Source organism: Haliotis cracherodii, unplaced genomic scaffold, assembly GCF_022045235.1.
Source record: "Haliotis cracherodii isolate W230 unplaced genomic scaffold, xgHalCrac1.p SCAF_1, whole genome shotgun sequence".
Lineage (NCBI taxonomy): Eukaryota > Metazoa > Mollusca > Gastropoda > Lepetellida > Haliotidae > Haliotis > Haliotis cracherodii.
The window spans coordinates 41,504,792-41,648,970 of record NW_027266264.1 but is presented as its reverse complement, the minus strand read 5'-3'; the positions used below and the strand labels follow the sequence as shown (position 1 = coordinate 41,648,970).

Genomic DNA, 144,179 nt, shown 5'->3' with positions numbered 1-144,179 from the left:
ACCCAAGTAGGTATCAATAAATTACATCAAATTAAACCAAATATCGGTTACACCTACTTGGGTTGTCAGTCCAGATTTGAAGAGGTCATTATGCGACGATGTCGTATTTGCCACAGCAGATATACAAATGAATACTTATTGAAAGGTGAGGATCCTCCGTTTTGTGTCCCTTGTGATGAAAGAATCACGGTCAAGCATGTCCTGCTTGACTGCATTGATTTTTCCATCACAAGGGATAAATATTTCAGTGTTAAAACAATTAAGGACCTTTTTAATGATGTTAATTCTCGTTTAATATTATGTTTTTTAAAAGAAATCGAACTTCTTCATAAATGTTGATGTGTTTAATGAAGTATTTTACATATTGGTAGTGCTAATTAATAACTTAGATTGTTCGTGGCTATACCCTCGAAGGGGGTTAAAGTAGTGTAAAATTATTGTCCCCCTAAGAGGGTATGTAAGTCCCACATCATTCAAAGTATTGTTATGCATGCCAGAATTTTAAAACGTAGGATTTTTGTCATTTTATTATACGGCTTAACTGGTATACTATCGCCAGTGACTGAAGGGTTGATGTAAATCCTGCCAGGGTCCATGCAGGAAGCAAAGGTACTGTAAGTCCCCATGGTCCCTGGTATGGTGATCTCCCTTTAGTTACTGACGATCTCTAGCCCATTTTTATATTGTGTTGTTCCTTAATAATTAATGCTTTTCAAATGTTCTGCAACTAGTTTTAAATCTTATCTGTGATATTCTAGTTATTATACTGTCCTTCGATGACAGATTTTTATAAAGTTTACATGTGTGTATATTTCATGTATAACTTCTCGTCGCGATATGGCTGAAATATTGCCGATGTGACGTAAAGCATTAACTCACTCACTCACTCACTCCCGGAGACTTAGCAATATACTGTGATGTTCCACAATTCTCCAGAGACTTAGCAATATACTGCGATATTCCTCAATGCCACAGAACGTTAGCAATATACTGTCATATTCCACAATGTCCTAGAGACTCAGCAATATACTGTGATATTCCACAATGCCCAAGAGACTTAGCACCATACTGTCATATTCCTTTATTCTCCAGAGACTTAGCAATATACTGCCATATTCCTCAATGCCAAAGAACGTTAGCAATATACTATGATATTCCACAATGTCCCAGAGACTTAGCAATATACTTTGGTATTCCTCAATGTCACAGATAGTTAAAAATATACTGTGATATTGCACAATCCCCCAGAGACTCAGCAATATACTGTAATATTCCACAATGCCCTAGAGACTAAGCAACATACTGTGATATTCCACAATGCCCCAGAGACTTTGCAAGGAACTGTGATATTCCACAATGCCCAAGAGACTTAGCAATATACTGTGATATTCCACAATTCTCCAGAGACTTAGCAATATACCGTCATATTCCACAATGCTACAGAGACTTAGCAATATACTGTGGTATTCCTCAATGGCACAGATAGTTAACAATATACTGTGATATTCCACAATCCCCCAGAGATTCAACAATATACTGTGATATTCCACAATGCCCCAGAGACTTAGCAATGTACTGTGATATTCCACAATGCTCCAGAGACTTAGCAATATACTATGATATTCCTCAAACTCACAGAACGTTAGCACTATACTGTTATATTCCACAATGTCCCAGAGACTTAGCAATATGCTGTGATATTCCACATTGCCCTAGAGACTTAGTAATATACTGTCACATTCCACAATGCTCCATAGATTTAGCAATATACTGTGATATTCCACAATATCCGTGAGACTCAGCATAATACTGTGATATTCCACAATGCCCAAGAGACTCAGCATAATACTGTGATATTCCACAATGCCCCAGAGACTTAGCAATGTACTGTGATATTCCACAATGCTCCAGAGACTTAGCAATATACTGTGATATTCCACACTTCTGCAATGACTTAGCAATATACTATCATATTCCACAATGTTCAGAAGATTTAGCAATATAATGTGGTATTCCACATTGCCCAAGAGCCTTAGCAATATACTGTGATATTCCACAATTCTCTAGAGACTTAGCAATATACTGTCATATTCCACACTTCTGCAATGACTTAGCAATATACTATCATATTCCACAATGTTCAGAAGATTTAGCAATATAATGTGGTATTCCACATTGCCCAAGAGACTTAGCAATATACTGTGATATTCCACAATTCTCTAGAGACTTAGCAATATACTGTCATATTCCACAATGCTCCAGAGATTTATAAAATATACTGTGATATTCCACAATGTCACAGGGACTTAGCAATATACTGTCATATTCCACAATGCTCCAGAGACTTAGCAATATACTGTGATATTCCACAATGCTCAAGAGACTTAGCAATATACTATGATATTCCTCAAACTCACAGAACGTTAGCACTATACTGTTATATTCCACAATGTCCCAGAGACTTAGCAATATGCTGTGATATTCCACATTGCCCTAGAGACTTAGCAATATACTGTGATATTCCACAATCCCCCAGAGACTCAACAATATACTGTGATATTCCACAATGCCCCAGAGACTTAGCAATGTACTGTGATATTCCACAATGCTCCAGAGACTTAGCAATATACTGTGATATTCCACAATGCTCCAGAGATTTATAAAATATACTGTGATATTCCACAATGTCACAGGGACTTAGCAATATACTGTCATATTCCACAATGCTCAAGAGACTTAGCAATATACTATGATATTCCACATTGCTCCAGAGACTTAGCAATATACTGTGATATTCCACACTTCTGCAAAGACTTTGCAATATACTATCATATTCCCAAATGTTTCAAAGATTTAGCAATATAATGTGGTATTCCACATTGCCCAAGAGACTTAGCAATATACTGTCATATTCCACAATTCTCTAGAGACTTAGTAATATACTGTCATATTCCACAATGCTCCAGAGATTTATAAAATATACTGTGATATTCCACAATGTCACAGGGACTTAGCAATATACTATGATATTCCTCAAACTCACAGAACGTTAGCACTATACTGTTATATTCCACAATGTCACAGGGACTTAGCAATATACTATGATATTCCTCAAACTCACAGAACGTTAGCACTATACTGTCATATTCCACAATGCTCAAGAGACTTAGCAATATACTATGATATTCCTCAAACTCACAGAACGTTAGCACTCTACTGTTATATTCCACAATGTCCCAGAGACTTAGCAATATGCTGTGATATTCCACATTGCCCTAGAGACTTAGCAATATACTGTGATATTCCACAATCCCCCAGAGACTCAACAATATACTGTGATATTCCACAATGCCCCAGAGACTTAGCAATGTACTGTGATATTCCACAATGCTCCAGAGACTTAGCAATATACTGTGATATTCCACACTTCTGCAATGACTTAGCAATATACTATCATATTCCACAATGTTCCAAAGATTTAGCAATATAATGTGGTATTCCACATTGCCCAAGAGACTTAGCAATATACTGTGATATTCCACATTTCTCTAGAGACTTAGCAATATACTGTCATATTCCACAATGCTCCAGAGATTTATAAAATATACTGTGATATTCCACAATGTCACAGGGACTTAGCAATATACTGTCATATTCCACAATGCTCCAGAGACTTAGCAATATACTATGATATTCCTCAAACTCACAGAACGTTAGCACTATACTGTTATATTCCACAATGTCCCAGAGACTTAGCAATATGCTGTGATATTCCACATTGCCCTAGAGACTTAGTAATATACTGTCACATTCCACAATGCTCCATAGATTTAGCAATATACTGTGATATTCCACAATATCCCAGAGACTCAGCATAATACTGTGATATTCCACAATGCCAAAGAGACTTAGCAATATACTGTGATATTCCACAATGCCCCAGAGACTAATCAATATACTGTGTTATTCCATAGAGCTCCAGAGACTCAGCAATATTCTGTGATATTCCTCAATGCCACAGACACTTAGCAATATACTGTGATATTCCACAATGTCCCAGAGACTTCACAATATACTGTGATATTCCACAATGCCCCAGACACTTAGCAGTATACTGTGATATTCCACAATATCCGTGAGACTCAGCATAATACTGTGATATTCCACAATGCCCAAGAGACTCAGCATAATACTGTGATATTCCACAATGCCCCAGACACTTAGCAATGTACTGTGATATTCCACAATGCTCCAGAGACTTAGCAATATACTGTGATATTCCACACTTCTGCAATGACTTAGCAATATACTATCATATTCCACAATGTTCAGAAGATTTAGCAATATAATGTGGTATTCCACATTGCCCAAGAGACTTAGCAATATACTGTGATATTCCACAATTCTCTAGAGACTTAGCAATATACTGTCATATTCCACACTTCTGCAATGACTTAGCAATATACTATCATATTCCACAATGTTCAGAAGATTTAGCAATATAATGTGGTATTCCACATTGCCCAAGAGACTTAGCAATATACTGTGATATTCCACAATTCTCTAGAGACTTAGCAATATACTGTCATATTCCACAATGCTCCAGAGATTTATAAAATATACTGTGATATTCCACAATGTCACAGGGACTTAGCAATATACTGTCATATTCCACAATGCTCAAGAGACTTAGCAATATACTATGATATTCCTCAAACTCACAGAACGTTAGCACTATACTGTTATATTCCACAATGTCCCAGAGACTTAGCAATATGCTGTGATATTCCACATTGCCCTAGAGACTTAGCAATATACTGTGATATTCCACAATCCCCCAGAGACTCAACAATATACTGTGATATTCCACAATGCCCCAGAGACTTAGCAATGTACTGTGATATTCCACAATGCTCCAGAGACTTAGCAATATACTGTGATATTCCACACTTCTGCAATGACTTAGCAATATACTATCATATTCCACAATGTTCCAAAGATTTAGCAATATAATGTGGTATTCCACATTGCCCAAGAGACTTAGCAATATACTGTGATATTCCACATTTCTCTAGAGACTTAGCAATATACTGTCATATTCCACAATGCTCCAGAGATTTATAAAATATACTGTGATATTCCACAATGTCACAGGGACTTAGCAATATACTGTCATATTCCACAATGCTCCAGAGACTTAGCAATATACTATGATATTCCTCAAACTCACAGAACGTTAGCACTATACTGTTATATTCCACAATGTCCCAGAGACTTAGCAATATGCTGTGATATTCCACATTGCCCTAGAGACTTAGTAATATACTGTCACATTCCACAATGCTCCATAGATTTAGCAATATACTGTGATATTCCACAATATCCCAGAGACTCAGCATAATACTGTGATATTCCACAATGCCAAAGAGACTTAGCAATATACTGTGATATTCCACAATGCCCCAGAGACTAATCAATATACTGTGTTATTCCATAGAGCTCCAGAGACTCAGCAATATTCTGTGATATTCCTCAATGCCACAGACACTTAGCAATATACTGTGATATTCCACAATGTCCCAGAGACTTCACAATATACTGTGATATTCCACAATGCCCCAGACACTTAGCAGTATACTGTGATATTCCACAATATCCGTGAGACTCAGCATAATACTGTGATATTCCACAATGCCCAAGAGACTCAGCATAATACTGTGATATTCCACAATGCCCCAGACACTTAGCAATGTACTGTGATATTCCACAATGCTCCAGAGACTTAGCAATATACTGTGATATTCCACACTTCTGCAATGACTTAGCAATATACTATCATATTCCACAATGTTCAGAAGATTTAGCAATATAATGTGGTATTCCACATTGCCCAAGAGACTTAGCAATATACTGTGATATTCCACAATTCTCTAGAGACTTAGCAATATACTGTCATATTCCACACTTCTGCAATGACTTAGCAATATACTATCATATTCCACAATGTTCAGAAGATTTAGCAATATAATGTGGTATTCCACATTGCCCAAGAGACTTAGCAATATACTGTGATATTCCACAATTCTCTAGAGACTTAGCAATATACTGTCATATTCCACAATGCTCCAGAGATTTATAAAATATACTGTGATATTCCACAATGTCACAGGGACTTAGCAATATACTGTCATATTCCACAATGCTCAAGAGACTTAGCAATATACTATGATATTCCTCAAACTCACAGAACGTTAGCACTATACTGTTATATTCCACAATGTCCCAGAGACTTAGCAATATGCTGTGATATTCCACATTGCCCTAGAGACTTAGCAATATACTGTGATATTCCACAATCCCCCAGAGACTCAACAATATACTGTGATATTCCACAATGCCCCAGAGACTTAGCAATGTACTGTGATATTCCACAATGCTCCAGAGACTTAGCAATATACTGTGATATTCCACACTTCTGCAATGACTTAGCAATATACTATCATATTCCACAATGTTCCAAAGATTTAGCAATATAATGTGGTATTCCACATTGCCCAAGAGACTTAGCAATATACTGTGATATTCCACATTTCTCTAGAGACTTAGCAATATACTGTCATATTCCACAATGCTCCAGAGATTTATAAAATATACTGTGATATTCCACAATGTCACAGGGACTTAGCAATATACTGTCATATTCCACAATGCTCCAGAGACTTAGCAATATACTATGATATTCCTCAAACTCACAGAACGTTAGCACTATACTGTTATATTCCACAATGTCCCAGAGACTTAGCAATATGCTGTGATATTCCACATTGCCCTAGAGACTTAGTAATATACTGTCACATTCCACAATGCTCCATAGATTTAGCAATATACTGTGATATTCCACAATATCCCAGAGACTCAGCATAATACTGTGATATTCCACAATGCCAAAGAGACTTAGCAATATACTGTGATATTCCACAATGCCCCAGAGACTAATCAATATACTGTGTTATTCCATAGAGCTCCAGAGACTCAGCAATATTCTGTGATATTCCTCAATGCCACAGACACTTAGCAATATACTGTGATATTCCACAATGTCCCAGAGACTTCACAATATACTGTGATATTCCACAATGCCCCAGACACTTAGCAGTATACTGTGATATTCCACAATATCCGTGAGACTCAGCATAATACTGTGATATTCCACAATGCCCAAGAGACTCAGCATAATACTGTGATATTCCACAATGCCCCAGACACTTAGCAATGTACTGTGATATTCCACAATGCTCCAGAGACTTAGCAATATACTGTGATATTCCACACTTCTGCAATGACTTAGCAATATACTATCATATTCCACAATGTTCAGAAGATTTAGCAATATAATGTGGTATTCCACATTGCCCAAGAGACTTAGCAATATACTGTGATATTCCACAATTCTCTAGAGACTTAGCAATATACTGTCATATTCCACACTTCTGCAATGACTTAGCAATATACTATCATATTCCACAATGTTCAGAAGATTTAGCAATATAATGTGGTATTCCACATTGCCCAAGAGACTTAGCAATATACTGTGATATTCCACAATTCTCTAGAGACTTAGCAATATACTGTCATATTCCACAATGCTCCAGAGATTTATAAAATATACTGTGATATTCCACAATGTCACAGGGACTTAGCAATATACTGTCATATTCCACAATGCTCAAGAGACTTAGCAATATACTATGATATTCCTCAAACTCACAGAACGTTAGCACTATACTGTTATATTCCACAATGTCCCAGAGACTTAGCAATATGCTGTGATATTCCACATTGCCCTAGAGACTTAGCAATATACTGTGATATTCCACAATCCCCCAGAGACTCAACAATATACTGTGATATTCCACAATGCCCCAGAGACTTAGCAATGTACTGTGATATTCCACAATGCTCCAGAGACTTAGCAATATACTGTGATATTCCACACTTCTGCAATGACTTAGCAATATACTATCATATTCCACAATGTTCCAAAGATTTAGCAATATAATGTGGTATTCCACATTGCCCAAGAGACTTAGCAATATACTGTGATATTCCACATTTCTCTAGAGACTTAGCAATATACTGTCATATTCCACAATGCTCCAGAGATTTATAAAATATACTGTGATATTCCACAATGTCACAGGGACTTAGCAATATACTGTCATATTCCACAATGCTCCAGAGACTTAGCAATATACTATGATATTCCTCAAACTCACAGAACGTTAGCACTATACTGTTATATTCCACAATGTCCCAGAGACTTAGCAATATGCTGTGATATTCCACATTGCCCTAGAGACTTAGTAATATACTGTCACATTCCACAATGCTCCATAGATTTAGCAATATACTGTGATATTCCACAATATCCCAGAGACTCAGCATAATACTGTGATATTCCACAATGCCAAAGAGACTTAGCAATATACTGTGATATTCCACAATGCCCCAGAGACTAATCAATATACTGTGTTATTCCATACAGCTCCAGAGACTCAGCAATATTCTGTGATATTCCTCAATGCCACAGACACTTAGCAATATACTGTGATATTCCACAATGTCCCAGAGACTTCACAATATACTGTGATATTCCACAATGCCCCAGACACTTAGCAGTATACTGTGATATTCCACAATGTCCCAGAGACTTAGCAATATACTGTGATATTTCACAATGTCCCAGAGACTTAGCAATATACTGTGATATTCCACAATGTCCCAGAGACTTAGCAATATACTGTAAGATTCTATAACTGACCTGTATGCAATATTCTACAAGGTCACGTGGGCTTAGTTACATTCCATGATGTTCCACAATGTCTTATAGCCTCTGCAGTAATTTTAAGATTTAATATCTACAAGGCCCGACAGACTCAGGAAAAAGTACTGATTAGCCAATCAATATACTTGGATATTCTACAAGGTCTCACAGGCTCAGCAAAATAATATGTTATCCTACAAGGCCCTACAGGCTCATCAATACACTAATCTCAAGATTTAAGATTCTACAAGGCTCCACAGGCTCATCAATATACTGGGAGAACCAGATATGCGTCAACGTCTCAGTACGATATACTGCAAGGTCCCATAGCCTCAGCAATATACTATGAGATGATGCAACGTATGATAGGCTCACCACACCCCACCAGCTACTACAAACAAGGGATCAACAAAAATTATGTCTCAAATATGACATTTGGCGCCAACACTAGTGAGGAATCAAATCCGTTCCAGCCATACACAGGCGAATACAGGAGTGTTTAGGCAGACAGTTGACTTTGTATAATGCATTATAAATTATTCACTTTCAAATATTTGAAGTTGACTCGTTTAATCCTGTTATTATGTTATCCCTTTTTTAGTCTGGTATTAGGGTTATCGTTTTTGGTTTTTGTATTCTCTACTTTGACTGACCTTATCACACTTGTACGAGTACTTCCACGCGTTGCCGTCTCTTTTCCATCATGTCATGTGATACAGGTCATGTCTACAGCGGCACCTCAATGAGAGCATGTGAGGTTTCCAAGACGTCAAAAGATGGTACTGCCCGGATGTCGGCATTACATGCATAAAACAAGGACTGATCAGCATAGAGTCACTATGCTGTATCCGTCTTAAACTGCGGCATGGTATCTTAGTGGGCTAGCACTATGTCCGGTCTCGTACAATCAGCCACACACTCATACATGGTCGTCGCTACGACGTTTGAACGCAATGTTAAACCTCATTTCATCGCCTTTTAAAAACGAACAATGGAGACAGATATCTATACTTTGTAACTAATAATATCTGATTCATGCACTATTTTATCTTTCGAACAATGTGTCTTGTAATCACACTTATATAAAAGAAAGACAAGTAGTGTGTAGATTCATCAGTTAAGATAAGTTCCTTCAACTTTGATTGGTTTTTAGCGTGTCACTATTTTTACATAGTGTATAACATATCAATAATTCCTAACTGAAAGGTCATGTTTGACCTATGAGAAACACTTTTAAGGCATTTAAATCATGTCACAAAATTGTTTAAAAGGTTTCACATTAAAGGACAAGTTCGTTTGAAATACGGTGAACTATGAAATAAAAAAGTTGTATTTAGGTACATATAATACTATTCTCTCTATATATAAACACTTTCCATGATACATCTGTGAGATTTTACATGTTTTTAACTTCCCGGGCCAAGTCGGGGCGGAGCGGGGCGGTCGGGTAGCCTAGCGGTTAAAGCGTTTGCTCGTCACGCCGAAGACCCAGGTTCGATTCCCGACATGGGTACAATGTTTGAAGCCCATTTCTGGAGTCCCCCATCGTGATATTGCTTGAATAAACGGCGTAAAACCATACTCACTCACTCACCAAGTCGGAGCGAACACAAGTCAAACATATCTGATGATTTCGTCCAACCAAACGGTTCTGATACAGATTAAAATGGTGGAAATATAATTCACGGTGAAATAACTTTATTATATTGTTGGATATACAATTTCACTCAAGCTCAATTCCTTGAGTTAAACTATTCTTCCTAAATGTCCGAAAACGTTTGTAAAAATGCATTCATACTGCATTTTCGTACCGTGCATTCATTGTCATCTATACCTAATTGTATAAATATATCCCTGTCATAGTGTATTACAGGAGGGAGAGAGACCAGCATTTACGTTTCTTATAAGTAAGGTTATATTTGCTGAACAGAGACGCTAAGGACAGAAACGTGATCAAGATCTGAACAGACGTACCACTTCATGTTACCACAATTAGAAAGCTCGGAAGAAGTAGAGAATTTTGTCATGATACCATTGAGATAGATGTATCATAAGAAAGCCGAATTTGTTTCAGTTGTAGGCTATGAGTATCTACATAAACACAAAATGAATACTTGTATTGATTGCTTTTCCGTTTCTGGAGGTTTTGTCCCTCCTGTTAGTTACCATACTGTCCCTGCTGTTACCCATTTCAAACGTTAAAAGTAAATTGAATAATTCAACATTGTGCGCTGTACTTGTGGCATACTACCAACAGGGTCCTGCATAATATTTGTAATAATAAGTCTAAATAATTGGTGAATATCAAAGGTGGACTATACCATGCATATGAAACAATGACAATGACTGTTGTGTATATTTTGATTATGTTATAAATCACAGTATAGATAATCTTATCCATTTTAGCAAACTTATTCAGTTGTACCTCAGTAACAGGAGGGACATTTGACATGCAGTTACCTTTTGTCAATTTTCATACGTGAAGAACAATCATTAAGATGTGAATTTCATGTTTTGTATTCTGAAAAGGTCATGCGTTAATGACAAAAACAAAATATTTTTAACACAAACGAGTTTTGTCATTTTTGCCGTGTAGAAAATCTGACATTTTCTTAGAATTACTAATAATATACCATAGTATACAATCTAGTATATACACTTGTACATTCCCGAGTACATATTCGTGGACATATGTACACTTGTACGTACATATACTTCTACATACCCATGTACATATATACTCTTGTACATGTGTACCTTTGTACATCTATAACCGTGGACATAAATACCCTTGTACATATCTACCGTTGTATATCATCTTGTGCATTATATCCCCCTGGATGCCGAGGTTTTTTTTCTGACGCACATTTTCCAAAGATCTGAAAAGTGAAGGTTGTGCGAGAATAGCGCTCACGCGGCACTGGATGTATCTCGGGCTATAAAATTACGCAGAGGTGGAGAGTATTAAATTTCCTATTTGATGGTGTAAATTTAACTGCAAATATTAAACCGGTTTTAAAAAAAGACACTTCCAAGTGTTGTCCGAGAATGTATTCTGCGTTGAAAAACAGTAAATTTCTCCGCATTTCATCGTACACCGATAAAAGTACTGTGCGACGATTTTTTTATGAAGAAGCTTTACGGAAACTGTATAAAATACTGCCTAATTACTGAACGACATAACTACATATCAAAAGGAGTTATATGCATATGTATAACGACATACATTCAATTCCAAAAATAGCATGCCGTAAATGACGAAAACTGATTTTTCTCTATGACGGCAAAAGGCGACAGAGAGGTTACACACGTACAAAGAAAAGGGGGCATAACTCCGCTAAGCCTAGCACTAGTTTATTGTCACTCAGGTCACTTGGTGAGAATTAGCTGTGGGTAAGGATAATATATTTTCGTGGTGTTTTGTTCTCGAGGAACCAAACTATTCCAAAACAAATATCCATATTGAAACTGTATACGTTTAGTTATTTAAAAAAAAACCCATAAGAAATGATGAAATCGTTCTTCATAAAAAAGAGGTAATAGAGAAATGGATGGCCCTATCTAACCTATAACTTAGTCCTTAGATTCCACCTTTCAGTATATAATTATCCATGTAGTTTATCCAGATTCACGATGGTTAATTCTGACTCGATCGCCGAATGACAAGTGCGACGCCATGTTTGTTTATAAACACTGAGAGTAGTCCCTACTTGACCTTTGATATTTGCATCTCTATCCGCATATGACCCCAACGGATATCGTTTTTATCCGTTGGCTTTATCCTGCCGAGACACCTACCCATTATATGATAAATATATAATACAAAAGTCCAAAGATGAGCTGTATAATTTACTCAACCGGTTTCACGAATGTGATTTTCAAGAGTACAGTTATGCTGTTACGTTGTTTTGACGTCACAGTGCACTCTAACATAGTATGACGTCATAGTGCAATCTAACTTTGTGACGTCACAATAAGACAGGCGTAGGGCGATAGGGTAAACAAGTATTGTAGTGGCAGTAAAATGTACAGTAATTGTATAAAATAATTCAATTATTTCAGGCCATTTAATTAATACAATAACTTTCTTTCATCTTTCTCAGTGCATCATTGTCACATTTGTAAAACGCGCATATCACAAACAAAACAAAAAAAATATTCCAGGCACATTGATCAATGTGTTGACTGAGTGGGATACACCAGCAAGAGGGGTCCCGTATTTGTTGTCGGTGGACCCTCACTCTCGCTCTTAGGGTGTCCCCTGCCTGTCCAACGTATTTGGCTTAGCATCCAGCACCTTGTATGACATAAATCAAGTTTTTCGAAGCACAGTTCATATTTTCACGGACATAGAAAGTTTTAAAAGAATGTAAAAGAACAATATTGTAAAACATGAGGGCAAGTGCCACAATTAGGTCTGTTACACTTTTTGTACTGTTTTACATTCTTTTTTTCCTTTTTAGAAAGAAGCCCTAGTAAGAATCGGTTTCATATTTTGGCTCTGTCTTTTACTTTTAAAGCTTATTTTGTGCCATTTTTTTGTTTGTTTTAGTCCTTTACATTTATGTAAAGAATACAGTGTCTCCCGAACACTTCCAAAAATTTCCGGGTTTGGGGGATTAAAGGTTGTAGCAAAAGGGAGAACACTCTCGTTAGGTTTATCTTTAGGTTTTAAAAGATCACAACGGTTTTGTGATTTAGCCTTGTTTATTGCGTCTGTTACAGTTTTTCTAGGGTAGTTTCTTTCTAATAGTGACTCCCTCGGTTCATCGAGTCTATATTGTGCACGATCTGAATTAGATACTATAGCGCAGATTCTACGTGCTAACGAGTAAGGGACACTGTTTTTAGTATGACGGGGGTGACTGAAATTGCAATTGAGGTATTGTTTGTAATCGATTGGTTTGCAATATGCATCTGTTTCAATATTATTGTTTGAAATTGTAACCATAACATCTAGAAACGATTGATTGTTATCATCATTTGTTCTCATTTCTAAAGATAAAGATAAAACTTGGATGGAGTGTCTGTAAAATATATATCTAACACTGTAGATCGTCTCCATTCCGGTTCATCTAAAAGTCTGTTCCATTTATCTAGGAATCCCTGTCCAAATTGAATGCCTAATTTTTTATCAGTTTTTAGTACAGTTTTTCCTCCAAATAACCAAGTACAAGAGTTGCATAAGAAGGGTCCATTTTTGTACCAATTGCTGTGCCTTTAACTTGTTTGTAATGAGAACCATCAAATTAAAATTATTATTGTTCAGTATTAACTTAGTACTATCTGTTACACTTGCCGGGAAGCAAGGTGAGATGCAGCCACGAACCTGTGGGGAAGAATAACGCAAAGATAATAGCTGATGTTCACTCAGTGCTTTACTGTAAAAAATGGCGAGTCTCATGAAGGCAAAGCGCATTCAACATATGTATCACCAAACGGTTACACAAATAATTGGTTACATGTTGATAACATCGTGTAGTGTGTACTTCAATCTATATACTTTCATTGCTTGTTGTCTAGGTGTATATTTACTTAATGAAAGTACAAACAACTCTGCACAAAGAGCACATGGCAATTACCGAATGGCACTATAAAGAACTACCAAGTAACTACAATTCAATTGGAACAACCACTGTGTATTACAGAACAAGATAATCCAGAAATGCCTGGCATATTAATGATCATCAAGACACTGAATATGCATCTTTGTAATGCTTAACTGCTGTTGTTACATACAAGGTAACAATACTGATTCAGTCTTATGCAGTTACTTTAATATTCCAATGTCAGCTTGATTATTGATTATCTTGTTTGTATAAAAAGTAATATTTAAACAACACTTTTGTGCTTAACAATAAATTTCAAAACTAAAACAATTAACAGATTCTGACAGGAGATGACCCATTTCACACAGGCTCTTATTGTTTATCATGACGATGAGATACTACTTCCAGAAATTCCCTGCAATTATCGCTAGTTGCATGTACATTTAAGCTTATTCCTTGGTATACTACTGTCATTAAATATAATTCCAAATACAGAACAACTTCCTTCCAACACATGCCAAAAACAGTTAAAAGAGATGAAAACACTCGGAGCAATTGTTTACACATGGGCGCAGCCATCTTGAAACTCTCAGCGCCCTTAGCGGAAGGAAGATAACTCTTCCTGGCATAACATGCCGACTAATAGAAACCATTGAATGTGGAACTTAGATGAATTGATTGACTTATTAACTACTAATCATACTCCTGGGAAACATCAAAAATATCTAACATTCCTATATAATAATAGTATTTGATGGCTTAGAATATACACAATTTACATCAACTTGACTGGTCACGTTACCCGTGAGGCCGGTGCAGTCTGACCCTGAACTTGCCTAGCTAATTCTAGCGCTTTCACAATTTGTACAAACTTATCACCTACATATATGGAACCTTGGACTTATAATAAATGTTTATGTATGTATATTGATGTGGTAATTACCTGTGGGGAAGAATAACGCAAAGATAATAGCTGATGTTCACTCGGTGCTTTACTGTCAAAAATGGCGAGTCTCACGAAGGCAAAGATGAGAACCCCTTAGTTGAAATACCATATAAGGACGTGCTTACATAGAGTTGCTTCCCCTTTGACCACGGTTGACACGATAAAGAATGCCATAGCTGCAGTAACTGAGTGACGAACTATTAGATTTTGTGGGCCCCCCTTTTTAAATGCAACATTAAAATAAAGCAATTTACCACATGTTACACTATCGATAAGGAATTCCGAGGTAATGTCTTCTCGGATCCCCGAACAGTGCTTTTTTATTCAGTATTCAATAGCTTCTATGCCGAGATCATGGGGAATGTTTGAATATAAACTAACTACATCAAAACTGACTAACTTTGTACCATTTTCGACTGAGGCGGGAAGTTGGTTCAGAAAATCAGTGGTATCTTTTATGTAGCTCTTGACATGTTTAGTTATGGGTTTTAACACTTTATCAATAAGGTCACTGATTCTGTGTGTGGGACATTTGGGTCCCGCAATTATTATCCGTAATTTTAAATCATTTACGGGGGATATTTTGACATAAGCAGAATTCAATGCTCGTCATTTTTCTTGGACCTGTAAGCTCTTATGAACTTTAGGGAGGCCTTAAAAATTACTTTCTCACGATTCAAAATTAAATAAATAATCCTCTTCGTTTTTAGTCAGGCATTGAGAATCTTTTAAGATTAAGTAAAACAGATTTCTTCGAACTGTCTGAAAGATTTCTGTAACGAGATTCATCTTTTAGAATATCTAATGAGAGTTCTTGGTAATAATTACTGTCCATCATACATTCGAGTACATATACGCAGAAACACATGACTGATTCTGAGAGAATAATATATCAATGAGAAGTACAAAAGATAAACACAGTGCAGTGTGCGGTGCAGATATTAAGATATACAGGACAGCAAATATATAACAGATACGCCTAGTTCAGTGTAATTTGAAGCTCTCCTCTGCGCTGTATCTTCGAGCACCCTCCATACTAATGTGCAGTAGCAAGACGACAGTGAGAGGGTGGTCGGGGACAGAGAGCGCCCATACACGGGTTAGATCTTGTTGTGAGACTGTTTTATCGGTTGACACTTCACCTCCTTTTGTGCCTCTGTCTCCTTGCTTTCATCCCTAATCTTCGCGGGACATAAATGTCCCGGTGGACATGCACATTTGAATTTCACCTCTTTTACTATGTCCGTCTTTTTGTTTAGATCCATAAATATCGTTGCGCACACACCACCGTTCTCCTTGCACTCAGGCTGAAATGTCAAAAGATCAAATGATGTGGTATTTGGTGTAGTGAAGGATAAATTACTATATAATACTAAAGACTCACAGTGAGTTTCCTGAAAATTCACATTTCTGTCACATTTCCCACAATTTGAAAATATATCTGAATCAAGCATTTGCACTCCATTCTGGCAATAATGTCTCCGTCAATATGTCACAGTGGTATCAATATTTACATGAATAGAATTTCGGATGCCATGGGCCAGTGGAGCTTTACGACAGACATTGTTACACCAGATATCACTTCTGAGTGTAATCGTTTGTGTGATAAATGATGAACGATACCACTTAATTTCTGGAGTGCGAAAAAAAAGGGTTAAGCTTTACAAATGGTAAAAATAAAAAAACTAATCTGAGTAAACTGCTTAAAGCACATGTTTCATTACATTCAATTATAGCCACCAGAGGCTTCTCCACTTCACAGATATCACATTCACACAATACATTTCTCACAAATGAACATTCGAACTCTCCTCACTCTCGCAGATCAACATGCATAGTTTTCTTTTCACAAAACATTCGATGAACTATCATCGACAAACTATCATACACCTATTACTCTCACAGATCAACATTTAGACAATTGTACACACCCAGAGAACAACATTCACGCACTTTTTGCTCTCAGAACAACATTCCCACACTTTCTACTCTCACAGAACATTCACAAAATTGTACACACACAGAACAACATTCCCACACTTTCTACTCTCACGGAACATTCACAAAATTGTACAGACACATAACAACATTTCCACACTTTCTACTCTCACGGAACATTCACAAAATTGTACATACACAGAACAACATTCCCACACTTTCTACTCTCACGGAACATTCACAAAATTGTACAGACACATAACAACATTTCCACACTTTCTACTCTCACGGAACATTCACAAAATTGTACATACACAGAACAACATTCCCACACTTTCTACTCTCACGGAACATTCACAAAATTGTACATACACAGAACAACATTCCCACACTTTCTACTCTCTCAAAGAACACCATTCACAAAATTGTACACACACACACACACACACACACACACAGAGAGAACAACATTAACGCACCTTTTACTCTCACAGAACAAGATCCACACGCTTTCTACTCTCTCGGAACAACATTCACACATTTTTACACTAAACTAATATCATCCACACACTTGGCATTATCACAAAATAACATTCACTCTCTCCTTTCATATCATAGTCCATTATTCACTCCCTTTCATATCTCTTTGTTTGAAAGGTCCCACAGACTCAGCAATATACTGTGCGATTCTATAAGCGACCATAGTGAGAGCAAAATACTGGAATATTCTACAAGGTCCCACAGCCTCAGCTACATACTATGATATTCTACAATGTCATAGTATGGATCAGCAGTAATTTCAAAATTTAGGATTTTACAAGGCCCCAGCGACTAGGTAATTTACTGTGAGATGTTTCAAGGTCCATAAGACTCAACAATATACTGTGATACGCTGCAAGGTACATCAGACTCAGCAATATACTGTGATACGCTGCAAGGTACATCAGACTCAGCAATATACTGTGATACGCTGCAAGGTACATCAGACTCAGCAATATACTGTAAGATACTGCAAGGTCTATCAGACTCAGCAATATACTGTGGGATACTGCAAGGTCTATTAGACTCAGCAATATACTGTGAGATACTGCAAGGTTTATTAGACTCAGCAATATACTGTGAGATACTGCAAGGTCTATTAGACTCAGCAATATACTGTGAGATACTGCAAGGTATATTAGACTCAGCAATATACTGTGAGATACTGCAAGGTCTATTAGACTCAGCAATATACTGTGAGATACTGCAAGGTCTATTAGACTCAGCAATATACTGTGAGATACTGCAAGGTCTATTAGACTCAGCAATATACTGTGAGATAATGCAAGGTCTATTAGACTCAGCAATATACTGTGAGATACTGCAAGGTCTATTAGACTCAGCAATATACTGTGAGATACTGCAAGGTATATTAGACTCAGCAATATACTGTGAGATACTGTAAGGTCTATTAGACTCAGCAATATACTGTGAGATACTGCAAGGTATATTAGACTCAGCAATATACTGTGAGATACTGCAAGGTCTATTAGACTCTGCAATATACTGTGAGATACTGCAAGGTCTATTAGACTCAGCAATATACTGTGAGATACTGCAAGGTCTATTAGACTCAGCAATATACTGTGAGATACTGCAAGGTCTATTAGACTCAGCAATATACTGTGAGATACTGCAAGGTCTATTAGACTCAGCAATATACTGTGGGATGATACAAGGTCCATTAGACTCAGCAATATACTGTGAGATGATGCAACGTCTGAAAGACTCGTATTGGGGCAAAGATAATTTCTAGCATTTTGCAACAGGGGTATTAGTTCAGGCAAAATAAGGTTTCACTTCGAACAAATTGCAACAGAATTTATTTCACCACAATGCATTTCTACAAGGTCCCATACTAAAAGTCCCAAGTTTTAGTTTGGGAACTATGTCTAATTTGCATAATCCAATATGACCACCAATTTTCAATATATCGTCTATGTTTCAGATGAGGTGCAATCTTTTGATGAAAAAATGCATGTGTTGTGTTTCTAAAAAAATATTCACAATTACTGAACGTTTTCGACTTTTGATAAATATGACTGTGGAATATGTTAACTCTAAAACAGTATGATAGGACTTATATGCATAATTATTACTTGGCACACTAACTCACTGAAGTATAGTTTACACTTTACACAACTCCGTCACCATTGCCTCCTAGTGGCCAAAAATTCCATGATGGCCGCTAAGATAATGCTGGATAGACATGGAATATCAATGCACTGTTGGTCTCTGCTGTCATATTTCAGTAATTTGAACTTCTACATCAAGGTAAACAGACCGAAGGATGCATGTAGAATACTCAATCATTTGCATAAATCCAATTTCATCACCAAATATCAATATTTATCTCGTAAATGACATGTTTAAGCGAGTTTAAATATCAATATTGATTGTTATTGCCTGTATCTACTTATTACCATGACAATAAACACTGTAACAAGTTTTGTTTTCATTCATGTTGGAAACAAGTATGTCCTCTCAGAATTTACGAAAAACCAGTTGTTTCACAAGTAGTTGGTTAGTTGTTTCCTTGTAGTTCATTTGTGGAAGTCCAATATAACTACCAAATACCAATATTTGAAGATAAATCTGAAAATGGGTGATCCACTGCTCATTCAGTTACATGATTGTGTGATTTATGAACATTATTACTTGAGTTGTCACAGTGAATGCTGTAGCTTGATGTTGCAGGATCATTATACCTCGAAAGCCTCCGCTGGTTTGTCATCATCAGCTTGTATCGTGGCATTCGCCGCACACAACACTGATATAAGACCATGATTCCGGCAAGTGCTTCTTCTTGTTTTACAGTCGCATTTGTAATTACAACAGATGATATCCGGGAGTGCTGAAGGTGCCGCAGACTGATTTGTCTGTATTGGTAAGGAGCGTCCATCTATCATGTGCCATCCTCAACCCAATGGATTCATACTGAACATCCTTTCCACTGAATTTTCTGGTTGTAGGCACGGGGGCTGTGGCATCTTGTGGCTACGGAGGTTGGTGGCAGAGTTTGTGGCTCTGCATGTGGCAGGTTCTTCGTCACGTCTAACAATATCACTTGTACCTTAAGCTATCCGGTCCTTCCGCCTTACATCCGCCATATAAATACCCAAGTTAATGTTCGCCTGTTTTGCAAGTACAGAATTGCACCCAGGTCTATCCAGTTTGTCTCCCAGATTGGCAATAAAGTGCTGTTTTGCATTGTTCAAGAATGTTTCCTTCTTCGATCGAATGACCATTCCCCCGTTTATCAACATGCACACCAGTATAGTACAAGATCTATCTACAAGCACTGTTCATGTATGAACTCTGTAGTCACCCACCATCATTGTTTATATCATCCTCCCTTGCACTGCAGGTCAGTAAGGCAACACTTACTGATGCTAGCTGGAACTCCATCCAAGTGAAAGAACGAGAACCTTGAAATGTCCAGAACATTATTGATGGTAGTGCTCTACTTCACCGGCTACCCTGACCAAGAGGTTCTACGTTTTATCACGTATGTTAACTATAGGCCAGCGATATGTTGTACATAAATATGCTGCTGGTAACATTGTCTTTAGTGGCTCCAATGATGATCCATAAACGAAAGATGCTACACAGAGGCCTGTTCTGGGGAGAAAGATGATTTCACGGGGGAAATGGATATTTAATCGTAGAAGGAAGAACTCTTGAACAAAGCAAAAAACAAACAGCGCTTTGTTGCCGGTCTGGGTGACAAACTGGAGAGAGCTTGGTGCAGCACAGTCCATGCAAAATAAGACACTGTCCTGGTGGGAGATGACACAGATATGCTCATCCTCCTTCTTCACCATGTTAAAATGGAAGCATTTGACTTGTTCCTGGCACCAGAACCCAAGCCAGCTTCAAGCAGGAACACGTTTTGGTAAATGAAGCAATCAACGCTACTGCTGGGCAGTGATGTATGTAAGCATGTGCTCTTTTTACATTGGCTGTGAAACCACTCCTCGACTGTTTGTCTTGGGAAAGGGTCTAGCATTGAAGAATAATGCCTTGTTCTGTGATCAGGCTAAAATGTTCAGCAAAACAGAAGAAACTGGGGATGAAAAAGTCATCACCGAAGCGGGTAAACATGCACTAGTGTCTTAATATGGCTGATGTAAGAAGGAAGGACTGAAAAGCATATGATACAAGCGATTTTGGGGGAAGATGATGAAGAACATATTACTAAGTCGAGACACAAACTCTACCACCATCCTCTGCAGCCGCAAGATACCACAGACCTCGTGTCTATTACCAGATAACAATAATAATAATCATGGGACCTTATAGAAATGCATTGTGGTGAATACATTCTGTTGCAATGTGCTCCAAGTTAAATGAAAAAATGGCCTAGATTGCCTGGACTATAGTCCACATTAAACACACCAGCTTCTACAAACAAAAGGATCAACAAAAATCATGTCCCTGTCATGGATTTTCCGGCCGCTTCACCGTCTCAAATGTGACAATTTAGAGCCAACACCAGTGAGAAATCAGATACAGGCCAACCATACACAACTCATTTTATTCTGCTATTATGTTATCCCTTTTTTAGTCTGGTATTAGGGTTATCGTTTTCGGTTTTTGTATTCTCTGCTTGGACTGACCTTATCACACTTGTACGAGTACTTCCACACGTTGCCGTCCCTTTTCCATCCTGTCATGTGATATAGGTCATGTCTACAGCGGCACCTCATTGGGAGCATGTAGGGTTTCCAAGACGTCACCTCTGTCTCCACTACAGTAGACAATTCTCCACTCTCACACTCACGCAGTTTATCTTCAGATATCAGCGATTGGCAGAACCGGTACTGGACCTTCCAGTGACCTAAATACCCAAAATTTATTTTAAACTCACATTCAAGTAAACATACATATATGTGTTGAAACGTGTTGGACGGGATATTTGGGGGACCTAAACACCTACTGTGTTTTAAATAGTATAGAGATAAACTCGCTTATTTTATTCGGCCTTCCGCATCATGTGAAAAGGCAATGTGAGTTTTTTCGTGTCACCTCTCTCGTAATGCTGCCAGGTAAGTGCTCTGTCGTCGTTGTCACTCCACGCCGATCCACAGTTGCCGTCGCTACAGGTGCAATAGGGGCCCTCGTTAGCAACGTAACCATCTGGGTACTTCATCAGCGTAGTACAAACATGCCGTCGTCCCCCGCAGATATCACTGCCTTTTGGTGACTGAAAATAAAGTCCACCGTCAGCGAAATGGAAACAAGCTTTGCACTGTTTACTAATGGTTCCTTTTCACCCAGCTCAAGATCGTTCCACCTTAAAGTCAGTAGTGTGTAACGAAGCGGTTATTTGACATGTCTATGACAAATTTAACTGTAGTACATATAGAGAATCTCACCCGAGTGTCTTTTGATATCAAATATATCAACACGAGTTGATAAAAGTGGAAAAATTCCGAGGTTTGCCGAGGATTTTTGCCACTTTTATCAACGAGTGTTGATATATTTGATATCAAAAGACACTCGGGTGAGATTTTATTTATCATCCAACATCATTCTTTCAACTTTTCCAATTTGTAGACAGTAATTAGGAGTGTCTTCAGCGTAAAAAGTACTGCAAACAGCTTCAGCATCAGAGCCGTTAGTGATGTCATTTGATTGTGACGTCATGGTAACCAGTGACATCACAATGGTCTGCAAAGCATTGTGATGTAATTTCATTGCAGCGATATCTACAGTGTAGATATCGCTTGATCTAATCCCAGCGATATCTCCTGTGGGAGCAAGTTTTGGATGATAAATCTGAAGTACAAACATATGTCTAAGAAAGATGACATTACCACATAATCCCCCTCTCCCCAGCAAGATATTCTACCTTGTAAGTCTTCTATACTACATATGTCCACACCTGTGGATAGCTAGCTCAAGTTCAACACTTCAAGAACAGAATATAATCTCCTAGTCTTCATTCCCCTTAAGTTCAATTTTTAAGTTGAGAACCCCCTTTCTAACACATACAACCTCATGCAGGGAGTTATGTGATACAGTAACCACAGTAATCAGATGTCGTGATTGGCGAGTGAAAATATGTTGATGAATATCGCCGTTATAACAACGCCTCGTATCCGACTTCGGCGGACCAAACAACATCTTCACACCCAAACGTCAAAGCCCCAAAATAGACACAACAGTCTCCTCAAAAATACATTAAGCAACTGATCTAAACACCGCCAAAACCACCACACTAGCATAGATACGTGAAAAATGCCACTTTTACACAGGCGGGTCCTCTAAAGCTGGCTCAAAACACACAGGATTCGGCATCCACATTTCCCAACCCACAAAATAAACTAAATCTTGTAGACCCAAAAACAAGCAATCAATCTTCACAGCCGAGCTAATGGGGATGGCTACAGCCTTACACAACCCCAAAATAAAAACAAAAAAACCCCAAAAACACAACTTATTTTAACTGTCTCGTTAAGTGGACTACCGTCTATTAAAAGCAAAACCACAAAAAAACTCGCCCTAATACACCAAATACTGAAAAGTTCCAACCAGCTCAATAAACTAGGCAAAATATAGAATTGTATCCCTGCCCACGGTGGAGTGTTCGGAAATGAACACGCTGACAAAGCAGCCAAAGCAACCCTAAAACAACCAGGAGTAAGCCTTAACTTACCAATGTCCAAAAACGATATATAGAGCATCACGAAGGGATTTTATCTCCAAAAGTGGCAAAATAACTATCAGAACTCAAACTGCAAGCTAAAACATATGCCCCAAAAGCCACTCAAAAAGGTAAAGACTCATCATAAATCCAAACATCCAACGTAATAATTAAACTACCAACAGGCCACAGTAAGTAAGTAAGTAAGTAAGTAAGTAAGTAAGTAAGACTTCGGCGGGTTGATTTTTGGAACAAGGAAACGTAGGTGCGATATTTAAAAAAACACGATGCTAAAAGTAGACAAAAGAGGCACGATTTGTGGATAAAATTAAAAGTAAGCGTTTGGTGGTATAGGTTTTCGAACAACTGTGCGATAATCCAATGTCTTTCATCACAAAATTGAGACAATTAAAGTCGCCTTTCATAGTCTTGATATTTCACATTCGCCATTATAGAATAGTGATAGAATCATATCAACAGATTATCGACATCGTCGTGTTCTTTGACATCAAAACAACTGGGACGAAAATCAAATTGGTTTGTGCATTGTCCATGTTGCGACACTGCATTTGCAATCATGTTAGAACAATGTCTGCACAGTGTCCAACAACCTGCAATGATCTTATGATGAATACATTACTCACCTCCTCCTCTTCATCACATCTTACTGTTGTAAGTAGCAGCATGGCGGCCAAATGCAGAAGCCACAACATGTCCGTTTTCGTTTCCATCTTGCCACAAGCACCCAGTTGATCCGGTCAATTTATGCAAAATGTGAATCTCAAAGCTGCGACGAGAACTGAGTGTGAAATTATTGCAGAGCTGAGGAAAATCAATACATGTGCGAAGGACCTTCTGTGAGAATGACTTCAGTGAACATTCCTCGCCGATGCGTTCCTGTGGAGAACATCGATATCCACCATTCCTTCTGCTCGCTACTCAACATTCAACGTGTTAGCATGCAAGCAGCGGACACATTTATTTCTGACAGCTCAAGTAACATCAAACCAAACACCAGAATAGAAGCGACCAGTCAGCAGACATTATCTCTGACAAATGCACTGCGGGTGTTATGATCCTTGAAATATCGGCACGTCCCTTTGTTCTCATTAAATATTAAAATGTTAGAGAGACTGTAGCTCCAGTTACATGCGCAGTGCCAGACGTGAGAGCCAGTGTGAGAGGACCCGTCGAATACATCAACAAACATCGATCCCCTTACACATATGCCATGGTTTTGGTTGTGAACTGCTGTCAGATATTCATCACTAGATCCATGCGATGATTGGCAGTTATAATATGCTTCTTATCTTTTTTTTCACAAACTGCCCTGAACCCCTGAAGATGTGTAACTGTATCTATGGTCACCACGTTATGTTACAAAAGCCCCGCGGATCAAGGGAAGTTTTTCCTTAAGTTTGTCGTGTGGGATAGTGGTGTACGAAGTTGGATATTGGTAATATATAGTTTCAATTTGGGAATCGACCCGTTACAATTTACGCGAAAGGAGATTATAGTGTTAGAAAGAATATATGGACGTGAAAAGAGATTATACTGTCAGAACGAAGTGATGAATGGAGATTATACCGTTAGAATGAAGCGATGTACGTGAAAGGAGATTCTTCTGTTGGAACAAAGAGGTGAATAGAGATTGAACTGTAAGTATGGAGATGTGTTCCTGAAAGAGATTATACTGTAAGAGCGGTGTGATGTACGCGAAAGGAGATTCTTCTGTTAGAATGAAGAGATTCATGTGAAAGGAGAATGTACTGTCAGAACGAAGAGATGCACGTGAAAAGAGATTTTACACAGTCTGTTAGAATGAAGAGATGTACGTGAAAGGGGATTATACTGTCAGAACGAAGAGATGCACATGAAAAGAGATTTTACACAGTCTGTTAGAATGAAGAGATGTACGTGAAAGGGGATTATACTGTCAGAAGGAAGAGATGCACGTGAAAAGAGATTTTACACAGTCTGTTAGAATGAAGAGATGTACGTGAAAGGGGATTATACTGTCAGAAGGAAGAGATGCACGTGAAAAGAGATTTTACACAGTCTGTTAGAATGAAGAGATGTACGTGAAAGGGGATTATACTGTCAGAAGGAAGAGATGCACGTGAAAAGAGATTTTACACAGTCTGTTAGAATGAAGAGATGTACGTGAAAGGAGAATATACTGTCAGAAGGAAGAGATGCACGTGAAAAGAGATTTTACTCAGTCTGTTAGAATGAAGAGATGTACGTGAAAGGGGATTATACTGTCAGAAGGAAGAGATGCACGTGAAAAGAGATTTTACACAGTCTGTTAGAATGAAGAGATGTACGTGAAAGGAGAATATACTGTCAGAAGGAAGAGATGCACGTGAAAAGAGATTTTACTCAGTCTGTTAGAATGAAGAGATGTACGTGAAAGGGGATTATACTGTCAGAGCGAAGAGATGCACGTGAAAAGAGATTTTACTCAGTCTGTTAGAATGAAGAGATGCATGTGAAAGAATATTATACTGTAAGAACGAAGAGGAGAACGTGAAAGGGTATCATACTGTTAGAATGAAGAGGTGTACGTGAATGGATGTTATACTGTAACAATGAAAGGACTAATGTTGTTTCCTGTATTTTGCTTTGCGTGACAGTGTGTATAACACAGGCATTCAGTGCCTTGGCATATCTGTTATATGTGAGTGTACAGTCAGATACATTCATATGATAATCCTCCTGTACAAACATCGGTGCGTTTGACATAAATATGACTTTGGCACACGACCAAGGTACGCGCTCTTAACATAGATATGAACACATTCAGGAGTATTTATTGATTTAATCTTGTTATTTTCATACACACATAGATGTGGACGTGAGACGTATTTTTTTGTTTGTTCGTTGTTTAACGCAATATTCTAGCTATATGACGGCTGTCTAAATAACCGAGTCTGGACCAGATAATCCAGTGATTGAGATCATGAGCATCGATCTACGTAATTGAGATACAATGACATCCATCAACCAAGTCACCGAGTGTGACCACCCGACCCTATGTAGACATTGTTTTTATTCAAATATACCTGTAGAAGAACTTGACAAGCTTGTTTGATTTGAGCATCGACATTGAAGTTGATATGAACTTGACAAGGATATGCTACAGTTTATACACGATGTCTATGTTTAACGGATATACGACAATTGGGTTTGAACACACATAGATATATTGATGCACCTAGTATGTAGCTGACAGGTGTATGAAGTTTGTGTTTTCATGCACAACGATAGGAGTGAGTATGGTATTACGCCGCTTTTAGCAATACTCCAACAATATCACGGCGGGGGACACCAGAAATGGGCTTCACACATTGTACCCATGTCGGGAATCGAACCCGGATCTTCGGCGTGACGAGCGAACGCTTTAACCACTAGGCTACCCGACCGCCCCCACAACGATAGGACGCACATGAACTGTTGAACTGCAAGGAACTGGTTTGCTCTTAATGCCTGCCAACAGGTTGAATAAATCCATAACGAATGAGTTATTGTCATAAACTAGATTTACACTTACATCATTCAATAAAAAAGTTAAATGTAAGTAAATATAATTCAAACGAAGAGTGAAAATGCTAAAGAATGCAGTGGCGCCCGAACACACCATTATTGATTCCCATCTTGCATCGGCTCAGTATTCTCCCCTTAAGGACCCGCCTGTAGCAGCTTGGACCTCGTGCTATTTAAGAAAATCAATAAAGTGAAGGAGTTTCACTTTTCGAGACAGCTCTTGACATAAAGGCGACGCGAATGCCTCGAACAGTAACAGTGACTTCAGTGATATGTTTAATTAAATGCAATATCAAATGCATTCTTGGCCCTTGGACGTTATATTTGTGCTGCAAGGAATGCAATGATGAAATATTATCTTATTATCTCACATAAGAATGGAGCAAGAAAAGACGCACTCAAGCTCACACCGAAGGTATATGATCAGCTCCATGAACTGTTGAACGTTTAAGAACTAACTGTATAACAACAAAATAATGGTTTCCATTTTATAGTTTTACAGAGAAACAAGGGCGATTTGGTCAGTATTTCAGTTATATCACCGTGTCTGCTTAATGTGGGAGGAATGCCTGAAGTGTGGTATCAGACGTTTACATTTGAAACTTACGGGCGAGGGCGCGGTACTAACAAACCAATAGATATGATCAGGGCTAATCTGGGATTCGAACCCATGATGACAGGAATCTGCACAAGTAACTGCGGTATCTTGGGCGACTGGGCCACTCGCACCTTCGTATGTACGTTATAATGTAAGCTAATACATTATAAATAAGAAGCTTTCAAATATTATTCCTAAGGGGACATCCCATTTGTCCCCATACCTTTAAATCACAAATGTCAAGGTTGAGTTCTGCCAATGTCAAATGCCTGTTAACCACGTGGTAAAATGTATTAGTCCTGATCATACCCCATTTGTCAGACATGAGACTATGAGACTAAAACATGCTCTTCTTTTATATGAAATTCTTCACTTCTGAGTTTCCACACTATCAACAGGATACACTAAATCATAAAACACATTTTTTTTCAGATTGATTCTGCTTCTCATTTTCTATGTTATTAGTGTACACACATTTCGTAACAGAACTAATTCTTTACACTTTTATAAATCAGTACAAATAAATTTGTTAACTCAATTTGTGATGAAAGCTTGTTAGACTCACCCAATCTTGTTCTTGCTGTACAGGTAATGTTGAAAGTGTACATGGGGCGTACCTCTCTGCGATGTAACAAAGTCAACTTTTTGAAAACCAGCCATGTTTTTGACAAAATCAAATATTCTGACAATATATGCACAATTAGTAAATATATATTAAAAAAATGAAAAAACTCTGTATTCTTGTAAGAACCTGAGTTGAGAACTTTTAACATCAGTGAACATATCATTATGCATTGTTGACACTTAAATATAATTTTGTTTCACTATTTCACACTTTTTCGTTTTGTTGTTTTCCTGCTTTATGTTTTTGTTTTTCAAGACAGCCTACGGGACTCAATCCTCGAATAAGCACCGTTCTTGTCTGTATTTCGGAAGGTACATTGACCCGCCACTTATGCGAGACAGGAATTGTTTTTGTCGAGATCTCATTCAATATTCTTTCAATTGCGCGTCTCCGCGATGTCTCGTTCTTGCGTCAGTTGAACTGGCGTATATTCTAAGAATAACGACCGGGGAGTGGTAGGCTTGTGGTTCGATTCCCTGGCTACGTCACACCAAAACACGTTAAAGTATGGTTCTTCTTGTTACCCTGCTTGGCGCTCGTCATTAAGGAATTTAAAACAAGGTATACTGTTACTTATGTCTAAATTCAAACATTTCCCGCTTCGCAATTTATTCTCCGATAAATCGTAACTTGTTTGTGACTCCCATACATAGACAAACCCTAGTCGAAACGACAAATACTTTAAGTTGAAAACCCATTTTTGCCATTATTTGCTGCTTGTAAAGCATTGTATAGCACTTTCTGGATATTTTACATTTGACATATACAATATTCTAATCCAGAATTATATCAAACGTTTTAACGCAAAAATATACAAGGGGTATCTGCCACATTCACCCAATGTGTAATTTGGTGCCGAGATCTTCACTCCAAGGAAGCGTTTTTACACGCTAACACGTGAATGGTTTATATATTTCCTACACTATCCAACCCCCAAACCTCAGACCAAAACACTTCATTTGGGCATATTTTTTTGTAATTATCCTCCAAAATAATTCATACGGAATTGGATTTATATCTATGTAGTGCCCTTAATTCGCCCCACAAACATATTCTAGCATGAGACGCCGCACCTTGAGTATGCTTATCCCTGGGTAATGATTTACTAACTTTTATACCCAAATATTTATAAAATGTCAGGGACTTGAGACATTTCCCTTGATAATGGTTTTTTTCCCTTCTGGGGAGAATACTCCCATTCTTAGAAACAACTGCAACCACTTTAGTCTTATCCAAATTAAACGGGAAAATAAAGTTTTTTAGCCCATGGGCTAAAATTAAATTTTTAACTTGAGTGATCTCCCTTTCCGGATATTCCTCAACACGTGTTGTGGTAGGCCTATATATGGCTAATTTGCACCAATTTTGCACCTTAAGCGCTGTTAGAGGTTTCCACATATACAAGACGCATTGGACCCCTAACGTAGATGACATTCTTGAAACTAAGTGTGACAGTTTAAACACATCTGACAGACACGCCGCGTCGGTACTGGATAATAACGTCATTGTGGGTCACGTTCCCGTTCAACAGAGTAAATTGTGCAACTACTTTCTTCTTCGTGGAGGTGTCATTCAAGTAGAAATTCTCTCACATAAACCATCACGTTCTAATCTACTGCAAGGTGGACTTGAAATTCCTGCATTGTTTATATTCATTGGCAGAGAAAAGGACATTAACAAATTGCCTAACATTTTACAGGAAATAACTGTTCAAGTTTAAAGTCATGGCGTCCAGAAAATCATTTACGTTAGGTAAAAAATTAGAAGCTGTACAGAGAGTTAAAATTAGTTTGAAGGTAATTTAAGAAGGGCTGCCAGAGAATAAAATATTGATCGAAAAAATCTCAGAAGATGGATGTCGGAGGAACAGGTCATGTCAAATAATGACGGCAGAAGGAACAAACGTCGCATGGGCAATCCTGGGCGTAAACCGCAAGAACCAGACCTCGAAGAAGCATTGTTGGTCTGGTTTAAAGAACAAAGAGCTGAAAAGCACTTGTGAATTACATCACTATGAGGGACTGGGCATTAACGCTGATGAAGGAAATGGGAATTAGCAAATCGCTAAAAATTAGTGATTCTTGGCTCCGTAAATTTTGCAAACGCCATAACATTTCATCCGGGAAGATCACCCATCACGGACAGCAGGACTTAATGATTCAACGAATGGTCAGCTATGATCATCTCCGTGGTGTGCAACAGTTGGCAGCAGAACTCGACAAAACCAAGATATTTAACATGGATGAAACTCCATGTTACATCGACATGGCAGGGCAGACAACGCTCGACTTTGTTGGATCGAAGAACGTTGATGGCCTGACGACTGGACACGACAAAAACAGATTCACCGTTGTTCTGTGTACATGCTTGGATGGACGTATCCTCAAGGTCATGGTCATTCTCAAGAACCTGGTCCACCTCCCAAAATGCAAAGTTCCAAAGACCATTGAGTTGTTTGTGTCCAAAGGAGGTTCAATGAATGAAACGCTGATGCTTTCTTGGATAGAACGCGTGTTCAAATCCGTGGATCGTATTTTGCAAATCAACCATCGCTACTCTTGATGTACAGTCACAGAAGTCATTACACTGATCCTGAAGTCCTTGAATGTCGCCACTAAACTTATTCCTCCGAAGACGACACCCTATCTCCAGCCTCTTGATGTGTGTCAGGTGGGGTCAACGCTCCATTCTAGGCTGCAATGAGAAAAGCTTGGCAGGATTGGTTGATCAACGGGGACAAAGAATTCACCTAAACCGGGAACAGAAAGAAGCCATCTTATGATGTTCTTCTCCAGATGGTTTCGGAATCGATGGAATCTATCCCATCTTCTGTCGTCATCCATTCCTTTCAGCTGTGTAGTGTTGCTTAGTTCGGCAATGAAAATCTGATCTCCCGACTACGAGACATCCTCCAATCCTCTGAAGGCTTTGTTCACTCGGATGAGAACAAAGACGACGATCCCTTTGAATACGTGCAGTCCCGGTAAGCATGGATATAAGAATGCCTTCATCATGAGGACCCGTATATGTCATAAACGGGGAACCGTCAGTGTGCTCTTGCGATATATACACATAAGCTTTCATTGTGAGGAGGGGAGGTGGGGTAGCCTAGTTAGTGGTAAAGGCGTTCGCCGAAGACCCGGGTTCGATTCCCCACATGGGTACTATGTGTGAAGCCCATTTCTGGTGTCTCTCGCCGTGGTATTGCTGGAATATTGCTAAAAACGGTGTAGAACCACACTCACTCACTCACTCACTCACTCATGGTGAGGACCTGCATGTGTAATAAATCTGTCCAGTAATGACCAAACGGCTGTATAGAAATGCCCTTTTATACCTAACTATTATATGTGGCAAAGTCAAAGGAACACAACTGCACACTTACTACATACTTGTTACTTCAATATTCCAACAAAAGTAGCAGACTTATTGCCAAATATAGTCTTATCAATATGGGGTATTGGCATTTGAACAAATCATTGTGTCATCACATACGGTGAGGTGAAATGGGGTTTAACGTCGCGTCCAAGATTATTGCACTTATATAGCGACGTGCATGTACGTGTGTGTGTTTGTGTGGCAGCTTACTAGTCCGGACTGATGCCGATTTATAGTGCTAGCTCACTGAGATACCATGCCGCAGTTTAACATGAATACCCCACTCAGACACAGTATACTGACTCCGAGCCGACCAATCCTTGTTTTAGCCCCTTAACTATAACATGAGATCTGGTACTTTAAAATAATTGCCCATAGGGGAACCACCGGTCTCAGATCGCATATCAAAAGCTGTAAAGTGCATCAACTTTCTTCAGTACATTTGCAATGGCGTTTAAGTACTGTCGGAAATGCTGGAAAAATGCTTTTCCGTCTTCATTTAATAAATAAGAGTCATAGGACTCTAAAAAAAACATATATCAAAAGAACGCAAATAGACCTAATCTAGGTCCAAATGTCACCGAGTTGGGGGTGGTATCAAAATATTGCTGTTATTGTACTTAATTGATGTGCGTTGGTGCAAAGAAGTATTTGTAGTTCTTCAGGTGGTTTCTTGAGGTAGCATTTATCTCCGCTGATGACGTGTATGAATCTGTACTGTTTGAGTACTTTTTCAAGTGTAATATAACATGCATCATGGGACCAATGTTAACAAAACAAACGCAGCGTCATTTTCTTATTGTAGAAGATGCACATCTAGAATTTTCTCAAATTGATTTTTTTTTTGTGGATTAGATGTTTCATGAAGACTACATTAGTATAAATTATAACGGAGTCACGTGCGCATATTTCTATAGTCCGTTTCAGACTGCCATCATTTGACTTCCTGTTTTCGTTTGAATTTGTCTCCTACCGCAACTTGTCGATAGGACTCCTTGTGACTGAAATACTTAAAACAACAGGTACATGTAGCTCTCATGGCGTAAAAGTCATGCATGTGAAAAAGTTCGAATCGCTGACGTATTTATAGTTCGGCCTCAAGTTATGGATTTTGATGGAATTGCGCCAATTATTTTCATGAGGGTCGACCATGTAAGAATGCATCCACACACCAAATATTTTGATTCTGAGATTAATACTTTTGAAAATAGCTCTCATGGCGTAAAAGTCATGCTTGTGAAAAGGTCGAATCGCTGATGTATTTATAGTTCGGCATCAAGTTATGATTTTTGATGCAATTGCGCCAATTTTTTTCATGAGGGTCGACCATGTAAGAATGCATACACACACCAAATATTTTGATTCTGAGATTAATACTTTTGAAAATAGCTCTCATGGCGTAAAAGTCATGCATGTGAAAAAGTTCGAATCGCTGACGTATTTATAGTTCGGCCTCAAGTCATGATTTTTGATGCAATTGCGCCAATATGTTTTTCATGAGGGTCGACCATGTAAGAATGCATCCACACACCAAATATTTTGATTCTGAGATTAATACTTTTGAGAATAGCTCTCATGGCGTAAAAGTCATGCATGTGAAAAAGGTCGAATCGCTGATGTATTTATAGTTCGGCCTCAAGTTATGATTTTTTATACAATTGCGCCAATTATTTTCATGAGGGTCGACCATGTAAGAATGCATCCACACACCAAATATTTTGATTCTGAGATTAATACTTTTGAAAATAGCTCTCATGGCGTAAAAGTCATGCTTGTGAAAAGGTCGAATCGCTGATGTATTTATAGTTCGGCATCAAGTTATGATTTTTGATGCAATTGCGCCAATTTTTTTCATGAGGGTCGACCATGTAAGAATGCATCCACACACCAAATATTTTGATTCTGAGATTAATACTTTTGAGAATAGCTCTCATGGCGTAAAAGTCATGCATGTGAAAAAGGTCAAATCGCTGATGTATTTATAGTTCGGCCTCAAGTCATGATTTTTGATGCAATTGCGCCAATTTATTTCATGAGGGTCGACCATGTAAGAATGCATCCACACACCAAATATTTTGATTCTGAGATTAATACTTTTGAAAATAGCTCTCATGGCGTAAAAGTCATGCATGTGAAAAAGTTCGAATCGCTGACGTATTTATAGTTCGGCTTCAAGTCATGATTTTTGATGCAATTGTGCCAATATTTTTTTCATGAGGGTCGACCATGTAAGAATGCATCCACACACCAAATATTTTGATTCTGAGATTAATACTTTTGAAAATAGCTCTCATGGCGTAAAAGTCATGCATGTGAAAAAGGTCGAATCGCTGATGTATTTATAGTTCGGCCTCAAGTTATGGATTTTGATGGAATTGCGTCAATTTTTTTCATGAGGGTCGACCATGTAAGAATGCATCCACACACCAAATATTTTGATTCTGAGATTAATACTTTTGAAAATAGCTCTCATGGCGTAAAAGTCATGCATGTGAAAAAGTTCGAATCGCTGATGTATTTATAGTTCGGCCTCAAGTTATGGATTTTGATGGAATTGCGCCAATTATTTTCATGAGGGTCGACCATGTAAGAATGCATCCACACACCAAATATTTTGATTCTGAGATTAATACTTTTGAAAATAGCTCTCATGGCGTAAAAGTCATGCTTGTGAAAAGGTCGAATCGCTGATGTATTTATAGTTCGGCATCAAGTTATGATTTTTGATGCAATTGCGCCAATTTTTTTCATGAGGGTCGACCATGTAAGAATGCATACACACACCAAATATTTTGATTCTGAGATTAATACTTTTGAAAATAGCTCTCATGGCGTAAAAGTCATGCATGTGAAAAAGTTCGAATCGCTGACGTATTTATAGTTCGGCCTCAAGTCATGATTTTTGATGCAATTGCGCCAATATGTTTTTCATGAGGGTCGACCATGTAAGAATGCATCCACACACCAAATATTTTGATTCTGAGATTAATACTTTTGAGAATAGCTCTCATGGCGTAAAAGTCATGCATGTGAAAAAGGTCGAATCGCTGATGTATTTATAGTTCGGCCTCAAGTTATGATTTTTTATACAATTGCGCCAATTATTTTCATGAGGGTCGACCATGTAAGAATGCATCCACACACCAAATATTTTGATTCTGAGATTAATACTTTTGAAAATAGCTCTCATGGCGTAAAAGTCATGCTTGTGAAAAGGTCGAATCGCTGATGTATTTATAGTTCGGCATCAAGTTATGATTTTTGATGCAATTGCGCCAATTTTTTTCATGAGGGTCGACCATGTAAGAATGCATCCACACACCAAATATTTTGATTCTGAGATTAATACTTTTGAGAATAGCTCTCATGGCGTAAAAGTCATGCATGTGAAAAAGGTCAAATCGCTGATGTATTTATAGTTCGGCCTCAAGTCATGATTTTTGATGCAATTGCGCCAATTTATTTCATGAGGGTCGACCATGTAAGAATGCATCCACACACCAAATATTTTGATTCTGAGATTAATACTTTTGAAAATAGCTCTCATGGCGTAAAAGTCATGCATGTGAAAAAGTTCGAATCGCTGACGTATTTATAGTTCGGCCTCAAGTCATGATTTTTGATGCAATTGTGCCAATATTTTTTTCATGAGGGTCGACCATGTAAGAATGCATCCACACACCAAATATTTTGATTCTGAGATTAATACTTTTGAAAATAGCTCTCATGGCGTAAAAGTCATGCATGTGAAAAAGGTCGAATCGCTGATGTATTTATAGTTCGGCCTCAAGTTATGGATTTTGATGGAATTGCGTCAATTTTTTTCATGAGGGTCGACCATGTAAGAATGCATCCACACACCAAATATTTTGATTCTGAGATTAATACTTTTGAAAATAGCTCTCATGGCGTAAAAGTCATGCATGTGAAAAAGTTCGAATCGCTGATGTATTTATAGTTCGGCCTGAAGTCATGATTTTTGATGGAATTGCACCAAATTTTTTCATGAGCTGACCATGTAAGAATGCATCTACACACCAAATATTTTGATTCTGAGATTAATACTTTTGAGAATGGCTCTCAGGAACTTGTGAGTGCTACAGGTCTATAATTTGAGCATTCATGTTCAGCGCTGACACTGACACCGCGTCAGCCCGGCAGTGGACTTGACACAGTTATTTGCGCACCGATTATATAACTCCTACAGGCAGGGTGGGGTGGTTGTTCAAAGCGAAACGGACGACCCCGTGCGGCGCCTTTGATCTTGCCTCCAACCATACACCTTATAGTAGTAAACGACGATCAGGATGGCCTGGAAATAAACACAATTCTGTCTGCCCAGTGTATCCACAATTAACTAGAATGCTTCATATCCACAAATATATATAGAAAATAGATATTTGCCCACAGCAAATATTCATTTGCTTAATTGCATCAGTGTGGTTTATCAGAACATGTACAATGGTTTCTTACGCTTGGTGAAGCAGACTGAAATTGAACATTAGGATAACGTCAGCAGGGATAAAAGAGGTCATTCCAAAGAACTTTATTTACTAGTGGAAAAGTCAGACATTTCGATCAAACACTTCAAGGCCCGGCCGGATCTCAAGGTTGACCAGATCAACACCCCAAACGAACATCTCTACGCCAAACAAGGAGTCCCTTTCGTCATGGTGCACAAGAAGGGGGGACAGGACATCGAGTTCGACATCACAAACTACACAGACTTGTACCACTTCTTCCAGAGTAGTGGCGTACCGACCTCAAACCACTTCGTCGCCAGTACCGCCGCCCTCCTTGCCAAGAGTCTCTACCAGAATCCCGACCCCCAGGATGAGAAGCTGACCAAGAGACTACTACAAGGATACCGCCGCTAGACTTCTAGCCACACACGCTCGACAGCCGACGCCGTGCCTTCCCACGCTTGCCCCCCCCCCCCCCCCCCCCCCCCCCCCCCCCCCCCCCCCCCCCACCCCCCACCCCCCGGCCCAAACTTTTCCATATTATTGATGAATATTCTTTTATCACCAACTCCCACTCAGCCAAACCCCCTTAACTTTATTAAAATAGTCTGTAAACTTTTCTTTTTTTCCGGGTGGTGGGGGGGTTGCACTTCTTTATTTATTACCCATATGGGCTCAAATATGCAGTGTAATAACTTTTTGATATTTGCACAGTGTGCAATTAGTGATTCTCGAAGCTGATTGGTCAGTGGAACAAAGATCAATTTTCATTGGACAACGGAACTATTTTTTTCTCATCCCATTCATTCACAAATCGAAGCCTTTCCCTTCAGATGTTTTACGTGCTACAATCTCACTGATTCGAGATTTTTTAAGACAAGACACATACTTTCATATTAACAACATGATTTCACATTATCATATTTTTCATTTATTTCACAAGATTTTCATTTTACAGTAAAAACCAAAACTACGTCCCCGTTTGTAAACAAACAGGGCTGGCCATTTGAGACCTGTCAAAGTAAATGACCTCGTTAAAGCGGACGGAGATCTGATTGACATGAAAAGTTATTCGTAAAATTTTAAAATCTGAACACATTTAATGTCTTTGTTGTCAAAACTGCATATGGCCAGATTGAAGTTCCAAGATTCAGATTGTGATGTTGCCAGAAACTGTTTCTAGGGCGCCAAGATCATCACCACCAAATCCTGGTTTGCGTCTGTGTTAGAGGGCTTGCTGCTTGCTGTTTGATGAATTTTACGACCACCCGAATCCAAAAACCGGACTTTGTATAGACAGGTTTGCCTTTGTGAACGATGATGACATCGATAACTGCCAATGAAAATGAAAACACAATGAAAAAGTCTAAACTTGATAAGTTGACATGAACTTAGTTCACAAATGTATAAAGGTAAGAAAAACACCAAAAATATGACTACTCACACTTTCAACGATGGCATGAGAATAAAAACAAATTCATTTTGCAACGACATTTAGACATTCCGAAAGACATCATAAAGATACACTATTTCGTACAATTTCGTAACGTTGTGTGAAAAAATAAGGTCGTGACACTTTTTATACAATGTATACGTTTTTCGTAACCGCGACGTCTGCAAAGCACGGCGCTGAGCGGTAAGCAGGCTGACTGACGTCCGCTGACCATATGACTATGAAGGTTAATGACACAGGAAAGGTGCAACTAAACATTATTATTTGCAAATTTATCATTTCGACATGCACATCAGACAGTTCAGAATTCGAACTGTCTACTTTGAAGGAGATGAAGGGTAGCATAGAGTGTTACCTTAGCGACATGATTACCAGCATCTGGTTGCAAAATCGATGCACTTTGGTGAACTCGGAGGTTTTGAAATCAAAACAAAAATAATTAAAAATACAAGGAAAGGAAAACTTACCCCAGTGAGCTGATCCTGTGTCCGATAATGAACTAAATGAACTCCGTGAATGCGGACAGCTTAGCGCCAAATCTCCAGATACCGTGTTTGTCTATCAACAGGTATTCGACCATTATGAATCACATCAAAATATCAACAAACTCCCGTCATCTGACTGTGTCATTCCGCGTTTGACAAATCCTCCTGAAATCCCACATGCACATGTTTCCCATCAGTGACACTTGTCTCAAATCACACACGATGTTAATTAAACTTGTTGTCTGGATTAAACTGTAACCGGTTCTCTTGTCATTCCTGGTTTCGGCTGTCTCATATCTGGGTCAAGTCGGGTCATTCATTCCGACACTGTGACAGCAATCATACTTTTCAAAGTTTACCTACTTTTCGTAACTTTTCTCTAACAAACAAGACTTCTGTACATTCCATCTATGTTGTTGTTATAGGTTTTGGCATTTTTGTCAAATGACACCAAAAAAATGACAGATTTTCCGTGTTTCCTCTTCTCAATGTGAAATGCATGTAGCCTATATGCCGATGCACGACGGGGCTGTCTGTCAGTGACGAGATCTTGTCAAAACAAGCTTTGATTAAAAAACCTGATGAACCTTTTTGGAAACAGGTCTTCTTTATCAATGCTAGATAGTGTACGCTGTGTAAATCGGACAGAAATATAACTGCAATAATGTGATCTTTACAATTTTTTAACAGAACTATTTTTTTTCACGCGTAACAACACGATAATTGAGTAATGCGGTTGGAATGCGTGGACAGTGTTTTTTCACACGCGGATTGATACAAAACAGCTGATTCTTGATCGGCGACAGTTGATTGTTTTTTTCTTGAAACATGTCTTTAATACGAATATGGGTAATAAATAATTAATCATTACGCTTTTTTACTCGAATAGTATAAGTGCTTCCCCGTGTGCGAGATAGGCTTAAGTCGGAAAGCGCACGTTAAATCTCCGAGGTACCTATCTACCAGAACTTTATTTGCTGTTCTGGTCATACATAAATATATGTAAGTTACGTACATGGGGAGGCTAGATTATTTACAGCTTACAGCAATATAGTGCAAATATTATGTTCAATAAAAGAAAACGTTGATAGATCTATAACACACTTTTTGTACTATTAAACAAACTGTGGACTTGTAAGACATTTTCGCTTATTGTAATAACATCTAGCTAACAAATCATGTCTATCTCTGAAATCCACACGCATAGTTGCTGTGAAACCTAAAAAACAGTTTTGACTTGCCGAACACCTTAAGGTGAGTTTATTTTTAAACTGTCAAAAGCGATTGTCCCTTCAATACTAGTATATGGCTGGAAGCTGTCTCTCGTTCTAACTGTCAACTGTCTCAACAGGACCATCGGTTTGGTTATATATCTCCTCCCTGTCTCTATGTCTTAAGTTGTTAATCGATAACTGCGGTCCAAATGTATCAACTTATTCATCTATTGTTGCAAACTTCACTGATTTAAACATATCTAATTGATCATGAACAACTCAGTCAGTCAAGCACCTGTATCAGAAATGTAAAACCAGCCATGTTTCATGTAGTCCCAATATCACTGAAAAATGCCGATATAACGTGACATATAAATTTACTCACAGACAATATCCAACTTCCAAATGCTTCTCAAAGAAGGATTAAAATCCTAAAGATATCCTGTCTACGTGGTACAGGTAGTCACAACCTCTAATAATAAACTGTTACGTTTGGTATCCCCATTAATACTCAATATGGTCATTGGGCACATGTAAAAATCACAAACCCTAACGAGATTCTGTCTACATGGTCACACCCGGTGATTGTGAAGATCTCAAATTCTATCAACAGTCAGACAGCATGGCTGTTCATATTCATTTACAACATTCTCTTATAATTAGTATAAAAGTGTCCCACACAAAACCTTCTTTTATTTATTATTTCAAAATACAAAACAGAAAGTGGGATGTGGGGAAATGGGACATATTCCTACGTGAAATAATGAGACATTAGTAGTGGTGACGGCTATATCATAATTGTACTGTCTAAAGCATAAATTTGGCGAACGAAAAACGTTATATTTGCAATCAAGTGGAATGACTCGCGTGGGCAAATGAATATGTTCGCAATCCACAAACAATCATTTTATTAATGGCGAACATTTACCAACCCGCGACAATCGTGTCAACACGGGGGTTCCCCCTAGCAATAAACTCGCATCTAAATTCACTACTGTTCTACTGTCGGCTAGCCACAATGGCTAGACTTGACCCTCGCGGAATGGTTCATGCCATAATAGTCTAGCAACCGAACACTAATTAAGACGGACCGACCTTGTATTTACGGTCTGGTGAACACAGCTCAATGGCCGCTCATTAACTCAAATTTCACATCTCACTGTTTTGTTTTATCTCACTATTCATTTGATAAATTTGTCAACTTCAACTGGAACCCGGTCCCGTGTTACACGCGTGGCACACGCGTGTGCAACGGGTTGCACACGCGCTGCACACCCCGTGTGCAACCCGTTGAGCACCCGTGTCACATGCGTGTTACACGCGTTCTCAACGCGTGTTAGGGGAATGAACTTTTAGGCAGTAGTGTAGGTCGATCGGTAGTTACTCGATATTTCAATAACAACAGGCTGTGAAAAATTCTTCTAGCATTTCCGACAGTACTTAAGTTCATCTCTTGTGAAAATGAAATTTAACAAGAGATGCCTAGATCCAAAAGCTGGAAGCTGTCTCTCGTTCTAACTGTCAACTGTCTCAACAGGACCATCGGTTTGGTTATATATCTCCTCCCTGTCTCTATGTCTTAAGTTGTTAATCGATAACTGCGGTCCAAATGTATCAACTTATTCATCTATTGTTGCAAACTTCACTGATTTAAACATATCTAATTGATCATGAACAACTCAGTCAGTCAAGCACCTGTATCAGAAATGTAAAACCAGCCATGTTTCATGTAGTCCCAATATCACTGAAAAATGCCGATATAACGTGACATATAAATTTACTCACAGACAATATATTTTTCGTGAGAGTGAAGCACAATTTTATTAAAGTTTTATTAACAATTTCATAAACTATAATGATATTAATATTAAAATTCATCATCACTTGCCAAGTTTATGAAAATGTCCCCATTTGGGAGATGTCACATATAAACAAGGATTCGAACTAAGTTTGATCGTCTTTGACACTGAGGTTTATCCCCACTTTGCCAGCAAACTGCAGAAGATTAACAGTGAGTGAGTGAGCATCGTTTCTATGTTTATACAAGAAAAGATGTTATGCCAAAAACGCTCACAGTAGTTAGTGAGTAAACTCACGACCTGTCATGACCTGGTTGAGTGACTTCCTCCAATCAACGTGAAAGGATTACCCACAGAGAAAGAAAGGATTAAAGTCACCCATAAATCTTATCCTAACGTAGTACTCCAACTTCCAAATGCTTCTCAAAGAAGGATTAAAATCCTAAAGATATCCTGTCTACGTGGTACAGGTAGTCACAACCTCTAATAATAAACTGTTACGTTTGGTATCCCCATTAATACTCAATATGGTCATTGGGCACATGTAAAAATCACAAACCCTAACGAGATTCTGTCTACATGGTCACACCCGGTGATTGTGAAGATCTCAAATTCTATCAACAGTCAGACAGCATGGCTGTTCATATTCATTTACAACATTCTCTTATAATTAGTATAAAAGTGTCCCACACAAAACCTTCTTTTATTTATTATTTCAAAATACAAAACAGAAAGTGGGATGTGGGGAAATGGGACATATTCCTACGTGAAATAATGAGACATTAGTAGTGGTGACGGCTATATCATAATTGTACTGTCTAAAGCATAAATTTGGCGAACGAAAAACGTTATATTTGCAATCAAGTGGAATGACTCGCGTGGGCAAATGAATATGTTCGCAATCCACAAACAATCATTTTATTAATGGCGAACATTTACCAACCCGCGACAATCGTGTCAACACGGGGGTTCCCCCTAGCAATAAACTCGCATCTAAATTCACTACTGTTCTACTGTCGGCTAGCCACAATGGCTAGACTTGACCCTCGCGGAATGGTTCATGCCATAATAGTCTAGCAACCGAACACTAATTAAGACGGACCGACCTTGTATTTACGGTCTGGTGAACACAGCTCAATGGCCGCTCATTAACTCAAATTTCACATCTCACTGTTTTGTTTTATCTCACTATTCATTTGATAAATTTGTCAACTTCAACTGGAACCCGGTCCCGTGTTACACGCGTGGCACACGCGTGTGCAACGGGTTGCACACGCGCTGCACACCCCGTGTGCAACCCGTTGAGCACCCGTGTCACATGCGTGTTACACGCGTTCTCAACGCGTGTTAGGGGAATGAACTTTTAGGCAGTAGTGTAGGTCGATCGGTAGTTACTCGATATTTCAATAACAACAGGCTGTGAAAAATTCTTCTAGCATTTCCGACAGTACTTAAGTTCATCTCTTGTGAAAATGAAATTTAACAAGAGATGCCTAGATCCAAAAACCAGTGGCTATAACGAGTTATGTCCCTTCTATGTCCCTCCTATTGACCAATCAGATGCCACCTCTGATATCACTTGCATTTGTAACAAACAAAATAGCGGCGCCCACTGAGAACGATCTCATCGATGGTCAAGATCTATTTTGTAATAGCACGTGATTTGCTTCGCGAAGAGCATCACATCACGTGAGCACCTTGTTTAAATACAAGAAAAGATTTGGAAAATATCTTGTGCCACAAAGTTGACGGTACACATGCTTTGTAAATCCTGCAATCGATCGAAATCTGCACGGCAGTTTACGAACCGGGTGTTGATTTTGTTACGCGATTTTGATTGGACTATAGACTCGTTAGTCCAGCCAAAATGTAACTCCATAATTCCTGCCTAGTTCGGCAAGGGTGGAAAGTGGACTTTTATAGGCAGTTACCTCCCTTGCCCCAGGAAGATGGGTAACCATATCAGTACCAGTGTACTGACAAGCATATTGAGCATATATGTGCTTTGAGTATACTCCTCTGTGGGGGTTAATCACAATATAAGTGATCCTCAGTGTTATTATTACATATTATACATTTGCCAACTATGTATTAATTCGAGTCACATCGGCAGTATTTCAGCCATATCGTGACTAAATCAAGTTGTACAGTAATAATACATAATTATACACTATAAATTCTGTCGACAAAGGACAGTAAAAGCACAAGAGTATCACAGGTACAGATATAAAACTAGTATGTAACCATGAAAGTGTGACTATAAACAAAAATACATTGTAAAAATGGGCTAAAGATCACCAGCAACCAAAGGTAGGCCACCATACTAGGGACCATGGGGACTTACGGTACACCTGCTTCCTGCATGGCACCCTAGCAGGATTTACACCAACCCCTGGCCTCTGGTGAATATTAGAAAGTTTATTCATCAGGAAATGTATTCATTCGACAGGTGGATGACTGGTCTGTGTCTCTGGTAACTTGTCTCCACTATTGTCGTAGATTAATGTTGATTGCCAAAAAATAAAAAAATGCAGCATTCTGATCAATTTGTTTTATTTCAAATGAAAATCCTTAAACGAGCTCTTTTTCCATTACGACAAACAGAAAACTTTGTCCCTTTGTGCCATCTAACCATTCCTGTAGCAGAGATGGGACACTATTTGAAAACATTATCGCGTAAGTAAACTGACGTCCAAAAGAAACTTTACCAACTGAAAATATATATTTCAGACAAAGCATACATTTTTTTTAAAACACATTACCTAAATACAACAATAATGTATGCAGAAAATGTTAATCGTCTGTTACATGTTTGCGAGAAAACAAGCGAAAAAGTGAAAAACTTGTGCACCACGGACAACTGCAAATGCACGTGCGGGTAAGGGTATAAAACGATTGCAACGGCAAGTCAGACATCCACAGTGATAAAAAAACACAAAAGAAATGCCAGTCGAACAACATGAACGAGCCTTGGGTATGGTACAGATGGGAACCACCCACGCCCATATTGCACGAACCTTAGGTTGCTCCCCTGTTGCCGTTACCAACTTGATGCAACGTTACAGACAGACAGGGCGGACCGCTGACAGGCCAAGAACAGGCAGACCCAGGGTGACCACGCCCCATGATGACCGGTACTTGCGTACCTTGCACCTCCGAAATCGCTTCCTGACAGTGACGTCATCGGCGACAAATGCCTTAGGTCACAGGGTTAGTCGACAGACAGGGGCCAGGAGACTCCGGGCTCATGGAAACAGGGCTTTTAGACCATACAGGGGACAGCTATTGACAGCGCAACATCGTCGTCTGCGATTGAGATGGGCCCGGACTGTACGACGTTGGCAACGACGTGACTTGCAGAGGGTTGTCTTCACTGAAGAAAGTCGATTCTGTATGTTTAGGGATGATGGAAGACAAGGTGTTTATCGCCGATGGGGTGAACGAACGGCGGCGTGTTTCGTGCAGGAGGTCGTACCATATGGTGGAGGGAGTGTCATGGTGTGGGAAGGGATCTGTGGGCAGGAGAGGACACCGCTTGTCATCGTTGACGGAAACTTGACAACTCAGCGTTACATGGATAACATTCTTCGTCCAGTTGTCCTACCATTTCTCCAACAGCAGCCACGTGGTGTCATTTATCAGCATGACAACGCTAGAGCCCATACAGCCAGAATTGTCACTAACTTCCTCGCAGCCAACAACGTCAACGTCCTGCCGTGGCCTGCACGCTAACCCGACATGTCCCCCATAGAACACCTCTGGGACTTGATGGATCGTCGTGTTCGACAACGACCACACTCTCCAGCCAACCAGCAAGAACTGATCTTGGCCCTCCAAGAAGAATGGAGTCAAATCCCACGTGACCTCATAAGACGACTGACTTTTTCTGTGCGTCGAAGAGTTTTTGCGTGTATTGAATCATTTGGTGGTCACACACGCTACTAATGACATGTTATTGAACGTGAGCGATTGTTTATGTACTCTGCCTATTGTACATGATTCTGAAAGTTCGAGTTTTGTACCACACCCAACTTGACGTCATTCTCGGTCGCGGTATGATTGTCATTTTCAGTGTTGATTATGTTGATATATTGATCTTCTCAATACACTTTACTTCATGCATGTATGTTGTTTGTTTTTTAGCAAGAGTGATTTCGAACTCTGGTCAAGTTTCTTTTGGACGTCAGTTTATTTCTGTAATTGTATACCTTTAATAGTGGTATTACAATAAACTGAGAACAGTTATACAAAATATTTATAATTTCCATACAGTCCCATTTAGTACAGAAAAAAGGCATCAGATTCTCTAATATGTTATGTTGTCAGAGGGACAACACTCTCGGATTAAGGTATCTGATCTAGTACTTGTTTAGGTTGCGTATGCTAAGTACACCACTCAGACTGCCACTTAATTTAAGTGTATAGCAGTTGCTGAACATATTTCTTTACATGACCAAGCAGTACAGATCGCTGACATTGAGTATTCTGAGCGTGGGTTTGAATCCAAGGTTTCAATCATCACTACAAGAAATCATATAATCTGTAACCTTTGGCCTGCTGAACTGTTTTCGCACTTCTTAGCCCTGCCTGTTGGATTAATTTCAGCATAAGACGCTCTAAAGACGGCGGGTGAATTCACACAGTTGTGGCTTCATTAAACATGGTACGAATAAATCAATATTTCGCACATTTATTACTGATACAAAAATACACGTTGCTACATAGACATATCTAGATATTTTCAAAGATACAGAAGTTAAGAGCAAAGCGAACATAAAAGTTTCCTGAAATGACACTAATTACGTGATTCAATGTGGAATGCGTTTCATATTATTAGGAACGTTGAATTTGTGCCAACTGATTTCAGTAATCATATCTTCAATATCTTAAATTTAACTGAGATGAAATTCGTAATGTTGTATCGGCAAACAACAGCACGATGGTATATTATGAATGATATCAGTAAATATATTATGCAAAGGGTAGACAAAATATAATAAAAACGTAATTTTCGAGGTCATCCTGTCAATTGCTGAAATGAACATATTAGGCTTATTACCACGTGTCATGTTATAGAATCTGTATGATACAATTACCGACTCATAAATATTCACCAGTCCTAATTTCAAATGTCTGGGTTGATTATTTTCGATATTCAGGCACAAATCACGTGTCGTAATACAAGCAGACGAACGAAAATCAAACACGGCGTGCTTCGCCCGACCTCATCATTAAATATTGTTACTTTTATATCAACAAAGTATACATTGCCTTCATATATACACCTTACCGAAAGATGGGGATCTTCGCAATCTACGAATGTTTCATTTGACATTTTTAGTTTAATTTGAGGTCAGCGAAAAGAAACTAGGAATCGCGAAATCTGCCAGCAAACGTGCAAAGGCACCCCTCACAATGAGCACCCTCCACAACAGGTGCGCGAAAATGGGCTTCACAGGTATTTTTGTTTCAATGTGATAAGAATGTGAGAGGATATTTTTTGCGGCATGTTTGCTTTTATAATATACTGAGAGGCATTAAAAACGCACGCCAGTCAAAATCATGCGAAAGTGATAATATCACACATGATGTAAGATAAAACGATCATAAAACGTGAAATGGAGATCAATCTTGACAAAATGATGTTGTATTCTCTGATTTTAATGCAAACCAATGACTGGAGAGCATCTCAAATTGAGGAGGTATGACATCAAACTGAAATCAAATGCCCACATGCATGTCTGAAGTCTGTTAGGCTTTGATATAGCACAGCCTTCGAATAAGCGCCTGTGGAATGGCCCTCCATTGCACCTGCAGAGCTTGAGTTAACTCAGCGACAGTCTGTGGTGGTTGCAACTGACTTCGACCCTACGGCCAAGCTCGTCCCACAAATGTTCAACTGGATTCAAATCCGGCGATCGAGAGGGCCAATTTAACACCTGAACATTATTTTGTTGCAAGTAATTCCGGGTCACACGAGCTGTATGAGGTCGGGCATTATCATGTTGGAACACTAGTTGGTTAACGCCACGTCGACGTCCTCTCAGCAACGGCAAATAACAAGATAAAAATAAAGCCCTCATTTCGCAGGTGTCAAAAGGTTTCCAGTTATTAGCTAGTGAATCTACTTTCAACGTGTCAATGTTATTGGCCATAAATTGAGCCGCATACCTGTTGGTTTCAGTGACAAGTAAATCAAACACTTAATCACTGAAAAATGTGTGAAGGCATCATACTCACTTAAAGTTTCACCAATAGTTCTTGGCCCCGATCGATCAACAAAATCTCGAAGCCATGACGTTTCGCATTCGCGACAAACTCTTCCCATTCCGGGACAAGCCGACTCGTGCCCCTCTCGTAGGTTTCCATGTTGTGATATGAACACGAGAACTACTTCAAACAAGAACGATAACTCGTATTCTACCCGCGCCTTATAGGAAAATTTATGTTGGCGTTACAGCAGCGCTCGCTTATTCCTACTGCAAACGTATACTGAACCTCTCTGATACCAAAACAAGAGTGCCCTGAGAGCACAACATCCCCTGCATGAATTTTTTTAACGAGTCAAATGAAGCTCCGTCGAACAGGGGCAGTAACTCTGTCAAAAATAGTCGAACCGTAACGGGACTGCGATATGCGTATCATCAACATGTCAACATTTTGTGTGTAGAGTGTCAGGGATATTCTTTGGAAACTGTAGGAGGAGTTGATATCACAAGCTTAGTATCCTCTCTCACAATTGGACAAATGAAGCTCCGTAAAACAGGGACAGTAACTCTGTCAAAATTAGTCGAAATGAGACGGGACTGTGATATGCGTATCATCAACATGTCGACATCTTGTGTGTAGAGTGTCAGGGATATTCTTTGGAAACTGTTGGAGGAGTTGATTTCACAAGCTTAGTACACTCTCTCACAATAAGGCAAATGAAGCTCCATAAAACAGGGGCAGTAACTCTGTCAAAATTAGTCAAAACGTAACGGGACTGAGATATGCGTATCATCAACATGTCAACATCTAGTGTGTAGAGTGTTAGGAATATTCTCTGGAAACTATTGGAGGAGTTGATTTCACAAGCTTAGTACACTCTCTCACAATAAGGCAAATGAAGCTCCATAAAACAGGGGCAGTAACTCTGTCAAAATTAGTCAAAACGTAACGGGACTCAGATATGCGTATCATCAACATGTCAACATCTAGTGTGTAGAGTGTTAGGAATATTCTCTGGAAACTATTGGAGCAGTTGATTTCACAAGCTTAGTACACTCTCTCACAATTAAGCAAATGAAGCTCCGTAAAATAGGGGCAGTAACTCTGTCAAAATTAGTCGAAATGAAACGGGACTGAGGTATGCGTATCATCAACATGTCAACATTTTGTGTGTAGAGTGTCAGGGATATTCTTTGGAAACTGCAGGAGGAGTTGATTTCACAAGCTTAGTACACTCTCTCACAATAAGGCAAATGAAGCTCCATAAAACAGGGGCAGTAACTCTGTCAAAATAAGTCAAAACGTAACGGGACTCAGATATGCGTATCATCAACATGTCAACATCTAGTGTGTAGAGTGTTCGGAATATTCTCTGGAAACTATTGGAGCAGTTGATTTCACAAGCTTAGTACACTCTCTCACAATTAAGCAAATGAAGCTCCGTAAAACAGGGACAGTAACTCTGTCAAAATTAGTCGAAATGAAACGGGACTGTGATATGCGTATCATCAACATGTCGACATCTTGTGTGTAGAGTGTCAGGGATATTCTCTGGATCTGGAAACAGTAGGAGGAGTTACTATCACAAGCTTAGTACCCTCTCTCACAATTAAGCAAATGAAGCTCCGTAAAACAGGGGCAGTAACTCTGTAAAAAATAGCCAAACGTAACGGGACTGTGATATGCGTATCATCAACATGTCAACATCTTGTGTGTAGAGTGTCAGGGATATTCTCTGGAAACTGTAGGAGGAGCTGATTTCACAAGCTTAGTACCCTAACTCACAATTAGGCAAATGAAGCTCCATAAAACAGGGGCAGTAACTCTGTCAAAATTAGTCGAAATGAAACGGGACTGTGATATGCGTATCATCAACATGTCAACATCTTGTGTGTACAGTGTCAGGGATATTCTCTGGATCTGGAAACAGTAGGAGGAGTTACTATCACAAGCTTAGTACCCTCTCTCACAATTAAGCAAATGAAGCTCCATAAAACAGGGGCAGTAACTCTGTAAAAAATAGCCAAACGTAAAGGAACTGTGATATGCGTATCATCAACATGTCGACATCTTGTGTGTAGAGTGTCAGGGATATTCTCTGGAAACTGTAGGAGGAGTTGATTTCACAAGCTTAGTACCCTCTCTCACAATTAAGCAAATGAAGCTCCATAAAACAGGGGCAGTAACTCTGTCAAAATTAGTCGAAATGAAACAGGACTGCAATATGCGTATCATCAACATGTCGACATCTTGTGTGTAGAGTGTCAGGGATATTCTCTGGAAACTGTAGGAGGAGTTGATATCACAAGCTTAGTACCCTTTCTCACAATTAAGCAAATGAAGCTCCATAAAACAGGGGCAGTAACTCTGTCAAAATTAGTCGAAATGAAACGGAACTGTGATATGCGTATCATCAACATGTCAACATCTTGTGTGTAGAGTGTCAGGGATATTCTTTGGAAACAGTAGGAGGAGTTGATTTCACAAGCTTAGTACCCTAAATCACAATTAAGCAAATGAAGCTCCGTAAAACAGGGACAGTAACTCTGTCAAAATTAGTCGAAATGAGATGGGACTGCAATATGCGTATCATCAACATGTTGACATCTTGTGTGTAGAGTGTCAGGGATATTCCTTGGAAACTGTAGGAGGAGTTGATATCACAAGCTTAGTACCCTCTCTCACAATTAAGGAAATGAAGCTCCATAAAACAGGGGCAGTAACTCTGTCAAAATTAGTCGAAATGAAACGGGACTGTGATATGCGTATCATCAACATGTCAACATCTTGTGTGTAGAGTGTCAGGGATATTCTCTGGATCTGGAAACAGTAGGAGGAGTTACTATCACAAGCTTAGTACCCTCTCTCACAATTAAGCAAATGAAGCTCCGTAAAACAGGGGCAGTAACTCTGTAAAAAATAGCCCAACGTAACGGGACTGTGATATGCGTATCATCAACATGTCAACATCTTGTGTGTAGAGTGTCAGGGATATTCTCTGAAAACTGTAGGAGAAGTTGATTTCACAAGCTTAGTACCCTCTCTCACAATTAAGCAAATGAAGCTCCATAAAATAGCGGCAGTAACTCTGTCAAAATTAGTGAAAACGTAACGGGACTGCAATATGCGTATCATCAACATGTCAACATCTTGTGTGTAGAGTGTCAGGGATATTCTCTGGAAACTGTAGGAGGAGTTGATTTCACAAGCTTAGTACCCTCTCTCACAATTAAGCAAATGAAGCTCCATAAAACAGGGGCAGTAACTCTGTCAAAATTAGTCGAAATGAAACAGGACTGCAATATGCGTATCATCAACATGTCGACATCTTGTGTGTAGAGTGTCAGGGATATTCTCTGGAAACTGTAGGAGGAGTTGATATCACAAGCTTAGTACCCTTTCTCACAATTAAGCAAATGAAGCTCCATAAAACAGGGGCAGTAACTCTGTCAAAATTAGTCGAAATGAAACGGAACTGTGATATGCGTATCATCAACATGTCAACATCTTGTGTGTAGAGTGTCAGGGATATTCTTTGGAAACAGTAGGAGGAGTTGATTTCACAAGCTTAGTACCCTAAATCACAATTAAGCAAATGAAGCTCCGTAAAACAGGGACAGTAACTCTGTCAAAATTAGTCGAAATGAGATGGGACTGCAATATGCGTATCATCAACATGTCAACATCTTGTGTGTAGAGTGTCAGGGATATTCCTTGGAAACTGTAGGAGGAGTTGATATCACAAGCTTAGTACCCTCTCTCACAATTAAGGAAATGAAGCTCCATAAAACAGGGGCAGTAACTCTGTCAAAATTAGTCGAAATGAAACGGGACTGTGATATGCGTATCATCAACATGTCAACATCTTGTGTGTAGAGTGTCAGGGATATTCTCTGGATCTGGAAACAGTAGGAGGAGTTACTATCACAAGCTTAGTACCCTCTCTCACAATTAAGCAAATGAAGCTCCGTAAAACAGGGGCAGTAACTCTGTAAAAAATAGCCAAACGTAACGGGACTGTGATATGCGTATCATCAACATGTCAACATCTTGTGTGTAGAGTGTCAGGGATATTCTCTGAAAACTGTAGGAGAAGTTGATTTCACAAGCTTAGTACCCTCTCTCACAATTAAGCAAATGAAGCTCCATAAAATAGCGGCAGTAACTCTGTCAAAATTAGTGAAAACGTAACGGGACTGCAATATGCGTATCATCAACATGTCAACATCTTGTGTGTAGAGTGTCAGGGATATTCTCTGGAAACTGTAGGAGGAGTTGATTTCACAAGCTTAGTATACTCTCTCACAATAAGGCAAATGAAGCTCCATAAAACAGGGGCAGTAACTCTGTCAAAATTAGTCGAAATGAAACAGGACTGCGATATGCGTATCATCAACATGTCGACATCATGTGTGTAGAGTGTCAGGGATATTCTCTGGAAACTGTAGGAGGAGTTGATTTCACAAGCTTAGTACCCTCTCTCACAATTAGGCAAATGAAGCTCCGTAAAATAGGGGCAGTAACTCTGTCAAAATTAGTCGAAATGAAACGGGACTGCAATATGCGTATCATCAACATGTTTGACATCTTGTGTGTAGAGTGTCAGGGATATTCTCTGGAAACTGTAGGAGGAGTTGATTTCACAAGCTTAGTATACTCTCTCACAATAAGGCAAATGAAGCTCCATAAAACAGGGGCAGTAACTCTGTCAAAATTAGTCGAAATGAAACAGGACTGCGATATGCGTATCATCAACATGTCGACATCTTGTGTGTAGAGTGTCAGGGATATTCTCTGGAAACTGTAGGAGGAGTTGATTTCACAAGCTTAGTATCCTCAATCACAATTAAGGAAACGAAGCTCCATAAAACAGGGGCAGTAACTCTGTCAAAATTAGTCGAAATGAAACGGGACTGTGATATGCGTATCATCAACATGTCAACATCTTGTGTGTAGAGTGTCAGGGATATTCTCTGGATCTGGAAACAGTAGGAGGAGTTACTATCACAAGCTTAGTACCCTCTCTCACAATTAAGCAAATGAAGCTCCGTAAAACAGGGGCAGTAACTCTGTAAAAAATAGCCAAACGTAACGGGACTGTGATATGCGTATCATCAACATGTCAACATCTTGTGTGTAGAGTGTCAGGGATATTCTCTGGAAACTGTAGGAGGAGTTGATTTCACAAGCTTAGTACCGTTCTCTCACAATTAAGCAAATGAAGCTCCATAAAACAGGGGCAGTAACTCTGTCAAAATTAGTCAAAACGTAACGGGACTGCGATATGCGTATCATCAACATGTCAACATCTTGTGTGTAGAGTGTTAGGAATATTCTCTGGAAACTATTGGAGGAGTTGATTTCACAAGCTTAGTACCCTTTCTCACAATTAGGCAAATGAAGCTCCGTAAAATAGGGGCAGTAACTCTGTCAAAATTAGTCGAAATGAAACAGGACTGCGATATGCGTATCATCAACATGTCGACATCTTGTGTGTAGAGTGTCAGGGATATTCTCTGGAAACAGTAGGAGGAGTTGATTTCACAAGCTAAGTACCCTCAATCACAATTAAGGAAATGAAGCTCCATAAAACAGGGGAAGTAACTCTGTCAAAATTTGTCGAAATGAAACGGGACTGAGATATGCGTATCATCAACATGTCAACATCTTGTGTGTAGAGTGTCAGGGATATTCTCTGGATCTGGAAACAGTAGGAGGAGTTACTATCACAAGCTTAGTACCCTCTCTCACAATTAAGCAAATGAAGCTCCATAAAACAGGGGCAGTAACTCTGTAAAAAATAGCCAAACGTAACGGGACTGTGATATGCGTATCATCAACATGTCAACATCTTGTGTGTAGAGTGTCAGGGATATTCTCTGAAAACTGTAGGAGGAGTTGATTTCACAAGCTAAGTACCCTCTCTCACAATTAGGCAAATGAAGCTCCGTAAAACAGGGGCAGTAACTCTGTCAAAATTAGTCAAAACGTAACGGGACTGCAATATGCGTATCATCAACATGTCAACATCTTGTGTGTAGAGTGTCAGGGATATTCTCTGGAAACTGTAGGAGGAGTTGATTTCACAAGCTAAGTACCCTCTCTCACAATTAGGCAAATGAAGCTCCGTAAAACAGGGGCAGTAACTCTGTCAAAATTAGTCGAAATGAAACGGGACTGCAATATGCGTATCATCAACATGTCAACATCTTGTGTGTAGAGTGTTAGGAATATTCTCTGGAAACTATTGGAGGAGTTGATTTCACAAGCTTAGTACCCTTTCTCACAATTAGGCAAATGAAGCTCCGTAAAACAGGGGCAGTAACTCTGTCAAAATTAGTCGAAATGAAACGGGAATGTGATATGCATATCATCAACATGTCAACATCTTGTGTGTAGAGTGTCAGGGATATTCTCTGGAAACTGTAGGAGGAGTTGATTTCACAAGCTTAGTACCCTCTCTCACAATTAAGCAAATGAAGCTCCATAAAATAGCGGCAGTAACTCTGTCAAAATTAGTCAAAACGTAACGGGACTGTGATATGCGTATCATCAACATGTCAACATCTTGTGTGTAGAGTGTCAGGGATATTCTCTGGAAACTGTAGGAGGAGTTGATTTCACAAGCTTAGTACCCTCTCTCACAATTAGGCAAATGAAGCTCCGTAAAATAGGGGCAGTAACTCTGTCAAAATTAGTCGAAATGAAACGGGACTGCAATATGCGTATCATCAACGTGTCGACATCTTGTGTGTAGAGTGTCAGGGATATTCTCTGGAAACTGTAGGAGGAGTTGATTTCACAAGCTTAGTATACTCTCTCACAATAAGGCAAATGAAGCTCCATAAAACAGGGGAAGTAACTCTGTCAAAATTAGTCGAAATGAAACAGGACTGCGATATGCGTATCATCAACATGTCGACATCATGTGTGTAGAGTGTCAGGGATATTCTCTGGAAACTGTAGGAGGAGTTGATTTCACAACCTTAGTACCCTCTCTCACAATTAGGGAAATGTACAAAGCTCCGTAAAATAGGGGCAGTAACTCTGTCAAACTTAGTCGAAATGAAACGGGACTGCAATATGCGTATCATCAACGTGTCGACATCTTGTGTGCAGAGTGTCAGGGATATTCTCTGGAAACTGTAGGAGGAGTTGATTTCACAAGCTTAGTATACTCTCTCACAATAAGGCAAATGAAGCTCCATAAAACAGGGGCAGTAACTCTGTCAAAATTAGTCGAAATGAAACAGGACTGCCATATGCGTATCATCAACATGTCAACATCATGTGTGTAGAGTGTCAGGGATATTCTCTGGAAACTGTAGGAGGAGTTGATTTCACAAGCTTAGTACCCTAAATCACAATTAAGCAAATGAAGCTCCATAAAACAGGGGCAGTAACTCTGTCAAAATTAGTCGAAATGAAACGGGACTGTGATATGCGTATCATCAACATGTCAACATCTTGTGTGTAGAGTTTCAGGGATATTCTTTAGAAACAGTAGGAGGAGTTGATTTCACAAGCTTAGTACCCTCTCTCACAATTAGGCAAATAAGGTCCGTAAATCAGGGACAGTAACTCTGTCAAAATTAGTCGAAATGAAACGGGACTGCAATATGCGTATCATCAACATGTCGACATCTTGTGTATAGAGTGTCAGGGATATTCCTTGGAAACTGTAGGAGGAGTTGATATCACAAGCTTAGTACCCTCTCTCACAATTAGGCAAATGAAGCTCCATAAAACAGGGGCAGTAACTCTGTCAAAATTAGTCGAAATGAAACGGGACTGTGATATGCGTATCATCAACATGTCAACATCTTGTGTGTAGAGTGTCAGGGATATTCTCTGGATCTGGAAACAGTAGGAGGAGTTACTATCACAAGCTTAGTACCCTCTCTCACAATTAGGCAAATGAAGCTCCGTAAAACAGGGGCAGTAACTCTGACAAAATTAGTCAAAACGTAACGGGACTGCGATATGCGTATCATCAACATGTCAACATCTTGTGTGTAGAGTGTCAGGAATATTCTCTGGAAACTATTGGAGGAGTTGATTTCACAAGCTTAGTACCCTTTCTCACAATTAGGCAAATGAAGCTCCATAAAACAGGGGAAGTAACTCTGTAAAAATTAGTCGAAATGAAACGGGACTGTGATATGCATATCATCAACATTTCAACATCTTGTGTGTAGAGTGTCAGGGATATTCTCTGGAAACTGTAGGAGGAGTTGATTTCACAAGCTTAGTACCCTCTCTCACAATTAAGCAAATGAAGCTCCATAAAACAGGGGCAGTAACTCTGTCAAAATTAGTCAAAACGTAACGGGACTGCGATATGCGTATCATCAACATGTCAACATCTTGTGTGTAGAGTGTTAGGAATATTCTCTGGAAACTATTGGAGGAGTTGAGCTGAAAATGGCGGTAGGCCTCATTCCCAGAGCAGATCTTGAAAACCGTAATTATGATATTTCTTCAACAAACTTGGCACATAGATAGATCTAGTGTTGAACTGGTGCGTTTCGATAGATTGGGGATTTTTCAAAAAAATATTTTTTTGAGTTTCCATGGCAACGACTTTGATTGAGACTGAAAATGGCAGTAGTCCTCATTTCAGGAGCAGATCTTCAAAACCCTATCATATTTCGTCACCAAACTTGGCACATAGATAGATATAGTGTTGAACTGGTGCCTTTTGATAGTTTGGTATTTAAAAAAAGACATTTTGTGAGTTTCCATGGCAACGACTTTTATTTAGACTGAAAATGGCGGTAGTCCTCATTTCCGGAGTAAATCTTGAAAACCGTCTCATATTTCTTTACAAAACTTGGCACATAGATAGATCTAGTGGTGAACTGGTGCCTTTTGATACTTTGGGGATTTTAAAAAAACATTATTTTGTGAGTTTCCATGGCACCGACTTTGATTTAGACTGAAAATGACGGTAGTCCTCATTTCAGGAGCAGATCTTGAAAACCGTATCATATTTCTTCACCAAACTTGGCACATAGATAGATCTAGTGGTGAACTGGTGCCTTTTGATAGTTTGGGATTTTCAAAAACATTTCTCTTCGAGTGTCCATGGCAACGACTTTAAATTAGCCTGAAAATGGTGGTAGTCCTCTTTTCCGGAGCAAATCTTGAAAACAGTATCATATTTCTTCACCAAACTTGGCACATTGATAGATCTAGTGGTGACCTGGTGCCTTTTGATAGTTTGGGATTTTTAAAAACATTATTTTGTGTTTCCATGGCAACGACTTTGATTGAGACTGAAAATGGCAGTAGTCCTCATTTCAGGAGCAGATCTTCAAAACCCTATCATATTTCGTCACCAAACTTGGCACATAGATAGATATAGTGTTGAACTGGTGCCTTTTGATAGTTTGGTATTTAAAAAAAGACATTTTGTGAGTTTCCATGGCAACGACTTTTATTTAGACTGAAAATGGCGGTAGTCCTCATTTCCGGAGTAAATCTTGAAAACCGTCTCATATTTCTTTACAAAACTTGGCACATAGATAGATCTAGTGGTGAACTGGTGCCTTTTGATACTTTGGGGATTTTAAAAAAACATTATTTTGTGAGTTTCCATGGCACCGACTTTGATTTAGACTGAAAATGACGGTAGTCCTCATTTCAGGAGCAGATCTTGAAAACCGTATCATATTTCTTCACCAAACTTGGCACATAGATAGATCTAGTGGTGAACTGGTGCCTTTTGATAGTTTGGGATTTTCAAAAACATTTCTCTTCGAGTGTCCATGGCAACGACTTTAAATTAGCCTGAAAATGGTGGTAGTCCTCTTTTCCGGAGCAAATCTTGAAAACAGTATCATATTTCTTCACCAAACTTGGCACATTGATAGATCTAGTGGTGACCTGGTGCCTTTTGATAGTTTGGGATTTTTAAAAACATTATTTTGTGTTTCCATGGCAACGACTTTGATTTAGACTGAAAATGGTGGTAGTCCTCATTTCTTGAGCAGATCTTGAAAACCGTACCACATTTCATCACCAAACTTGGCACATAGATTGATCTAGTGTTGAACTGGTGCCTTTTGATAGTTTCAGGATTTTAAAAAAAACATTATTTTTTGAGTTTCCATGGCAACGGTTATGATTTACACTGAAAATGGCGGTAGTCCTCGTTTCCAGAGCAGATCTTGAAAACCGTATCATATTTCTTCACCAAACTTGGCACATAGATAGATATAGTGTTGAACTGGTGACTTTTGATAGTTTGGGCTTTAAAAAAAAAATATTTTGTGAGTTTCCATGGCACCGACTTGGATTTAGACTGAAAATGGCGGTAGTCCTCATTTCCGGAGCAGATCTTGAAAACCGTACCATATTTCTACACCAAACTTGGCACATAGATAGATCTAGTGGTTAACTGGTGCCTTTTGATAGTTTGGGGAATTTAAAAAACATTATTTTCTGAGTTTCCATGGCAACGACTTTGATTTAGACTGAAAATGGCGGTAGTCCTCATTTCCGGAGCAGATTTTGAAAATCGTATCATATTTCTTTACAAAACTTGGCACATAGATAGATCTAGTGGTGAACTGGTGACTTTTGATAGTTTGGGCTTTAAAAAAAAAATATTTTGTGTGTTTCCATGGCACCGATTTTGACTTAGACTGAAAATGGCGGTAGTCCTCATTTCCGGAGCAGATCTTGAAAACCGTACCATATTTCGTAACCAAACTTGGCACATACTTGGATCTAGTGGTGAACTTGTGCCTTTTGATAGTTTGGGATTTTAAAAAAAAAATATTTTTCGAGTTTCCATGGCAACCACTTTGATTAAGACTGAAAATAGCGGTAGTCCTCGTTTCCAGAGCAGATCTTGAAAACTATATCATATATCTTCACCAAACTTGGCACATAGATAGATCTAGTGGTTAACTGGTGCCTTTTGATAGTTTGGGATTTTATAAAAAGTATTTTGTGAGTTTCCATGGCAACGACTTTGATTTAGACTGAAAATGGTGGTAGTCCTCGTTTCCTCCGGAGCAGATCTTGAAGACCATATCATATTTCTTCACCAAACTTGGCACATAGATAGATCTAGTGGTTAACTGGTGCCTTTTGATAGTTTAGGATTTTAAAAAAAGTATTTTGTGAGTTTTCATGGCAACGACTTTGATTTAGACTGAAAATGTCGGTAGTCCTCATTTCCGGAGCAGATCTTGAAAACCGTACCATATTTCTTCCCCATATTTTGCACATAGATAGATCTAGTGTTGAACTGGTGCCTTTTGATAGTTTGGGATTTAACAAACAATCATTTTTCCAGTTTCCATGACAACGACTTTGATTTACACTGAAAATGGCGGTAGTCCTCATTTCAGGAGTAGATCTTGAAAACCGTATCATATTTCGCCACCAAACTTGGCACATTGATAGATCTAGTGGTGAACTGTTTCCTTAGATAGTTTGATTTTTTTCAAAAAAAAATTTTTTTTGAGTTTCCATGGCAACGTCTTTGACATAAACTGAAAGTGGCGGTAGTCCTCATTTCCGGTGCAGATCTTGAAAAACGTACCATTTTTATTCACCATATTTTACACATTGATAGATCTAGTGGTGAACTGGTGACTTTTGATAGTTTGGGATTTTCAAAAACATTATTTTGTGAGTTTCCATGGCAACGACTTTGATTTAGACTGAAAATGGCGGTAGTCCTCATTTCAGGAGTAGATCTTGAAAACCGTATCATATTTCGCCACCAAACTTGGAACATAGATAGATCTAGTGGTGAACTGGTGCCTTTTGATAGTTTGGGGATTTTCAGAAACATTATTTTGTGAGTTTCCATGGCAAAGACTTTAATTTAGACTGAAAATAGCGGTAGTCCTCATTTCCGGAGCAGATCTTGAAAACCGTAACATATTTCTTTACCAAACTTGGCACATAGATAGATCTAGTGGTGAACTTGTTCCTTTTGATATAATGGGATTTTTAAAAAAATTACTTTTTGAGTTTCGATGGCAACGACTTTGATTTAGACTGAAAATAGCGGTATTCCTCGTTTCCGGAGCAGATCTTGAAAACTATATTATATTTCTTCACCAAACTTGGCACATAGATAGATCTTGTGTTGAACTGGTGACTTTTGATAGTTAAGGATTTTAAAAAAAAATATTTTGTGAGGTTCCATGGCAACGACTTTGATTTAGACTGAAAATGGTGGTAGTCCTCGTTTCCTCCGGAGCAGATCTTGAAAACCGTAACATATTTCTTCACCAAACTTGGCACATAGATAGATCTAGTGGTTAACTGGTGCCTTTTGATACTTGGGGATTTTAAAAAAAGTATTTTGTGAGTTTTCATGGCACCGACTTTGATTTAGACTGAAAATGGTGGTAGTCCTCATTTCTGGAGCAGATCTTGAAAACCGTACCATATTTCTTCCCCATATTTTGCACATAGATAGATCTAGTGTTGAACTGGTGCCTTTTGATAGTTTGGGATTTAACAAACAATCATTTTTCCAGTTTCCATGGCAACGACTTTGATTTAGACTGAAAATGGCGGTAGTCCTCATTTCAGGAGTAGACCTTGAAAACCGTATCATATTTCGCCACCAAACTTGGCACATTGATAGATCTACTGGTGAACTGTTCCCTTTGATAGTTTGATTTTTTTCCAAAAAAATTATTTTTTGAGTTTCCATGGCAACGTCTTTGATATAAACTGAAAGTGGCGGTAGTCCTCATTTCCGGTGCAGATCTTGAAAACCGTACCATTTTTATTCACCATATTTTATACATTGATAGATCTAGTGTTGAACTGGTGCCTTTTGATAGTTTGGGGATTTCTTAAAAAATATTTTTTGAGCTTCCATGGCAACGACTTAGACATAGACTGAAAATGACTGTAGTCCTCATTTCAGTAGCAGATCTTGAAAACCATATCATATTTCTTCATCAAACTTGGCACATAGATAGATCTAGTGTTAAACTGGTGCCTTTGACAGTTTGGGATTTTCAAAAACATTATTTTGTGAGTTTCCATGGCAACGACTTTGATTTAGACTGAAAATGGCGAAAGTCCTCATTTCCGGAGCAGATCTTGAAAACCGTATCATATTTCTTCACCAAACTTGGCAAATAGTTGGATCTAGTGGTGAACTAGTGCCTTTTGATAGTTTGGGGATTTTTAAAAAAAATAATTTTTGAGTTTCCATTGGAACGACTTTGATTTAGACTGAAAATGGCGGTAGTCCTCATTTCCGGAGCAGATCTTGAAAACCGTACCATATTTCGCCACCAAACTTAGCATATAGATAGATCTAGTGTTAAACTGGTGTCTTTTGATAGTTTGGGATTTTCAAAAACATTATTTTGTGAGTTTCCATGGCAACGACTTTGATTTAGACTGAAAATGGCGGTAGTCCTCATTTCAGGAGCAGATCTTGAAAACCGTACCATATTTCGCCACCAAACTTAGCACATAGATAGATCTAGTGTTAAACAGGTGTCTTTTGATAGTTTGGGATTTAAAAAAAAAACATTTTGTGAGTTTCCATGGCAAAGACTTTGTTTTAGACTGAAAATGGCGGTAGTCCTCATTTCCGGAGCAGATCTTGAAATCCGTACCATTTGTATTCACCATATTTTGCACATTGATAGAACTAGTGGTGAACTGTTCCCTTTGATAGTTTGATTTTTTTCCAAAAAAAATATTTTTTGAGTTTCCATGGCAACGTCTTTGATAGAAACTGAAAGTGGCGGTAGTCCTCATTTCCGGTGCAGATCTTGAAAACCGTATCATTTTTATTCACCATATTTTACACATTGATAGATCTAGTGTTGAACTGGTGCCTTTTGATTGTTTGGGGATTTCTTAAAAAAATTATTTTTTGAGCTTCCATGGCAACGACTTAGACATAGACTGAAAATGACTGTAGTCGTCATTTCCGGAGCAGATCTTGAAAACCGTATCATATTTCTTCATCAAACTTGGCACATAGATAGATCTAGTGTTAAACTGGTGTCTTTGATAGTTTGGGATTTTCAAAAACATTATTTTGTGAGTTTCCATGGCAACGACTTTGATTTAGACTGAAAATGGCTGTAGTCCTCATTTCCGGAGCAGATCTTGAAAACCGTATCATATTTCGTCACCAAACTTGGCACATAGATAGATCTAGTGGTGAACTGGTGCCTTTTGATAGTTTGGGATTTTCAAAAACATTATTTTGTGAGTTTCCATGGCAACGACTTTGATTTAGACTGAAAATGGCGAAAGTCCTCATTTCCGGAGCAGATCTTGAAAACCGTATCATATTTCTTCACCAAACTTGGCAAATAGTTGGATCTAGTGGTGAACTGGTGCCTTTTGATAGTTTGGGATTTTCAAAAACATTATTTTGTGAGTTTCCATGGCAACGACTTTGATTTAGACTGAAAATGGCGAAAGTCCTCATTTCCGGAGCAGATCTTGAAAACCGTATCATATTTCTTCACCAAACTTGGCAAATAGTTGGATCTAGTGGTGAACTGGTGCCTTTTGATAGTTTGAGATTTAAAAAAAAAAATTTTTCTTGAGTTTCCATGGCAACGACTTTGATTTAGACTGAAAATGGCGGTAGTCCTCATTTCAGGAGTAGATCTTGAAAACCGTACCATATTTCGCCACCAAACTTTGAACATAGATAGATCTAGTGTTAAACTGGTGCCTTTTGATAGTTTGGGGATTTTCAAAAACATTATTTTGTGAGTTTCCATGGCAAAGACTTTAATTTAGACTGAAAATAGCGGTAGTCCTCATTTCCGGAGCAGATCTTGAAAACCGTAACATATTTCTTTACCAAACTTGGCACATACTTGGATCTAGTGGTGAACTGTTGCCTTTTGATAGTTGGGGATTTTAAAAAAAATATTTTTCGAGTTTCCATGGCAACGACTTTGATTTAGACTGAAAATGGTGGTAGTCATTGTTTCCGGAGCAGATCTTGAAAAAAGTATTATATTTCTTCTCTAGACTTGGCACATTGATAGATCTAGTGGTGAACTGGTGCTTTTTGATAGTTTGGGGATTTTAAAAAAAACATTATTTTGTGTGTTTCCATGGCAACGACTTTGATTTAGACTGAAAATGACGGTAGTCCTCATTTCCGGAGCAGATCTTGAAAACTATATCATATTTCTTCACCAAACTTGGCACATAGATAGATCTAGTGGTGAACTTGTTCCTTTTGATATAATGGGATTTTTAAAAAAAACATTTTTTGAGTTTCGATGGCAACCACTTTGATTTAGACTGAAAATAGCGGTAGTCCTCGTTTCCGGAGCAGATCTTGAAAACTATATTATATTTCTTCACCAAACTTGGCACATAGATAGATCTTGTGTTGAACTGGTGACTTTTGATAGTTAAGGATTTAAAAAAAAAATATTTTGTGAGGTTCCATGGCAACGACTTTGATTTAGACTGAAAATGGTGGTAGTCCTCGTTTCCTCCGGAGCAGATCTTGAAAACCATATCATATTTCTTCACCAAACTTGGCACATAGATAGATCTAGTGGTTAACTGGTGCCTTTTGATACTTGGGGATTTTAAAAAAAGTATTTTGTGAGTTTTCATGGCACCGACTTTGATTTAGACTGAAAATGGTGGTAGTCCTCATTTCTGGAGCAGATCTTGAAAACCGTACCATATTTCTTCCCCATATTTTGCACATAGATAGATCTAGTGTTGAACTGGTGCCTTTTGATAGTTTGGGATTTAACAAACAATCATTTTTCCAGTTTCCATGGCAACGACTTTGATTTAGACTGAAAATGGCGGTAGTCCTCATTTCAGGAGTAGATCTTGAAAACCGTATCATATTTCGCCACCAAACTTGGCACATTGATAGATCTACTGGTGAACTGTTCCCTTTGATAGTTTGATTTTTTTCCAAAAAAAATATTTTTTGAGTTTCCATGGCAACGTCTTTGATAGAAACTGAAAGTGGCGGTAGTCCTCATTTCCGGTGCAGATCTTGAAAACCGTACCATTTTTATTCACCATATTTTACACATTGATAGATCTAGTGTTGAACTGGTGCCTTTTGATAGTTTGGGGATTTCTTAAAAAAAATATTTTTTGAGCTTCCATGGCAACGACTTAGACATAGACTGAAAATGACTGTAGTCCTCATTTCAGTAGCAGATCTTGAAAACCATATCATATTTCTTCACCAAACTTGGCACATAGATAGATCTAGTGGTGAACTGGTGCCTTTTGATAGTTTGGGATTTTCAAAAACATTATTTTGTGAGTTTCCATGGCAACGACTTTGATTTAGACTGAAAATGGCGAAAGTCCTCATTTCCGGAGCAGATCTTGAAAACCGTATCATATTTCTTCACCAAACTTGGCAAATAGTTGGATCTAGTGGTGAACTAGTGCCTTTTGATAGTTTGGGGATTTTTAAAAAAAATAATTTTTGAGTTTCCATTGGAACGACTTTGATTTAGACTGAAAATGACTGTAGTCGTCATTTCCGGAGCAGATCTTGAAAACCGTATCATATTTCTTCATCAAACTTGGCACATAGATAGATCTAGTGTTAAACTGGTGCCTTTGACAGTTTGGGATTTTCAAAAACATTATTTTGTGAGTTTCCATGGCAACGACTTTGATTTAGACTGAAAATGGCGAAAGTCCTCATTTCCGGAGCAGATCTTGAAAACCGTATCATATTTCTTCACCAAACTTGGCAAATAGTTGGATCTAGTGGTGAACTAGTGCCTTTTGATAGTTTGGGGATTTTTAAAAAAAATAATTTTTGAGTTTCCATTGGAACGACTTTGATTTAGACTGAAAATGACTGTAGTCCTCATTTCCGGAGCAGATCTTGAAAACCGTACCATATTTCGCCACCAAACTTAGCAAATAGATAGATCTAGTGTTAAACTGGTGTCTTTTGATAGTTTGGGATTTTCAAAAACATTATTTTCTGAGTTTCCATGGCAACGACTTTGATTTAGACTGAAAATGGCGGTAGTCCTCATTTCAGGAGCAGATCTTGAAAACCGTACCATATTTCGCCACCAAACTTGGCACATAGATAGATCTAGTGTTAAACTGGTGTCTTTTGATAGTTTGGGATTTAAAAAAAAAACATTTTGTGAGTTTCCATGGCAACGACTTTGTTTTAGACTGAAAATGGCGGTAGTCCTCATTTCCGGAGCAGATCTTGAAATCCGTACCATTTGTATTCACCATATTTTGCACATTGATAGATCTAGTGGTGAACTGTTCCCTTTGATAGTTTGATTTTTTTCAAAAAAAAATATTTTTTCAGTTTCCATGGCAACGTCTTTGATAGAAACTGAAAGTGGCGGTAGTCCTCATTTCCGGTGCAGATCTTGAAAACCGTACCATTTTTATTCACAATATTTTACACATTGATAGATCTAGTGTTGAACTGGTGCCTTTTGATTGTTTGGGGATTTCTTAAAAAAATTATTTTTTGAGCTTCCATGGCAACGACTTAGACATAGACTGAAAATGACTGTAGTCGTCATTTCCGGAGCAGATCTTGAAAACCGTATCATATTTCTTCATCAAACTTGGCACATAGATAGATCTAGTGTTAAACTGGTGTCTTTGATAGTTTGGGATTTTCAAAAACATTATTTTGTGAGTTTCCATGGCAACGACTTTGATTTAGACTGAAAATGGCTGTAGTCCTCATTTCCGGAGCAGATCTTGAAAACCGTATCATATTTCGTCACCAAACTTGGCACATAGATAGATCTAGTGGTGAACTGGTGCCTTTTGATAGTTTGGGATTTTCAAAAACATTATTTTGTGAGTTTCCATGGCAACGACTTTGATTTAGACTGAAAATGGCGAAAGTCCTCATTTCCGGAGCAGATCTTGAAAACCGTATCATATTTCTTCACCAAACTTGGCAAATAGTTGGATCTAGTGGTGAACTGGTGCCTTTTGATAGTTTGAGATTTAAAAAAAAAATTTTTTCTTGAGTTTCCATGGCAACGACTTTGATTTAGACTGAAAATGGCTGTAGTCCTCATTTCCGGAGCAGATCTTGAAAACCGTATCATATTTCGTCACCAAACTTGGCACATAGATAGATCTAGTGGTGAACTGGTGCCTTTTGATAGTTTGGGATTTTCAAAAACATTATTTTGTGAGTTTCCATGGCAACGACTTTGATTTAGACTGAAAATGGCGAAAGTCCTCATTTCCGGAGCAGATCTTGAAAACCGTATCATATTTCTTCACCAAACTTGGCAAATAGTTGGATCTAGTGGTGAACTGGTGCCTTTTGATAGTTTGAGATTTAAAAAAAAAAATTTTTCTTGAGTTTCCATGGCAACGACTTTGATTTAGACTGAAAATGGCGGTAGTCCTCATTTCAGGAGTAGATCTTGAAAACCGTACCATATTTCGCCACCAAACTTTGAACATAGATAGATCTAGTGTTAAACTGGTGCCTTTTGATAGTTTGGGGATTTTCAAAAACATTATTTTGTGAGTTTCCATGGCAAAGACTTTAATTTAGACTGAAAATAGCGGTAGTCCTCATTTCCGGAGCAGATCTTGAAAACCGTAACATATTTCTTTACCAAACTTGGCACATACTTGGATCTAGTGGTGAACTGTTGCCTTTTGATAGTTGGGGATTTTAAAAAAAATATTTTTCGAGTTTCCATGGCAACGACTTTGATTTAGACTGAAAATGGTGGTAGTCATTGTTTCCGGAGCAGATCTTGAAAAAAGTATTATATTTCTTCTCTAGACTTGGCACATTGATAGATCTAGTGGTGAACTGGTGCTTTTTGATAGTTTGGGGATTTTAAAAAAAACATTATTTTGTGTGTTTCCATGGCAACGACTTTGATTTAGACTGAAAATGACGGTAGTCCTCATTTCCGGAGCAGATCTTGAAAACTATATCATATTTCTTCACCAAACTTGGCACATAGATAGATCTAGTGGTGAACTTGTTCCTTTTGATATAATGGGATTTTTAAAAAAAACATTTTTTGAGTTTCGATGGCAACCACTTTGATTTAGACTGAAAATAGCGGTAGTCCTCGTTTCCGGAGCAGATCTTGAAAACTATATCATATTTCTTCACCAAACTTGGCACATGGATAGATCTAGTGTTGAACTGGTGCCTTTTGATAGTTAACGATTTAAAAAAAAAATATTTTGTGAGTTTCCATGGCAACGACTTTGATTTAGACTGAAAATGGTGGTAGTCCTCGTTTCCTCCGGAGCAGATCTTGAAAACCATATCATATTTCTTCACCAAACTTGGCACATAGATAGATCTAGTGGTTAACTGGTGCCTTTTGATAGTTTGGGATTTAAAAAAAAGTATTTTGTGAGTTTTCATGGCAACGACTTTGATTTAGACTGAAAATGGTGGTAGTCCTCATTTCCGGAGCAGATCTTGAAAACCGTACCATATTTCTTCCCCATATTTTGCACATAGATAGATCTAGTGTTGAACTGGTGCCTTTTGATAGTTTGGGATTTAACAAACAATCATTTTTCCAGTTTCCATGGCAACGACTTTGATTTAGACTGAAAATGGTGGTAGTCCTCATTTCAGGAGTAGATCTTGAAAACCGTATCATATTTCGCCACCAAACTTGGCACATTGATAGATCTAGTGTTGAACTGTTCCCTTTGATAGTTTGATTTTTTTCCAAAAAAATTCATTTTTGAGTTTCCATGGCAACGTCTTTGATATAAACTGAAAGTGGCGGTAGTCCTCATTTCCGGAGCAGATCTTGAAATCCGTACCATTTGTATTCACCATATTTTGCACATTGATAAATCTAGTGGTGAACTGTTCCCTTAGATAGTTTGATTCTTAAAAAAAAAAAATATTTTTTGAGTTTCCATGGCAACGTCTTTAATATAAACTGAAAGTGGCGGTAGTCCTCATTTCCGGTGCAGATCTTGAAAACCGTACCATTTTTATTCACCATATTTTACACATTGATAGATCTAGTGTTGAACTGGTGCCTTTTGATTGTTTGGGGATTTCTTAAAAAAATTATTTTGTGAGTTTCCATGGCAAAGACTTTAATTTAGACTGAAAATAGCGGTAGTCCTCATTTCCGGAGCAGATCTTGAAAACCGTACCATATTTCGCCACCAAACTTTGAACATAGATAGATCTAGTGTTAAACTGGTGCCTTTTGATAGTTTGGGGATTTTCAAAAACATTATTTTGTGAGTTTCCATGGCAAAGACTTTAATTTAGACTGAAAATAGCGGTAGTCCTCATTTCCGGAGCAGATCTTGAAAACCGTAACATATTTCTTTACCAAACTTGGCACATACTTGGATCTAGTGGTGAACTGTTGCCTTTTGATAGTTGGGGATTTTAAAAAAAATATTTTTCGAGTTTCCATGGCAACGACTTTGATTTAGACTGAAAATGGTGGTAGTCATTGTTTCCGGAGCAGATCTTGAAAAAAGTATTATATTTCTTCTCTAGACTTGGCACATTGATAGATCTAGTGGTGAACTGGTGCTTTTTGATAGTTTGGGGATTTTAAAAAAAACATTATTTTGTGTGTTTCCATGGCAACGACTTTGATTTAGACTGAAAATGACGGTAGTCCTCATTTCCGGAGCAGATCTTGAAAACTATATCATATTTCTTCACCAAACTTGGCACATAGATAGATCTAGTGGTGAACTTGTTCCTTTTGATATAATGGGATTTTTAAAAAAAACATTTTTTGAGTTTCGATGGCAACCACTTTGATTTAGACTGAAAATAGCGGTAGTCCTCGTTTCCGGAGCAGATCTTGAAAACTATATCATATTTCTTCACCAAACTTGGCACATAGATAGATCTAGTGTTGAACTGGTGCCTTTTGATAGTTAACGATTTAAAAAAAAAATATTTTGTGAGTTTCCATGGCAACGACTTTGATTTAGACTGAAAATGGTGGTAGTCCTCGTTTCCTCCGGAGCAGATCTTGAAAACCATATCATATTTCTTCACCAAACTTGGCACATAGATAGATCTAGTGGTTAACTGGTGCCTTTTGATAGTTTGGGATTTAAAAAAAAGTATTTTGTGAGTTTTCATGGCAACGACTTTGATTTAGACTGAAAATGGTGGTAGTCCTCATTTCCGGAGCAGATCTTGAAAACCGTACCATATTTCTTCCCCATATTTTGCACATAGATAGATCTAGTGTTGAACTGGTGCCTTTTGATAGTTTGGGATTTAACAAACAATCATTTTTCCAGTTTCCATGGCAACGACTTTGATTTAGACTGAAAATGGTGGTAGTCCTCATTTCAGGAGTAGATCTTGAAAACCGTATCATATTTCGCCACCAAACTTGGCACATTGATAGATCTAGTGTTGAACTGTTCCCTTTGATAGTTTGATTTTTTTCCAAAAAAATTCATTTTTGAGTTTCCATGGCAACGTCTTTGATATAAACTGAAAGTGGTGGTAGTCCTCATTTCCGGAGCAGATCTTGAAATCCGTACCATTTGTATTCACCATATTTTGCACATTGATAAATCTAGTGGTGAACTGTTCCCTTAGATAGTTTGATTCTTAAAAAAAAAAAATATTTTTTGAGTTTCCATGGCAACGTCTTTAATATAAACTGAAAGTGGCGGTAGTCCTCATTTCCGGTGCAGATCTTGAAAACCGTACCATTTTTATTCACCATATTTTACACATTGATAGATCTAGTGTTGAACTGGTGCCTTTTGATTGTTTGGGGATTTCTTAAAAAAATTATTTTTTGAGCTTCCATGGCAACGACTTAGACATAGACTGAAAATGACTGTAGTCCTCATTTCCGGAGCAGATCTTGAAAACCGTATCATATTTCTTCATCAAACTTGGCACATAGATAGATCTAGTGTTAAACTGGTGTCTTTGATAGTTTGGGATTTTCAAAAACATTATTTTGTGAGTTTCCATGGCAACGACTTTGATTTAGACTGAAAATGGCTGTAGTCCTCATTTCCGGAGCAGATCTTGAAAACCGTATCATATTTCGTCACCAAACTTGGCACATAGATAGATCTAGTGGTGAACTGGTGCCTTTTGATAGTTTGGGATTTTCAAAAACATTATTTTGTGAGTTTCCATGGCAACGACTTTGATTTAGACTGAAAATGGCGAAAGTCCTCATTTCCGGAGCAGATCTTGAAAACCGTATCATATTTCTTCACCAAACTTGGCAAATAGTTGGATCTAGTGGTGAACTGGTGCCTTTTGATAGTTTGAGATTTAAAAAAAAAAAATTTTCTTGAGTTTCCATGGCAACGACTTTGATTTAGACTGAAAATGGCTGTAGTCCTCATTTCCGGAGCAGATCTTGAAAACCGTATCATATTTCGTCACCAAACTTGGCACATAGATAGATCTAGTGGTGAACTGGTGCCTTTTGATAGTTTGGGATTTTCAAAAACATTATTTTGTGAGTTTCCATGGCAACGACTTTGATTTAGACTGAAAATGGCGAAAGTCCTCATTTCCGGAGCAGATCTTGAAAACCGTATCATATTTCTTCACCAAACTTGGCAAATAGTTGGATCTAGTGGTGAACTGGTGCCTTTTGATAGTTTGAGATTTAAAAAAAAAAAATTTTCTTGAGTTTCCATGGCAACGACTTTGATTTAGACTGAAAATGGCGGTAGTCCTCATTTCAGGAGTAGATCTTGAAAACCGTACCATATTTCGCCACCAAACTTTGAACATAGATAGATCTAGTGTTAAACTGGTGCCTTTTGATAGTTTGGAGATTTTCAAAAACATTATTTTGTGAGTTTCCATGGCAAAGACTTTAATTTAGACTGAAAATAGCGGTAGTCCTCATTTCCGGAGCAGATCTTGAAAACCGTAACATATTTCTTTACCAAACTTGGCACATACTTGGATCTAGTGGTGAACTGTTGCCTTTTGATAGTTGGGGATTTTAAAAAAAATATTTTTCGAGTTTCCATGGCAACGACTTTGATTTAGACTGAAAATGGTGGTAGTCATTGTTTCCGGAGCAGATCTTGAAAAAAGTATTATATTTCTTCTCTAGACTTGGCACATTGATAGATCTAGTGGTGAACTGGTGCTTTTTGATAGTTTGGGGATTTTAAAAAAAACATTATTTTGTGTGTTTCCATGGCAACGACTTTGATTTAGACTGAAAATGACGGTAGTCCTCATTTCCGGAGCAGATCTTGAAAACTATATCATATTTCTTCACCAAACTGGGCACATAGATAGATCTAGTGGTGAACTTGTTCCTTTTGATATAATGGGATTTTTAAAAAAAACATTTTTTGAGTTTCGATGGCAACCACTTTGATTTAGACTGAAAATAGCGGTAGTCCTCGTTTCCGGAGCAGATCTTGAAAACTATATCATATTTCTTCACCAAACTTGGCACATAGATAGATCTAGTGTTGAACTGGTGCCTTTTGATAGTTAACGATTTAAAAAAAAATTATTTTGTGAGTTTCCATGGCAACGACTTTGATTTAGACTGAAAATGGTGGTAGTCCTCGTTTCCTCCGGAGCAGATCTTGAAAACCATATCATATTTCGCCACCAAACTTGGCACATAGATAGATCTAGTGGTTAACTGGTGCCTTTTGATAGTTTGGGATTTAAAAAAAAGTATTTTGTGAGTTTTCATGGCAACGACTTTGATTTAGACTGAAAATGGTGGTAGTCCTCATTTCCGGAGCAGATCTTGAAAACCGTACCATATTTCTTCCCCATATTTTGCACATAGATAGATCTAGTGTTGAACTGGTGCCTTTTGATAGTTTGGGATTTAACAAACAATCATTTTTCCAGTTTCCATGGCAACGACTTTGATTTAGACTGAAAATGGTGGTAGTCCTCATTTCAGGAGTAGATCTTGAAAACCGTATCATATTTCGCCACCAAACTTGGCACATTGATAGATCTAGTGTTGAACTGTTCCCTTTGATAGTTTGATTTTTTTCCAAAAAAATTCATTTTTGAGTTTCCATGGCAACGTCTTTGATATAAACTGAAAGTGGCGGTAGTCCTCATTTCCGGAGCAGATCTTGAAATCCGTACCATTTGTATTCACCATATTTTGCACATTGATAAATCTAGTGTTGAACTGTTCCCTTTGATAGTTTGATTTTTTTCCAAAAAAATTCATTTTTGAGTTTCCATGGCAACGTCTTTAATATAAACTGAAAGTGGCGGTAGTCCTCATTTCCGGTGCAGATCTTGAAAAACGTACCATTTTTATTCACCATATTTTACACATTGATAGATCTAGTGTTGAACTGGTGCCTTTTGATAGTTTGGGGATTTTTAAAAAGAATAATTTTTGAGTTTCCATTGGAACGACTTTGATTTAGACTGAAAATGGCGATAGTCCTCATTTCCGGAGCAGATTTTGAAAACCTTACCATATTTCGTCACCAAACTTGGCACATAGATAGATCTAGTGGTGAACTGGTGCCTTTTGATAGTTTGGGATTTTCAAAAACATTATTTTCTGAGTTTCCATGGCAAAGACTTTGATTTAGACTGAAAATGGCGGTAGTCCTCATTTCCGGAGCAGATCTTGAAATCCGTACCATTTGTATTCACCATATTTTGCACATTGATAGATCTAGTGGTGAACTGTTCCCTTTGATAGTTTGGGGATTTTTAAAAAAAATAATTTTTGAGTTTCCATTGGAACGACTTTGATTTAGACTGAAAATGGCGGTAGTCCTCATTTCCGGAGCAGATTTTGAAAACCTTACCATATTTCGCCACCAAACTTAGCACATAGATAGATCTAGTGTTAAACTGGTGCCTTTTGATAGTTTGGGATTTTCAAAAACATTATTTTCTGAGTTTCCATGCCAACGACTTTGATATAGACTGAAAATGACTGTAGTCCTCATTTCTGGAGCAGATCTTGAAAACCGTACCATATTTCTTCCCCATTTTTTGCACATAGATAGATCCAGTGTTGAACTGGTGCCTTTTGATAGTTTGGGATTTAACAAACAATCATTTTTCCAGTTTCCATGGCAACGACTTTGATTTAGACTGAAAATGGTGGTAGTCCTCGTTTCCGGAGAAGATCTTGAAAAACGTACTATATTTCTTTACAAAAAGGCCCAGTGAACATAGTTCACAGGAGCTAATGCATTGCACACACCCAACATGTCATATTGGCGGGGGATGTGAGTATTTCATGCTTGTTAACAGATAAGTGTTATAGGCATACTATCATGCCTTGATAATCTTATGTGCGTAACTTGCCCATGATATACATGTGAAAACAGACAAGGCGTAACAACCTGTGTATTCTGTAAATTTCTCTCTTAAGTCACAATATGGCTGAAATATTGCCGATGTGACTATAAATCTTAACTCACTAACTTACTCTCTCTGAAGTACAATTGCTGTTATCCCACAAGAGGAGCTCGATATGTAAGCTCACAAAAGAGAGACTGATTCTGTGTAATCATCTTAGAGATCAGCTTTTATAGTTAACACCCAGGAGTGAAATAGAAGGCACTTGGTATCTATACTCATCTTCAATAAAGATTGTATGTGTTTCTGGGATGCCCGTGTTTCTGGGATGCCCGTGTATATGTGGGCTTGTCGCTGCGGTAACCCGGATAATCTAGTTAGGGTTGTGGACATTTGTGGATCGGGAGATTAGGCTCATTGAGTTGGATTATGCATGTCATTGTATCCAAATTGCATAGATTGATGCTCATGATGTCAATCACTGGATTGTCTGATCCAGACTTAAATTATTTTACAGACTGCCTTCATATAGCTGGAATTTTGCCAAGTACAGCGTTAACAGCAAACACAAAAATCTAAAAATTAGATGGCTTGGTGCCCATCTGGTCAAAGCAGGAAGCACGCAAGCAGTGGTTGGCTGCGAGGTTGATTATCATTATTACTCCTGTGTCCAGGGCGATGGGGAAGGCCGGGGTTCGATTTCCCTTATGGATACAATGTATGAAGCCCATTTCTGATTTTGCTAAAAGTGGTACTCGCTACGGTACCGAGGCAAGTGCTCCCTCAGACAGGTATACAGCCTTGGTAGTGGACTGTCCCCATGTGGATTATTCTTAGCCTGTTCAAGATGGTGTTTTAACAGCTCCACCTGGGTGGATATGGCTCACTATATGGTAAATGTGTGTACCAAGTTTTCATAAAGATTTGATAGTTTGAGTTCATGCCCTGCAAATAGTCCAAAATTTATACAAAGTATAAATGCTGGTCAAACCTAAAGAGCAAAAATCACATATACACCATGTGTTTTTTTTCAAAATCATGAAGATGGAGGCATGCAGAGCTCTAAACATGTTTAATATAAAGCAATATTTGTAAGTGCAAAATTCGGAATTTTAACAAGCTTACCAAACAAAGTGAGTTGGGTTTTTTATTGTATCGGGATACAATTTAAATTTTATTAATTCAAACGGTGTGCCAATAGTGCAGCTGGGAATGAATAACATACCTGGCATATTCACTCCAAAATGTTACCCGCAAGACGGGATTGGGTGGTCTGGCTTGCTGACTTGGTTGATACATGTCATCGTATTCCAATTGCATGGATTGATGCTCATAATATCAATCACTAGTCCAGACCGCCATCACATAGCTGGAATATTGCTAATAGTGTGGCATTAAAAACAAACACTACGAAGGTTACAGTAGAACTGTCCAGCGTGTACAAAAAACAGGAAACTTGTTGTTATCCAACATTTATTCCCCTCATTTAATATGCAAGGAATAGTCGGTGGAACAGCTTATTTGCCCTTCTTGGCCTTGATTTTCTTCATGTAGAACTCCAGTTCTTTGCCTTCCAGGACATAGCCATCACACCTTCCACACTGGCCAGGGCGACTAGCTACCTTGGCTGGAAAAAAAACATACTCTATGAGTGGAAACCTTTGAGTGGAAAGTTTTTAGCAAAAATAGTGCTACCTGGTTCTGTAGCTACCTACGAACACAATCTGTCCCCGCTCTTTTAAAATATGTATGTGTATTAGACATATGTATGAGAACCAAATTCATAGAGAGTTGGCAGTTAGAAGATTTCAAACAAGACCATTTTAAATCAAATCGCCAACATACTATCATGTAAAATGTGCATGGCACAGGACGCAGTAGAGGACTCAGAACAAGGAAGTGTTTGATATACACAGCATCGTGATACAACCAATATTTTTTAAGAGTACAGCCACCAAACATGATTAAAAAAAATGTAACTGCTGCAGAAGAAAAACAATGCGTTGACCCAAAAATAATTAACATTTCTAAAAGGATACACTACAACTGAAATAACTTTACATAAAACAGGGTCTAAAGTTCATGATAACTCTGCTTGTTCCTTAGTGGTCTATTTATATCCTTAGCGGTCTTTTTATAACAAACGACTAAAAACAACCTGGAGTACCATCCTTACTAATCACTTGAAATCTTTGGAAGATCTTAAAAATTTCAAATGCAGATAAAGGCTGCGCAGTCATTGTAATGGACTGGAAAACTATGAATCAAACATTACAAGAAGACAAGGAATTTTATGATGAAACGGATAATACTGAAAGAGCTGTAATTAAGAAGATTAAAATAACATAGTGAAGACTTCTCTGGAGAAAAGGACTACTTAATAAACTGTGACCCGCAGATGGCTAATTTCTACGGACTCCCCAAGATCCATAAAAGAACATTGCTAAATAGTGCCATTGCTGAACAGAATTCAGAGTATATCGAAATTAAGGGACAACCTCCCAATTCACAGCAAAGGGATAAAAAAAGAAACAAGGACTGAATAAATTTAAAATTATTAAAAAGTACCAGGCAACCAAAAAATCTCAAGCAAATTCATCCATCCAAGTATTGTTGTACAGAGAGTGTATCATGTGTTAGTAGATGTACATGTGCCGCATCTTGGCATGATACATTATAAGTGAAGGTACTACTTTCCTTTTCGCAAATGGCAACAGTTTCAGTGTGAAAGCCGACATGAACTGCCGTAGCAAAGATGCAGCAAAGCTGCATCAGAAAAACCTGCATGGAATTAAATGATAGTCACTGTACACAAACAGCAAATTAGAGACCCTAATGTTCAATGATTAGCAAACACATAGATGATTGCAGAAATGGGAAATAATAAGCAGCAGAGACTGGAAAAAGAACGATCTTAAAATGGTTAACAGTCAGTAAATATGTTTGGATGGTCAATCTAGTGATTGATAATTGTGAGTAAAGATACTCTGTCAAGACTATTATGACAGGCAAATCAAGTCAGTGAGTTGTCTATGTTGCTAAGGACCAATTGAAGGTCTAACCATGGGGCTCTGTTACAAGAGGATGGTTTAGAAACTCAACATTGATGTGGCAGCTGCGATGTTCAAATCACATGTAGCAGGGGAATTTAAGTACACTTCTTTTTATAACAGCAATACGACACTGAAACTTTCAGAAAAAAAGGAAAACAAAATAAATACCACATACAGGACAGGGATTTTTATCTATGCCCTGCTCAGACATATTCAGCACAAATTTAAATTAGAATTTTCCCAATTCCTCAGAAACTTTGAACAATATGAAGATCCTTTCCCAATTTGCTTGCCAAGGAAATGCACATAATTTGGAATCCTAGATAAAAAAAATCCCTGCTGACATGATTGAAGTACACAACTTTGGGACTAAGAAGAAGAATCTTACAATTTCACAAAATCATCCCAGTCAGTCAAATTTTCAAAACCCAATGTCGTGCAAAGAAATTCTTCTAAGTTTTCTCCAAACCTCTGAAGGCCAACTTGTTTCATTGTTTTTAATTTCATTGAGGATAGCTATAAATTATCGAGTAAAGATTTTATGAGTCAAATAAATTAGAAGGAAAATTCACAATTCATATGGTTCAAAGATTGAGAATGCAAGTTGCAGTCAAAACTACGACATGGTATCTCACTGGACACTACCTGGCCAGAACAGCCAGGCATCTGTCTCCTCCATGGTTATGACTAATTGTCATCATCCTGCTACTCATTCTCATGGCATGTCAAATATTCTTCAGGAAAAAAATCAATTTTGAAGTGTGTAGTGAACCTAAGAATTTGGATCAAGGAACTGGTCTGAATCCCTGTTTATGTGTTATTTTAATAAAATATATTTTGACGGTGTACCTAAGAGTTATTCCCCTTAGACCGCAAATTTGCATTCTTTGTTCCAAGTGGCTCAGTTATCTCCCCCTAGTTATTAGAGGGCGCAGCTGGCAATGCATGGCGTCACGTAAGGCATAACGACACAGCACGCTTGTTTCTTTTCGTTATCAATAATGACGCAATCCAATCCCGATGTGAAACCCAAACGAAAAAACGGCCGGTAAACGAATGCCTGAGAGGCTTTGAACAGTCCTATGACCGAGAGTTTTCGTAGGTATGACTCTCCATGTGAGGAATTTGGATCAAACACTAGTCTGCTGAGTGAGTTGGAAGGTGCTACTGGCGGGAGACAGACGGATGACGCGTTCGAGGCAAATGCACTGAAATTAAAAGTCGGAATGTGGTCAGTTAGAGGCAGAACTGGCTCGTTTGAGTCTTGAGAAGAAACGGAGGGATCTAAAATTGCAGATTGAGAATCTACTATCGGAATTACAAGGGACGGCAGATGGAGGTCACGTGACAAGAATTCCCGCCACAGCTCAACAAAATGGCGTACGAGGTAAACAAAGAGATTTCATGGACTATTTAATGGTTGACTCCCTTGATACTCCTAGGCAAACAGTAGATATTTGTGACGGTGTAAGCATCGATTTGGGACGTAAACTGCCTAATCTATCGAAAGTTACCACTGAAATGTGGGCATACGCAAACATGGGACTGTTAATGGATGGGATCAAGAGATATGAATTCACAAGAAATCCTTGACTACCTGAAATATATGCAAGACGTTTGCCGCTATTCATGAAAGTACATATGGGCTAGCGTTCTGTTGTACGATAGAGAATATCGAATCAAGAAGCATGAAGAAGGTTTCCGAGGAACACCTTCCCAGGACATCAGGGAATTTCAGCTCATCCCAAAACAGACGTCGCAGACAGCGCGAGTGATAAACAGATGAAAGAGTCCATACAAAAAGAAAGTACCGCAAGGTCAACGAACTAGGGGACCATTTACACCAGATGGTTTGGAAATCTGCAGACGCTACAACCAAGGTTTCTGCTCCCTAGAAAACTGTAAAATGGCACAGGTTTGCTTTACCCGTTTCAGGAGAGGACACCTCTAATTCAAACTGATGATCGTACTCAGTCTACAGCAACTAAAGTACTCACGGAAATGAAAAAAAATTGTTTTTTCGACATCAGATCTTAAATTATTGCAGTTAATATACAGAATATGTAAATATTCAAACAACTAAATTAGTACTAATTGGGCCGTGGCACAAATACAGCGTATCAAATGTTTTTATGCCTTTTACACGTAAAAGTGTGTAAAAATGTGAATAAAACAGACTATTGTGAAACAGGGCAAAACCAGGTGTAAGTAGATCAAGGTGACCTATGACACCTTGACGACAGGTGAAAAATGCCTATAGTCTGTTTCTGCCATGTCAATTTGGACTTAGTTTTATTTTTGAATGTTGAAAGTGCCTACAAATTACCTCCTGTAAAGTACATTTTGTATTGTTCACTGATATCAAACTAGCAAATCCAGACTAGTACTTTTCGAGTTGTTTAGTTATTTCGTATTTACAGCTACGCAACACTTTGTGTCGATTTTTAAATTGAGAAAAACAGGTTTTTTTTCATTTCCGTGAGTACTTTAGGACTGAGTAAAAAAAACGCCTAACGCATTCATGCAATTCGCTAAATCCTGTGGCTTGGGAACTTATACCAGCGGAAGATCCGGATAGGGATTTCATTCTAGAAGGGGTTCATAATGGGTCTAAATTGGCGGATATTGACAATGTGACTATTGAGCATCAGTATACAAAAATTCACAGGTCCGCCTTTCACCACAGTGAGCAAATAGAAGCTCAGATTACCGAAGAAATTGAACTTGGAAACTACATTGTTACTAATAGCAGACCAACTATTGTCAGTGCTTTAGGAGCTATCCCAAAATCTTCTACAAAAGTTCGACTTATTCACGACGGAAGTTTGCCGTCTGTTAGTGGAATGAACAGTTTTATGTGTTCTTGTGAAACTAGCTATATGGACCTTAGACATGCCATGAAACACATAAAGAGAGGTAGTTACTTAGCCAAAGTGGGTTTGAAAAATGCTTATCGCTCTGTTAGGATACACCCAAGCAATTTCCAACTTACAGGTTTAGCATGGCTTTTTGAAAGCAAGGAAGACATCACATACATGTATGATTCCAAGTTGCCATTTGGGGCATCAAAAAGTTCGAAAATATTTCAGTGTTTGAGCAGCGCTGTATGCAGAATTATGTTGAAGTGGTATGGAATGACAGTGCTTGCATTTTTAGATGATTTTTTTATCGTGTGTGATACAGCCGAGTCATGTGCTTTGGCCTTGATCCAGCTCTTGCAAGTTTTGTGTTTTCTTGGATTCAACGTTATGTGGTCGAAAGTAGATGGCCCAAGCCAGAAGATGGTGTTTCTGGGTTTACTCATTGACACAGAAGTTTGTACACTCTCCTTGCCAAATGATAAGCTTCGACATTTCCATGAATTACTGCAAGAATTCAAAAACAGGAAAAGGGCCAGCAAAAAGAGAGCCTCATAGGGAAACTTAATTGGGCTTCTATGGTTGTTCAGGGAGGAAGGACTTTTTTAAGATGTGTGATAGATTTGAAAAACCAACTAGTGTCATCTGGAGATAAAGCTGTATTAGATAGTGAGTTCAAGAAAGATATAATGTGGTGGAACACTTTTCTTGATACATTCAACGGCTCAAGGTCTTTCCTCGATTCTGCACCAATCAGGACAGTTGAAACAGATGCATGTCTTGTGGGTGCATATAATGGAGACTTTGTGTATGTCAACTGGGAATTTGACATGCCTACAGCCATAAACGAGCACATTAATTCCAAGGAAGTTCTAGCGGTTGTTATTGCAGCTGTTAGATGGTGTTTTGCATGGCAGAATAAAACTGTCATTGTTAAGACAGACAATATGACGACGAAAGCTGTGATTAATAAAGGGACATCTAGGTCTCCTTTTGTGATGCAGTATTTGCGCTATTTGTGTTGGCTCCAAGCCCAGTACTACTTTGTGTTGAAAGCTATCCATGTGCCTGGCAAGTGTAACGTTCTTGCAGATTCTATTTCTAGAATACACGAGTCTGGACAATTATCTAAAGTGTATGAGATGTTACCGCATTTGCAGTTGTCTGTTTTTAGCAGAGAATATCTTTATTGGCATATGTCGGATAAATTCATTTCTTACAGATGGGGTAGCAGATCCCCTAAAGAGAAACCTGAAGGAAGCAGCATATCGTCTGGCAAGCAAGGGCTGGGCAGACTCAACAAAAGGGACGTATGGAAGCCACCTTAAGTGTTACATGGAGTTCTGTGAGAAGACAAAGTTCAACCCAGTCCCAGATACAAATGAGTCTTTCTTGTTTTGTGGCATACATGGTTGATAGAAAGCATTTTAAGTACAGTACTGTGAGACAATATTTGTGCATTGTGTCTAATATTCACAAAATGAATGATCTTGATGATTTATTGAAGGATAACTGGCATGTGCAGAACCTGCTCAGGGGTGTACGAAGAGAGCTAGGTGATGCTCAAAAGTGTGCAGCACCCATTACTCCCCATCACTTATTGATGATTCGTTCTAAGCTGAACTTAAGTTTATTGGATTCGTCCATCTGGACTGCATGTTTAACAGGATTTTTTGTTTTTGCTTAGATCTAGCAACTTTTTTGTGTTAAAGTGTGTTTGATGCCACCAAGCACATGTGCGTTGAAGATGTCTCCCTGAGCGATGGAGCGTTTGTGATAGACTCTAAATGGACAAAAACTGTACAGTTTAGGGAGAGAATTCTGCAGGTGCTCCTCCCTAACATCGAGGGACATCCCCTCAATCTGTTTGAAGCTATGTCGTCTCTGCTACTGCTGCATGCAGATACTGGGCGGCTACAACCGCTATAGTGTGACAATAATCTATGTGCATTATCTCATGACAGATTTATTAGTACAGTTCAGTACATTTTAGCATTATGTGGTTCAAATGTTGTAGTTACAGGGCACTCATTTAGACGTGGTGGTGCATCGTGGGCCTTGAGTACAGGCCTACCCGGTGAGATAATCCAAGATATTGGATTCTGGAAAAGTCAAGCTTATTTACGCTACCTAAATGTCAACACGGCTTCTAGACTGGAGGCCCTTAAGGTATTTGGAAGATCTCTTCCATCCAAGTGATATGTACTATATATTGCAGTTTAACCATTTTTGTCCATCTTAATCAGATAACCTTCTTTACATCAACTGTATCTTTCCCTTCCACATTTCGGGGGTCTGGGAGTTTATTTACACAATTACTCAACTTTGGCAAGCTTTGTAATTTTGTGAATGCATATTAAAGCTTCCAGACTTTTGAAAGTGTTGCGTTTATGCTGTTCATTGTTTAGCATCTTGATTAGCATTACTCGGGTTCAAGTTAAAGTGTATTTTTATTGTTCAAGGAAAAGTCATGTTCACGCAAGGATTTGTGAAGCATACTTGGAATGTTTGTTTAAATAAATAATGAATTCCCAATGTCCAGCTACCACGATACTTGTTTATTCAAACGACTTCTTCTGAACCACTAATTGGAAATAAACAAAATTTGACTGGAAGTATCCCTAGGTGGTGGGGATTCAAAAATGTACAAATGATGGGGCTGACACTTGGACACAGTTATGATCACCGTGTAACCATATGTACAATTGTGAGTATAATGAGAGGAATGCACATATGCTACAAGGAGTGACCCTTCTGTTCATCTGTCCGGTACTTCCATAGGAGTTAGAATCTTGACCATAACATGCAAACCAATATTATCCCCACCCTATAATAAACAGATACATTGTCTACATTTCTTCGTTATGAAGAGAATAATACCTTTAATATGATTTATCCTGGATCATAACATGGAAACGGTTCTGGTCCAATAAAAAAAATCTTCTGAACGTAATGATATCAGCAGGTAATTTTGTTGATTATGATGATTAAAGCTTTGAACTTATGATTGGTCGGTTGGTTGTTTAACGCCACACTCAGCAATATTCCAGCTATATGAAGGCGGTCTGTAAATAATTGAATCTGGACCTGACAATCCAGTGATTGATATCATAAGCATCGATCCACATAATTGGGATCGATGACATGCATCACCAAAGTCAGGGAGTCTTGACCACCCAATCCTGTGAGTCGCCTTTTACGACACGCTTAAAGTACTCATGGAAATGAAAAATTAGTAAAAACTAAATATTTTTTACATTTGTATACTTATCCTGCATTACTCCTTAATGCATTCACTGCTTACTTACGACAACTAGAAGGACAGCGCTGCGAAGGTCCTGGGTGAAGAAATAAAGTTGTTGTTCTCAAGTCCCAATCAGTGGCCTTCCGTCGCTGTCCTGTGACCTTGATGACACCTAAGGTCATCTTCACATCACTGCCTGTTGCCCAAGCTCTTAGAAAAACATACTTTTGAGGTTTCTGAAGCCTAAGTGGGGAGGCAAGTCTTACGACGGGTGGGCCTTAAGTGTAGTAATGCAGGATAAGTATACAAATGTAAAAAATATTTAGATTTTACTAAATTTTTTACTTATCCTGCATTACTCCTTAATGCATCTGTATCGGACGGTTTGGAGGTGGGTAAACCTTCAGAATACAGAAACCTCAATAATTCACACCCTGCAATACGACACCAGTTGGTCGATAAACCGTGAAGCGGAAAAGTTCAGACAAAAACGCCATTACGGTAGGGTTGTTCAAAAAATCAAAAAGATTGAACATAGGAATTAAAGAGAAATTCCCTATACACGCTTAGTAATAAAGAAAATAATAGCTATTCAGCTAATTCTTTACTTACTGCGTCATAGAGCCGTCGCTGACAAACAAGATTGTCTAATATTCTTCCACTGGTGGCGACTGCACATGAAAGTTGACTGGGCGAGTTCATTATTTGCGTCAGGAGTTGGCAATCTGCAGGATAACAACCAGAGGGCCAAACTTCGAACGTCTTCGACATCCTCGAGAGCCCCAACGCGAAGGTTATGACTAACGAAAATATGTGTCGAATCTCCAGAAATATCCTTCCGTGATTGTTCCAAAACCACAATTGCGGTATTGAGCCCTGGTAAGGCTGACACCTTGAGATCTTGAGGGTAATTCGCTCTTGGCGAGTTCCATTTGATGATCTCGTAGGCCTGAAGGATTACTGCGCGTAACCATAGAGATATGGTGTTTGCGATTATGCGACTAACTTCGGTACAGATAGGATATCCTGGTCTGTTTTGAACAGGTCTCCTATGAACTGAAGTCAATAGGAAGGAGAATACTCCCGACTTCGCCTCGTTGATTGTCTATCCCAGTTATTGACATGAGTTGATGATAAAGTAGATCGCCCTCCATCTACGACTCGAACCAAGTGTTCGTCAAGTGTACATAGTTATTGGCTTCATTACTCCTGTAAATAGCCATAAGTGTCACTGACATGTCAAATGGGAAAAACTACCATTGGTAGTGAACCCCAATGAACTGGACCTGAAAAGTCTACGGTTGGGATGGATAGTCGAGACTGATCAAGAATCAAACGTTCGTTGAACACAGAGATTGTGGATCATTCTCATCTTGTCTGGGTCCTTCATGAGTACCAGGTAGGTGTGAGGATAAAACCCCGGTGTAAAGACTGGGTTGTGAACCCACTCTACAGCTCTTCTTACCAACAGTATGTCTATGTTGGATTTTCCCAATCAAACTGTGGTCAACGGTGGGGTTATCTCTACCCGTATACGGACACCATGATATAGTGCGATAAGTACGAAATCGTCCTTGAGACTTGTCTCTGCCCATCCCTTTCCCAGTAAGGGAATGCTGGTCTTCCCTGAGAAACGCGCGTCTAGGCTTTTAATTCCCTGACTTGCCAGCCCGCTTGGACTTTCCAAGCTTTTTGGGAACTTTACGGGCGTGTCTGCGATCTGTTTGTTAAACAGGGGAGTAGATGACCAAGATTGACGTAATAGACTCTTGGGTGTAACGGTAATCTCCGTCAGAACGGTCTCAAGATGAATTTTCCTGAGGTCAAACTGACGCTGTAGGAAAAACACCATAGTTGGAGTTGATCTAATCAGATAGGGTTATCCTCTAATAGATTCTGATCCACTGCAAACACGATATTGGTCGCTTAAATGACGGAGCAAATGTGAGTTTTGGAGAAGTCTTCCTCCAATGACCTCGTGGTGACCTCTTATTTACCCCGTTATCGGGGGAGGGCGTTACTGACACACGATGGTCTGCTACCCAATCGGGTACATGTGCTAAGCTGATCATGTGCCGGTTACTTAACCGAGTACACTGTAAGCCTTTGGGCTAACATCATTGTAGAGGCCTTGATTGATACGCAGACACTGCGCTCAGCACAGGTCTGGAATGTTGGAACAGCGCTAAGGGTAGCAGTCAGACGCTGCGCTCGGCGCAGGTCTATGCTGGATATGTTGGAACAGCGCTAAGCTGATCGTGCGACGCTTGCGTAATAGGAGCGCTTGTGTGGCAGTCAGACGCTGCGCTCGGCGCAGGTCTAAGCTGGATATATTGGAACAGCGCTAAGCTGATCGTGCGTCGCTTGCGTAATAGAAGTGCTTGGGTTGTAGTCAAGTGCTGCGCTCGGCGCAGATAAATCAGACACAAAGCTCAAAGGTATTGACTGGATCAAGGCTTGCGTCTAATCTACCCCCATCATAGCATCTTGATACGCTGGTGCTGTCACCGACGTCACAGATTAACATACATGTATCTGGAAGTGTCCGGCGGCTGAAAAAATGGAAGCAGTTACGATACTCACAAAATCCTCCGGTATTGTTGATTTCGGTGGATGGTGTACTTCTGCAGTCACAGGCGTCATAATACCTGCAGATAATAACGGTTGGGTGGTAATGACCGAACCAAGTCATTCGCTATTCTGCGATAGTGACATTCCTCCCGTCTCATGACGGAATAACTGCAAAATATGATTGTGAGTAATCTGCTTTTATATAGTAAACTCGTTGGATTAGAGATTTACACAAAAATTACATTTTGAATTTTGGCGAGCACATCTACGTGCATGCCTAGGACCGTGGATAAAGATCTTTGGGCGATTATTCCATGACAATATGTACACCACGCAAACATAAGTTACGCAATTAAACCATTGAAGAAATGGTACTGGAAGAATGCCGTAGAATTGAACAGTAATCTATGGGCACAATAAGAATTGCAAGGGTATACAATATTTTTATATACGCAATTCAATGTAAACCAAGGCTATTTACATTTAGAGATTGGAGAGCACATCTGCGCGCAAACCAACCAACGTGGATGATAATCTTTGTAAGGTTTTTTTCCACGACAATTAGTACAATGCTCAAAGGTATGTTACGCAATTAAACTCTTGTTGGTGAAACATTACTGGAAGAGTGCCGAAGAATTTGAACACTAATCTATCGGCAAAATTATGAGTTGCAAGGGTGTACAATATTTTTGTATGCGCAACTCAATGTAAACCAAGGGTATTTATATTTTCATTTAGGGTTTGGAGAGCACATCTGCATACAGACCAAACAACGTGGATGATAATCTTAGTAAGATTTTTCCCACGACAATTAGTACCACGCTCAATCATAAGTTACACAATTACGCCATTGTTGATGAGGTGGTACTGGAAGAATGCCATAGAATTGAACAATAATCTATCGGCAAAACTACGAGTTGAGAGTATACAATAGTTCATATACGCAACTCAATGTAAACCAAAAAGACCAACAAAAACCTATTTAATCGCATAAACATAGGTACGCAATAAAAGAATTGTTGATGAAGCGGGACTGGAAGAAAGCCGTAGATTTGATATTAATCTATCGGCAACCATATTTTTAACGAGTTGAAAAAGTATACAATAATTTGAGTATACGCAACTCACTGTTACGCCAAAGCTAGTAGTATTTAAGAACATAAGAATATGTTATACATACGTAGCTGAGAATTGTAAACAATATGACTACCTTGGCAGGCAAACAATTGTAACACAATTCAAAATGGGAGCGAACAACAATATTTTGGCAGGAAAAAAGACAAGAGTCTTTTCACGCCTAATTAATTCATATAAAACTACACAACATGGTGAAAGTAATATGAAAAGAATACATCACCCATCGCAGATCAATTTTTAAGATTGTAGACAAACTGAAGGTCTAAAATTAATCCAAAAGGAGAGCTCCGCTGGGACACGTCCTAGCTGTGCTGCGACAAGCAGTGATGTGAAGATGACCTAAGGTGTCATCAAGGTCACAGGACAGCGACGGAAGGCCACTGATTGGGACTTGAGAACAACAACTTTATTTCTTCACCCAGGACCTTCGCAGCGCTGTCCTTCTAGTTGTAAGTAAGCAGTGAATGCATTAAGGAGTAATGCAGGATAAGTAAAAAATAAACTGTTTTGCTGGATTTAATATTTGACACAAAGCATTACGTAGATGTAAATACGTAATAACAAAACAATTGGAAAAGTACTAGTCTGGATTTGCTAGTTTTATCTCAGTGCTCAATACAAAATGTACTTTACAGGAGGCAATTTGTAGGCACTTTCAAAATTCAAAAATAAAACTAAGTCCAAATTGACATGGCAGAAACAGGCTATAGGCATTATGCAAATTAGCCTGGAAAAAAAGTTATCAAAACAACAATAAAAATAACAGCTATGTTTATGTACATAATAATAATGACATGTAAGTTGTTGTTTGAGAAGGGAATATGTTACTTTTATGTTCTGATATTTTGACGATGATTCACTATCCCACAATGCCACTGACAAATCACTAACCACTGACAAATCACATGCACATGGGTTTCAAGCACCTGTTTTCACCTGTCGTCAAGGCGTCATAGGTCATGGACATTCACCTTGATCTACTTACACCTGGTTATGCTCAGTTTCACAAGAGTCTGTTTTGTTCATATTTTTACACACTTTTACGTGTAAAAAGACATAAAACCTTTGATACGCTGTATTTGTGCCAAGGCCCAATTAGTACTAATTGAGTTGTTTGAATATTTATATATTTTGTATATTAACTGCATTTATTTATAATCTGAGATCGAAAAAACATATTTTTTTCATTTCCGGGAGTACTTTAGTCAAGTTTTACGGCAAGCATGGGTTGCTGAAGACTATTCTACCCCGGAATCTTTACGGGTCTTGAACTTATGAGATATTTAAGTCTTTTAAATGGCATTTAGAAGTGATTCACATAAGGAACAGAATTGATGGATGTCAACACAAGGTGGTATTCCTCGTAATAAATAAGTTGACATCCATTTATTCTCTTCCTTATGAGATATTTGTTATAATTTACATGATTAGTTGTTAACAGTAGTAATTCTTGGATTCATGACAATTTTTTTCAATAAAAGATTACATATGAATTTGAATTTGTACATTTTATCAATGCAAGTTAATTTATGGGAAGTACTTCAGACCCTCTCTTCAGATAATTCTGCCACCCCAAGATATGGAATATGGATCCGATTGATTAGCCATAACCATGGCAATTACAGGTTCTCATTTTATCTTGGATCCTCTCAATGTTTTCCACTGTTGTCTCATACATGTACCAAAATACTGGCAGTTTATTAAGTCCAATATTCTGGAAGTGTGACCAGGGATTTGTATTAAAATTTAGATTTCCAAACTAAGCGACCTTGGCAAACAGATTGGGAAAAAAACTCAATACTTATAATTTCCTTAAATTCTGAGTTATTTTAGGATGGCATAGATACTGTAAAACGTGAAATTAATGCGTCTCGAAAAGAATTCGACCGCTGGCCCCTAGCCAAAAATGCGACTCGATATGAATGCGACACCCCCTCCTCTCAAGCATCAGTGGATTTATATCTAAACAAAATGTCCTGTCAGGTTTACAGGAGAATCCTCACCTTAATCCAACCTTACATTAATCCAATCACACACCAAATAACACTGCTTATTAGCGCTGAGTAGAGTACTTCAGCTAAAACAATACGTGCACGCTGGCTCGTGTCGGCCTTTGATGCAGTCGCAAAGAGCAAAGACACCGTGTTGGTTGGTGTCTGTCTGGACTTGCAGGTGTGATCAGTGATGACATGAGTGAGTAGAACGCTGGTCTTGACCCCAGCAGTGACAATTCACAGGATGTAATTAGTGTTTGAATGACATTGTTTATATACACGTACTTGTTACAAGTGCTGCTCAATAAACATTGATGTGGAAAACATAGTTGTTTGTTTTCAGCGTATGTCTAAGTTGGTATTTCTTCTATCCAAAATGTCTTATTGTTGATATAAATGCATTGTTTCATAATGCGAGCAAAGACCACTCATTTTTCACATTTAATTCACGCTCGCGTCAATTTCACATTTTACAGTATGTCTAAACTATATTGAAGAGGGAAAGTGTTCTGACATCTGATGCAGCTATGGGGCTTAATATCAGCCTCTGAGCAGGTCTAGATTTATCCCTGGTGACATGCCTAAACCCCATGTTCCAGATGCCCAAATAAAATGTTATTTTTCATTTAGGCTGAAAATAAAATAAAATTGGTTCTCAGACAATAGCTTTTGAAAATATCATGCAGGCCCTTTTTTGTTTTAGGATGTGTACATGGAATTTCTGGTTGTAGAGAGAGTTCATAATATATCTGGACTTACGTTGGTAATCTATTTTATTCAACATTGTTTCAATTCACTTCGGCAAAATCATAAATGCCATACATTAAATCGCTGAAAGTCATACTTGTTGTAGTTTAACAATTATATGTCAACATCAAGTTTTCGCAATCGCGTTCACAAGGACAGTAATTGGTCAAATTCTTCCATTCGAAAACATTTCCGACAATGGCGATCAGCTGAACCTAGTGCTACGCTTCTGGTTATTAATTTATTTCACAAATAGATAGCAAAGCTGCAACTACACATGATACTGGAATAAATTATTCCTGATAAAATAATAGTTTCAAATAAAATTCTTCCGTGCATTGTATTAAAATTCTTTCAAGTTATATTATTGGCCGAATCACAGCTGAATGCTACTTCCGGCTTAGTTTACAAGACGCACGGTAATCTTAATCTCTGCATATGTAACAATGCCAATCAGAACAGGAAATACAATTTAATCGGCTAATCATTATGTTTAGTGATGTTTTATCTCAAATTTCAAATTTGCATTGACCAAGTTTAATTGATATAATCTGTTCTGTTTCCCTGAATTGGCTAAAGGGCTATGATGTAATTATTTTTTCTGCAGAAGACAAACACGTTTTATTGCAACTGTAGAGATTTTGTATGCACTAGTGATGTGCTTCATTCCGATTCGCTTTATAGCCGGGGTACATGAATTAGCATCAATTTACGAGACGAATAACCTCTGCGTATGAAACATTGTCCCTCATACAGTACACAAATACCATTGAATTTGTATTTGAATACCATAATCATGTCTAGTGATGTTGTATCGCAAATTTAACGTTTTTATTGACCAAATTTGCAAACAGCAAACAGACAAAAGCCTATTGCCACCATGACCATAACATACTAGATTCACAGTAAAGCAGTGCGCATGAAAAGGGAAGTAACTGCACATTATATTAGATTGCAATGTTTTTAAGTATTGTAGCATTTCACAGTTGAGGTCTCGTGTTCGAGACGCGAAACAATTTAGGATTATTCTTTTTAAAATGGAAATATAAACGAAACATGTGGCAGACTTTATGAAGATGCGGCGGTGCCTGAGAACCAAGAATATTTTTATAAGCCTCATTAAATAATAAAAAACAACGTAGCAGTGAGGGGAAATAACATACTGCTTTGATTTTATCAACTAATCTTGTATTTATATTCAATAAAAAGACTCACTAACTCTATGCCTTTCAGGTTACATTTGTTATACTTAGGCGACATTTTTTTTATTTCTTGGTTTACGGATGCGCCGCTCTTTCAAAGTCCTAATGTTAAAAAAAAAATAAAAATGAAAATTACCCTTTTTTTTATTACCGCCGATCTTTTCGACAAAAAGTTCAAACAAAAAAAGATTTCTTTTCCTCGTCGGGCGTAAAGCAAAGGGAAGTCACTCTGATATTTCTTGCTGGGATCCTTCTCTAATACCATCAAAGCTTGTCAACGCAAAGTAGCGCAGTGGTGACCAGTTTAACTATTTCAACACTGTTGGCCGTTCAAAGCGACAAGTCACACCGCACGGTAGACCGTCCAAGCCACGTCAAAATAGTTTATATCATATCATATGTCATATCATTCATTTATTAAATCTATCACATTTCACAATGTCTGAAATACGTATTCAATTTGATTTTATCATTTTTTTATCTATAGATTAAAAATGTATTCACTTGACACTATTTCCCGCAATGTTATTGAAAATAAAATTCTCGGACACACTTCCACAACGGGTCCTCATCGAACATGTCAAATAGCAAAATAAAGACCTTTCACGCGCTGAAACGTCTTTATTTACAAAGTAATAAAATCATCAAAAAATATATCTATAAAAGTTGCCAAACTGACATCTTAGTTATTATTTCCAACTTTTCATGCGATCGCATATCGTAAGTCAAATGACATCTCGGCTTTCGTCGCCTCGATTTCTCGGCTCGGACACGATGTCTTAATGCCAAAATATATGCATAAGAAATCTTTGTCACAGCTCGTAACCTAGCTCTATGCATCCAGAAAGTTCCATATTTTTAATATAGATCGCGATTTCATGCTAAAACGTTCAGAATAACATGATTTAACCAATACCTGTCACCAAAGTCTGAAAATTATCGTTGCTGTAATTTGATTAGCTGCCTTAGGTCACGTGCTTAAATTTGACCAATCACGAACCTTGTAGCAGATTTTGTCGGTGAAACAATATGTTTTTTTAATGTATACTGACATGGCAGGACCTATGTGTTATTCATACGAAGCTTTGAAAACCGAGGTATTTCCTCACGTGAGTGAGCGGACAGCCACTATCATCGGGAAATGGGTGGTGACAGATATTATTTGTAATTCTTCTTAAAATAATGTTCCAACGACGTAAACAAATGAAAATTAAAAAGAAATAGGCAAGTGGATTTTATGAATTCTTATTTTTGCCGAAAAAATCGTTAGATTTGCGCTTAATTTGGACGTTATAAATGTTTTAGCTTACATTATTTAGTTGTTCATGAATTATTTAAATAATGAAATACACATAACTTTCATATTTATAAACAATAGGATTAATTAGACCTTTCAAATAGTGTCATCCTTACACAAGCTGAGAGCCAGGGATATAATAAAATGTTCTTGGAAAATTTAGTTATTTTACTTTTATTACGCCAGGATATTTTTTTTCATACCTACGAAACTTTTTAGGACAAAATTCAGGTAAAAAATGTGAGAGGCTTTTTTTTCTTCTTTTTTTTTAATTGGCCTGCCTCACTTTTGCAATGAGTTTGAAATCCGTAAACCCAGGAATAAAAAAAGTGTCCCTTAAGAGCAACAGACATAAAAGTGCTTTCCATACAAGCTGAACTTAAAGAGTTTAGAAACATGATTTGTAAGTAAAAAAATCAAAATGTGACATTCTTGAAAGTTTAATTTCTCAGTATTTGGTACAGCTATTAAATTGAATGTTAGACAGTAAAACTATTAAGAAATGAAAGCATTGCATCATATGCAAATAACATCAATTTGACACATACCAGTCCTCATGTGTATTGCATATCGTGTTTGTGTATCATGGTATGTTTTGTATTGTTTGTGGTTTAATGCTTGACTCCGCAATATTCCAACTGTATGCCAGTGGTCTGTAAATAATCAAGAAAATCCAGTGATTGACATCAGCATCAATCCACATGATTTGGATGTGATGACATACATCAACCACGTCAGCAAGCCTGACCACTCACCTCTTACAAACAGTCCTTTTTACGGCAAGCATGGGTTACCTATCGTATCAACAAGGGCCCTTCAATACCCAAGGCCTACTGACCAGAATCAGAGTCAAAATTATTGATTTGGAAACAGAATTTTTTTTCAAAATCTCTGAATACAGGGCTAGAAATGCAATTTTTGCCAAGTGTGCCACAAGGCACAAGGTATAAAATTTAGGTGTGCCTTGGGAAATCATGGGGTGCCCAGCCAATTATTTGTTACATTTCAGCATTAAATTATTTAACATCCATTAAAGTGTTTGTTGTTTATTTGTGTCTCTCTGTCAGTAGTTCAATAAAAATGTTAATAAATTCATGTAAATGTAAGTAAGTGAGACATCTGTGATCTTAATAGTAAGTGATTTATTCAAGTTAAAGTGAGTTACAAACTTACTTTACTGACTTCCATTTTAATGACTGTGACAGACAAGCCCCATCTGAAGTAAAATCTACTTAGATCTACCTATTTCTGTTTTATTTTCATTGTTTACGTAATTGGAAAAGCATTTTAAAAAGAATTATAAATAGTTTGTCATCACCCATTTGCCGATAACAGCGGCTGACCGCTCAGTAACATGAAGAAATACCCCCGTTTTCGAGGCTTCGTGTGAATAACATGTTTGTTGAAGAATGGCATATGAAACATCGTTGGAAAGCTTATTCCTTCAACTACACGCTCGTAACATCGCCTTGTTTTTTCCCCCGTAGTTATAACAAGAGATTTCATTGGATTAAAATTGGTTTCTAATGACGCTTTCTTGCCGAAATCTGCTACAAGTTTCGTGATTGGTCAATTTTGAGCATGTGACATAAGGCAGCCTATCAAATTACAGCTGTGATACCAAGCTCGTGTTTGATCAATTTCAGAAGTTGGCGAAAGATTTTTGTTAAATCGTGTTATTCTGAACGTTTTAAGCAGGAAATCACAATATATATAAAAAATATGGAACTTCGTGAATGTATTGTGATAGGTTACGAGCTGTGACAAAGATTTTTCATGCATATATTTTTACATTAAACATCGTGTCCGAGCCAAGAATTCAAGGCGACGAAAGCCAAGATGTCATTTGACTTACATTACACGCGATCGCACGAAAGGATGGATATAATAACTTAGATGTAATTTTGACTACTTTTAGATATATTTTTGTTGATTTTACTTTGTATAAAAAATTCAAAGATTTGTTTAAAACGTCTTTATTTTGCTCTTTGACATGTTCGATGTGGACCCGTTGTCGAAATGTGTGTCCGAGAATTTTATTTTCAATAACATGGCAGGAAACAGATCTAGTGAATATTTTTATAATTTATCGATAAAAAATGATAAATTGAAATGGAATACGTATTTCAGACATTGTGAAATGTGATAGATTTAATAAATGAATGATATTACATGTAGGTCTATCAAAATATATACTATTTTGACGTGACTACGGCTTGGCCGGTTAACCTCCCTACGGTGTCTGGGGACTCGATGCTTCTTGGCCTGAAAACCGGCCTACGGTGTTGAAAGAGTAAATTTATTGCTGACGAGATTTATATTTATCATTAAAATATGCCTTATATGGCAAAGGTAGGTTATTAATTCCTATTTTCCAAGTGTGCCATCGAGGCACGAAGATCATGATTTAGCAGTGCCATTTTCATTTTAGGCGTGCGATGGCACGCAAAATACGGTTAATTTCGAGCCCTGGAATAGCAAAAGGCATCAGTTGACAATCTGGTCTTTGTGTGTGCAAAGTTTCATGAAAGAATACATATAAGTTTTAGAGATATGATCTGGACAGAAAATGATAACTGACAGACAGACCGAGAAGCTGATTACTAAATCCCCCTGTAATACAGTTGTATTATGAACTCTTGAAACAGGCGCTGAACACTGTTGCGGGTAAAGAATTATTAGATTAACAGATTCGGTAACCTATTAAGGCAATAATCAGAGTTACTATGACATCTATATGTCTCTGGTAACCACTTTGTGAATACAGCAGGCAGATTACCTCCAAACATAGATGATCATCATATTGCCATCCTTCAATACATCAATGAGCCAACCTCAAGTATAAACAAGAGTCATCAAGATATGACAATGCCTTGCTGCTATCAGTGTTAGAAACAAACAGCATTAGTCCATTATTCTTTATAACATACAGAAAAGCCCTTGTTAGGGCAAATTTCAACTTGTCCTTATGATACCTAACTATTGTGCATTTTTGAAAGGACTATAGGACTCATGCCAATTTCTTACTCTGTAGCTAAACAGGAAACACAATTTAAATGGTAAATCATGTCTAGTGATGTTTTATCACAAACTGCACATTCTTAATGAACAAGTTTCGTATCACCTTTTCATTCACCTGAAGGAATGCAACATAGTTTTTTTTATTGCACATAATGATCTAAACATATGTAGTGTAACCGAATCCTTGCACTGGTGCATGAAGCTATAGAAGCTATAGAAAAATGTAGTTATACAATTTCCAAAGCAAAAATCAGAAAAATCAGCAGAGCAGTTGTCAACAAGAGTCATCAGAAAGATGACATCCCCCCCCCCCCCCCACCCGCAGCTGTCTGTAATGTAACCACAAGAAAATGTGCATTTCTGTATGTAATGAGTCAAGAGTTGAATGTTCCTGAAAAAACATACATTGTTTACCCACAAAAGATCCACCATGGTCACATCCATATGAAATGGAAAGTAAAACAAGTGTGTTTCTGTGGGGTTTTTTTATGCAATCAAATGATACATTACAAGAAACAATAACTAAACAAGCGTATAGTCGACGAAGTCATCTATATCCCCACCCATCTTAACACGTTATGGTCCCAAACCAGGTAACTGACCCAACATTTCTCTTAGCCCATGTCAAAATAGCTGCAATGGAAATTCTAAAATAAACATTTCTAAAACTCCTTAATATCAAATGGCACTAGTTCAGTATGTGCTTTATATATAGACATGCAATGTTTGGCAAATAGATATTTAACAGTTTATTTGTTATACTCAATAAGTGAACCCACCCTATATCAAAACTAAAATCCAACTTGTTGCCATGGAAACGTAAAAAATAAAAAATTCTAAAATTCCTAAATAGCGAAAGGCAACATTTTGGTATGTGACTCCCAGATTAGCCAAGTTTCGATCAAATACACTGAATAGTTTTCGAGTTCTGCCCCAGGTAAGGAAATGATTACGGACAGACCCCAACATTATATGCCAGGTGGATAATAAAGTTATCCTCATATGTATCACTTTTAAATGCCTTTCAAAGACTCAATAAAGTTAGTTATTTTTTGTGTCTACTAATATGAAGAGTTAGAACAGTTAGTTCCCTGCACTATGATTTTTCTTGGATGTCACTTAGGCAGTAGGGTTATCATAATTTCAACGAACTTTGAGGCCTATGTTATAGAAACAAGGGTAAAGCTCCACACCGTCAAGACAAATCATTTTTCAGCACTTGGAGTGAGTGAGTATGGTTTTACGCCACTTTTAGTAATATTCCAGCAATATCCCGGCAGGGGACACCAGAAATGGGCTTCACACATTGTACCCATGTCGGGAATCGAACCCGGGTCTTCGGCGTGACGAGCGAACACTTTAACCACTAGGCTACGCGACCGCTCCCCTACAGCACTTGGGAGCACAAACAAAAATGGAAATTGACAACACACTGAAACAAGCATAGTGTGTCTAGTGCCCATCTAATTGCTGACTATAATTATGAAGTAGTATCGATAGTTCTCCTGGAACCCTGAGACTGGTACGCTCAGGATGGGGCCAGATTTATACTACTACTACTACTACTACAGGAGGGGAATATTTTTTCTCTCTTCCATTAAAATTATTATGCTATTCTACAATCGACATGACATTTAACTAAATATTATTTGTGGTGAAAAATGAGAGGTGCCGAAACAGGATTGTATCAAAGTATAGGAAAAGAAACAAAGACGAATGCGCCCAAATAGGTGTACTCCCAATTAAACATTTGAGGTACACAGGATATATAAATATGCCAAGAGCAGCACTACCAAGAGAAGCATACACAGAAATTTGCTCAGGCACTTTATCTTTTTGAGCAGCAAAACAGAAGTACCACATATCACAAACGTGATATATTCTAGATTCTCACTTGCTACGCAATGTTTACAAGTTGCTCATACTACCTTCCAGACTAGTAGTGCGGCAAGAGAGATGTATGTCCACCGTTGTACCGACTGCACCATCGAGACTATAGAAAAGCATGTATATTCTCCTGCTTCTAGATCTAGAGCTTTTCTCCTGGATTTTGGTACTGGAGCCACATGTAACACATTTTTCTGTAATAGATCCTCATATTCCTGGTGTATTTGCCGCAATTCTGAAAGTAGTTCTGGATTTGGAGCTGCAACGACTCATATTGGGTTCCAATGGATAGTCTTGTCTTCCACTACGAAGGATTTGGTTGGCTCTATCTCGCTTTTGAGGGCTCTATTTCTGGCAGCCAGAAAGTCTTTCTACCATGTTTGTCCTCGTCCTTTTCAAATATTCGGACCATACTAGAAAGAATATGTCATAGCTCCTCTGTTGCCCAGACTCTTTCTTCTTGAAGAACAACTCGGGGGCTATCTCCACTTTCTCTATAACCAAGTATGGAATACACACCTGGTTCTAATTCTGAGACTTTCTTTGTTCCATAATCTAAAATCGTATAGACTAGTTTTTTACCACCAATGCTTTTTTCTTTGTAGTCGGTTTTCTCCAGTCCGTCTATTCTTTTCTCTCATAGTTGTTTTTGCTTTTCTAATTCTTCTACAGCACGAGGCCATAGATTAGTTTCCTCTTCAGTTTCCTCTATTTCTCCTTGTTTTATGGGTATTTCCTTTGGGGGAGAAGCAGAACTTGTTGGCATTGCATTGTTGTATTGCATTTTTCTCTGTCATTGTTCTCTAGCTCTACCACGGCAAACTTACTGCACACATATTTTCCAGCTGGCAATGTTGATGCTTTCTTATGTTTGGAAATGGGCGGTGCTGGTAATAGTTCTAGATCTGTTGGACCACAGTGGTTTGCTATTTGTCGGATGGGTGAATTATCCCTTGGTGGATCGGGGAGGTTGGGGAAGGCACCTTCACCTGCTAGTTTTCAGAAGGTGCACTCGTTTTTTCCACATTGGCACTGTTCTGCTAGAGTTTGGGTAAGTATTGAGAATTGGGTACACCACCTAGCACACTTGTCGTTCAGATTTTCTATATTCACTATACAACTAGGGATCGCTATCTGGTCTGGGGCCACGAGGGGTAGCCGCTTTTTCAGTGGTGGTAGAGTGGTGAATCTGTTTGTCCATAGTGGGCATTTCTTGCTATCAACGCAGTGCTCTGTGGCGCCGCATTTGCAAGTGGAAGTAGGATCCTCGAAGATGCTTGGTGGTGTAGGACAAGTGGTGAAACAGTCCCTGCATTGGTTGTATGGATTTCTTTATCTTTCTTTAGAGGAAATGATACGAAGTTTGCTGAGGCTTTGATGTGTGTTGTACAGGAAAACGAAGTCTAGTATCTTGCCAGCCTCGATTGCAAGATGGAAGATGCATAGGTGTATCTCTAGAAACTGCCTTGGGATTTGGTACCGCTCGTAGAAAGTATACCCTAAATACTCCAAGATTTGTTTCTATCAGATAGGAATAAAAAAGGGTATGTTTTTTCGAGACAATCATAGGCCTCCTAATAGTTCTTGTTTCGATTCTTGTTGTTGAGAATTTGCCCCCTCTTTGTTTCACGAATTCGAATATATCTAGTTTGTGATATGTGGTACTTCTGTTTTGCTGCTCAAAAAGATAAAGTGCCTGAGCAAATTTCTGTGTATGCTTCTCTTGGTAGTGCTGCTCTTGGCATTTTTATATATCCTATGTACCTCAAATGTTTAATTGGGAGTACACCTATTTGGGCGCATTCGTCTTTGTTTCTTTTCCTATACTTTGATACAATCCTGTTTCGGCACCTCTCATTTTTCACCACAAATAATATTTAGTTGTCAATTTAATGTCATGTCGATTGTAGAATAGCATAATAATTTTAATGGAAGAGAGAAAAAATATTCCCCTCCTTTAGTAGAAGTAGTATTGGGGTATAAATCTGGCCCCATCGAGGGCGTACCTGTCTCAGGGTTCCAGGAGCACTATCTATACTACTTATGAAGATGAGAAAGTTACACTAATGCAACTGTTGACATCTCTGCTGTCACTAGGGCTGGCTAAAAAGATCAATAATCGGAATTATCATCGATGGAAAGAAATATAAACGATTATCGATATGAAATTGTTGTTATCGATAATAAAATTACATAAAATATTGTGAGGTAATGGTTTAGATATACCGAATCAGACTTGTTATTGTCGATAATGTCAATTGTCGACGACGGAAAGCAGATGTTTTTGTTATATCTCAAATGTCCAAAAAGATATTCATGCATGTACCGTATATTGCTGTGTATAAGGCAAGTTTTATGTACCTAGTCATAATGAGGGGGCTAAGAAGGGGGTGTCGTCTTATACACATAGTTGAAGATCTCACGTTTTTTTCTAGTTGTTTCACTTTCAGCTTCCACTGGTGATGTCAACCGGCGTTCGATAGCCAGCCCAGTATTTGACAATAAAACTTCGCATTTCGTCCGAAATAACTGTTCCAATAACTATTTCCAAACATAAACATGATTTGTATCTGTTTTCCTTGAATAAAGTTGAAATGACCCTTGCCTCGATCCAGATTGTCAAGCCAGCTGACAGGGTAAAACAATCAACATCCGTGAGTAAAGAGCCGGAAGCATTTGCATATTGCACATGTGACCTAACATGTGATAACCGGTGAAGCTGAAATCAATTCCCGCTGTTTTTACAGTTGTATTAACAACTGTTGGAGACAGTGTGTATAAGTGAATGTTGAATAAACACGCTGAATGTGAAGCAAACATAAGCCTAGTTAGTTACAACATAGTTAATAGGCAATTAAATTACTCACCACTGTCGCTTATGTTATTACTTCATAAATGAATTATATTTTACTGGCACAAATTTGGTGTGGCACAATTATGCTAACAATTTAGAAACAAAAGACCCGGAAACATTCTGTCAAAACCTAACTAACTTCATAATCAATGCAGCCAAATCCGCAATCCCCTTCAAATCATCCAACCCAGGAAAACACACCGTCCCTTAGTGGAATGAGGAAATAGAGCTAACTAGACTAAAACGCAAATCAGCTTTCAACAGAGCTAAACAAGACCCCTCTCATCTCAAAACAGCCCATGAACTTAACCACCAAGTCCAAAACCTAGTTAAAACTGCTAAAACCAAAAACTTCTGTGAGGAGCTAAACCACCACACCGACGCTAGGAAGGTGTGGCGCAAAATTCACGCTATCAGAGGCATCAAACGGCCCCCAAAAAAGCCCCAATATAAACAACTCAACTAACCCCACCCAAAAGGCCAACAACCTAGCCAAACACTTCTCTAAATTTAGTAGCAACAGTAACTTCAGTAAGAAATTCCAAGATAAACTAAAAAAAGAAACCAAATTCTCCAAAGAAAACAGACAAGATAATCTAGAAATAAATCAGCCTTACACCCTAGAACTAAATCACGTACTAAACAATAGAAAAAAAGGAACAACTCCTGGCCTAGACCTCACCTCTTACCAAATAATCAAACACTTACCTACCAAACTACTCCAAACTTTACTTAAACTATACAACCTAGTCTACCTAAACGGACAGGTCCCATCCTCATGGAAGGAAGCTCTAGTAATCGCAATACCTAAACCAAATAAACCAGCAGATCAGGTTAACTCCTATAGGCCCATCTCCCTTACCTCAAATCTCTGCAAAATAATGGAAATTAAGACTAAAAATAGGCTACTGCACTACCTAGACCAAAACAACGTCATAAACCCCGACCAAAGCGGCTTCACTCCTGGACGATCAACTCTCGATAACCTCGCATAACTAGAACAGGATATAAAAACAGGACAGCTAAACAAGCAATACACCATGGGCATATTTCTCGAGTTCTCTAAAGCTTTCGATATGGTATGGCACCACTGGCTAATACAAAAACTTATAAAAATAGGACTAAAAGGCCAAATAATAAACTTCATCCAAGATTTCCTAAACAATCGCAAAATAACCGTGGGTATAGACCATACGCTATCGAACCAGTGTGCCCAAGAAAATGGCACTCCCCAGATCAGCATCCTCTGCCCAACCCTCTTCAATATAATGATAAACGATCTATTCGAGGGCTTATCCCCTAAACTAAACACTTCAAAATTCGCGGATGACGGAGCCCTATGGATCCGCACTAAAAGCATTAAAATGGCAGAAAACTTAATCCAAAAATCTCTAAATAAAATACAACAATGGGCAGACAAATGGGGCTTCTCCCTTAACTCAGATAAAACAACAGGAGTAGTATTCAAATATAAAAACATGAAACCTGCCTTCCCAATCCTCCAGCTAAACAACCAAACAATCAAATTCCAAAAACAAACCAAATTCTTAGGACTCTTTTTCGATCAACACCTCACCTGGGAGGCTCACGTCCAAAACCTAAAAACTAGATGCAGCAAAGACCTTAACACACTAAGATGTCTCACCGGCTCTAACTGGGGAGCCTCCAAAGATACCCTCCTCTCACTCTATACAGCACTAATTAGATCAAAACTAGACTACTGCTGCGCCATATACAATACCCTAAACAACTCTCTATCTAAAAAACTTGACTCAATACAATACCAAGCCCTTAAACTAATTACACGCACACAACATGGCACCTCCTACACCTCACTTCAGGCACTTACAGGGGAAATGCCACTAAATCTACGCAGGGAACATCTAAGCCTTAATTTCTGGGCCGCGTCCCAAACAAACCCTCTCATCCAAAACTTAATTAACCAAAACATTAGTCCAAGAAACCAAGCTCTAGCTCGCAAACACCCCTTACTCACCCCAATATCCACCAAAGAATAACTAACTACCTCAATGAACACCAAACTCAAAATCTTAAACAAAACTGCAAAAAATCAAATATCTTCATCCCTAAACTCAAAATACCCAAAATAGACAACGCTAGCAAACCAAATAAATAAACAAACCGACCCAAACATAGCTAAAACCACCACAATCGCATACTTACACGAAAATTGGCCAAATTGGTGTCACATATACACTGACGGATCTTCAGACCCGATCTCCAACCACACAGGCTTCGGAGTCCATACCACACAACCAGTTATATCCACACAATCTTACCTACTCCCAAACAACCAATCTGTATTCACGACCGAACTTATGGGCATGGCCTCAGCCCTGCATAACCAACAATCTAAAAACAACAATAAAATCCTAATTCTCACCGACTCCCTTAGTGGACTACAAGCCCTCCAAAACAAAAATACCAAAAACCGACCTAAATTAATAAACCAAATACTTAAAAGCTCCAACGACCTAACAAAAGCAGGCAAACAAATAACCTTCTTGTGGATCCCTGCCCACGTAGGAATTTGCGGCAACGAAAGTGCCGATAAAGCAGCTAAATTATCTCTCAAAATACAAAAAATAAGCCTAAACATCTTAAAATCAGAAATTAAAAGTGTAAACAAACAAAAAATAACCAAAAAATGGCATAATCAACATCAAACTCAAATAGCCAAATCAAAAAAGTGCTCAGGAAACCACTAGCCAAACCTAAAATCCTACACCCCTCAAAAACAAATTGACAGATTAACTACAAAACTCCAAACAGGACACACTAACCTAAATAACCACCTAAAAAATTTAAAAGGCACACCACAGGCAACTGCCCCCACTGCAAACAACCCGAAACCACAGAACACACACTCATCCACTGCACCCACTACCAAACACAGAGATCCAAACTACAAACCACCCTCAATCTAAATAAGGTTCCTACTCTAGATGAAATACTAAACCCTCAAAATAAACTAGAAAACTTCAAGGCCCTAGGCGTAATCCTAATCAAAACAGACCTAATTAAGCGCATCTAAAAACTAATTAATCTATCAATCCAAAATCCAATAAACATACAAACACCCACCTCACCCGGCTCCCTTAGTTCCCTTCTCCACCCACCTCGGCATTTATTCCAAATTTCAAAAATTCCAAAAATTCAATATAATTAAGCAACCCCTAAAAGCCCCCTCTTGAGTTGCACACACCACTTTCACCCTTTTCGGAATACACTAAATGGTCTGGCCAGGCCCGTGTGCGAAATACGCTACAGTCGGAAAGCGCACGTTAAATCTTCTATAAACACAAAATGGTGACGTGTGCTGGAGTTACGCACGCACGCACGCACCCAATCATTGTAGGCAAAACAACACAAGATAAACAAATTTTTATTGCAAATATAAGGTTGTGATGTGCTTCATTCCAGGTCGCTTTATACACGGAGTATAGGATTTTGGGTCGATTTTGAAGGCATGTACTATAAATGGGGTCGCTTTATACACAGCGATTTACAGTATGTCTCAATACTCACCAGTGGCGTGAAATATGTTGATTTCTTTTGGGACTACCTTTCACATTTACTTTAAGTTACTTCTACGATATATAGCGATAATTGATCGATAAATAGTAAGCATTTAGCAATCTTTATATTCTATATCGATAGCCCTAGCTGTCACCATTTCTGATCATTCCATCTTGTTTTAAAAAAAGAACTAACACAAGACTTTTTTTGGTGACATTGCAACTAGAATGAACCCCATTGTACAATGCAACGATAGATAAGTGTCCATAATGGGTTGTTGAGAAAAAAATATATTTCTCAATGTTCTGAGCTATTCGAAAAAATGTAGCTTAGCATACCCAGCACTCTGCCTGTAGCAAACTCTTCTTCGAGAGCAGATTCCACCTTGGCAGTCTTCTTCCTGGCCTTGTACTTCTTCATTGTTTTCTTGGAACGAACCTTATTCAGGACTTGCTCTTCCTCCTCTGTCTGGAACGAACAAAATACCAATGCTTAGAATGAAAGAAGCAACACCCAACATTTCAGTCAGCTAGCTTAATAAGAAATCTAATTGCACTTTGGACCTCATGACACATTTAAACATGTGTTAAACACATGCATAATAAAGTTAACCTTTGAAAGTCAAATACTTGAAGCACACTTTCTCAGGAAGGTGTTTGGACTTCTGGTTGACATCTTTTGACATCACTTTTGGGTTTGGGAAACTACATGCTTTATGCAAAACATCTTTAATACCAAAGACCCACAGAATAATATTTCCACCTTGATAAGCAGTAAACAATTTAAAATGTAAAAAAAAATAGATTGGTGGGCAGGATTACTCCTTATTTAACAGAGAGACAGTATACTTTGAATTAACAATGATAACTATTGTTTGACAATTCCTGCGAATACACCCCTATTACATCATTGCCAGAATATACCAGAGGTTCTGGTGGGTTCTGACATCTAGGTAACCCTTGGATAGTTAACAGTTGTTCGTGGGTACCTAATCAATCTAAAGCCCTTTAAACTGGAGATGGACCAAACTTAGTGTAAACATCAAAACCAAATCACTTTAGTGACAAGTTCAAAAGATCCATGTCTGATTAACTTTGGGGTCAGGTGCAAGATCTCCAACAAAACCAACTTACCAGATTTCTCAATCTTTTAGATAGAAAATTTACTGAGCAAAGAGTCTGATACTATTTTTACCACAAAATCATAACCACTGTCAGGGCAAGTTGAGTGAAAGAGCAGTTAACATGACTGCAGGGTAATAAACAAGAGTATCGCTCACCTGGATATTTACACAATCATGACAAAATATACATTTGCATTGTACATGTATATAATACTGCAAATATTTTGTAATTTTGACTGTCAGCATTTAAAAGCGGTGGATGGCAAATCTGACAGCATGAACGTGTACTTCTCTAGATACAAATGTAGCATAAAGATCTGAACCGTTTCCATGTTATGATCCAGGATCCAAGTTTCCAGAGGCAAGGCTTGACCCCAGGGCTTCATAACACAGAAATGTATACAATTATCTGTTTATTGTAGGATGGGGATATCGGTTTGCATGTCACAGTTCAGACAGATGAACAGAAGGTTCAGTCCTGGTAGCATATGTGCATTCCTCTCATTATACTCAGCAATTATACATATAATTATACCGTGGGGGATCTTATATTTGTCCAAGTTATAAATTCCTTATGGTCCCTCTATTTGTAAAATTGTGAATTCCCATCACCTGAGAATACTTCCAACCAAATATGGTTGATATCTATCTTTCAGTTCCAGAGAAGAAGTCATTTAAAGCGTAATAGCCAAATTACTCCTATTTTCATTTAATTCATATTTCTGCGATGCACACGCTGATAAGTTTCACTATTATAAGTGTTTCTCATGCAATACATCTGTGGATATCGTCGATCAGCAAGATCACCCTCTACAACAGATGCACGAAAATGGGCTTGACAAAACATGTTTCAAAAATACCATTCCTGCGTTGCTGTATATGATAGAATATATATAAGCAATATAATGTGACATACATATTTTTGGTGTAAGTTCCACATTACTTCTGGGACAGTTTTCCTTTCATAATACATTCATAGATTCTAGCATGATTTTAGAACAATTTCACGAAGCATTTCTAAATTTATTCCAAAAATATGAAGACTGCCATGATTGCGTATTGATTATAGATTTGTAATTGTTTAATTATTTACAGCTGTTTACAGGTTTTAACATTTTATGTTATTTTTTATATTCAGTAGGTTTTGTTCCCCACAATGATTGTGTGTATGGACAATAAATTTTGATCAATGCATCAGCAGTGTTACTGATCAAACTTCAATTATTATCTTTAGTTTAAAGATATTATATTCTACAATTATTATCTTTCACTCTGAACATCAATTATGTGAATAAGTAACTATTTGATTTCATTAAATCTTAGGGAGGTTTGTTTCCAAACAAAACAATTCTAAAATATATTTGTAATAAGAATATGATACATTACTTACTTGTAACAGTACATGATATTTTTGTTTATTTAATCACAAGAACCATGGTTGCACATAAGCTGGTAAGTTAGCCATATGTTTCTAAGAAAATGCTATCTCAGTCTTCTGGTTGGAGTGAAAAGAAATGTGCCTGTATACATGTTTACCCTTGACAGATGTATTTTTTTCTGGTCAGCCACGCCCCATGACTTTAGTTCACCTTATGTGGTCTATTTTGCATATGCAGGTACTGCTGCAAACCTTTTTCTCCTTTGTATGCAATCACAGTATCACAACTTCCTTAGCTGTGTGTGTAAAAGTATCCCTGTCATCATGAAACAAGAATTATAAAAGACATATTTACAATTCAAAGCATATCTGTCTTTCCTTCAATACTCTTTGTCTAAATGCCAGAAATTGTCAGTCATAAAAATAAATTTAAAAAAAAAAGATTTTCATAAGGACTTTTCTTACCATATATGACCGCGTATAAGCCAAATTTTGAGGATCAGAAAAAAGATTCTGTAGAAAGGGGTCGGCTTATCCACAGGATACACTTTCATAATAGTATTTTCCAGATCGTGATCTGTCGGAAACATCGCCTGAATGACGGTCCGATAGATTACAACTTCTCGAAAGTTTGGAAGTTGCCACATCTAGAGCTATTATTGTTATAAATTATCAATAAAGTTATTATACACCAATGTTGTCATTATCAAAAAAATGTTATGCATGTTACTACTTCCAATAATAAGTTTTCAATTGAATGTTCAAAGTTGACCAGACGTGTCAATTTTCTATCAAAACTAAACAATCAATTTCAAGGATCACATTCATAATATCATGAACTTGATGAAATATTATGTTGTGTGTTCTGTTCTTCTACGTGAAAACATAAATATAATTATAGATCTATTATCTTATTTTCTTAGGTACAAATTCACAAAGTATTTTGGGCACAATTTAATTTGTTTTGGGTACAAAATCACATATAGGAACCTATATATATTTGCATTACCTCCATACAGTCATCGTGTACCAAAGTTTTAATCGGTTCAGAGGACGGGAGGTTCTCAGAAAATTTTCAACATCTTTAATATTCTCAATTGTTCTTTTTGTAATGTTAGACCAATAACAATATTACGTTGTTATTATTATGGCAAATCAATACATTATATCGCTCTCCGTTGCATTTCATTTTCAGAAAATAATTTTAAATTAAAATCATTGAGCGTGAAATCCATTACGGTTTCGGATTTAGACCGACACATTTGATGGCGACAATCACAAAGAAATATGAAACAAATAGGAGTGAAGACTGCTCTCCGCATCAATAAATAGTAAATAGTTGACGAAATATAGTAAATTATGTATTTTCTTTTAAATTTGAATCTATTTCGGAATTTCTTTATGATAGCTTACCAACTTTTGCATATTTTGCTTCCATGTGTCACATGCGGTAGGTGCTTCCAGTTTCAGAAATGATAGCTAAAATTGCAAGTATTTTTATTATTTCTCGAAAACTGCACTATTTTGCTATTGAATGGTTAACCTAGAATGTATATCAGTTCAGATTTTGCCTATCATCCAATATTTGTCATTTTTTGCAGTGTTTGTTGACTTTGTTCAACTCAACAAATTGGAAGTTAAGCCACGCCCCAAACGTGTCACTGACATTTGTCGGCTTGTCAATGTGTCCGAAAGTTTATCGAACAAAATCATTTGCAAACTCTTTAAAAAAGACTTTTTGTACAAAGACTTATACATGTGTGTTAATAATTCTAGAAAATTAAGTTGGATGTAACAAAATAATTGTAATAGTCTAACGGGGTAACTATGCATGTGGAGTTGTTTGTTTACTGCTGTTGCCATGATCATACAAGTTCCATCCAATCGATGATGTTACGATTCAGATTGTTTTTGTTTACAATTAGTTACACCGAAAGTTGCTAATTTTTAGAAATTAAGGAACATGAGTATTTTCCTTTCGTCAGCAAATAAACAAATTTGATCGAATAGGAAAAATGATGAAATATTAAAGAAAATATCGGAGTGCATAACGCTCAATGTGATGTGCCAAAAGTCAACAATGGTCGTTTCTGGTAGTTGTGTGCCGAGAAGTTTGACTGAAACTTTTTTAACTCACGATATTTTCTTTTTGAGGTAAATAAACAACTGAAAGTTTTAATATTGAACAAGCTGAGCATTTATGCATGTCATATGTAATTCAAATGTTATGCAAAGCCTTCTTGTTAAATAGAGTTTTCTTTTGGGGTGTCGTGATGCTATTGGCCTGTCGAATGGGTTCGACATCAGATGCACAGGAAGTGACACACATGTGGAATGGGTTTGAGGTTAGAGGTTTGCGTGCATATATATATCTATATCTCGGACACACTTCAACGACGGGTCCACATCGAACATGTCAAAGAGCAAAATTAAGACATTTCAACTTCAAATATAATTTTCTGAGTACTGTTTTAAAAAACACGATTTTCCGCGAATCCAAGATTTCACATCCCTAATTATTTACGCAGGGAACAAATTGACCAGTCACCGCAGGAACTTCCCGCGCTAGATCTACATGTATTTCGACTGCGAAAATGTTATGTTGACATTTAATAGTTAAATTGCCTCAAATATGACTTTAAATGAGTCAATATATGGCATTAATGATATGTGTATCCATTCTCTTGCAATTTAAGTTTGTTTCAAGGCGCCAATAGCGGTAATCTGACTGTGGTTGCTGTAAACAACATTCAGTTGTGCAATCTACCGATCACTTCTCGTACGATTTTGTTGAAATTATCATAATTCTTGAAATGAAATTTTTAATGATTAAAATATATTGCAAACATAAGTCCAGATAAACAATGAACACCTTTTTATAACCAGGTATTCAGGTCAATAAAAGTATGAAATTTGATATAAAACACCACTAGACATGATGATTAACCATTTAAAATGTATTTCCTGCTCTCCAAGGCATTTTTTTTATATGCAGAGATAAAGGTGTGTATTTTTTTCGTAAACTCAGCCAGAAATAGCAATCAGCTGTGCACATGTTTCCTCCCAATCTACCGGTGATTCAGTTGAAAAGTACCCAATGATAAGAATTTTGATTGCAATGGTCAGAAGAAATTGTATCTGAAATTATGATTTTATCAGGAATAATAAATTCCAATATCATGTTATTTTAGATGCAGCTTCCACTATATATACTTGAAATTATAAGAACCATAAGCATTGCACTTTGGTACAGGTGGTATGCAATAGAGGTGGTACGATTAATCGATCCTCGAACACATCAATCTTTTTCAATTTCCGATTCTTGAATCCATTCGAAATCCTTACATAGCGATTCAGTAACACGATTCATGCTTATCAAGTTTAACATGCTTAAATTATTTCTATGTTAACAATGTTAGTATTTTACCATTTACGTGTTCCATTTCATTTTTGATTGGTAGATTAAAAGATTATTCACTATTTCCTGCATATATATATATCTATATCTAGGACACACTTCAACTACGGGTCAACATAGAACATGTCAAAGAGCAAAATTAAGACGTTTCAACTACAAATATAGTATACAAAGTAATAAATCAAATCAACAAATATATATCTAAAACTTGTCAAACTTACAGCTAAGTTATTATTTCCATCTTTTCATGCTATCGCGTGTAATGTAAATCAAATGACATCTCTGGTTTCGTCGCCTCGATTTATCGGCCCCGACACAATGTTTAAATCCAAAATATATGTGGGAATGAGGCAGTTTTCATTCCCCGTTAAGTAAACAACAAGTCAAAGATATCGTATCGGACATTTTAATTAGACTAAAGACAAACACAAACCTTGCAGGAAACTCGCGATCTATATTAAAAACATGGAACTTCGTGGATGTATCGTTCTAGGTTAGGAGCAGTGACAAAGGTTTTTCAGGCATATTGGAAACATCGTATCAGAGCCGAGAAATCGAGCCGACGAAAGCCAAGATGTCATTTGAATTACATTATACGCGATCGCATGAAAAGATTGAAATAATAACTTAGCTGTAATTTTGACAACTTATAGATATATTTTGGTTGATGTTATTTATTACTTTGTATACTAGATTTAAAGATTTGCTTGAAACGTCTTTGTTTTGCTCTTCGAGATGTTTGATGTGGACCTTTGTCGAAGTGTGTGTCCGAGAATTTTATTTTCAATAACATCGCGGGATATAGTGAATCATTTAATCTTTTGATAAAAAATGATAAATTGAAATGGAATACGTATTTCAGACATTGTGAAATGTGATTGATTTAATAAATGAATGATATGACAGGTAGGTTCGTAAAATTATATAGATCTACCCTTTATTTTGATGTGACTACGACATGGCTGGTCTACCGGCGTACGGTGTTGAAAGAGTATATTGGATCTTCAAGCAAACTTTCTTGAAACCTATTTTTCTTTTGACAAAGTTTCGGGGATGCCATTTGGACTTTAGTCCTTGACATTGACAAAATACTGTTAACAAGGTCTGCGATTGGCTTACGTTTCTATTTCGGTTTTGTTAACCAATCAGCGATCAGAAAAGAGAAAAGTCATCGGATACCTCTCAAGTTTCCCGCTCCCGCCGAAATCTGGCTTGCACCGGAACCCAGCGAATATTGGATACACATTATCACATGGGTTTTAGGAGCGAGAGAAACACGAAACAAAACAAGAAAAAGTTATGCGTGAAGTGAACTTTTTTCAAAATAAAAAACGCGTAAGGGGGCGCGTGAAGGTTGGTTTTTTTTGCGTTCTATTTTTTTTTTTCAGTGCATATTTTTGAATATGGGATGCCGTAAACGCAAACACTGCTTCTATATATTAAACGAAAGTGAATAATTGACCACTTTCTGTTATAAAGTGGATAATAGAAGTTTATTCTAATATTAGCAAAAGCAATCTCCTGACTGGAGCTCTGAGGACGTCTTCGTCCCACAACGAATAAATGTCAACTTAAAAATGTTATGGCTGAAACGATATCCCGGGACACCGATGCATTGCGATTCACTCCATACGATACGGTGTGCGATTTGTGAGGTGCTGTATCTCGATTTTTCACGATACGTTTTTATCAAAGATGTATATACGTACGTCTTTATTTTTGTACACAAACTTTTATCACAGATACGTTTTAAATGTGTTTAAACTCTTTCAAAACCGTAGGCACCGAGTCCTCAGGCACCGGCCATAGGCCGGTTAACCGGCCAAGCCTTAGTCATGTCAAAATAGTATATATTTTTATGGACCTACCTGCCATTTATTAAATCTATCACATCTTACAATGTCTGAAATACGAATTCTATTTCAATTTATCATTTTTTATCGATAGATTAAAAAGTTATTCAGTATTTCCCGCAGTATGAAAGTATAATTCTCCGACGCACACTTCGACAACGGGTGCACATCGAACATGTCAAAGAGCAAAACAAAGACGTTTCAAGCAAATCTTTAAATATATTATACAAAGTGATAAATAAAATCAACAAAAATATATCTAAAAGTTGTCAAACTTACAGCTAAGTTATTATTTCCATCTTTTCATGCGATCGCGTGTAATGATAGTCAAATGGCGCCTCGAATTCTCAGCTCGGACACGATGTTCAATGCCAAAATATATGCATGAAAAATCTTTGTCACAGCTTGTAACCTAGTATGATACATCCACGAAGCTCCATATTTTTAATATAGATCGCGATTTCCTGCTTAAAACGTTCAGAATAACACGATTTAACCAAAATATTTCGTAAAAATCTGAAATTCATCTTACACGAGCATTTTTGTAATTTGATTGCCTGCCTCAGGTCACGTGCTCAAATTTGACCAATCAGGAACCTTGTAGCAGATTTCGGCAAGAAAGCGTCTTTAGGAACCATTTTTTATCCAATGAAACTTTATGTTATACCTACGAAAAGACTCCAGGCAATGTTACGAGCGTGTAGATGAAACAACAAGCTTTCTAGCGATGTGTCATATGTCAGTCTTCGATGAACGTGTTATTCATACAAAGCTTTAGTAAACGGAGGTATTTCTTCATGTTACTTAGCGGACAGCCGCTGTTATCTGGAAATGGGTGAAATCAGATACTATTCATAATTCTTTTAAAAAAAAATTCCAATTACGTAAATGAAAATAAAAAAGAAATAAGTAGATCTAGATCTTTTGAAATCTTATATTTGCCCCAAATCAACAAATTTTTGCTTCCTTGGTCCTTAATCTGGACGTTATGAATGTGTTAGCTTACATTTTGTATATTTACAACAAACTTAATTAAGTTGTCAATGCATTATTTAAATAATGTTATAAAAATAACTTTCATATTTATAAACACCTAGATTAGACCTTTCAAATGGTGTATAACATGGCTGTTGCTACAATTGTTTTTAATTCGCTTTTTTGCCCTTATACATGAAAATGGCAAATCATTAGTTACTGGACACTGGTACATTTAGTATTTACTCCTAGAATCTACCATCTAGTCACAACTCACAAATGACCAATTTATTGATAAAAAATGATTAATTGAAATGGAATACGTATTTCAGACATTGTGAAATGTGATCGATTTAATAAATGAATGATATCACAGGTAGGTCCATAAAAATATATATTATTTTGACGTGACTACAACTTGGCCGGTTAACCGGCCAACAGTGTCTGGGGACTCAATGCTTCTTGGCCGGATAACAGGCCTACAGTGTTGAAAGAGTTAATGCTGAGCGCCAGACAGGGTAACAACAAGTACCATCTTTTAACGTCTTTTGGTATGACGCGGCTGGGGATCAAACCCCGGACCTTCCACTCTCCAGGCGGACGCTGTAACATTAGACCACGGAGGCGGTCCTCAATATGCATGAACAATCTTTGTCACAGTTCGATTGCGATTTCCTGCTTAATGTTCAGAATAGCACAATTTAACAAAAATCTTTCGTCAAAGTCTGAAATAAGCTGAATAGATGTAATTTGATTGGCTGCCTAAGGTTACGTGCTCAAATTTGATCAATCACAAACCTTGTTGCAGATTTCGTCAAGAAAGCGTCATTAGAAACCAATTTTTATCCAATGATATATTTTTATTTATAACTAGGAAAAGACTCCAGACGATGTTACGAGCGTGTAGATGAAAGAATAAGCTTTCTAGCGATGTGTCATATGCCAGTCTTCGACGAACGTGTTATTCATACGAAGCCTCAAAAACGGGGTTATTTCTTCATGTTACTGAGCGGACAGCCGCTGTTGTCGGGAAATGGGTGATGACAGATACTATTTATAATTCTTTTTAAAATGCTTTTCCAATTACGTAAACAATGAAAACAAGAAAGAAGTGAGCAAACCCCCATTATCCCCGCTGGTCAACAACAAATAGTAAATATTTTGTTAAATTATGAAATATTACATATTTTTTACTGATTTTAACTTCAACGTTTTAAAAACTAAGATTGAGTTCCAGTGACAGTTGACTCCCCCGTCCCACTCCCCCAATCTCCCATGTTACCAGTGTTCACTTTGAGGAAGTAGATCGTCATGAACACCTTTGAATAGGTGAATTATCAAAAGGACCCAAAATTGTTGATATAAAAACACATAAAAAATTGAACAATATCATATAAGAAAATCAATAAATTAATAATTTCCATCTAGCCTTTACAGATATGGTAAAGAATTCATAAATTCAAACTAACACAAAGCACAGATACTTATGATAATCTACATGTGTGGAAACAATTTTGGAAAATATATATGCTATACAAAACCAGTCATCAAAATTTCTAAATTCCATCATGTTTCCATGAAAACAGCAAAAGAGAAAACTCTCAGAATCTTATAAAAGAAAAAAACAAACAATCATAGTGGTTAATGTAGCAAGTTTGCTGAAGCTAGGATATATATTATTGTAAACATGGATCGTACAAAAACTCTACCCAAAATTCCATGGAAATGGAAACGGCAAAATAAAAAAAATTCAGAATCTTCAAACTAGCAAAAGACACAAGTACTCATTGTGGTAAATGTGTGTAGCAAGTTTGGTGAAGCTAGGGTGCATGGTTAAAAAGATAAGGGCCGTACCAAACACCCACACTAAAAGTTTAAGTTTCTAATGTTTCCATGGAAACGGCAAAAATTAAAAAGTTCAGAATCTTCAAACTAGCAAAAGGCACAAGTACTCATTGTGGTAAATGTGTGTAGCAAGTTTGGTGAAGCTAGGGTGCATGGTTAAAAAGATATGGGCCGTACAAAACACCCACACTAAAAGTTTAAGTTTCTAATGTTTCCATGGAAACAGCAAAAATTAAAAAGTTCAGAATCTTCAAACTAGCAAAAGGCACAAGTACTCATTGTGGTAAATGTGTAAAAGTTTGGTGAAGCTAGGGTGCATGGTTAAAAAGTTATGGGCCGTACAAAAGCTCGGACGGAAGGACGGACGGAACGCTATATACCCCCAATTTACTTCATAAACAGGGGTATAACAAGTATTTGTCACAAAGTGACAAAATGTCCCCCGCCTGTATATACACCATAGTACCAAATATGAAGACAATCCAGCGATTAGTTCTTGAGATATCGCGGCAACACCGTTTTCCAACTCCAAAAGCAGATTTGCCTGCTGTGACCTTGAAAATGGGGTCAAGGTCACCAAAACTGACTGGTGTCTGCGGAGTCTGTATATACACCATAGTTCCAAATATGAAGACAATCCAGTGTTTAGTTGTTGAGATATCGCGGCAACAAACAGCTGGGCGGACGTACGGCCGTACGTATGTACGGTCGTGAATACTATATCCCCCGCTTCGCGCTTTTGCGCGGCGGGGGACAATAAAAAAGAAATAGGTAAGTGGATTTTCGCTTCCTTGGCCCTAAAGCGTTAGTAGTATACTCGGACCCCATGGTACCGCGGCATTCATCGTATCGCGGCATTCATCGTATCGCGGCATTTGTGATTTCCAGTAGTTCACGCGGGACACGCCTCTTAGCGGCTGTCTATTAATGCAAATCGGTAACCAGGAAGTGCTCACTTCGTAAACAATTTCAATTTCCTCGGAATGTTCCGTCTCCTGTAAGTAAGGAGTTATTAATCCGTTGATACATATTTCTGACATCTGTTGTAATATTGCCTTACCCCCATATATCAATGGCCAACGATATAACCCGCAGTTCCCCAAGTAAACTTTCTCTATGGACCTGAACTAGATCATCTGCATATTCATGGCGACTAATGAGGTAACGGAAGTTACGTAGTCCGAACATTTTTTCCCCGCTCTGTGCCCAGAATCTATTGGGAGATCATAAGGGCCATAATGCCATACTTAGAAATACGTTCTTCACTAGTAATCAAAAGATAAATACCTACTTTGGGCCGACTAGGAGTGCTTTTTATAAATTTATTGTTGACTTTGAACATTTTTCCATTTTCTGACAAATTATTGTCATCCAATTTTTTTTAGACAATCTTAAAATATAATTTCTGATATTTTGTTGTTGACTTATAAAAATATTTTTCTCTTACTTTTCGGTAAAAATGCATTGAATACCTATTGCTGATAACACATTCAGAATTTTACTTGTGCTGTCTTTGCACTTGTCTGGACAAATCACTGATGTCTGGCATGATCATACCAAGCGGTTGGTAGAATTATGTCCTCTTTTTGTCCAATTCGGACCTCCATACACAACTTTTCTCTGTACCGCGATACGATGGAGTTCTCTCCCTTGTCAAACAGAGCGCGAGGTTCGGCTTTTACTCGGAGCTTCTAATGTAATTCATGAACTTTTATCAGTAAAATATGCATTGTTTGATAAAATGAATGATATCCGATACAGAGAACACGAATAATCATAAAGGTTAGTGAGTGCATTTTGTTCCGTTTAGCGTACATGACAAGTACCGCGATACCCCGAGGTTGCAGGCTACCTGAAGTCATGTCATGAGTGCCGTTCCACCTTAGCAATACCTGAAGTGTCATGGGTGTAAAAGAGGACTTTCAGCTTGCTGGTTGGTCGCACGAATTTGTTAGTTTTGAATGAGTGTTTTAGGCATTTAGTTGTCCGTTAACATTCACTTGTATTATGCTGAAACTAAACACCAAATAAATCAGTAAACAAAGGGTGTGTTTTTTTATATTATATACGTTCAACACGATTCTGTAAGACAAAAGATGCACCATTTTTTTAATTTAAATTAATAAATACTTAAAAGTTTGAAAAAACTTGTAATAAAGCAAGTGATTCAAATCATGAATCGATCGAATGGAATTGAATCGGACATATAAAATCGATAATCAAATTGAATCGCATTGTATGTGAATCAGCCCACCTCTAGTATGCAAGATGTTTTTATGTATGGCACAATTTGACCAGTCACCGTAGGGACTTCCTGCGCTACATGTATTTCGATTTCGAAAAAGTTAAGATATTTAATAGTCAAACTGCCTCAAATATGACTTTTAGCGAGTCATAGTACAGCATTTATATGGGTATCCATTCTCTTGCAACTAACCTTTGTTTCAAGGTGTCAATAGCGGTAATCTGACCATGGTTGCTGTAAATAACGGTGAGTTGTGCGATCTACCGATTGCTTCACACACAATTTTGCCGAAATTAATGTAAACAATATTGAAAGAAATTTTGAATAAAATTGATAAAATTACTAAGACAAGTCAAGAATGATCACATCACATACGATTTCACCGGAAATTATTCACACAATTTTGCCTAAATTAATGTAAACAATATTGAAAGAAATTTTGAATAAAAAATTGCTAGGTAAGACAAGTCAAGAATGATCACATCACATACCATTTCACCGAAAATTATTCTAAACATTATTATAATTATTGAATGAAATTTTGAATATAATTAATAAAATATATTGCAAACATTTGTCTAGATAAACAATGGAAAAAAAATGTTATAACCAGGCATTATAATAGTAGGATTAAATTGCGTAGTTCAGTTTGGATTTGTTGACTGGTATTTCCGGTGTTACATGATCGCAGTGAGAGAAGAACCATTGTGTCATTGGAAAACTTGAGTTTTTTAAAAATGTAAGTAAATTTTGGGAGCCATGCTTTACCACCCGCTATAACCAAGTTAGCGCTGTTAGTGAAGGGCGCAATATGATGCTGAAAGCTCTGATCGCAAACAGGACAATATGTGTACTGTAACATTCTCTCGATTTGCACTCAACTTTATGAGCATTTCATTGGTCATTTAAATCGATACCCAAAGTGGAATAATCCTTGCTATTTACTTTTTAATCATGAAATTATGACACGTGTGACGCCTTGCTAAGCATTTTTATCGGTCAAAAAGTCAGACAACTTAAACAAACCATCGGTCAAATAGAAATTTCAGTCTATGACCAGTGAGAGACGGCCATCTGAAACCCCGTTTTCATGATTTATGTGCAATGCACGATCTCATTAAAATCAGATTTTAGTTTTCGCTACCGCTAACCAAAGATCTCAGGACATCCCATTACGGGTCACGTCAGAAGGAGCTTTCACGAACATTGACCGACCAATAAAATGGCTGACAAGAAATCGACATTTGCCAATCAGAAGGCAGCTATCTCGAGCTTTACGGCACTAGTTTCAAACTGGCGACTACGCTTCAAAACAAATTTTGACATATTCTCGATAAAAAAAATTATAACTGAGCAAAACAACATTCTGGAATGGCTTATAGATGGCCTAGATTGTATGGATATAATCATAAAACCTGTACCTGTCGTTCGGAATACCCCATGTTAAATATCTCGAGGTTGCATGATTAGAAAACACATTCCGACTGTCACTTTCAGGATCTGGTAAGCAACTCTCTGATTGGTTGGATGAAAGGTCATGCTGACGTGACCTACTGATCTTTGTTTAGCGGTAGCGAGAACTAAGATTGGTTGGTTGGTTGGTTTGTTATTTTACACCGCCTTCAGCAATATTCCAGCTATATGACGGCGGTCTGTAAATAATCAAGTCTGGACCAGACAATCCAGTGATTAACATCATGAGCATCGATCCACGCAATTGGGATCGATGACATGCATCAACCAAGTCAGCGAGTCTGACCATCCGATCCTGTTAGTCGCCTTTTTCGACAAGCATCTAAGATCTGATATTAATGAGATTAGTGCAATGCATCACCCAGAGGGTGGTCTTAGCATCCATTGATGCAGCCAAAGTATCCAAGACTATCGCTGATTAGTCCTAAATCCATCTCACTTCCACGACTCGCGTGAAGAATTTTATGGAAGGGATTCTGTAAATCACCTGATTACCCATTTCAGTCCTGTGAACAGTCCAATAAATAATGACGTCACACATATCAGACGGTGACAGGGCCTAACAGGATTTTGCCTAATTTAGGCATAATTTACATAATTAGATTAGTGGGACTTGGTAACACACACTTCAACAGAATTGTCGTGTTATGGCTGATTACGAGGATATTGATCCATATTTTGCTGTTTTGGCAGCTGTAGCCATGACAATACCTATCAGCAGTGTACCAGCCGAACGTATCTTCAGTTTACAAAACCATATACATACAACAAGTCACAACTGACTTTGGCAGCATAGATTGTTTGTTTTGTTTGTTTGTTTAAAGCGGCACCCAGCAATATTCAAACTATATGACGGCTGTCTGTAAAATAATCGAGTCTGGACCAGACAATCCAGTGATTGACATCATGAGCATTGATCCACACAATTTGGATCGATGACATGTATCAACCAAGTCAGTGAATCTGACCACCAGATTCCGCCTTTTATGACAAGCATAGTTGCCTTTTACGGCAAGTATGGGTTGCTGAAGACCTATTCTACCCCGGCATCTTCATCGGTTGGCAGCGTGGATTGAACATTCTTATGATCTTGAACATGCATTCTGGTGAAAAAACACCTTCCTGTTGCAAATATACAGACCAGAAATAAGAGAAAACACTGATCAAAAGGTATCTTTCTATTATCATTAAATAATTTACACAAGAACATGAGGGACATTGGATAGGAGGGCTAGGTATGTCATAAGCCAACCACACATTCAGTCAAAATGGTCCACAAATGTTTGTCACATACCAGTTTTACTGTCTTCTTCCTGCCAAGAGGTGTGGCATAGTGGGCCTCATACCACTGCCTGAATGGGGTGGAGTCAATCTGTAAGATACAGCTCTTTACAAGCGTCTTGGTTCTTACAAGCTCATTGTTGCTGGCATTGTACACCACATCAATGATACGGGTCTTTCTTGTGATACCTGCAATAAATATTGATCTTCTGTAAACATACCTTGAAAGCAGCTGCCATCTTAATTTTCATTGTATACAATACCATAAGAATCCATGTGTATTAACATGATCAGTGGACACAGGAACAGATATTTGAAGATTGAACAGGTGGCAATTTCTGATCAAAATGTCATACTGCTATTTACACCTTAGATTGTAAATCTTTTTCTAAAAGCACTCCTGGCAAAGCAATTCCTGTGAGCAAGATACAATCTTACAAGTTAATGTCTCAACCCAACCTGACATCTGAGGAAGAACATTATTTTATATACAAGTTCTTAGTTTGCTGAACAGACATAAAAGAGTTATCAGTGTAAATAATTCTAAGAATACTATTTCTATTACATCACTGCTGTAAATCCTGTATTTTGTTTTGCCAACACAACTATTTGACATGTTCAGATTTTCAACTGAAGTACTCTCCACGGTCAACTATCCATTAGGAGTTGTACAAACAAAAGTGTCCTGCTGCCCAATGCTCTTGCGCACACACAATGCCAAGAAACACCAAATTTGATTTAGGTTGTTGGAGATGTGGGCGACAATAATACTCATGTAACACAGGTACTATTCTTAGAATATTATTAAGTTGGTTACCCACTTACAGTTATTGATAACTATTGTTTGATAATTCCTCTGTTATATCACTGTCAGAACATACCAGTGTAACAGGGTGATTTCCTACAGCCAAATCATTATGCTGAAGTCCGATCTATATCCCTCTAAGGTGCTATGATGAAACTTATTATCCAGCCAGAGAATCATGGGTGTAGCAGCAACATTATCTTCTTCACCACTGACAGAACTGATCTGTTGTCATTAAATGGCGTTAAAAATGGCGTACAAAGGGGTTCACCGGTTCCGATGCAGACTTGGAGAAGCCAGAAGCCGGATTTTTATTGATCCAGTATTTTTTTTCAGAAGATGTTTACAAACGATTGTGTCGTCACCAATGACAGTCAAGTAGGTCATATCATATACTCAATTTCAGTCAGGTGTGCAACATAAAAACCTAAATTCTTAGAAATTTAACTTCAATGAATAAATCTAAAACTACACAAAACAAACTTTGTGTAAAGTAACAAAATGTAAAGAAACAAGAAATCTGTTTGCAAATGTTTGACAAATCAATAACACTGGGTTTTTCTTAAAAACCAGCAGCAAGGATACTGTAAGTGATCAAGATGTCAAGATTGATAGGTCACACATGGGGCCTAAAATGGAAATTACATACCAAAATGTCTCGCACTGAAGTCAAATCTCAACATAAAAAAATCACTCTAGTAACGTGTTAAACAAGTCTTTGTATCAATGTAGCAAGTCTTCTGATGAAGTCATCTGGGATGCATTGCCATTTCCCTGTCCAGACGTATGCCTTTTGCTATCTGTTGAATGGTGGCTGCTGTCTCAATTGAATCTGGCCGTCAAGGTGTACCCCAAACATGCTCATTAGGTGACATATCTGGAAAGTGTGCAGGCCATGGCCAGACGTTGAGGACATTTTTCTGGTTGCAAAAGTCCTGACAGACATGCACTGTGGGATCTGACATCATCTGTTTTAGGAATGGTTCTCAGCACATCATCCCTTTAATTTAAAGCCCCACCCAGACTATAAATAGCCTGCTAAGTGACGGTGTTTCAGTTTCGAACAATGACTGGCAATGTAAACACCGAGTGTCGAAAAAAGTTCTTTGAAAACTGTACGAAAAGAAGATCGCCAAAGACAGTCAAAAGTCTTTTGAACTTGAATGACAAACCTTGGATACCAGAAATGGCTCCATAGGTAGATGTAAGTCAATAAATTTTCTGTAGTTTTATCATAAATAATCGTATCAGTCATGTTTGAGCGTCTGCCTCAATCACAGTGGGCGAAGGCTTATTTACGGTTGTCCCATGGACATCTGATGCGTTGTCTACCAGTTCGAGGTCGTTCAGAAGTCTGACTTGTCTGTGTGAACCATTCGAGGTACCAACTATACCTCTGCAACAGCCAAAAGGCGCTTGCAACATGGGTGAACCCTGGTGGATGATTCCAATTGCTCATTCACATTGCTCTACGTACAATTCTACTGTAGTTTTGGTTTATTTTTATAGATAAAGTGCATGTGCAAAGTTGTAGTTATCAAAACATAAGATTTTTTCCAGTTTGGGATGTGCATAACAGCAATGAGTTTCGGTCAATTATGCATGTGGTTGTTTGGTCAATTGTTTATGCATGTGGTTGTGTTTGGTCGATTGTTCATTTATATGGTTGAGTTCAAACATTTACTTATGTGTTTGGATCCACTAAGTAATGTTTCCATGTGTAAAGTTTCTCATTGACTTCAGTATTAAATGTCATCTATTTTACGATATTTTAACTACATTAACAAAACCTATTGTGTTCACATATCTATTTTCCTGGACCTAGTGTAAGATTCAAGGTTTTTATTAACTTTAATCTGTTCCACATTGTTGATTTTACCAAATGTCCTGACTTTTGCTTTCATTCAGATGGGAGAAGTCAAAATACTAATGGATGGACAGACAACACATATCAGCTCACTTGGAACTTGAATAATGAACAAAGAATGACTTACTCTCTGAACCCCAGGAGAAGTTTCCCTGGTCTAGTCTAAGTCCCCGGAACTTGATGCTGCCTCCTCGGGTTCTCACGGTGTGAATTCTCTTGGATCCTAACTGAAGAGGAATCATAGGTTTACACTTTCTGCTGGGCAAAGCAGATACACAACTTTACTCAATGATATAACCTTATGTGCTGAATGGTGTGTTTAACTACAGAGCAAAATGGATTAGTAAAAATAAATACCACAGGCCTACTACAGTAAAACTTCAAAGTCCCATGCTTCCAGCAAAATGTTCCTACTATGGGTTACATGCACTTTGATCAATCATAGTTGATTCAAATTTGGACATCATTTTATGTTATTTCTGGTATGGGTGATGCATCCAATTGAAAACACATAGAGAGCATTGCATCTATTTCAATAGTGACTAAGATCGATAATCAGAATTATCGTCGGTGGGAAAAATATCAACAATTATTGACATGCAACTGTTGTCATTGATAACTCACAAAACTACTGTGATGATATAAAGTTTATATATACCGAAACCCACTTTTCATTGTCAATAATGTCAACGGTCAAAGACGGAAAGCAACTGCTTTTGTTTTATCTGGAAGTAATCGATGCATGATTAACTGCTTACTAGTGGGGTGAAATCTGTTTTCCTTTGGGACATTCTTGCATATTTACTTAAGTTTTTTGTCCGATACTTATTGATAATTGATCGGTACTTGGTGATAATCGATCTCTATTATCTAGCCAGACTTAATTATGTCACAAGATTTATCAACTGAGAGTGGTATTTGTGAACATGGTTTCAAAGGCAAACATATTGTGAACATAACATGAACTAGCAACAAACACATTTGTCAATTGGCAAAGTCTGTTTGCCTGTTGTATAACACCACATTCAGCAATATTCCAGCTATATGACGGCAATCTGTAAATAATCAAGTCTGGACCAGACAATCCGGTGATTGACATCACAAGCATCGTCCACGCAAGTTGGAACACCTTAACATGCAGGGACATGATTTATGGTAAAATACCTGTGCAGTTTTCGACACATGATGTTGAGGATTAAAACTTCAGGTCATAGCACATAACTACCAGAGCCCAACAATTCCTCATACTAGTTAAAGTGATACGATGTGACAACAGAAACATGTGACAAAGCACTGAGCAGTGATCACAAGCGTGATAGCCTCTTCATCATTGTCACTCTTAAATTCTATTCATCAAAAAACTTATCTCTCACAAACATCACCTAAACATTGCAAGTTAAGGCTGAAAAAAAGTAAAACAATTGGTTCTCAGGCAATGGCTTTTGAAAATATCGGGCAAGCGGTAGACTTTTTTTTTGGTTGCGTACAAACCTAGTAAAATCCTCGATATTTTTTATATTTGTATACTTATCCTGCATTACCCCTTAATGCATATTACTGCTTGTTCTTGACAGAGAAAAGAGCTGTGTGAAGGTCTTTGCTTGAAGAAGTTGTTCCAACTAGCTGAGAGGCCAATCCTATCACGCAGCTCCCACTTGACCAAAGGAAGTGACATTACAGATCCTCACATTACTCTGGATTCCGGAAATCGAAAGGCACCTTGGGGAGGTAGATCCTTAATGGGTGGGTCCCTTTAGACGCAGTAATTCAGGATAAGTATACAAATATAAAAAAAATATCTAGGATTTTACTTGATTTTTTACTTATACTGCATTACTCCTTAATGTATCTTTATCGGACGGAACCGGAGGCGGGCATACCTTCAGATGTGGACTTTCATCTGTTATTTCCAGACTCTGTTCCCTAGCCAATCCTTGGCTGTGTGGTCGGCATCAGGTGACCACTCCATGTATGGCAAAGTCCGTTTCTGTCAGCCCGTCTTCGGCTATATGGTCGGGCTGGATGACCATTACATGGAAGGGAAGAGTCAGGTATGCGTTGTGTCCTGGTACTGCGCAGCCTGACAATAACGCTCGGTTAGGTCGAGACTGGAGTACCGAGCCGTATGCAAGTGGAACATGAACCTTCTAAGTCCAGGGCTTGCGCCAGGGAAGGTCGAAAGGCCAGTTGTGGACTTGGAGGCAAGGTCAGTGGCGTGTAGTTGGACCAAATTGTGCGTGCCTAGCACATCCTCCAATGCGACATCTCGCATATGGTGAGTGGCGACGAATGTGTTTGATCGCCAGATCTCCATGATGGCCAGTAGAGCTCAGATGCTGTGTAGCGCCATGGTTAAGGCGATCGCCCAGGTCTTATGCGGGTTGTTAGAGCCTGGGGGTCCAATCCCGCCGCCTCGTAGGCCTGGAAAATGAAGGCTCGTAGCCAGAGGGGGCTCGTAGCCAGAGGGCGTTCATGTTGTGGCTACCTTCCGCTTGCGAGGCCGCAGCTCTATACCAGCATGAAGAGGCGTCGTCTTTGTCTGTGGCGTTCCTTGGATCGTCTGATGTAGCAATGGAGCACTCTAACCGGATATAGACGGAGCTCTAGTTCATCATCCGCGCCCACAATCGATGAAAGTGGGGGGATAACCCCTATTACCTATACTACTCCTCCCCAGGGACGCTAAAAGCGTCGACTGCCCAAGTCCGTAGATCCGGGACCGGAGAAATGTAGGTGGGCATCTGGTAGTTCTGGATGGTGGCGAATAGGTCCATGTTGGGGAAACTGTGGTCTCGACAAACAAGAGCGAAGACGTCTGGGTGAAGCTTCCACTCTGTGGAAGCGACTTTGCCTGGCCGAGATAGAGCATCCGCTAGGGAAGGTGTTGAACCTGGAACTGAATCCCCAGATGATCCACCAGGTGAAACAATCGGAATGTATGTTGAAGGACTGGGCGTGTCCAAAGGCATGATTCCAGTGAGCGACGGCCAAGATAAGCGCCTCCAGTTCGAGCTTGTGGATATGCCATAGGCGCTGATCGGCAGACCACAGCCTCGAGGCTACCTGTCCCTCCAGGTGTGCGCAACATCACTGCAGGTGCGCATCTACAAATAAGCGCAGAGAGGTCGTAAGCCCTGTCAAGGAGACACTGCCTAAGACATTCAATTCCACCGCCCACCACCGGAGAAGCTGCTTGAGATGATCCAGGAGGACGATGGATACTGAGGGGTCCTGGCGCCTGAAGCAGGGAGCCAGGAACATCTGAACTGGGCGCAGTTGGAGCCAGGTACCGTTTGTTGAAAGCAGCGAGGTTGTGGATCATCCTGTGTTTGTCCGAGTCCTTCTTGGGGACCAGGAAGACGGGTGATTAGAAGCCAGGCGTTATGGCTGTGGCATGTATAACATCTATCGCTTTCTTGTCCAGCAGCGCCAAGATGTACTGGCTTGGTAGCTGCTCTTGAGTAGGGGGGTATGTGGATATGGGCGACGACGTGAGCAACGGGTCGTCTGTAAGCGCCAGCTTGTACCCATGTCGGATGATGTTGATGACATATGGGTCCCCCAGGATCTCACAATTCTGCCAGGAATGACTGGAGTGTCGACAACTTGGATGGCTGGGGTTGGAAGTCCCCGTCATGCTTGTCTAGCTATTCACTTGAAGTCCCTAGCCAGGGCCTCTGTCTCGTCTCGGGCGAAGGCTGAGACTCGGGATTGAGTCACTGACGTACAGCAATTGGTTTCTGTTCGAGTGGTTGCAGTGTTACGCATAAGCGATCATGCAAGCCAGTCTGTACAAATACACTGCACAGATCCCATAAGGTAAGCTGAGCTGATTACGGTCGAAGATGTTTACAGTCGTAGTTGACACGTGACATGCAAGTCGTCCTGCGCAGTAAACTGTGATCCCGTATGCTGAGTGAACTAGTTCAAGCTCCACACACGGCCAATCCCCTGTGAACCCTGTGGTTGACAGACCAGTGGTGTGTCAGAAATCTGAGTAGGAACTGTGACGTTGCCGGTGTAGGGGCAAGTTGGTCCCCATGATAAGAATGACGACTGGTCTGGTGTTGTGAACGATGACTCAGTTGGGTACACGGAAGCATATGACGATTCTGTTGAATACTGCATTGGTCATGGGGTTGTGATCGTCAACTGTGGTGCAGATGATATCTACCAGACGCCGTAGGTAGGGAAATCTTTGAGAGTAGGTTAGCTTTCTCCAAGGAAGCATTCGACCAACGTTGATAAACGAGGGCTCTCGAAATTGGAAACAGTGGGCTCTTATTAGAATATAATTTTGGTGAGAATAAAAATGGTAAAATTCGTATTTTATGCTTACAGCCTGAAATGATACAAAAGAAAAGTATGTGCGTATCATACACGACAGCTATATTTTCCAGAATTTAATTGCCCACAATTAAAGGTGCATATAACACACGAGTGCGTATTATACACGAATCGATAAGTCTTGTGTACATTGATCAATCGGAAGGGGTGCTAATTGGGATTGATCACTAGGAAATATATACTCTTAAAAAAAAAAGAAACTTCACATAGATGTAAAACCACTTTTTGCCATATATCTAAAAAACTTACATTAAATGAGAACCAAATAAGTCAAACAGAAAGATGATGTGTCTAAAATTCGCGAAAACACATGCAAAGCACATAAACGTAGCGTTTGGGGATCAATTTTACAGCTTCATCCAAACGCAACCGCCTGTAAAAACGTGCTGCAAAGGATCCTGCATTTAGGCATGCAGGCCCCCCCTGCTGAATGGGTATAAAAACCCACATGAACGGCTGTTCATACAGTCCTCATAACGGCAGTGGAGGCAATGACACAATGCCAAGACTGAATGCAGCTCAACGGAGCTGGAGCTGGAGCAACTCAGCAAGAAGTGGCCAGGCACTTTGGCGTATCCAGACAGACAATCTCCGCACTGTGGACCTGATACAACACCAACAGAGTTGACGACAGACCAAGGTTAGATGGTCATGTGCAAGGTGGAGAAAAGTACTGTTTACTGACGAGTCCCGTTTCCTACTCACACGTGCTGATGGGCACGCACATGTATACAGACGTCGGGGTGAACGTTACGCCCCCAACTGTGTGCAGCAGGTTGTCCCATTTGGCGGTGGAAGTGTCATGGTATTGGCCGGAATTCATCTCGGTGGTAGGACGCCTCTCGTGCATGTGACAGGTGCATTGACAGGTGTGCGTTACAGAGACATGATCAGCCTTACGTTCTTCCTCACGTCAACGTTCATGGCGTTATATGCCAGGGGATAATAAAAACAAGGGGCGTGCAACTTGTATTTGCCATACCTTGGTTGAGGCAGATGGTCTTCCTAGTTCAAATTTTCTTTTCTTTCGCATCTGGTTCATGCGACCACCAGTCTTCCTCCTTTTATGCCACTTATCCCGTGAGATACCTGTCAACAAAAAATAACAATTACAAATGTTAAGGATGAAATGACAGTAATATAAGGTATCAGCCTCATTTTCCAAATATAATAGAACTAATTACAATGTCTTAAAAAAATATTGATCACCTTCCCTAACAGTCAGTCTGTGATCTGTAGAGAGTAGCACAAAGAGTACAGGCCGATATTCAGCTCCAATCTGGCAGCAAATGTCGGTAAAACTTCAATAATTCCTAGTTCCTAGTATGTGACCGCAGATAAGCCTACCCCGTATATAAGCCAAGGTATTAACTTGACCATTGAAATATGAAAGAAAATGATATGACCTGTAGATAAGCGCCAAACCAGGAAGTGAAAGGCAAAAAACACTGAAGTTGGACTGCAAGACATGTGCCGGTACTCTCAGATATTCAATAATATAAGATGAAAAACGTTGTAATTATATTGAAAAAGTCATTATTATTTCTAATAAAGATTTAACAAACCAGTCATCCACTATCATAATGTGGGAAGCTGTTTCTCTTGTCTTTTTTTAATCTCATAATGATCGTTATATGTTGCCATCAACAACGAAGCGCCATTTGAGAATCGGTGTACATGTATATGGAATAATGAACCCGTGAGAAAAAATATCAGCTAGAGCGAAGACTCGCAGTTTATATTCAGCATCGTAAGCATGGTGTTTTCGTTTCAAACTCATGATGAGACTGACTGACTGATATAGAAGATTTAACGTGCGCTTTCCGACTACAGCGTATTTCGCACACGGGCCTGGCCGGACCATTTAGTGTATTCCGAGAAGGGTGAAAGTGGTGTGTGCAACCCAAGGGGGGGCTTTTAGGGGTTGCTTATATTGATTTTTTGAATTTTTTTAAATTTGGAATAAATGCCGAGGTGGGTGGAGGAGGGAACTAAGGGTGAGGTGGGTGTTTGTATGTTTATTGGATTTTGGATTGGTAGATTAATTAATTTTTAGATGCGCTTAATTAGATCTGTTTTGATTAGGAATACGCCTAGGGCCTTGAAGTTTTCTAGTTTATTTTGAGGGTTTAGTATTTCATCTAGAGTAGGAACCTTATTTAGATTGAGGGTGGTTTGTAGTGTGGTTCTGTGTGTTTGATAGTGGGTGCAGTGAATGAGTGCGTGTTCTGTGGTTTCGGGTTGTTTGCAGTGGGGGCAGTTGCCTGTGGTGTGTCTTTTAAGTTGTTTTAGGTGGTTATTTAGGTTAGTGTGTCCTGTTTGGAGTTTTGTAATTAATCTGTCGATTTTTTTAGAGGGGTGTAGGATTTTAGGTTTGGCTAGTGGTTTTCTGAGCACTTTTTTGATTTGGCTATTTGAGTTTTGATATTGATTATGCCATTTTTTGGTTATTTTTTGTTTGTTTACACTTTTAATTTCTGATTTTGAGATGGGTAGGTTTAGGCTTATTTCTGGTATTTTGAGAGATAATTTAGCTGCTTTATCGGCGCTTTCGTTGCCGTAAATTCCTACGTGGGCGGGGATCCACAAGAAGGTTATTTGTTTGCCTGCTTTTGTTAGGTCGTTGGAGCTTTGAAGTATTTGGTTTATTAATTTAGGTCGTTTTTTGGTATTTTTGTTTTGGAGGGCTTGTAGTCCACTAAGGGAGTCAGTGAGAATTAGGATTTTTTTGTTGTTTTTAGATTGTTGGTTATGCAGGACTGAGGCCATGCCCATAAGTTCGGCCGTGAATATAGATTGGTTGTTAGGGAGTCGGTAAGATTGTGTGGATATAACTGGTTGTGTGGTATGGACTCCGAAGCCTGTGTGGTTGGAGATCGGGTCTGAAGATCCGTCAGTGTATATGTGACACCAATTTGGCCAATTTTCGTGTATGTATGCAAGTGTGGTGGTTTTAGCTATGTTTGGGTCGGTTTGTTTATTTATTTGGTTAGCTAGCGTTGTGTCTATTTGGGGTATTATGAGTTTAGGGGTGAAGATATTTGATTTTTTGCAGTTTTGTTTAAGATTTTGAGTTTGGTGTTCATTGAGGTAGTTAGTTATTCTTTGGGATATTGGGGTGAGTAAGGGGTGTTTGCGAGCTAGAGCTTGGTTTCTTGGGCTAATGTTTTGGTTAATTAGGTTTTGGATGAGAGGGTTTGTTTGGGACGCGGCCCAGAAATTAAGGCTTAGATGTTCCCTGCGTAGATTTAGTGGCATTTCTCCTGTAAGGGCCTGAAGTGAGGTGTAGGAGGTGCCATGTTGGGTGCGTGTAATTAGTTTGAGAGCCTGATATTGTATTGAGTCAAGTTTTTTAGAAAGAGAGTTGTTTAGGGTATTGTATATGGCACAGCCGTAGTCTAGTTTTGATCTAATTAGTGTTGTATATAGTGAGAGGAGGGTATCTTTGGAGGCTCCCCAGTTAGAGCCGGTGAGACATCTTAATGTGTTAAGGTGATGATGAATGTCAGTCAGTAAAAATATACCAACTTTTATAACCCCCTTTATACCACTATTGTATGTTAATCCAGTTGAATTAAATAAACTATGAACACATTGAATGAACATCACTTACTCACAGTTTATTCAACTAATCTCTCGAAAACAAAGGAATTAAGTCCCGACTCCCAACACGATCGCTAAGCACCCACAACTTGAAAGTGTTTGTGTAAACAACATAATACCAATCGGCCTGTTATTATACCACTATTGTATGTTAATCCAGTTGAATTAAATAAACTATGAACACATTGAATGAACATCACTTACTCACAGTTTATTCAACTAATCTCTCGAAAACAAAGGAATTAAGTCCCGACTCCCAACACGATCGCTAAGCACCCACAACTTGAAAGTGTTTGTGTAAACAACATAATACCAATCGGCCTGTTATTATACCACTATTGTATGTTAATCCAGTTGAATTAAATAAACTATGAACACATTGAATGAACATCACTTACTCACAGTTTATTCAACTAATCTCTCGAAAACAAAGGAATTAAGTCCCGACTCCCAACACGATCGCTAAGCACCCACAACTTGAAAGTGTTTGTGTAAACAACATAATACCAATCGGCCTGTTATTATACCACTATTGTATGTTAATCCAGTTGAATTAAATAAACTATGAACACATTGAATGAACATCACTTACTCACAGTTTAATCAACTAATCTCTCGAAAACAAAGGAATTAAGTCCCGACTCCCAACACGATCGCTAAGCACCCACAACTTGAAAGTGTTTGTGTAAACAACATAATACCAATCGGCCTGTTATTATACCACTATTGTATGTTAATCCAGTTGAATTAAATAAACTATGAACACATTGAATGAACATCACTTACTCACAGTTTAATCAACTAATCTCTCGAAAACAAAGGAATTAAGTCCCGACTCCCAACACGATCGCTAAGCACCCACAACTTGAAAGTGTTTGTGTAAACAACATAATACCAATCGGCCTGTTATTATCAGTGCTCATTTCCTTGTGTACCGTGTTGCTTTTTAAAAAACAGGAAGCAATCACAGTGGTCACCATTTGCGACGTCACAGGAAACAGCTGATCACGTTTTTGCAAATGGCGAATGGAATAACTCGCCATTACAGTTATTTATTTGTCTCTTTCAATAAAGGTAGATACTTGTTCACTATCTATTTATGAACTTTGCAAAATGTACGTAATAGCTATTGGTGATTCCATATATTGTTACATGAAAAGATTGTGGAGTTTATGAAGAAAGATAAACTTTGAACATTCAATTGAAAACTTATTATCGGAAGAAGTAACATGCATTTTATTTTTTTAATAATGACAACATTGGTGTATAATAATAACTTTATTGATAATTTATAACAATAATGGCTCTAGTCGTGGCAACTTCCAAACTTTCGGGAAGTTGTAATCTATCGGACCGTCATTCGGTTGATGTTTCTGACAGATCACGATCTGAAATATTATCATGAGAGTATCCCGTGGATAAGCCGACCCCTTTCTACAGAATCTTTTTTCTGGTCCTCAAAATTCGGCTTATCTGCGGACAGATACAGTATGTAGTTGTAACTCGTATCATGGCTTTATAGAAGTGACATGTATTTCACAGACTATTAATGCTTTGTTTACATTGTTGGTTAAAAAAAACACCTCTGAATTGAACACTTTGCAAAAAATCACAAAGTCGCACGTTTTAAATTAATCCCAGACGAAATCCCTGACAGTACACAGAAGAATATGTAGCATAGAGCCAGGGCTGAAAACATTCCTTGAACATTATGGTACTTATGTTCTTTTATGGAACATTAATTACATTTTCTTCTTGAAAATCCCAATTACTCATGCCAGGTTTAAATCAAATTGGTAAACTCTTAATAATTTTACATTTGTATACTTATCCTGCATTACTCCATTGCAATGCATTCACTGTTTACCTTAAAACAACAAAATGACAGCGCACAGCGATGGTCTTGGGTGAAGAAATAAAGTTGTTTCACATTCCACTCCCTTGCTTTTATATGGACCATCGTTGCAGTCATGTGACCTTGATGACACCTTCCTCACATCACTGCCTGTCACCAGAGTTTACAAAACATACTTTTCAGGTTTCTGAAGCCAAAGTGGGGTGGTAAGTCTGCGAGAGGTGGGTCCTTAAACGTCGTAATGCAGGATAAGTATAATGCAGAGCTCCAGATAAGCTTTTGGTGTTGTGGGTATTTTACCCATGCATTTTAAAATCATTGGGTATCAGTAATTCTATCTGGGTATTCAAATTTCTGTTACCCACTAGTTTTTACACATGTGGGTATTTAAGTTAAATATTTAAAAACACTATTCATCAAGTCCCTGCAAACTAGTGTCGTGTGGTTGCAAGAGCTTTATAGGACTAAAAAATACCACGATACTTCCACAAGAAAGAGTGATTGCAAATGATCATGATGCATCTCATCGTGGAGTTTGGCAAGGTTGACGGAATGCCCGGTTATAATTCCAAATAAGTTCCTGATTTGCTAATCGAATACACAGGGTTACTTCACAATATTTTGATGATATGCACAAGTTTTATTTTTGTAGCGTATCTGTAATGTTGGATTTTATTTTACTGCGTATTTCTGCATGTCTGATGCGTATTTTATGCAGATACACAGCTTAGGCGACACTTTTTATTTCTTGGTTTACGGAATTCAAACTCATTTCAAAAGTGAGGCAGGCCAATTAAAAAAAAAAGAAAAAAAAGGCCTCACATTTTTTTTACCTGAATTTTGTCCTAAAAAGTTACGTAGGTATGAAAAAAAATATCCTGGCGTAATAAAAGTAAAATAACTAAATTTTCCAAGAACATTTTATTATATCCCTGGCACTCAGCTTGTGTAAGGATGGCAACATAACAATATTCACGTCATGGGTGGAAATGCATGAAAGACGCTGCTATTTTGGCAGCATGGGCATCGTTTATCTCTTTCAACACCAGCCAACCAGATGATTACTGCTGTGACACCAAGTTCCCAGAGACTGTTGTGTGATAGATGAAACCAACATTTATCAAGGAATTATCTGCTGAAATAAACATCTTTGCTACTACATGTTTTGCCATACACTATTTGAAAGGTCTAATTAATCCTATTGTTTATAAATATGAAAGTTTTGTGTATTTCATTATTTAAATAATTCATGAACAACTAAATAAAGTTCGTTTTAAATAAATAATAATGTAAGCTAAAACATTCATAACGTCCAAATTAAGCGCAAATCTAACGATTTTTTCGGCAAATATAAGAATTCATAAAATCCACTTACCTATTTCTTTTTAATTTTCATTTGTTTACGTTGTTGGAACATTATTTTAAAAAGAATTACAAATAATATCTGTCACCACCCATTTCCCGATGATAGTGGCTGTCCGCTCACTCACGTGAGGAAATACCTCGGTTTTCAAAGCTTCGTATGAATAACACATAGGTCCTGCCATGTCAGTATACATTAAAAAAACTTATATTGTTTCACCGACAAAATCTGCTACAAGGTTCGTGATTGGTCAAATTTAAGAACGTGACCTAAGGCAGCTAATCAAATTACGGCAACGATAATTTTCAGACTTTGGCGAAAGGTTTGGGTTAAATCATGTTATTCTGAACGTTTTAGCATGAAATCGCGATCTATATTAAAAATATGGAACTTTCTGGATGCATAGAGCTAGGTTACGAGCTGTGACAAAGATTTCTTATGCATATATTTTGGCATTAAGACATCGTGTCCGAGCCGAGAAATCAAGGCGACGAAAGCCGAGATGTCATTTGACTTATGATATGCGATCGCATGAAAAGTTGGAAATAATAACTAAGATGTCAGTTTGGCAACTTTAATAGATATATTTTTGATGATTTTATTACTTTGTAAATAAAGACGTTTCAGTGCGTGAAACGTCTTTATTTTGCTATTTGACATGTTCGATGAGGACCCGTTGTGGAAGTGTGTCCGAGAATTTTATTTTCAATAACATTGCGGGAAATAGTGTCAAGTGAATACATTTTTAATCTATAGATAAAAAAATGATAAAATCAAATTGAATACGTATTTCAGACATTGTGAAATGTGATAGATTTAATAAATGAATATGACATATGATATGATATAAACTATTTTGACGTGGCTTGGACGGTCTACCGTGCGGTGACTTGTGGCTTTGAAAGGCCAACAGTGTTGAAATAGTTAAACTGGTCACCACTGCGCTACTTTGCGCTGACAAGCTTTGATGGTATTAGAGAAGGATCCCAGCAAGAAATATCAGAGTGACTTCCCTTTGCTTTACGCCCAACGAGGAAAAGAAATCTTTTTTTGTTTGAACTTTTTGTCGAAAAGATCAGCGGTAATAAAAAAAAAGGGTAATTTTCATTTTTATTTTTTTTTAACATTAGGACTTTGAAAGAGCGGCGCATCTGTAAACCAAGAAATAAAAAAAATGTCGCCTTATCTGGAGCTCTGTAAAATGTAAAAAATATTTAGATTTTATTAAAATCTTTACTTATCCTGCATTTCTCCAGAATGCATCTGCACTGTTTGGAGGCGGGAAACCTTCATAGAGCCCAGTATTCTCATGTTTGTTTCTTCACTCAAATGATAAACTATTGAAATGCCCAGACAAAAGTGCAGTATATCTAAAATTTTGAGTGAAACAATCTCCATTATAATTGAAATTTAAATTTGGGTATGGGTTGAAGTCGCCAGAGAAATTAGCTTTCAATATAATTTTTTTTCATTGTTGGGGATCAATGAAATGTACATCATTGAAAAGACAATGTAAAATGCTTTCATATGATATATTACATGACCATGTCAAAGAACTATTTTAGATCTTGATTTTGAAAACAGGTCAAAATGGTCGACCATCTTGAAATTCAAGATAGACAAGTATTTGTCACAAAGTGACGGAATGTCCCCCACCTGAATATACACCATAGTACCAAATATGAAGACAATCCAGAGATTAGTTCTTGAGATATCGCAGCAACACAGTTTTCCAACTCCAAAAGCAGATTTGCCTGCTGTGACCTTGAAAATGGGGTCAAGGTCACCAAAACCGACTGGTGTCTGCGGAGTCTGTATATACACCATAGTTCCAAATATGAAGACAATCCAGTTTTTAGTTCTTGAAATATTGCGGCAACAAACAGATGGGACGGATGGACGGACGGACGGACGTACAGATGGATGGTCGTGAATACTATATCCCCCGTTTCACGCTTTTGCGCGGCGGGGGACAAAAAGGTTTAAGGTATACAGGAAAATGTGAGAAAGAAAATCTTGTGTCTTGTTTTTCATGTCTGGCCAAATAATTAATAGGTGGGATGGTGAAGGAAACGATCAGGTTAGCCTGGTAATTGATTTTTGCTTTCAAATCCCAGCAAAACCAGATATGTACCGCTCCATGCGTACCATGCTCAAAACGGACCCGGGTGATGTCAATTGCAGGTAGCTCGCGGACCCGTGTCCCCATGGCTGATGCCAAGAGAAAAATTGTTTTCTTGGTGAGGTCATAAATTGAGCATGCATAGAAGGGCTCGAAGGGGGGTCCTGACAAACCTCGAAGTACCACGGGTAAGTCCCAAGCAGGGGGACAAACTTGGCCTTCTGATCCTAAAGCCTAAATGAGCGTAGGAGGACCTGTAGTTGCGGGACCTTGGTCATTTTGCGATTTTCCGGAAGGGCCAACACTGAGTGAAGTGCTTCCATAAGTGCTTCCAAATGCATAGTAATATTGCTACCTTTTAAGTGTTTCTAGGTATTCAAATGTAGGCGGTATTCGCCTAGGAATTGTTGAGACACTGTCGTGGGGTCGTGGTTCCCCACTTGTCATCGTATAATCTTCTGGTAGAGGGGCTAAAACGATAGCTTTAGCTGCAGTGCCGTATAGCCCTTCGCACTTAATGCCTTTTTGCTGTGAGGGTGGATGAGTAGGTTGGACCACTGTGGGAGGGGTAGAGGATCATCTTCTGCTAGACTTCTGAGCTCGACGAACCACCAGGGCTCGACCAAAGTCCTTGTCTCTTTGATATTTTGTATCATCTTGGGAAGAACAACAGGTGGTGTAAAAGCGTACACTTTTAGCCCTTCCCAAGGGGTTCAGAATGCATCCACCAACGGGAAGACATACGTCATAAGTTGGTGGTTTTGGCACGTAGCAAACAGGTCTATGTTTGGTTGCCCAAACTTCTGAAGCAGTAGTAGAAATGCTTCTGTGTGAAGTTTCCACATGGTGGGAGCCACCCATCTGGGCGTGATAATGCATCGGCCAGTATGTTCAGACATCGGGATTTGCTGAACTATGAATTGTAGTTACAGACAATCCACTAGATGGAAGAATCTAAATGTCTGTTGAAGGGAGTGGGAGTTCATTGTTCCCTGATTGCGCAGGCACTACACCAGTGCTTTTGTCTGTGGATACTGTGAATTTGGCAGACTGTAGCTGATACTGCCAATGAGAGTGGGTCAGAATTAATGCTTCCAACTCGTTCATTGTTTATGATTGTTTATGTGCCAATTTCAATGAGTGCCGGACCATAGCCCTGAGGCCATCTGGCCTTGCACGTGAGCACCCCACCCCTGAAGGGAGGCGTCTACAAACAGGTGTAGTTTCGGGGATAACCCGGATAAAGAGACTCCTCCTCCTAAGACATACGACTCAACCGTCCACCAATTGAGGTAAAGCCTTAGATGGACCGGTAGAGTGATGGCTTGAGTGGAACCCGACGCCTGATGTAAGGCTTCAGGAATTGAACACGAGTGCTGACAAAGGTTTCAGTACACAGCTGATTTTCGTTTCTATGAACGCAAACCTGGTATCTTATACCTTAAGCGTGGTTGGCCTTGACAAGCCTGTCATCCTTTATATGTCCTCATCCAAACTCTGCTACCACAAACGCATGGATAGGAAAGTCATCCATCCTAAACTTGGGTGGCTTAAATGACTGAGCAAGTGTGAGCTTGGAGAAGTCCTCATCCAATGACCTAATCATGTCCGTCAACAACGGATCCACCGGAATCAATGTAGGATGTTACCACATGGTGTCCCTTTTTATCCACCCAGTTACAAGGGGAAGGCACCACTGACACGAGACAGTCTGCTACCCAATCGGTTACTTTCGCTAAGCCGAGATGCGTATTCCATTTAACAGAGGAATCCCCATCCTCGCCATTTGATAAATCCGATGAGTCAGAGCAATGTTGACGCACTCGCCCAGACGGTGATTGGCCTCTGCTCTGGTGCAAAGTGCCTCCTCTATCAGAAGGCTTCGTAACCCGCCTGGTGATAATGAGTCATGCGCTGATGTCCATGTACACGCTGGCATACTAGCGCTGCCCAGCGATGCATACTAACCAGAAAGCACATTAGGCGGTTGGTAAACGTTAGGCGCCAGTGTAGGCACTAACACTCGTGCCATAGTCGTAGCTGATGCAGGCGTCTGGTACACATGTGTAGGCGCAGGATACAGGTGTGCCATAGACTGCTGAGCGTCTGCAGTCACAATGACGGAAGCCATATTACCCATCAAAGATGACGGCTGCTTAGTAATGGCAGAAGAATGTCTGTCGCTAACCTCTAGCGATTGTGACATCTTCCTCACCACTCGACGGAACTGCTGCAAAATATGTTTACAAATGACCTGTCTATAATTTGCAAAACTCGCTGGAGAGAGAGGTGCATTAAAAATTACAACTTAAGTTTGGAGAGCAAATATGCGTGCATGCCAAACAAGGTGGATGAGGATCCTTGGAAGATTATTTATTATTATTTATTAAACAATATGCTATTGGGACTGAGATATTTTTACAAGTTGAAAGGACCCTTGAAGATCCGGGGTAGAATAGGTCTTCAGCAACCCATGCTTGCTGTAATGGCTATTGTGCTTGTCGAAAGGAGCGACTAACGGGATTGGGTGCTCAGGCTCGCTGACATGGTTGATGCATGTCATCAATCCCAATCGTGTGGATTGATGTTTATGATGTCAATCACTGGATTGTCTGGTCCAGACTCGATTATTTACAGACTGCTGTCAAATAGCTGGAATATTGCCAAGTGCAGCGTTAAACAAACGTGAAAGTGTATACAAATATTGATACACGCAAACTATGTAACAAAAGCTACTAGTATTTAAACAGCACATGAATATGTTATACATACATAGCTGAGAATTGTTAACAATTTGACTACCCTTGCAGGCAAACAATTAACACAAATTTAAAAAATGGGGAAACGACGAGCGTGTGGCGGGAAAAAAAGAAGTCTTTTTACGCCTAAATACCCCACATAAAACTACACAACTTTGAGAAATTAATATGAAGCAAACGCATCAGCCATTGCAGATAATTATAGTCGAAGCTGAAGGTCTAAAATTATCCAATTTGAAGAGCTCCGCTGAGACCTGTCCTTGCTGTAGCGTGACAGGCAGTGATGTGAGGAAGGTGACTGTCATCAAGGTCACATGACAGCGGTGATGGTCCGTACAATAGCAAGGAAGTGGAAAGTGAAACAACTTTATTTCTTCACCATCGCAGTGTCGTCTTTTTGTTTTAAGGAAAGCAGTGAATGCATTAAGGAGTAATGCAGGATAAGTAAAACATTTTAACAATATCAACATTCTGTCCTAATACACCTGCCAGGGGCACGTAGTTCGGAATCCTACTCCTAGATTAATCCCTGATGTAGTGAGATGATCTAAGATGTATTAAAGCATCCATAAAGCAAAGAGGAAATACTTTTGTGAATCATTCACCAGTCATTCATGGACCTGTTAAAACACTACACGAATAGTGGACAAGCTTCCACATTGAATCTTAATGATGTCTTTTGTGAATCAAGGGGACATCTCGTTTTGTTTTTGTAATCAATGACTGTAATCTGTGTTTTGCAAAAACCAAACACTGACACTTGGTCCGATGTGTCATTAGATCTAGTTATACACAACTTCTATGAGATTTTAGCACAATATACTGAGATTCCAACCCTAATTGAGGTGAAATGTGTTATAATGTTGCGTCTGACTCCACCCACACCCACGGATTATTCAAGATTCAAATACCTTATGCTATTTTTTTAAGTATTTTTAAAATATTTTTTTCATTACTGTTCACCTACAGTACAATATGAGTCTTTGTCTTCATTACATTTTGACATTGTACATCATTCATGGTGTTTAATTAACGGTTTCCGTCTTCTTGTAGGTATGAAATGGCTTTGAAATGGACAAACAGGTTTCTGGTGTGCAAAGAAGACTTTATTACAAACTAACATATTTCCCTTCTGCAAAGCAATGTACTAATGTAAAAGACCGTATATACATTTGTGGTTCAAAAATATCTGTAAAATAAAGTTTCACATATGAGATAAGGAAGTGTAACGGGTTTTTTTTACAAAAATATAAATGTGGCCATTTCGTGGAGTGGACGGCAGGTGACTTCTACTGCTTTGAAGTACAAGAACGAATCGACAGAATTTGGAAGAGTGAAGTTTGTTGTAATGCTGGTGTATCAACAAACCTTGAAAAAAATAGTTTTAAAAATCCAACCCTTTTACTCAAAAATTGTGTTGACTTGCTATTAGTAGTCAAAACTTACAGTGTGATACACCGATCACCAATAAACATTCCGAATGAATAATGGCAATAAGCACATTATTATTAGTGTGCATAAAAAAAGAACAGAAGAAGGGTGGTTGCTTGTGGTGAGCACCTCTTCCCTCTGTATTTGCGAATGTTTGTGAAACTCTGAATCCGCCATGGTGCATGAGTTTGAGCCACACGTTTCGTCATATATCATTGCGAATTATGAAGTAAAATGTAGAAATATGAAAAACTATACCCTGTACTAAAATGATTAATCATCGGACTTTAAAATATCAGGGACAGACGAACTAATTATGCGTTCGGGGGGCGGATTATAATGGATAATTTGAGGCAATCAAAACTTCTGTCATACCCATTCTTGTAGTTGGAGTAGGAAAGGAAGGTCAAGGACGATGACACGGAAACGTAAATTCTCAAGGGAGGTAATCGCCATGAATCACTAGGATAGCCACAAGGAATCTTCACTGCAATCAGTATTCGGTCCGTGGTGTTACCATTCAAGAAAAAAAAAATGCGAAAAGTGCACTCATGTATACCTAGCTGAGGTATTTGTTATTGCTTTGCTTACTGACTTTTTTTTAAAAGCATAACGTCAATTGTTGAAATAAAGCTCAACTGAAGCAGACAACACCTAGAATAATTATTCGTCGTTGTTTTCACACGCCTTTTCATGTAAACACACGATTGTAGAGGACCACTTTGACTAGCCGGACCAATTTTTCTAATCAATATAAAGAAATCTCGCAACGTTTTCATACATATTATTTTATTATATATAATGATAAACAGCGACTAAAATACGCGATTTAAACAAGCCGACAGCATCAGTGTGCGAGCTTAGCCTCAATTTTGTAATTGATATCTTTTCCCGTAAAAACCAAGCCTCGTTCTCAAATGCGACCTACAAACAGTAAATACAATTTGCTAGCAGATGACATATTCACTCTCTAGTTTCTGTCAGCTGGATAAACAGGTTTCTACTAAAACAACTGTGTTTTTGTACTTTTATTAGTTTTCCATGTTACGAAATATATTCACTGAATATTCATGCTTTTCACCTGGGTGATAAGGTTTATTCATTTCATGAGCGTTTACAAGTTCTACATAATATTAATGCATACACAAGCCTTATTTGTAAAAATGTACTCTTGATTTTTATCCACTTGAAAATTCCTTAGTTTTAGAGGCGTCAGAATTCCAATATGTTCATACCTTTCTTGACAAATCTTCAGTGGTGTCAGTTGGAAGTCGCATCATGATAAATAGTTGGTAAGAAACTGGTATTCCAAGTGAGTGCCAAGAAAATAACAGTTGAAACACACAATTTAGCCATGATTGGGCATAAAAATGCAATAGCCAAGGTATAATCCATAAGTAATCGTCCAGCACAACAGAAACAGTAGAATACTGCTACAGCAGACGATGGGTTTGAGCCAATCATTTTACTGATAGAGGTCACGTGACTAAAATCTTGTGCTGTGAAGGGTTACTTTTCCTAATTAAAACTAACAAACCAATACATATTTGAGATTTAAGTTCTGATTTATTTAAGCGCAAATGTCTGTTCAGTGTGATAACACTCACAAACTATGTCCAGACAGCTTAAGACAGAAAGAACCAAATGTCAAACACTACAACCTGTAAACCATCAGTTTAGACCCCTGACACACAAATTAGACCCTCAATGACATATCAGTCAACACAAATTTAAACAAACGGTGTAAAACTGCCCTAAAGTAACATATCTGTCATTAGATTGTGATGCTATCAGTAAGGTGCCAGATTTATTTATGTTTCTGGCCGCTCTGTGTGGGACTTCTTGGTCACTTTGAGGGGGAAACTGTCTTGTATCCATTTTAAAAACATGTTTACAGTTCTAGCTCCTCCTATTTTAAGTTGAATCTAGGAAGCTTAGTGATCAGTGATTGCAGGAAACACAGGAATTGGCCCCTCCTCCCCTTAAGATAGATGGAACCCATATTTTTGTGAATGACTTCTACCCTGTGAGAGAATTTTTGAGGTCACGTGACTTCAATAAACATGTTCTCACAACTTCTTCAGTGCATGGATGGGTTATATATTGATAGTATTTTGATAAATTGACACATGTGGAAATGGGAAATATATAAAAACATTACATGTTCAAATAGGATTTGTAATAAAAGGTTTATATGAGGTAGGTGTAGAGCCCAGGATTTTTCACTTCCTGTGACAGGGGTTGTGACGTCACTATGGGGTTTTAGCATTGAATCTATTTATAACCTGTGTGAAAGCGAGGCTTGGTTTTCATCTATAAGCGGTAACATAGGCTGAGCTCGCACACTGCGTGTCGAAAGCGAAGTGACCAATCCATAATGGCGGAAGCCCGAACATTAAAATGTTGCATTGGTAAACGGAAACGAAATTGACATTTAATAAATCATGCAAGTGCCTTTTCTGTACAGGCAGTAACATTTCTAGAGGAAAATTCTGTGTTTGCTTTCAGATTCGAAGTTTGAAAGTAAACATATGAGGTCATGTTTCCAGGAACATTCATGTAAAGTTTGTGTGTCTTTAATAAAATTTGTTTCCAAACAAAGTAGATTGTATTACATGAAGATATGTCAAACCTTTCTTCTTTTTCTCTTATGCTATTTGTTGCTTCTAATATGATATTAACTGCCATTTTTTAACATATATAATTTTTTTTTAAATAAAAAATGTCATGAGATATTTTAGCACATGTATAAAGTGGGAACGGGACTGTACTGCAGCGAAAGCGAATTATTCCTATATGAGTTAACACTATTTGTATTGTAACAATCATTATATTTTCGCGATTTTCGAAAATCCACGTAGGTGAAAGAGTTGTTATATGTGTAACGTCTGCCGTAAGTCTAAAAAGTAAAATGTTTCTGGGGCATCAACGCGTCAGTCCTTAAAGGGGCACTGATGTTTTAAACATATTTATTTCACAACTTGTGAACTGGATTGGTGAACAAGCAAAAACTTATTTGAATACCGCTCCAGAATTAGAATACAATATAATATGACAAAAGTACAGTCAAGGAATACAACTGTATACATCTTCTTATTATAGAAACTACGTGCGGGATTATCTGATAAATATCGTTCGACCCGGTCTGCATTAAGATCACTGCATCCAAGTCGAAGGCGGGCGTGCACAATTTGACAAAATCTGGACCCGTAGTTTATTTAGATCAAAACTTATCATATTTTTTAAAGTCCTCTTTATATGTTTTTTTAAAGTACTCAATGTATCTGCATCTATATATTTGTCCGATAGCGAATTCCAAATTTGGACAGTATCAGGAATAAATGATTTAGCATAATTTACCGTTTTACAGTTAACAGTTTGCAAATTAGAACTACCGGGTATTTCTCAAATTGAACCTACTCGTTTCTGAGACTTTTTGAGGAATAAGATCAGAAAGATAAGCCGGTACTAAATTATCTACCATTTCATAAAAAAATACTTAGTTTCGACATGTATCGTCGTTCTTCTAGTGATGTTAGGTTAGTTTCCTTATATAGTTTACTGTGACTGGTGCCACGGACGGCTCCGCAAATAGTTCTTAGTGCATCTAGGTTTAATTTTTCAAGCAGTGATGCTTGCTCCTTTGTACAATTATCCCAAATGTGACAACAATAATCAAAGATTGGCAAGATAAAGGATTTATACATTGTTTCTAAGGTCTTTCTACTAAGGCGGTATTTAAAGCTTCTGAGACAATTAATCATTGGACTAACCTTCTTAAGTATACTATCAGTATGATAGTCCCACAGGCAATCATCATGTTGAAGTATTAAACCTAAATGTTTATGGGAGTTAACTTCCTCGATTATAGTATCATTAAGTTTCAAACTTGGTTTAGAACTGGACAGATATGGTTTTGCTAGGGTTGAAGTTAACCTGCCACATTTCAGCCCATATAGAAATTTTGGCTAAGTCAGTGTTTCAACAATTAGCTGCTGTATCGGGATCGTCTACAACTACATATATGGTGAGGTGAGGTGAAATTTGGTTTAACGTCGCGTCCAGGATTATTGCACTTATATAGCGACATGCATGCACGGATGTGTGTGTGGCTGCTTGTACTAGTCCGGACTGATGCCGATTTATAGTGCTAGCTCACTGAGATACCATGCCGCAGTTTAACATGAATACCCCACTCAGACACAGTATACTGACTCCGAGCCGACCAGTCCTTGTTTTAGCCCCTTAATGTCGAGCGCCAGACAGGGTAACAACAAGTACCATCTTTCAACGTCTTTTGGTATGACGCGGCCGGGGATCGAACCCCGGACCTTCCGCTCTCCGGGCGGACGCTCTACCACAAGACCACGGAGGCGGCAACATATAAAGAAGTATCATCTGCAAAAGTCTAATATTACTTCCAATTTCATCGACAATATCATTTATATAGATAATATATAAAAGTGGTCCTAATACTGACCCCTGAGGGACACCAGCCATAACAGGTCTTAAGTCTGAACTATAACCATTTATAACTACTTTTTGGGATCTATTTTCTAAGTAACTTTGGAACCATTGTAAAAGTTTCCCGCAAATACCAAATGAATTGAGTTCACATAAAATGCCTTTATGCCATACCTTATCAAAAGCCTTGCTGATATCACAAAAAACCGCTCTAACTTCTTTACCTTTATCTAGTTTGTTAGCAATAAAATCATACAAGTAAGTAAGCTGGTTGGTAGTGGAATCTCCTGGCATAAAACCTGATTGTAGATTTGTTAGTAAATCATTATCTCTCAAGTAATTAAATACATATTTAAAGACACACTTTTCAAAAACTTTAGACATGCAGCATGTAAGAGCTACCGGCCTATAATTTGAACACTCATTTACATTGCCCTTCTTGTAAATAGGTACCACTGAAGCTTCTTTCCCAATACATGGAAAAACTGACTTATCTAACGATGTATTAAATAATGCTGTCAGCGGATCAGATATTGCTGTTGCGGACAATTTTAGAAATTTATTTCATATTCCGTCTGGCCCTGTTGCTTTAATTATTCACATCTATTCAGAGTAAAATATCCAAAACTTCTTTTTTGGAAAGAATAATAAACGACAGTGATTCATGTTTTCTTAGCAAGTTTAGGTGGTGTAAGGTTTGGTTTTTCAACGATAGCTTGGTCCGTAAAATATTTGTTAAGCACACTCGCAATGTCTTCATTTTCATCATATATCTCGTCTTGATACTTTATCGGAGGGAATCTGTTGACATTGTTTCTGTTCTTAAGAAAAAAAATTACCAAACGCCACCAAATCTTTTCTCCGTATACATTATTAATTCTGTTTTCAATTTTGGCTACATATTCCTTTTTAGCAATACGAACAGTTGAAACAACCCTATTCCTAATATGCCTAAAGTTAACCCAGTCGATAGGTCCATTACGTTTTTTAGCGAGTTTATGAATGCGATTGCGTTTTCTTATAAGTTTGCGTATTTCATTATTAATCCAGGATGGATCATCGGGTCTTATTGTTACAGTTTTGTTTGGAATTCGTTTATTACATATATCCATAACAGAGCAAGTGAAAGATTTAGCCATATTATCAACATCATCAGTTTTGAAATAATCCCACTTAATATTAACTAAATCATTTACAATCCCATCTCTAGCAGCTTGATCATAGTTATATATTTTCCTTTTATAGTTACTTGAATTGGGAATATATTCTCTTTAATGATGACATATACTGGACAATGGTCACTACAAATAGGATCTAGAACACCAGATTTCCAAACACTATTAATATTAGTAACAAACAATAAATCATCAGAGTGCTGGAAGTAGATGTGATCCTTGTAAGTTCAGTGATAATCTGAGTCAATCCATACATCGATTGTAAGTAATCGATTTTGTGTTTACTTACCCCAAAGACATCTAAATTGAAATCCCCAGCAATAACAACTGGCATATTCAAATCTACCGCATTACCTATTGACTGATCAATCAGTTCCCAATATGCTTCACTCTTGTCTGCCCT

General features: G+C 38.3%; 2 protein-coding genes across 2 annotated transcripts; both read right to left on the bottom strand.

The window, feature by feature from the left end:
* Positions 1-13,237: 13,237 nt before the first annotated feature.
* LOC139478023 (uncharacterized) lies at positions 13,238-25,052 on the bottom strand. Its single transcript, XM_071260409.1, has 4 exons — positions 24,590-25,052; positions 22,325-22,502; positions 21,916-22,136; positions 13,238-16,626 (listed from the first exon to the last, which is right to left on the bottom strand). The coding sequence occupies exons 1-4, from the start codon at positions 24,674-24,676 to the stop codon at positions 16,420-16,422; spliced, it is 693 nt and encodes a 230-aa protein (XP_071116510.1). The 5' UTR covers positions 24,677-25,052; the 3' UTR covers positions 13,238-16,419.
* A 49,393-nt stretch (positions 25,053-74,445) lies between these two features.
* Positions 74,446-138,559, bottom strand: LOC139478007 (small ribosomal subunit protein eS8-like). The gene is made up of 6 exons (XM_071260408.1): positions 138,513-138,559; positions 125,987-126,093; positions 120,785-120,884; positions 117,999-118,174; positions 102,733-102,862; positions 74,446-74,616 (listed from the first exon to the last, which is right to left on the bottom strand). The coding sequence occupies exons 1-6, from the start codon at positions 138,514-138,516 to the stop codon at positions 74,507-74,509; spliced, it is 627 nt and encodes a 208-aa protein (XP_071116509.1). The 5' UTR covers positions 138,517-138,559; the 3' UTR covers positions 74,446-74,506.
* Between the last annotated feature and the right edge of the window lie 5,620 nt (positions 138,560-144,179).

Bases quoted from the DNA above. Each gene is read 5' to 3' on its own strand.
- LOC139478023 (XM_071260409.1), bottom strand. From the start codon at position 24,676: ATGGAAACGAAAACGGACATGTTGTGGCTTCTGCATTTGGCCGCCATG. The intron at 22,137-22,324 runs GTGACACGAAAA...TTGGGTATTTAG, and splicing joins CTGGCAGCATTACGAGAGAG to GTCACTGGAAGGTCCAGTAC. The intron at 16,627-21,915 runs GTCAGTCCAAGC...TTGACATTTCAG, and splicing joins ACTCGTACAAGTGTGATAAG to CCTGAGTGCAAGGAGAACGG.
- LOC139478007 (XM_071260408.1), bottom strand. The intron at 120,885-125,986 runs GTATGGCAAATA...ATTCCTCTTCAG, and splicing joins GACCATCTGCCTCAACCAAG to TTAGGATCCAAGAGAATTCA. The intron at 102,863-117,998 runs GTATGTGACAAA...TGTTCGTTCCAG, and splicing joins GGAAGAAGACAGTAAAACTG to ACAGAGGAGGAAGAGCAAGT.